Source organism: Amblyomma mixtum, chromosome 3 (assembly GCF_055824585.1).
Source record: "Amblyomma mixtum isolate Tamu chromosome 3, ASM5582458v1, whole genome shotgun sequence".
NCBI lineage: Eukaryota > Metazoa > Arthropoda > Arachnida > Ixodida > Ixodidae > Amblyomma > Amblyomma mixtum.
In genome coordinates, this window is record NC_143014.1 from 218,143,938 (window position 1) to 218,286,084 (window position 142,147).

At 45.1% G+C, this 142,147-nt stretch overlaps 7 protein-coding genes and 1 pseudogene across 15 annotated transcripts in view; 2 read left to right on the top strand and 6 right to left on the bottom strand.

Moving 5' to 3' along the window:
- Positions 1–6,705: 6,705 nt before the first annotated feature.
- LOC149353694 (4 kDa defensin pseudogene) lies at positions 6,706–8,463 on the bottom strand (annotated as a pseudogene). Its single transcript, XR_016289333.1, has 3 exons — positions 8,458–8,463; positions 7,225–7,321; positions 6,706–6,903 (listed from the first exon to the last, which is right to left on the bottom strand). The product of XR_016289333.1 is annotated as a 4 kDa defensin pseudogene (transcript).
- A 4,769-nt stretch (positions 8,464–13,232) lies between these two features.
- LOC149353695 (defensin-2-like) lies at positions 13,233–90,860 on the top strand. Of its 3 annotated transcripts, XM_089582733.1 has the most exons (5): positions 68,820–73,013; positions 80,398–80,466; positions 85,251–85,316; positions 88,462–88,518; positions 90,509–90,860. In XM_089582733.1, coding segments are annotated over exons 1-5 (312 nt in total). In that variant the 5' UTR covers positions 68,820–73,012; the 3' UTR covers positions 90,628–90,860. The 3 variants fall into 3 exon arrangements, with proteins under 3 accessions (XP_089438860.1, XP_089438858.1, XP_089438859.1); XM_089582732.1 differs by lacking the exons at positions 68,820–73,013; positions 80,398–80,466 and adding an exon at positions 13,317–13,643; XM_089582734.1 differs by lacking the exons at positions 68,820–73,013; positions 80,398–80,466; positions 85,251–85,316 and adding an exon at positions 13,233–13,643.
- On the bottom strand, positions 15,835–19,356 carry LOC149353696 (4 kDa defensin-like). Its single transcript, XM_089582741.1, has 4 exons — positions 19,182–19,356; positions 18,095–18,160; positions 16,668–16,727; positions 15,835–16,308 (listed from the first exon to the last, which is right to left on the bottom strand). Exons 2-4 carry the CDS (start codon positions 18,135–18,137, stop codon positions 16,187–16,189), a joined length of 225 nt encoding a protein of 74 aa, XP_089438867.1. The 5' UTR covers positions 18,138–18,160; positions 19,182–19,356; the 3' UTR covers positions 15,835–16,186.
- On the bottom strand, positions 41,859–43,565 carry LOC149353697 (transcription factor Adf-1-like). The gene is made up of 2 exons (XM_089582731.1): positions 43,397–43,565; positions 41,859–42,046 (listed from the first exon to the last, which is right to left on the bottom strand). Exons 1-2 carry the CDS (start codon positions 43,563–43,565, stop codon positions 41,859–41,861), a joined length of 357 nt encoding a protein of 118 aa, XP_089438857.1.
- On the bottom strand, positions 47,506–87,453 carry LOC149353698 (4 kDa defensin-like). The gene is made up of 5 exons (XM_089582740.1): positions 87,407–87,453; positions 50,631–50,810; positions 49,545–49,610; positions 48,118–48,177; positions 47,506–47,758 (listed from the first exon to the last, which is right to left on the bottom strand). Exons 3-5 carry the CDS (start codon positions 49,585–49,587, stop codon positions 47,637–47,639), a joined length of 225 nt encoding a protein of 74 aa, XP_089438866.1. The 5' UTR covers positions 49,588–49,610; positions 50,631–50,810; positions 87,407–87,453; the 3' UTR covers positions 47,506–47,636.
- LOC149353699 (4 kDa defensin-like) lies at positions 72,348–99,499 on the bottom strand. Of its 5 annotated transcripts, XM_089582735.1 has the most exons (6): positions 99,414–99,452; positions 87,407–87,452; positions 75,172–75,349; positions 74,087–74,152; positions 72,909–72,968; positions 72,348–72,593 (listed from the first exon to the last, which is right to left on the bottom strand). In XM_089582735.1, the coding sequence occupies exons 4-6, from the start codon at positions 74,127–74,129 to the stop codon at positions 72,472–72,474; spliced, it is 225 nt and encodes a 74-aa protein (XP_089438861.1). In that variant the 5' UTR covers positions 74,130–74,152; positions 75,172–75,349; positions 87,407–87,452; positions 99,414–99,452; the 3' UTR covers positions 72,348–72,471. The 5 variants fall into 5 exon arrangements, with proteins under 5 accessions (XP_089438861.1, XP_089438862.1, XP_089438865.1 ...); XM_089582736.1 differs by lacking the exon at positions 87,407–87,452 and having other exon boundaries at positions 99,414–99,499; XM_089582739.1 differs by lacking the exon at positions 75,172–75,349 and having other exon boundaries at positions 99,414–99,442.
- LOC149353700 (defensin-1-like) lies at positions 95,701–114,038 on the bottom strand. 2 transcript variants are annotated; one of them, XM_089582743.1, is made up of 4 exons: positions 113,889–114,038; positions 111,979–112,055; positions 111,000–111,056; positions 95,701–96,061 (listed from the first exon to the last, which is right to left on the bottom strand). In XM_089582743.1, exons 2-4 carry the CDS (start codon positions 112,019–112,021, stop codon positions 95,943–95,945), a joined length of 219 nt encoding a protein of 72 aa, XP_089438869.1. In that variant the 5' UTR covers positions 112,022–112,055; positions 113,889–114,038; the 3' UTR covers positions 95,701–95,942. The 2 variants fall into 2 exon arrangements, with proteins under 2 accessions (XP_089438869.1, XP_089438868.1); XM_089582742.1 differs by lacking the exon at positions 95,701–96,061 and adding an exon at positions 108,736–109,091 and having other exon boundaries at positions 113,889–114,006.
- Positions 114,039–135,262: 21,224 nt separating this feature from the next.
- The window catches only part of Def (Defensin), a 7,081-nt gene continuing 196 nt past the window's right edge, over positions 135,263–142,147 (top strand). The window contains exons 1-4 of the mRNA XM_089582744.1: positions 135,263–135,370; positions 138,718–138,794; positions 139,719–139,775; positions 141,986–142,147. The exon at positions 141,986–142,147 is cut by the window's right edge and continues 196 nt beyond it. Of these exons, the coding sequence (XP_089438870.1) occupies positions 138,752–138,794; positions 139,719–139,775; positions 141,986–142,104 (219 nt within the window). The 5' untranslated portion in view covers positions 135,263–135,370; positions 138,718–138,751 and the 3' untranslated portion in view covers positions 142,105–142,147. The remainder of the gene's footprint in view (positions 135,371–138,717; positions 138,795–139,718; positions 139,776–141,985) is intronic.

The following is a 142,147-nucleotide window of genomic DNA, read 5'->3' on the forward strand; positions in this document are numbered from 1 at the left end:
TAGCAGTTTTCCTCGCTTCAGCCAATGAGACGTGCTTGATGGGACTAGGCGAGCTACCCAACGTCAAGTGACGTTCTTGGCGATTCACAGCGCCTTCCTAGAATAGGGCATCAGCTTTCCATCCCCGCAGACGCACCGAGAGGCATATCAAGTCCTGGCAGACGGTCTGGCTCTGGTCCAACGTCTGGCCGCATGCATATTTTTGCAATCGCAGTGCACGCGCAGATCGCGGAGTTGGGGTTTCACGACACAGGAAGGCGGTTGGAGGAGATCGTGTGCTATGCGATGTCTTAAAAACGTTAGCGGCACTCTGCTGTCGCTGGTTTAGACACTAGGCACAAGGGCTGGGAAATGCGATGTTTTTGCATGGCCGAAATCAGTGCAAGGTACGTTGACGTGATACATCTCAAACCAGAATTTGCTAACTTTCCATCTATGTAACAGACAGCAAGAAAGCTTCATCATCATCAGCATCATGTATTGTACCCTTAAAGGTCCCGTCTGGGGCATTACATAAAGGGGGGAGGGGGAAGAAAGTGGCGTGAAGCGGTCATACAAAAGCATGTGAACATACACAGAAAAAACGGCAAGAATAACGGGTTTGACGTCAAATCAACGTCGGGTAATCGAAATAATAAAAAATAAGTGACAAACAAAGCAGTATAATATAAAATTAAACATTAAAATGCGCGGGAAATAAATAAGTGGGAAAATACTTGTAGGGGATGACGCAGTGACACAAGCAATTCAAATTGCAGGCAGAGGAGCGCGAGGGAAGTAGCTATAGGTGGTTCAAGTGGTCAGTTAGTAGCTGCCTAAATGTGGTGGGATTAGATTCGATGACGATGGTTTCAGGAAGATTGTTCCATTCTTCTATGGCGATGGAAAGAAAAGACTTGTTGAAAGCATTGGATGAGCCGTGCAACCGCTGAATTCTGAGGGAATGGAATAATCGGCGAGGTGACCGTAAGGAAGCGTGTAAAAAGTTTGGCGTTGTGCAGGGAAGTTAAAATATAGTTTGTGTAAAAGACAAAGAATTGATATTTTTCTGCGGAGTGCTATTGGTTCAAGGCCGAGAGACGATTTTAGGTTAGTAACGCTGTGTCGAGACGAATACTGCGACGTTAAGAAGCAACCTGCCCGGTTCTGGATAGCTTCGAGTAATTCTATTAAGTAGGCCTGGTGAGGGTTCCATATCGCAGAGGCACATTCCATTTTAGCGCGAATTAATGTTTCGTATGCGTGTTGTTTAATCGATGGAGGGGAGATTATGCAGCGTTTTGTCCTTCTTTTGTTCTGTCTGAAATCAATCGAAGAGATTACGTGAATATAATTTGGTGCTACGCTCACCATGCTGTTACTACCAGGGCGAAATAGAGCGCGGACGCCGCTTCTGAACAAAACACAATCTCTCTCCTTGTTATTTTAGTTTACAGGGAGTAACCAGCAGTATTTCTGTTCCCACTGAAAACGACGCGCAAGCAGGGAATAGCGTTCTTTCCTGTTCGGATGTGTCCGGTGTCACGTATGAAAGCAGCCCGGTTGTGCCCGGAGGTTGGGAACGATGGATTAAGTGCCTTGAATGAAGTCTGGGAAAGGTTTATCTACCGGTGTACCACTTCACAAGGCTGCGCGTGCATCCACGTCCGCGTAGTGTGAATATGAACGCGAAGGCAATATGAACTAATCTGCGGTAGATGCCACTAAGAATGATTGGAAGATGGGAGGCTTCAAAACAGGGTGGCGTGTAAAGATACAAGGTCGGGTTTCAACACTGGGACAGTGTGAAGTCAATATAATTTGCTTCCCTTTTCTAAGAGCAAGACATTTTTAGATAGTAGCTCGAAACTTTACAGATTGGTTGGAGAACTTGCTTACTACGTAGTGGCTGGCTTGTTGGTTCAACATACCAAGGACGCCAGCGCAGTAACAAACGCGGACAAAAGGAGAGAGGACGCAAACACAGGCGGTGACTAACAACATCCTTTATTGCCTTCAACTGGCTTACACAAGCATCAGTTCCATGACAAAATAAGGAGGATAAAACAGCTCACGCACCCGCGGCACAATTATCTCGTTGGTACAGCCCCTTCCCTCCAGTCACTAACATGTTCAAGGGTGCTTAGGAACAGCAGCTCTTTCTTGCTCAGTTGTATGGATGGTTTTCTGGCACATTAATCAGAGGATCTTGCGATTGGCCCGAGCTTCTGCTACCACCCGTGTGGTGGTGTCGCGGCACTTGTGCAGAACGGCTGTTCCTTCAAAAGCGGGAGTGCAGTCTCCACACTGGCCGTAGTGCTTGCTCAGCTCACCCGAGTTTGCATCCTCCAGATTCCTTCTGTGCTCTTGCAGATGGTTACTAAGGCATCTCTCCGTTTGACCGATATAGATATTGCCACATGACACGGGTATCGAATAAACTTTTTTTTTTCACAATTCACAACACGCGGACGACGTCTCGCCGCGCATTCGGGCTTTCTGATAGTCTCGGAATGAACCTTCCTATACAGCTGGCTCAGTTGCTTTGGGGCCGAAAAGACAACCTCAATTCCTTCTCTGTTGACAATCTTTCTGAAAGTACGGTACTACTGCCAACTTCCTTCGGCAGTCAGCTGCACGGGGTCGCTTGCTTGATTTTTTATGCATACTTTCTGCTACAGTGATCAACAGGTGGGCTGGCTTCTCGCAGGCGATGCGTTTGCCTCTGACAAGCATCTTCTTGAAGGTGCGTATATGATTTTTCAAGCGAGCTCATAAAACAAAACTTATTACGACTCTCTTCACTATTTTTGAGTGTGCCGAGGCATATGGAAGGGCTGCTTTGTTCCCTTGGCTCATAGGCCCAACACATTGTTCAGAGCCGAAATCAAGGCCCACATCCAGGAACCCAATGCGCCCATTGACTGGGCACTCATGAATTACTGCCAGCGGTTGAAGGCAGTCAGTGAACATAGTTATGACAAGAGGCACTCGCGTTTCAAAGCATCACCCTTTGCCATCCTCCAGAATTACAAGAAGGTCATCCAAAAAATCTAAAGTTCAGTTCAGTTCAGTCTCCCTATCTACCAAGTAATATGAATGTCTGAAATCTAAAATAAGCTTGACAGGCGATGGAAGTGATGATCTCATGATCTCCACATAATGTGTGAGAACATCGTTTGTCACGCTTTCGCATTTGCCCTTTATTTTTTCTTCGTCACTGGTTTGTGTCGTGAACGCAGAAGAGTTCAGCGCCTTCCTATCTACCTCCGTCTAGCTCACTTCGCTTTTTGTTCCCGCTGCCAGTTAAACATATTTGGAATCGCTTCAGCTCTGTTGCTGCGGTAAAGTACGACATCGTACAACAACTCCGTGATCTAGTGTTTCTTCTTCGAGGCAGGTATTTTTTCACGCTCCTCCTCTAATGTACGATATCGCGCTAGCGTAATCTATTTCGCTGAGGCTGCATTACATTGTGTGCTTTCTCTTACTAAAGAAGCAAAGCTTTGTGATAATGCGCAATGGCCTAAATATACCTGCGCAGAGGGCACAGTTTTGCAAAATATAGTCCTCACGGAGGCATTCCCTCTGATTCAATTATTTTGTCAAATTTTTTTCAGCCCACCAGATTGTGGAACAATTTTTAGAACGCAATATAAGCGAGGACGCGAATCACCAGACTGAAGACCCAGAAGACGCAAATTCTCGCAGAATGTGAAAACCATTTGAGATGCTACTTCTCTTCGACCAGCTACGTCTGAGCTATACGATATGACAGGCGTTCACACAGGTAGCGAAGACGAAGCGTCCAGCAACCCTGAACGGTGGTGTAGGTGATCGAGAACATGACGCCAGCATTATTCTGACGACAGTGCGTTGAACCTGTGATGTCGTGGCCTACCGAATGACGCCACCGCTGCCACAGAAAGCAGGAACAAATTTGAATCAAATAGTCAGGTCTCAGTCCTCGAATAAACTTTGTGGGACGATTGCTGTAGTTCCAGGGAGGCATCGGTGTTACCCGAAAAAATGTTCCCTCAAAAGTGACGAAAGCAGCCCAGCCTTCTCAGAAGTAGGAGACATGGGGTGGGAGAATGTGGTGCGGTGATGCCGTCATAGAGACGGTAACAAATGTGTAATTCTCAGCCTTCTCACGAGACCAGTGTGAACGTAAAAAAAGCATGAATTTCGCTGCAATTATACACAGCTCTCTTAACGGACAATTACTTGATATTGCTTAATTTCAGGTAAGTGCGCTTTAGCGGAGTTAACTTTCGGAAGTGTAATAGAGGTCAGCAGTATGCATACTAGCCCACTATATTAACGGTGAGACTTAAATCAAAAGGCACCGTAAAATCAAATATTTTCTTTTAATTAGAAAACTTCTGCAGAGTACCTACCTCTCATAGCCTTTTACGTTTCCTCCAAGCCACGCATCCGCTCTCTTTCAGTGCTGTGTGCTCGCGGGAAGAGGTAAACATAGGACTAGCGGACCGAAAGTCAATTTGAGGACGCACAGTACTCAACCTGAAGCTCACAATAGTTTCAAGAGTACCTATACGCCAGATCACATCGGCACCAACACCAATTTCACTAGTTTTGTGTACCACCTTAACCACTCAATTTCAGAACTCACAGCACACAGCCTGAAGCTCGCAATAGTTTTGAGAGTATCTATACGCCAGTTCACATCGGCACAAACAACAAATCCACCGGTGTTGTGTACCTCACCAGGACGACGATTTTGTGTCGATCCTCCTTTCGAGATCAGACGCAGCGGGCAGGCTTCGCGCACTTGCGCGGGACATCACGATTGCCGCGCGGAATTCCGGCCAATTTGACAATTCACGTTTAAAATGAAGATTCTCGGCTACTGGCCGCGGCGGTCGTCGGCGGTGAAGGCTTCCAAGGCACTGCTCTGATTCTTGCGTACTTCTGGCCTGCATGATAGGCTGTGACTTTAACGAACGCTGACTTTCTATGTGACCTCAATTTTCTGTAACTCTCCTTTCTCTTTCATTTTCTTTTGTCCTCTCACCCCCTCCCCCTCGTGTAGGGTAGCAAACCGATTATTCTACGGTTAACCTACCCGCCTTTCCTCTTATTCCTTCTCCTCCTCCTCGATGAATCGCTGAGCACGTGGCAGATCTCCGCGTGTAAACAGGGAAAGTACTTGAAACGAGCTTCTAATGATGTGTTCTGTTCATATGGCATCATATAGCAAATAAATACAACAATTTTAAAAAACCGCTCACGCCTTTAAGCGAAATTGAATGTTACTTTACTAATATATTGTACGCTCTCTTGTAATCTCAGTACACGATTTTGCATAAATTGCTGCCTACTGCTGCTTGACGTTGGCCATAGTAGCTATTCAGCTGGATATAATCGTGACTTAAAGTTACCAAGTGACCATTTAGGATGCTATGAATTGAAGTGCTAAGTAATCGCCTAACCCCACGTTTTTATTGTTTTTATTACGTCACTAATAGACGAGACAGTTAAGCCAAAAACTCTTTTGCAATATTGGCGGTATCATTGAGAGCATTTGGCTCAGTACCCGCAAAGACGAATCGATTGGCGGTTATTTCACGCTCAGGGACCCGAGTGCCGCCATTATGATGCGTCTCTCTAGAATTCGGAGGTTTCAGTTTCGTGGACGGCGCGAAATTACCCTTACTGTCACCGTTGTCTCAACTCTGTGTTCCGATTTAACAGGCCATGATCTCGTGGTTGGCGCCCTAGCCCCGCTTCGCGGACGAGGAACTGTGGATATTCAAGTATTCGTGGCTCCACTCGGGCACGGGCCAACGTTGGCTCAGTTATTCTTCCGATACCGCTTCGGATGGTGGTGGCGAAAACACTTATTAGTCCAAAAGGACGTCCCCTGTTGCGCGAAGGGGCCATAAATTTAGAGCTCCTTTGGTTTTTGCTGCTGTTCTACCAGCCGCCCCTGGTCTTGCAGGATGTGGTCAGCGCTGCATCCTATACTGCTCAGGGTTCGGGACTAAGGAGGCTGCTTGTACTAATTCAGCAACCCATGTGGTCGTATATGGCGGCCCATTTTCTCAGCCAGAGTGAAAACCAATTGAGAGGTCCGCTGATCAGGGGAGCGCGGCGTGACGCCCTCGTCATAAAAGCGCACAGTTTCGGGGAACGTGAAACATCTACACATCTCACTCACACTGGGAGCTTTAAAATACGAGCTACTAACGCGTCACGTTCGCGTTCTACCGTTGTGCGAATTTCTAGAACCTACCATGAAAGTCATTGACTCATTTGGTCATATTATCGGCACGAATTCGACGAATGTGAATAAAGGCGATGACGGCGTCGAACTATGAATTGTAACATGGCGCAAGCACCTAGCCGTTCAGGATGAGCCGCGCTATAAATGCAAGCGAACTGTATTTATGCGCGATTATTCTCTGTGCATGTCCCTAAAGACGAAATGCTAAGGCTGCACGCGATGAAGTTCCGAAATAAATAGGCTCAGTGCTTATATGGAGCGGTAATGACATCTACCGTTTGCAGCTTGCATCATTTTGGTTGCAGAAGAGTAACTGCAGTGCTGCATCGGATGGTGATCAATGCTCTGAATTTAATTTTTTTTCTAGGTCTTCGGAGTAGTGCGATGAGTTGTTCGGGCAAGAAAGCACATCACAGATTTTGAGTTTATTGTGACTATTTATTAACAAAAGATTTGGTCACCTAATTCATGGTGACGAGGGTTCGCATTGTCGCCAGCTGAGTCCCAAAAGTATAAAAAATTGACAGTGCGTCATGTGTGCGCTTATGCCTGTCAACGCACGCACGTGGAGGTCTGCTTCAAAGCCCCGGCGCAGTACCCCGCACGGCGGCGAATGCTGCCGCAGTGGCGATGACATGCGCGCTGGTTGAAAGGGCAGCCGAATCCCCAGCGACCTGCAAAAAAAGGCCGCAGTATTTATAAAAGTGTATTTAGGCAATGAGGGAGTGCCATTGAACTGTTCAGAGGCCAAAAAAAAAACATTGCACAAAGAAACACCAATAGCACTTCATTTACAACATCAAGAGGGAAAGACCGGGATATGTTGTGTCTGATAGCTCGGCTTCACACTTCTGGGCACTTAGTTTTTGTTTGTTTGTTTTCAAATTTGGGACAAATTCACATTAGCGATGGAGGAGCCTAATACTAATGCCTTTTGCTGCATTGATATCGCTAATATTTCGTGTTGGCGCTTCATAGTCTGAAAAAGCACTCACGGACTCTCACGTGGGCGACTTCAGCTTTGTCTTCTAGCGAAGCTGTGACAAGAACTCCTGCGAGAATGAGATGAAACAGCGCAGCTAAGTCTCCTTCCTAAAGTACGTTCGTGTTTCAAAAATATTAAGTATGCCTACAAGGTTCACATTTTCTCTAGCAGTTATTCTCACTTGGAATTTTTTCAGAAGACTTTTTGGAGGGCATGATCAGAGTGTTTCGAAAAGGCATGAGTAAGTTATTCCAAAATTACGCAGGAGCATGAGCACCTAAGAAGATTGATGAAAAAATGTTCAACCCCCGAATTCCACGTAACGCATTTTCACACATGTGCTTTACAGAGGCATATCTCGGTTCAAGACTTTATGTGCCTCTCATAATTTCTCCAAATTACCAAAAAAAGTTATTTTCCGAGATTCCGAAATTCGCGCACCATGCAGATCTCGGCAAAAGTGTGGACAATGAGAACTAGGCCGTTCTGATAGTCAGGAACAAGACATAAAAGAAAACCTCGAATACTTCCGCTGTCACCCCTATCAAAGGAGTCCGTGTCTCAAGTCGACACTATTGGTTCACAGCCAGACAACTCTCTGCAGAGGCGATTAAGAGCTCACAATTTTCAGGTAGCACACATGCACATCAGTTCTATGTTTGAAGGAAAAGGCAGAGTGCCGCTGATGTTCTGCAGGACTGCATCAGCCAAACAACATTTCGTTTACTTTCGGTCGGAGACGATTCACAGATTCTATTTTTACATGTTGCATAGGCATGGTTGTTAAATTCGAAGTGTGAGAATCGGCAGAGGCCCTAAGGCTGGTTATATATAAGAAGGCATAAGCCCGTCCGCTCACTTTGTGAACGCAATCGCCGCGCGCTGCCGCGTGAAGTAACCTGATGAAATGCAGCCGTCAATTCTACCGGTACATGGCTATACGTAGCCGTGTTCGGGACCCCGCCGCACCCTTTCTGATATACGCACTGATCCGCCTTAAGGGTATGACTGGATAGCTAGTTGGTTAATCCCCATATATGCAGAATTGGTGTTTCTTTACTTAACATTGATAGATCCCTGGTAGTGCCTTGGATGGCGATGCTACTGAGGATAATATGCGATATTTGAGCTGGATGAAAGGTATGCAAATAAATGATCTCAATTTGTGCGGCAAAAAACTTAGGGGGACACTTAGCCTCCACCTTTAAGGCATGACTCGACAGCGTTAATAGTTGTTTCCTACCTTCATTCTCAACTAGTGCCGCTTTCTAATTAAACACATTCATTGCATACATTAGCGGGTATACTAGACTATCTGCTACGCAACAAGACGCACAAGGTCTACCTAGCAGAACGAACGTAGCCGGGGCAGCCTGTCTGAATCGCAGTGGAGGGAATCTCCGTTTCGATTCCCAACAAATTATCCCAATATTCTCTTCAGCACGTGCAATTTACTTTACGCTCTTACATGGCGTAATAATATTTGAGTCTTGCTAAGACGTCGTAATCACAATTTAACTCAAGCTTTAACTTTTTTCATTCCACAGCTGAACGTGTGATGTCAACACCTCTCAACCAATCCAGATTTTCTTGACACGCCAAAGGCAACAACTACGGCGGTTCCTCCGCTGAACGGCAGTGCAATGCTTTCGCGTAAAACCGTTTGCATGTTTATTGCCTTGCAGCCATAGACATCTAGTATTCGCTTGAAAGCACTGCTTCTTCTAACACTACGCGCTCTCCGCTGCTACTTTCGCGACGCCAACACTTTATTTGCTGTAACGAACAAATATCCTCCAGTAGGCAAGCCCTTTCTACGTGGGCTTCCACAGTAATGCGCAAAGCCCTTATTTTTGTCCTTGCCTCTTCTAGCACACCCAGACAATGTCAAAACTTTCCAGACAATGTCAAAACTTTCTGCTAAACGCACAGAGGGAACCATGAAGCACTTTTCCTCTCTTCAGTAAATGAGCCATGCTTGGTGGGACTAGGCGAGCTACCCAACATCAAGTGACGTTCCTCGCGATTCACAGCGCCTACGTAGAGCAGTTAATCAGTTTCCCATCCCCACGGACGCACCGAGAGACATATCAAGTTCTGGCAGACAGCCTGGCTCCGGTCCAACGTCTGGCTGCATGCGTATTTTTGCAATCGCTGTGCACGGGCAGAACGCGGCGTTGGGGTTTCCCGACCCAGGAAGGCGGTTGGAGGAGGTCGTGTGCTAGGCGATCTCTTAAAAACGTCAGTGGCACTCAGCTGTCACTGGTTCAGACACCAGACACTAGGGCAGAAAAATTATGTTTCTGCGGGGCCCAAGACAGTGCAAGTATGCGTGGTACATCTAAAACATAATTTGGTAACTTTCCATCTATGAAACAGACAGCAATAAGGCTTGCCCGGACTGTAGTTGTAAACAAAAAATACAGCGTTTTTCCTTGTTTTGTTTTATATAGAATCAATAGAAGAGAATACATGAATATAATTTGGTGTTACACTTGCCATATTAAAACTATAAGGGTGAAAAGGAGCGCGGTCGATGCTTCTGAACAAAACACAATCTCTCTCCTTTTTATCTTAGTTTATATGGAGTAAATAGCAGAATTTCTATTCCGACAGAAAACGGCGCGCCAGGGCATAGCCCTCTTCCCTGTTCGGATGTGTCCAGGGGCGCTATGCTGGAAGGCCCGAGTTTGCTGAAACTCGGAATCTTCCCGAGCTCTGGCGACGCCCTCAGATGAGTGAACTAATGGTAGCAAGACAAAATCCCACCCTCGTCACGCCTCCAACTTCATTGGGTTATCTGGATATATTCCGTGCTTTATCATCACATCGGCGCCACCTCATCGGCTTCTTGGGCGGTCTACAAAGAACGGGTCACGTGAGCCAACCGCCGGTGCACTTTTCATTTGTGTGTCGCTCCACCAAGTGCACTGCTTGTGCAATTAGACACACGAGGTTTGTTGAATTTTATAATGCACTTAATACACCTTTATAAGCATTTTATAGTGTGCAAGATTTGGATTTAAAGCGCTTTGGAGTGATTTATGCATTATTAAATTTTGCTTTGTACCCCGAGGGAACGCTACCAACGCCCGTCATCAGCTGACCGCCAATGGCGACGAGGTACATGTGCAACGCTACGGAAGTAGTCCGCAAAAAAAAAAAAAATAAGGAGAGGTGTGTCACTCCGCGCTGTTCTGTGGCCGTGTGGTCTAACGCGTCGCTCCGAAGAGTCGACAGGCAATGGGAGCGCGTGGGTTCAAATCCCGCATGGTAAAACTTTTTTATCTCACATTTTTTTTCATCGCAAGTTGAATTTCGCGTGACTTGAATGAGAAAACTCGTTTTGTTCAGAATCGCTTGAATATTATGCCGTGTTCTGAAATGAACTGCATGCATCTGTTCATTTCATGCATACCGCGTTAAGGTGAGCTGTCCGAAATTCGTTGTCAATGAGCTCGCACCGGCTTTTGGTCAGCAGTGGCGGTTATCTTCCCGATTCTGCAGCATTGTGAATATACTTTTTAGATGCAAGTGAGAGGTGTGTGCGAAAGATGACATTCATTCGTCGGATTTAATTAATTAGCACAGTGGTGAGTGCTCTGCAGTGGCCCGATTAACAAGTGGCCATCTGCAACTTTCGACCTCGCCGTTGCCGAGGAGCCGACTTTTTTCTTGTGGGCCTCTCTTAAGGTACCTGGCATGTTATGAATTGTTCTGTGGAACCGGTTAGCGGCTGATCCAGTCTTCGCCAAAAGAGTCTGGGACCGACTTTGGCACTGTGCTGTAGAGTAGCCCAAAGGACTTGGCGAGAACAATTATTTTTTACTGATTGCAATGTTCAATGAATAATGTGCCTTCCTCGTGAAATAGTTGGCCTTCACCATGTCAGGGCTGGACTTCGAAGGGGCCTTTACGCCAATGTAGGTCTCGTGGACGCATCCCACGACGTCTGTGATGCCGCCGCGCAGAAGGAAACGCTCCTCAACATACGCACGCTCGGCCGCAGTCGTGGGCAAAGCGAGCCACCGCTTCTGCACAGCCGCGTCGATAAACGCGTCGGAGACATCCCTCACACAGCGGCTCACAGTGCTTTATTGGCGTCCAATAAAGCGGTCGGCGCCGACGCTTCGAAGCTGCCGGTCGCGAAGAACCGGAGGGCGCAGAGGACCTGCTCTTCGACCGAAAGCGAATGAGGCCCGGTACGCACTCTCCGCAGGCGTGGGTCGTCACCTAACTATTTACACAACCATCGTACCGATTTTTTGGACAGGCGAAAATGTCGCTAGAATTCGTCGTCGGCCAAGGCAGTAAACGGGTCCAGCCAGCCGTACTGACATTTGCCGTCAGAGGAAGCGATTACCCAGGCTGCTGCTGCTGCCGCCATGACAGTCCCGAGATGAATTCGGGGCACTTCACCGTTCACGAGTTTAGCTCCGAGTTCACCTGTCAATCAAAACCATTGGTCACGCCCCCGGTGTGCCGTACATAAATTATAGGCGTACGCGCTATGGGTGGGCCACTCCCAACATCCCTGCCGGCTACAGGTATGCTGCGCGGCGGTGCTCATTGCTGACAGACATCGACGATGTTGACCATCGAAATATAACACGAAAAACGGACGTCATCGATAATAAATCTAAGCACCTCTGCGAAGGACACGCAACGTGGCGAAAGCCGCCGATTTCTTCGCTCGCATACCAAGATTGCACAACACTATAGCCTGTTGCAACCACGTAAGACACAGCACAACGCTGAAGGCGCGTCACACCTGCTTGCAAGGCGTCAAACATGGAGCACGACGACGAACCGGTGCTTGGAGCACGTCCTACTCCAACAACATCGCATCACAGGTGTTTGGCTTGGCCGTCCTTTCATCGGTGATAAAGCTCAGCATCAATGTGTCAAACACATCTGGGATCGACAAACGATCGCTGCTCCAGACCCAGTGCAATAAAGAGTTTGTAATTTCTAGCACGCAAGCACTGCGTACTTCACAACCGTAACACCTTTCTCTGTTATAAGTCCGATTCCATTATTACAAACAGGATCCCTCACCTGCCCGAATGATATTAATGCGATGTCCCTGCGGTATACAACGGCGATCGACGTTAGTGACCAAACCAGTCCGCAAAACCTAGCAGTGCGCAACGTTAACAAATACTACGCAGATACGCGCGCCACCCCCTTCACAGCTTTTAGTCAGCGTCTGATGACATAGGATGAGTTGTGTCGCTGGGTAGCACGCTCTTCGCATCCGCGGTGCACTAAAGAGGCGTCACACACAACAGGCATACGTAATGAATCATTGAATACAGCCAAACATCAATTTTTTTTTCTCACACCGCATCACAGCCGCTCGCACGGCCAATTTCTACCGCTGAGATTCGCCAAGAGCGTACTAAAAGCAATGGTTGGCCATAGCGGGGTGCGGCAGCGGCCGTAGCAGCGGAGAGCTCCACCTGGGGTCACTGCAGAAAGCAGCAGTGACGCGGGGGTGCAGTGAAGTTCAGTTTTTTGCTTTTGTTTATTATGCAAGTCAGAAGACGCATGACTGTTATATTATGATATACGACACAATAAAATATATTATCGCAATGGCCGAAAAATAAGACAGATTCAGCGTGTAGTAGTTGCCCAGTATTTCCAGTCGAAGGCAGCGCTACCGGCGGCGTGTCAGCGCAGGAGCTCTCTCGTTTTCGACAAGGTGGGCTGCCGCTCTAGTTCGTATGCAAGCCACGCTGCAAGCAATTGCCACACTATCGCCTCTAGCGGCAGAAAGTGTCAAATCTTTGTTAATTCCCTAAAGCTATGCTTTTCAACAACGCTTCATTGGATCCAGATTTTAAAATACATTTGGAGATGAAAAAAATGTTCATAATATCTGTTGCCTTTTAACGTATTCGAGAGAAGAGAAAGGGTTGATACAAGAGTGCACCTAGTGCGCACCGTTCGTCTTCGGAAATGGAGAGACAGATAGAGCTGAAAGAGAAGACACGCCTTTGACGCGCCCGAAAAGGCGTGTCAAACAGCTAGCGGCGAGTGTGCAGATAGATAGCAGAGAAGTCACGATTTCGCGATTGCTGATATGGCGCTGATAACTTCAGGCAGCGCTGCGGCCTGGTATTGCGCAGTGTATTGTGTTTGAAGTGTGAAACAGGCGCGCAGGGTGCGCTTGTATCGCCTTTACGTGGCTTTATCTCTACATTTTATTGTCCGCTGCCTGCGCACGTTCCGCGCTATCTTCGTTCACTGACTGCCGTCATCGCAAACTCGGATGAAACTCGGGCGAGCGCCAAACTCGGGCCTTCCGGCATAGCGCCCCAGTGTCGCGGATGAAACCGGCCAGGTTGTGCATGGAGGTGAGGAACGATGGATGGACCATCATGGAGGAACGATGGACCATCATGAGCCTGCAGAAGGAGACAGGTCAATACGATACGGTGTTCACAGCCAATATTCGGTCTTGCCCCTTCTCATCTCTCCGCTTCTGGGTTATGGCAAGTGTGAAAAAATTCTCGTAAGAAGTAATTATGGTGCGTTCTCTACATATTCCCGTCTGTGGGCTCTTAATCCTCGGAAGTTTTTACAGCATGAAAACGCACGAAGCTGCGCTTACGCATTTAAACGCAAGTGATGCAAAATAAATGGCAGAAGGCCTCCAGAAATACTGCAGAAATGGCGGGTGTCGACATTTTGCGCGCGATTGCTGGAACCGAAAGCCGCAAGCAGCGCATAGGCGCGAAAACGAGCCTGTGAGACGCCCAGATATGCAGTCGAAGGTGGAACTTGAAAACGGGCTTGCCTCTCCAGACCACTCGGCCGCTAAATCAAATTAGCTTTCTATGGTTAATCCGCTAAGCCGGTAAGCTTGTATCTAAGGGAAGTTATGGGGTATAGGAATGTTACACAGAGTTGGAAAGACGGTAGGGAGTGAAAGAAGAAAAAGAGCGGTGGCTTTCAAACTCCGCATTTATTTCCAGGAGTGACACCAACAGCAAGGCTTATCATAAGCACGGATCATCATGACGTCATAAGCACAGCTCATCATATCAGTAGGCGAGAAATACACCACCAATTCGAAGAAAGCGCGAATTGCTTCCCTAGGTGGTTATTCATGTTATATAAAAAAATACCGAAATCTAAGACCGTGAGCAGAAGCCCCGCTGTCACAGACCACACTCCGAGTTTCGGTTCTGGAATGCAGATCCGAACCTGGTGTTATTTTTCACATTACGCCCGTTTTTCAACCAGGTCGAACACTCATAAACAGCTTAACTCTTTATGTGCCACCACTGCAGCCACAACGTACCTCAGCCACCAACCTCCTATATGCATGCACAGAGCGGCTGGCAGCCACGGTAAGCGGTGACGGTAGGAAAATCGGAATTAAGCGTAGGAGACTGTAGGCGCAAGCGTAGAAGCCACATTTAACTCCCCACAAAGTTCCTTAACATACGCGCTGTTATGAAAAATAAGCTCAACAAATTAATGAGACTGCAAATAACGCCGTGTGGCTGAGAGCACAATTCCACGCTCATGCCACGCAGAGCTCCAAACTCGTGATTACCTGCCTGAGTTTACGCTACTTAGGGATAACATTGCATAAATGGGATGTCATAATAATTACTGCACCAACGCTCGCTTTTCGAACCTCACAGACTCATCGAAACGCTAGATCATCTGGCTAACCAGTCTCGAGCATGCGGATGCAATCATGTTTTCGCAAGCACCGTTCACAACGACAATGTTGTAACCACCTTATATTTACCGATGAACGATGAGCTCTGTACTCTAGCAGTGGCAGCCGCCGTGGTGGCTCAGTGGTTGTGGCGCCCAACTGCTGACCCGAATGATGTGGGTTCTATTCCGATCGCGGCGGTCGAATTTCGATGGAGGCGAAGTTCTATAGGCCCGAGTACTGTGCGTTGTCAGTGCACGGTAATGTACCCCAGGTGGTCAAAATTTTCGCAGCCCATCACTACGGCGTCCCTCATAGCGCCAGTTGCTTTGGGAAATTAAACACAAATAAACCTTGATCCAATCTAATAGTGAGAATTCAGTTTCCTTAACTACGAAGCAATATGAATGTCTCAAATTCAAAATAAGCACGACTGGCGATGACAGTCGTCCAGGATGTGGTCAGCGCGCTGCATCCCCCTGCTCAGGGTTGGGGACTACAGAGGCTGCTTGTACTAATTGAGCAACCTATGTTTCATTATATCAAGCGTCATTTCCTCTGCCACAGTGAAAAAAAATTGAGAGGCCCGCTCATCAATGGCGCGCGGCGTGACGCCCTCGTCATAAAAGCGCAGTTCCGGGGAAGGCGAAACATCTACACATCTCACTCACACCGTGAGCTTTAAAATAGGATACGAGCCACAAACGCGTTACATTCGCGTTCTACCTTTGAGCGAATTTATAGAACCTACCATGGAAGTCATTGACCCGTATGGTCATATTAACGGCCAGAATTCGACAAATGTGAAGAAAGGCGATGTCGACGTCCAACTCTGACATGTAACATGGCGTAGGTACCTTGCCCGTTCAGGATGAGCCGTGAAACAAAGGTAGGCGATCTGTATGGGCAATTCTACTCTATGTATGTCTGCAAGGAGTAAATGCTCAGGCTGCATGTGATGAATTAAGTTCCGAAATTATTAAGCTCAATGCCAAGAGAGCGCCAATGACATCTATCGTTAACAGCCTGCATCATTTCGGTTGCAGAAGGGGAGCTGCGGTTTTGGATGGGAAGGTGATCATTGCCCGGATTTTATTTTTTTTTCTACGTCTTCGGCGTAGTGCGCTGAGTTCTTCGAGCAAGAAAACACATAGCAGATCTACAGTTTATTGTGGATATTTATTAACAGCATCTTTGGTCACCTAATTCATAGCGACGAGGGTTCGCGTTGTCGCCAGCTGAGTCCCAAGTGTTAAACATTGACCTTGCGTCATGTGTACGCCGATGCTTATCAACGCACGCACGTGCAGGTCTGCTTCAACAGCCCGGCGCAGTACCCCGCCCGGCGGCGAATGCTGCGGCAGTGGCGATGACATGCGCGCTGGTTGAAAGGGCAGCCGAATCCCCAGCGACCTGAAAAAAGCGGTGAAGTTTGTAGCAAAACATGTAGACAAGGTGTTAGGGCTATTAAACAGTTCAGATGCAAAAAGGCCATTATACAAGGAAACGTCAATGTGCATTCATTTAAAACATCAAGAGTGAATGACCGCGCTGTGTTTTATCTCATTACTCATCTTCACTCTTTTGTGCACTTAGTTGTTGTCTGTTTGTCAGACAAGACAAACTATTTGTCTGTTTGTCGTCTGTTTGTCTTGTCAGAAATTTACAAAAAATTAACATTAGCAATGAAGGCGACTACTGCTAATGCCGTTTTCTGTATTGATATTTTTAATATTTCGTATTTTCGATGCGTGGTCTGAAAAAGCACTCACGGACTCTCACGTGGGCGACTTCAGCTTTGTCTTCTTCGAGCGAAGCTGTGACAAGAACTCCTGCAAGAATGCGATGAAACAGCACAGATTAGTATGCCTCCTAAAGTACGTAAGTGTTTCGAAAAATATTGAGTCTTCCTACAAGGTTGATTTAATTTCATTTAATTTCATTTATTTATTTTCCATAAAGGCCCGGTGAGGGACATTACATAAGGGGTGGGTACAATTTTCGTTGGCTGCAAGTGTTAACACGATGACAAATGAGCAAGAAGATTGTCAGCAAAGGTGGTCGCGAATCTTGGAAAGGATGACAAGTGCGATGAGATATGCGGGTTGGCGGGACGATGTAAGGCGCGCAGGAAAGTGAACTGTGGTAAAATTTGTAGAATAAGCAATATTTTCTCTAGCAGTTATTCTCCCTTAGAATTCCTTCAGAATACTTTTTTTCCGAGGACATGGTCAGAGTGTTTTTAAGAGGCATCAGTAAATGTTTCAAGAATTACGCAAGAGCGTTAGCACCTAAGAAAATTGATGGATAAATGTTCGACTCCCAGAGTTCGACGTCACGCATTTTAACACATGTGCTTTACAGAGGCATATCTCGGTGCAAGACTTATCTGCCAATCATATTTTTTCCAATCCACCAAAAATGTTTTGTTATTCGGGGCTCCGAAATTCGAGCACTGTGCAGAGCTCGGCAAAAATGTGGGCTTACTGACGAGAGCTAGATCATTCTGGTAGTCAGGAATAAGACATCAAAGAAAACCTCTAACACTTGTGCTGTCATCCTTATCGCAGGAGTCCCCACTCTCAAATCGAGAGCTTTTTTTCACAGCCAGACAATTCTATACAGAAGCGATTAAGAGCTCACAATTTTCGGGTGGCGCACATGCACATCGGTTCTGTGTTTGAAGATAAAGGCACAGTGCCGCTGAAGTTCTGTACACCTCTATCAGCCAAAATACGTTTCATTTACTTTCGTTCGGAAACGCTTGACAGATTCTATTTCGAACTATTCAATCTAGAATGCATAAAATCGGCTGACATGCTTCACTGTGCCAAGTTAGGAAATTCACTGACTTATTTGACTAAGTTAATGTTATGAAGAGGAGCAGGTATATCGAAAATAATCAGCAATACTCAAGAACGACGCTGCTCAGTGCTTGTCTGAATTGGCTGTCGCGTCCTAGAAAAAGCGATAACTATAAAAAATTGTATTATTTTCGGAGGCGTGATTATGGCCTTACGGTGTAAATGAAACTGCAATAGCTACTCTTTAGTCCACAAGCCCCAATATAGTGATTCAGTTTGGGTGATAGTTGATGAAGGGGGCTGAACTGACTTGTATGAATTTCCCCGGATGAGCAGAGAGATCACTCTGTCTGCTGGTTGTTTTATTGGCGCCCTTTCTAATCACGTGCACTCACCTGCAGCCAGGACAAAGATAAAGGCAAGGGCGAGCAGCTTCATCTTTCTTTTCTGGGTGAAGTTATCTGCAACAGATCGATAGCATTGCGAAATCTGCAAATGGAATCAAACGTATCACAATCGGTTCACAACAGAGCATCTGCGCTATCGATTGCTGCACTGTGATAGCTATAGTGAAGCTGCGCCTTCGTTCTCCGTTTCAGCCTCGCGTGAGGTGACTCGCCGGAGCTTTTGGATCAGATGGATTACTCCTACATTAAGTAGCAGGTGGAAGTAGCATTATCGATGCCACTTAGTGCACCAGTCCAGGTGAGCCGGCAATGGGCTATGTATACACCAGAGAAAGTATATCGTGAGGAATGAATTTAAAATTATGAGACAGATGTACTCTTTCGCCGTGTAGAAGCACTATCGCGCATAATTTGATATAAAAAGAAATTTGAGCGCAGCGATGGCCTAATGGTTTCTTCATCCGCCTCGCACTTTGGAAATGCGACTTTCCATCCCCAGTGTTGCCGGGTACCCAACGCTGATACAGTGGGCACAAGCTTTCCTTTTGGTCTGGTGCTCGGCTCTTCAAGGGTGAAAAGCGTGAGAAATGGCTCTTCGACTGCTCCTGAATTACACTGTGAAAACCAAAGCTGCAAGTGCTACACAAAAATTCCTGATCACCACCATCACCAGCACCATCAGTTTTGTCAAATTTCTCCTTAAAGCATAGGCGAAAGAAGGAGAGAGAGCCCCGCTGATACGGAGTTAAACATTCGTTACTTTCCTGGCGCTGTCATAAGACTCCCTAAACTTTATCGCAGCCTTTCATACCGAGTTACACATTCGTCACTTTCCTGACGTTCCAGTAAAACTCCCTCAACTTCTTAGGCGGTTTTCAACGTCGGTATGATCCAAAACACTTGCAGTCAAGAGATCGCATTTCTTGACAAAAATGTTCCACCTTTATTCTGCCGAATACTCGCTAATTCTAAAAATTCCATTTGTCTTTGGTGGTGTTTTATATATTTATTTTCACCTGCCTCGATAGAACAGCCGTCAATTAGCAATGGCACGCAGAAACAAGGCGGCACTTACTTTGTCAGGTAGACTGCTTGAAGCCAGTAGGTGCTCTGGCAGTTATTGTTCCCAAGTCCTTATATATCCCCGCGCCTATCTCGGAGCCACAGGGAAGCGAAATTTGAAGCGTCTTTTAACGCGGACTTTCCCATGCGCAACCTCCGCAGTGCACCCGGAGGAGGAGGTTTCGCCCTGGGACTGCAAAAAGGCAGAGTGCAATTCAAGCCCGAGCCCACTTCTCTGTAAGTGACGGCAGGACGCAATCAGTGACGCGCACGCTGGTCAGCTGGAGGAGGCAGCAGTGATTACACGAAAGAAAAATGCACGAGGAAAAAACCGCTTTGAAATTCCCATTCGCTGCATCTCAGAGCTCGTGGATTCTTGTGCAATGACGGTACTGAAGTATGAGGAGCATCATTAATACACGCATTCCATTAAACGGACATCAAATTTTTGCTCGCCCGTTTTCTCCTTTATAATCATGAGCAACACATTAGAATAAATGCAGCACAATGGGGTATTCGCCTAGGAACGCTAGAAATGTATAATTTAATTTTTCCTCCTATGCTGTTTCGGTTTCACTTTCAGCAACCGAACGATCTTCTGGAGTGTAAGGAGTATTTAGGTCACGTGAGGCGTAATGAAAACTGCACTGACCGCTGATACATCATTTGTTGTTGGGGGTTGCGAATGGATGCATGGAGGGTTGGATGGAATTATTTCTATATTTCTCTCAATAATCTGTGAAATTTCGAGCAACTATCTAGAACTGTTTCTTGTTCTTAAAAAAAGAGAAACAAATTTCATTGACTTCATGCTGCCCCAGTTTTGAATCCTCAACTTGCAACTTTACGTCCCTGTCCGGTTTTGAAGCCACCAATCTTCGCATCATTTCTTAGTAGCGTCTACAACTGGTTCCTTCACATTACCTTCGTATAGTGCGCGGACGTGCGCCGCATGCCCTAGCTTGCTGGCAACACATCAACGCCACAGCCGTTCCGGCACCGCGGTCGATTATGCTTTTCCAGACTGCATTCAAGGTACTTAATCCATCCTTCCCCACCACCACGCACAACCGGGCTTTTTTCATAAGCAACAAAGTAGAAAATCTTGTCAATAACAGGCAATCATTGCAAATCATTGCCTCTAAAGCAGAGTGATGGATTCACGAGCTACCTATTTTTTTAAGCATGAAATGCTTTTAGCCCCCGTTGTCGGCAGTGTGGTGACGTCACGCCGAGACCGAGAGCCATCATCCGGGCACTGAAATCCACTCATCCGGGCATTGAAATCCACTCATCCGGGCATTGAAATCCACTCATCCGGGCACTGAATTCCAGTCATCCGGGCACTGAATTCCAGTCATCCGGGCACTGAAATCCAGTCATCCGGGCACTGAAATCCACTCATCCGGGCACTGAAATCTACTCATCCGGGCACTGAATTCCAGTCATCCGGGCTCTGAAACGAGAACATCCGGGCACCGTACGAGACTTAACGAGATTTAACGAGACTCTGTAAGCCCTCCTACGCGACCGGCATGCAAGCGCCGGTTGGTCTCCAAAGGAGTCACAAAAAATAACTGCTGCCAGTGCCTTCTCAATGTTTATCAAGATATCAGTCGCTGTGCGTTTGATAATGCACGCAATTATAAGTTCCGATTTGTAATAACGCGTGCAAAAAGCACATAAATGCCACGATACACTTCGTTGTCATACGTGATCTCTTAGGGGCTTCGCGCATCGAAGCAAAACCGCGCAGGCGCACAGGGGCCCGGGGAGAAGCGCTGCGTTCAAAGGGCAAGGCATCGCGCCGAACGGGTGGTGGCGTTCCTCCCTTCCATTACGGTGCGGTTCGGGTGTCCACCGAGATGACAGAGAATTACTGCGCCATTTCCTTTCCTCAAAAAACCTTGCGTTCAAATGGCAAGGCATCGCGCTGAACGGCTGGTGGCGTTCCTCCCTTCCTGTACGATGCGGTTCGGGTGTCCACCGAGATGACATTAGGCCCGTAAACATTTCATGCTTACTCTACTCTCGGTTACGGGAGAGGCAGAGATTTTTTTTCTTTACCGCAGAAGCACCTGTTTGCCTGCTGTCATTTTTAAAACTGTGCCCTTATACCTCACGGGTAGGCAAGGCGCACATATCACAACGCTTTACTTCTTCAGTAAGAGAAAGCACTTGCTGTAACCCAGCGTCACATAAATATATGAAATTAGTACAATATTTTAGATTTCAGGCTAAGGTTGAAAAAAACATCTCCTTGGGAGAAACCACTCAAGCACATACTGTCGTTTAATAATGGCCTGCATTTATGTGACAGAAACGAAAGCTGAAGTGGCTGCACATACGGCTGATTGGATGTAGCCAAAATGAAAAAAAAATAAACCCAAGAAAACTCGAAGGGCGCGACACTTAGGTATACAGGACGGTGCTGAGTAGACATTTTTGTGTTTGCGACACAAAAAACACAAAGAAAATAGAGAGGACATACATACGAAAATGTGACATAACATGGTCTCTCATACGCGGTGCAGATATAGACCAGTTACTATTTTTGTCATGTTCGTCGCTGGGGTCTTAGCGCTGTTGCTTGCTGCTGCGTGGAGGAGGCAAGTGCTGCTGGAGGAGCGCACGAACATGATAATTTTCATGACCAAACATTTGTCATTGTCAATTTCAGACATTCATATTTGCTGGTTGTTAGTGAAATGAAACGATCACTGTATAGTGCACTGCTTATTGTTTATCAATAAATATAAGGCAGTTAAAACAATCCCTGTTGTTAATGGGGCTTTAAAAAGTGCGACTGCATCCGCATGTGCAAGGGTGTTTGCCGGATGAGCTAGCGTTTCGGTGAGTGCGGTGAAATTCGATGTGAAAGCGTTTGTGCAGTATTTTTTTTTGGCATTATGCTTATGGACTGTTAGATCTGGCCGGGAAATTCAGTGATGGAGCCCTTGCGCAGAATGTATTTTGACAGCCGTTGTATGGAATCTTACATCTGGCTAAAGCAAACTGTGATTGGTAATAATGCAGTTTGATAGACTTCGTTCCAGATAAGGCAAACGTGGAAACTGGCTCTCAGGCATACGCCATCTTTGTGGTCTCATTCTTATGTTCCCGTCATTTTTCACAGCAGGCCATATCTGATTGAGCTCTTGTGTGAGACAAAACGCGGTTTCTACTGCTGTTCCTGCCGGCTGCAATGACTCGGCCCCAGTTTTCTATCATCACCGCTTACCGCGCCGCCAGCCACCGGTGCTTATGTGTACAGATGGTTGGCTGCCGCGGTAAGCGGTGACTATGGACGATGTTCGCTCTGCTAAATCTGTCTACCGAAAGTGCATATATTTTCAGGGGGGGGGGGGGGGGGGGGAGGTTGCATGCAAAAATGAAAAAAGAAACGCTTGGAAGATGTTTTGGTTGATTGTTTGAGTGTGCTAGCCAACAAACGTTCCTTATATCGGTGATTAACACATTAAATTGCGTTATATCCGTGGTGGTGCACTTAGGTTCATTATATACATTGAGTTCCTTACAGCCGAGGTCCAGACACGAAAGTCATCAGGTGCCACAGTGTACAGATTTGTTATACCTGAGGTAATGCTCGAAAGTTCGTCATATCCGAAGTCGCATGCTTATTTTCGGTATATCAGAGGTTAACACGATAAATATCGTTACATCTGAGGGAGCATACTTAGGTTAATTATATTCGAGGTATTACACGCAGATCGCATTGGTGCTATACTAAGTTCGTTCGTGCATAGCAAGGTGGGCAGATTGCCACCTGCCCACCGTGGTTTGTGGGCGACTACAACTGGCTACTGACAAACGGCCATCGCTGTTTCCCTTTATACTGATCACTTAAATTCTAACTCTTTAATAACAGGACCCAACCCATACCGCTTCCCCACAACAAGCAGAGCGTTAAAAGAACTCTTCGGGCTTGCAAAGTATTCGCTACACAATTACCCGATCACCTTGCCATAGTCGTGGCGCTGCGCTGCGGAGTCACTCGACGTTACCAGCACTAGGCTTGCGGTGAATGTAAAAAACGCCTTAAAAGAGATGCTTTCTGCGCGTGTCACAATGAGATATCCGTCTGGCATGCGCATACATAAGAGATTCGGCCGCCAGTCTCCTTGTAAACGAATCTCACTCAGGGTGGTCACCTACGATGTTTATAGGTGCTCGGGTTGTTCGAGAAACAAGGGTAAACGATAGAAATATCTGTCGTTTACAGAATTATATTGCTTAGGTTCGTTATATCGGAGGCTATAGTGAACGTAACACCTCCGCCGTAATAGACGAGGGTGGCGCTGGGGAACAGTCTCATGTTTATGTTACACAACACTCTCAAAAACAGAATATTCGACACGCGTAGCCGTGGCTCGGCTGGTAGCGCAGCGGACGCGAAATTCGAAGGCCGTGGGCTCGGGTCCCACTGGCGTCATGTTGTTTTTCTCCTGCGTTGTAATCACTCATCTTAGAGTGATAAAACAATTATGTTATTAATCTCGTCTTGATCTACGCCACAAATTAAAAAAACATCCCCTATGCTCCTTGGTTTCGCTCGGCCCCTGGTTTCGCTCGGTCCTTCATGTAATATGCGAAAGTTCGTTATATCTGCAGCTAATACACCTCACTAAAGTTCCTTTTATCCGAGGTGCCATACTAAGCTTCGTTATATCCGAGCTTAACAAGGAAACATTGTTATATCCTAGACCACATAGCAAAGTTCGTTATATCCGAGGCAGCACACTAAGATCGTATATATAGTATCCTTAGTTTACTGTGCGCCTTCTTCGAAATGAGAGAACTGAACAGTGTCTTCGAAATGAAAAAAAAACAAACAAACAAGAACATGATTTCGGAGCCGCGTGATTTCTGGATGGCAAAATAAACCCTCGAACGCCTCGAGCTTAAGCGTAGCACCCTAGACAAGGTGGAGGAAAGCGGACACGACGAGCGCACACTACCGATGCTTTTATTGATAAGCCAGCGCTGACTGCCTTCTTCCTTCGTTTTCGCGTTGCGTATCGCGGTGAATTGGTAGGTAATAACGCACGAAGAGGACCAACTATTTGTCTTAACGCCCGAGAAGTAGAGATATAGTTCTACCCCCATGTTTGAGAGCGGTTCTTGAGCACCGGAGCTTGTGAGGGATGTCTTTTGACCGTTTTTACGATGCAGCTTAGCTTACATAAAAAGCGACAGCAGTGTAATTTTTTAATAAAATACTTACTGTTAGTTGAAAGCCGCAACACGCAAGTCTCGGAATAGTGACAGAAGAAGAGGCTGTTCAACTAATCCACGATACCAGTTGAAAATTTACACGCCCACAGAGGAAGCTAGTTGTCATGCGATCATAAATGGCATATGCGTGCTGAAAATAGCCCTCTACATTCCTTGTGAAAATAGAGCTGCCTTTAGGACACATGGAGAACTGAAACTTTCGTCAAATGACTGAAAAACTATGTAGATGAAAAGAAAGATAATATCAAAGGCTCAGACAATGTGAAAGCGAGGAAAAGTAGGGGAGAATGTACAAAAATTAATGGTGAGCTTGCAGTCAAAGAAAACGTTCAACCTTTGTACTTCTTCCAGGAGATTACACAGGGTGACATCAATAAAAGAACTGACATCATTAATCACAGCTCTGTGCCCAACTAACAGAAATAGCACCTGAGCATGCGAGATTTTGGAAAGGGAGCAGAACACAACACGTGACGTACACCACTCTCTTCTCTGATCGATGATAATAAGTGGGCGGTATCACGTCATAATAACACCTAATAGACTTCATGTGGGCAAAATTCTTTTCAGTCTCAGTTTTTAGTGCTCAGCAGCGCGTAAGTAGCGAAAACATTGCAGCAAGCATTAACTCAGTATCTGCAAGAGATGGAGCTCTCTAGAACTGAGTGCCCGTAAAAAAAGATCTCGTTTTGCTTTTCACGTTTCATTTGTCTTGTTCTGTGTCTGTCTTGACGCTCAGAGTCCTTAGTTATCACACGATAGTTTTTTTCTTCTTTCATGCAACAGCTGTCCACATGGCTTAGTCATGTGTCAGCCAGTAAGAACGAAAAAGACAGCAGGAAGCGGTTCAGTTTTGTCGAGTGGAATAATTTATTAGACGCTTATATTTTATTCATGTTTTTTTCGCATGAATTTCGTACTAAATAGTTGATACGAGGAATTTTCTACTACGAAGTCGACGGGTAGGAGCCGAAACAAGAGATGAGTGGACGGAAACCGGAAGCCAAATTTCTTGCCTTCATCCTTAGTGCACTTTTATTTGTGTTTATTGTTTTTCTGCTGATCCATCCATTCTCTACCGCCAACGCCATTCTTGGGCACGGTCCTGCGTAGAACACTGTTCTACACACAAAGAGAATACATTGCGCACGAATCAAACTGTGCGATACACAGGTACACTTGCGAAGTGGCTCCGTAAAATAAGTATAAAAAAAGACGTCGTCAGGGCTCTGCAAGAGGCACAGTACGTTCAAAATGCCAGAATAGGGGGAACAAGGGAAACAGCAAGATGGATTTTTAAAAATGCACACAGAGTGCACTTTTGGGGCTTTAACTGAACCCACCAAAAAGAGGCATTAGAAGTGCACAGCACGATGCCTAGCGATGGGCACCGTGCACATAGATACGAACAAAACAACACCCAATTCAAGTAAAGAATCTGAAAAAAAAAGCGATGGTGGAAGAAAAAGGGGGGTCGGGGGTGGGCAAGGGGGTTAGTACCGCAAAACTGACATTCAAGTCTACATTCATGTACTGCTGTAATTTGGGATTCGCTGGCGAATCGTTTGTTCTCTGGAACACAATGAACTTTCTTCTTATAAGCTAAAAACGATATATGCGACCCGGTGCATTCGCGAACACTCTAGTGCAGAACATCGTGTATTATAGGAAAAATATGAGATACCCCAGCTGAAATCAAGAAGTGCAAATGGAGACTGGCAGGACTAGTGAAGCACTGGACTAGATACGACCGATGGTCTGTTAGGATAACAGTGACCAATACCGCTCATATCTGACATGCTACTAATGCGCCATAAAACTTCAGAATAGCAGAAAAATGCAGGAGACTAACTATTTCTTTGAGGAATGCTTTGTCTACGCCCTGCACATGCAGCCCTTTTAAGAACCGCATCATCCTAGGGTGAAAAAAGGGACGCTCCGCCTTTAAGGCATGACTTGTTTCCTACTTTCATTCTGAACTAGTGCCTCCTTCGGATTAAACACACTCATTAGAAGGCATTAGTGGGTATACCAGACTATGTGGTACACAAAAATACACACAAGGTCTCTCTTTAACCTAGAACGAACGTGCCTCGGGGCAGCGTGTCTGAATCGCAATGGGGAGAATCTCTGTTTCGATTCCCAGCAAATTATCCCAATATTCTCTTCAGCACGCGGAATTTACTTTACAATCTTACATGTCGTAATAATATTTGAGTCTTGCTAAGACCTCGTAATCACAATTTAACTCAAGCTTTAACCTTTTTCATTCCACAACTCAACGTGTGATGTCACCACCTCTCAACCCATCTGGATTTTCTTGACACGCCAAAGACAACAACTACGGCAGCTCCTCCGCTGAACGGCAGTGCAACGCTTTCGTGTAAAATCGTTTGCCTGTTTATTGCTTTACAGTCATAAACGCCCGGTGGTTGCTGGATAGCACTGCTATATTTAACAGTCCGCGCACTCCGCTGCTACTTTTGCGACGCCAGTATCGTAACGCCTACAGACGCTTCGCTCTCCGCATTCTGTTACTACCATTGCGTTGGGGGGCCTGCTCACAAGCTTGTCTGCGCTTACGTCCATGTTGCTCTGGTTGACGTTATACAGCCCGTACTTGATAGATTTCAACTGCAGTACCTCTACCAGCTTTCGCTGCGCTACTAGTGCCGATAAAAGCGCGAGGGGGCGACGACGTAGTTGGGGAGGGCGAAATGCGTGACAGCATGCATCGGTATTCCTGCGCCGAAGTGTACAAAATGAGTCATGGCTGCAAAAGTGCCAACATGGCTTGGTAAGACAGCGGGACCAAATCGAATTAGCGCATATGAGAACATTTAATACATGGATTCTATCCAAAAGTGCTGCTGAAAGGAAAAAATAAGATGACATTTTTTTCTGGAACATTTGCGGTTAAAAGGCTGTGAAAAAAGTGATGCTTTTTCTGCCTCTTAATGATGGCAATCATCGGCACAGATATACAAAGGCAAAACTCGAAAAAATTTATCTGATGACTTCTACCGCCTTCGAACGGAGCTGCAATCAGAAGGCGGGCCTAGGGTCCGCTGCAAAAGTTCATATACCGGAATTAAACCAAGATGTCTAGAGGTATTGTTGTGTTCTACGGGCGCTCCTTTAACGCTCATATATCCTCCAGTAGCCAAGCTCTTTCTATGTGAGCTTGCACAGTAATGTGCAAACTCTTATTTTTGTCGTTGCCTTTCGGAGCACGTCCAAACAAGGTCAAAATTTCTGCAAAGGGCACAGAGCAAACCACCTTTCAGTTTTCTGTTCCTGGCAATTACTGACGTTCCTGGCGATTCACAGCGCCTACGTCGAGTAGTACATCAGTTTCCCATCCCCGCGGACGCTCAGAGAGACATATCAAGTTCTGGCAGTCGGTCTGGCTCCGGTCCAACGTCTGGCCGCATGCATATTCTTGCAATCGCTGGGCACGGGAAGATCGCGGCGTTGGGTTTTCCGACCCAGGAAGGCGGTTGGAGGAGGTCGTGTGCTAGGCGATCTCTTAAAAACGTCAGCGGCACTCAGCTGTCCCTGGTTCAGACACCAGACACTAGGGCAGAAAAATTCTGTTTCTGCGGGGCCAAAATCAGTGCAAGTATGCGTGGTACAACTCAAAACATAATTTGGTATTTTTCCATCTATGTAACAGACAGCAATAGGGCTTGCCTGGACTATTGTTTTAAACTAATAGTACAGCGTTTTTCCTTGTTTTGTTTTATATAGAATCAATAGAGAACAATACGTGAATATAATTTGGTGTTGCACTTGCCATACTATTACTATAAGGGTGAAATGGAGCGCAGATGCCGCTTATGAGCAAAACACTATCTCTATGCTTTTTATTTTAGTTTATATGAACTAAATAGCAGTATTTCTGTTCCGACTAAAACCGGCGCGCAAGCAGGGCATAGCGTTCTTCCCTGTTCGGGTGTGTCCAGTATCACGTATGAAACCAGCCCGGTTGTGCATGGAGGTGGGTAACGATAGAATGATTGCCTTGAATCCGGTGCGGGAAAATGTAATTGACCGCGGTACCACAGTGCCCGTTCACAAGGTGGCGCTAGCGGCCACGTCCGCGTAGTGTGCATTGAACGCGAAGACAATGTGAACGAATCTGCACTAGACACTCCTAAGAAACGATTGGAAGGAAGATTGAATTGGGTGGTGTAAAGCTACAAGTGCGAGTTTCAACACTGGGGCAGAGTGAATTCAATATAATTTGTTCTCTTTTTTAAGAAGAAGACATATTTTATGATAGTAGCGTGGAGAAATATCAAAATAATTCCGATTTTGATGTCCATTGCTATCACTCCGTCCGTCCGTCCGTCCGTCCGTCCGTCCGTGCATCCATCCATCCATCCATCCATCCATCCATCCATCCATCCATCCATCCATCCATCCATCCATCCATCCATCCATCCATCCATCCATCCATCCATCCATCCATCCATCCATCCATCCGTCCATCCATCCGTCCATCCATCCATCCGTCCATCCGTCCATCCGTCCATCCGTCCGTCCATCCGTCCATCCGTCCGTCCATCCGTCCGTCCATCCATCCATCCATCCATCCATCCATCCATCCATCCATCCATCCATCCATCCATCCATCCATCCATCCATCCATCCATCCATCCATCCATCCATCCATCCATCCATCCATCCATCCATCCATCCATCCATCCATCCATCCATCCATCCATCCATCCATCCATCCATAATAGAGTGGCGAGCGTGAGCCGGTTAGGCAATGACTAGTGGCTCGACCGATTGGTTGATTGCGCAGAGCATACCTTGTCACCCTCAAACCCGACGTGTACGCTGTCCTAGTACAATTAGCACACCTGTGTCCTCAGCAATATCCAGTCAGGGAAACTTTCCACTGGGGATGGCCTAGTAGACCTCAGCGCATGAACCCGAGAAATATGTATGTTGAAATTATTCGGCTACCTTTGTGAGGAAAGAGGGCCCGTCTGTCATGGAAGCTGAGAGACGATGGCCACCGCATGGTCTACTGCATCAGCTTAGCCTCCATAGGGTCAGGCAGCTGGTTAGCGCACTGAGTGCAACATTTTTGTCTCGAGTTTCAAGTACGTACACGCGCGGAAGCTCATCAAGTTATGTGTTAAGTTGGGACGCAAGTTAATTTTACGAAGAGATCAGAAACATACCGGTCATTTGGAAGAAAATCATATGAAAGTAAGGAGCAACAAAAGAAAGACAAAAAAGCAATGCATAAGAAAAGTAAAAGTCTTTTCGAGGGGCGAAGCGGTAGCCCTCTTGCGATCTTGGTTAGCAGTCGCTGTGCATTCTGTTATTTTATATTAACACTCATTGTTGGCTGCTGGGTCTATGAGGTCACTGCCGAAGAGTTACTCCCTCGTTTTGTTTTCTTTTTGCATGCACAGATACTGTTTCCTTTGTTAGTTTTCACATGAGAAAGCTAAAATGTTCGGCTACTAGCTATTTATAATCTATTTATTTGCCCACTGTTCAAGTTTCGCCACGGACAACGTAATCTCCGCATGGTCATGGAGAGCGTGACATACTTTTCCAGTTCGGAATGAAAAAAATCTGCTTTGCTCTTCATTTCGACGTCGTGCAGTCTATCATCCAAGACCATAATCCTGCCAGAAAAAGTGACAATTCTTTATGAGAGCGTCCATATGAGGTGCTTATGAGAAAAAATAATCAAATGCAGGTGAAAAAATTAATTAATGTGTTTTTCGAGTTGCATGATCTTCCTTTTAAGTTTTCTTATTTGTGCGAACAGATTATTATATGCGGCGAACGATAGCGACTGCAGACCTTCATGAGCTTGTAGATGGAGAGAGGTCTATACGGAGTTCGCAGCAAATATTCGGTCTTGCTCCTTCTCATCTCTCCACTTCTGGATTATGACAAGTGTGTTAAAATTGTCGCAAGAAGTAATTATGGTGCGGTCTCTACATATTCCCTTTTGTGGTCACACAATCCCAGCAAGTTTCTAAAACATGAACACGCACGAAGCTGTCCTTACGCATTTAAAAGCAAGTGAGGAAAAATAAATGTCAGAATGCCTTCAGAAATGCTCCAAAAATGCCGGGCGTCGACATTTTGTGCGAGATTGTTTGAACCGAAAGCCAGAAGCGGCGAATAGCCGCCAAAACGAGCCTGTGAGACGCCCAGATCAGCAGTCCTATGTGAAACGTCAAAATGGGCCTGCAGCTGTAGTCCTTTGGGCCGCTAAATCAAATTATCTTTCTATGATTAATGCGCTAAGCCGGTAAGCGTAAATATACCCTTTTCGTACCTGCGCCACGGCAAAAATATTCCCTATTGTGGCTTTATTTGCCTCTCGAGGTCCTCTTTTCAGGGCGCTCTCTCTCAATAGCCGATAAATCTTATGGGCAAGCGGCTGACTAGGCGTCTTTGTACAGCTCGATTCCATGATGAAAAGCGAAGTTATGGGGTATAGGAATGTGATGCAGTGTTGGAAAGACGGGAGGAAGTGAAAGAAAAAGAAGAGCTGTGACTTTCATACTCCCACATTTATTTCCAGGATTGACGCACAGAAAAACGGTGGGTGACAGAGGACGTCTCCCACGGATGATCATAAGCGCGGCTCATCATATCACTAGGGGAGAATTACATGGCCAATTCGACGAAAGCGCGAATTGCTGGGCGAGGTGGGTATTAACGCTATATATATATATATATATATATATATATATATATATATATATATATATATATATATATATATATATATATATATATAGATAGATAGATAGAGAGAGAGAGAGAAAGAGTTTCTTACTATTACCTAGAGGGACAGCTGGCGGCGCTGCACTTCAGCCACCATGGACGCTCAAAGCATCATGGGGCGGTGAGCTACTTGTTGCGGGACAGTCGCAGTTTTTCGGGAACACAGAGTGGCACTACTAAGACATTTCATTCCGAAAACGTTGTTCGTGTGTGCGCAGACGATTTTCGCGCGAACGCAGTGTGCAAAAACTATAGTAGTAAAAGCGCATAGACACATGACGCCAATAAAAGGTTTCACTTTTCCGAAATACCATTAAAAAACCTCTTAAAGTATGTAAGCAACAACATCTTTTTAAAACATATTTACTTTTAAAAATGCGTCTGTTAATTACGAAATATTAGCATTTGTAGTGTTCATTACTTGGCCAATAGGAAACCTAGCCATCTCATATTTTGTGCAGCCTTTGCATTTACATGCTTTTCTGCTCGTTTGTTGCAACCTACAGGCAGGATATTGAATGTTAGGACATTCTTAGTTATCTAACAGCTTTATTTTTCTATTATTTTTGGGCCCAAAGTTGTAGTACTGCAGTCGGTAGCTCACCGCCCCATGATGATTTGAGCGCCCATGGTGGCTGAAGTGGTCTCGAGGGGCCTCCATGTAAACTCCCATAGACGGGTTGTCAGCTTTCCCTCTTGGTAATAGTAAGAAACTCTATGTATATATATAAAAATACACCGATATCGACGACCCTTAGCAGAAGCCCCAGTGTCACAGACCACACTCCTAGTTTCGGTTCTGGAATGCAGAACCCAACCTTCGGTTATTTTTCACATTACGCCCGTTTTTCAACCAGGTCGAACACTCAGAAACAGCTTAGCCGTTTATGCGTCACTGCTGCAGTCACAACGTGTCTCAGCTGCCAACCTCCTATATGCATGCACATAGCGGCCGGCAGCCCCGGTAAGCGGTGACGGCAGGAAAAAAGGGATAAGGCGTAGGATACTGTAGGCGCAAGCGCAAAAGCGACACTTAATTCCCCACAAAGTTCGTTAACATGCTCGCTGTTATGAGAAATAAGCTCCACATAGCAATGAGACCGCAAAAAAAACGCTCTCTGGCTGAGAACACATTTCCACGCTTTTGCCACGCAGAGCTCCAAACTCGTTAATACCTGCCTGAGTTTACCCTACCCAGAGACGACATTGCATAAATCGGCTGTCAGAATGATTACTGCACCAACGCTCGCTTATCGAAACTCACCGACTCATCGAAATGATAGCTGAACGTTCTAACAAGTTTCGAGCATGCGGATGCTGTCTCGTTTTCGCAAGCACCGTTTACAACGCTGATGTTGCAACCACCTTATATTAAGCGATGAACGATGAGTTCTGCATTCTAGCAGTGGCAGCCGCCGTGTTGGCTCAGTGGTTCTGGTACCCAGCTGCTGACCCGAAGGATGTGGGTTCGATTCCGGTCGGGGCGGTCGAATTGGATGGAGGCGAAATTCTAGATACCGGAGTAGTGTGCGTTGTCAGTGCACGTCAAAGAACCCCAGGTGGTCGAAGTTTCCGGTGTCCTTCACTATAGCGTCCCTCATAGCGCGAGTTGCTTTGGGGCATTAAGAACACATAATCCTTGCACCAATCTAATAGTGAGAGTTCAGTTTCCTTAACTGCAAAGCAATATGAATGTCTAAAATTCAAAATAAGCACGACTGGCGATGAAAGTGATGATCCTGTGATGGCCACCCCCTGTGTCGGAGCACCTTTTGCCCCACTATTGCATCGGTCGTTTATTTCCTCCTTGTGGTTTACTTGTCTCGTAAACGCAGAAGAGTTCAGCGGCGCCTTCCTGATTACCTTTGTCTAGCTCCCATCGTTGTTTTCACGCTGCCATTTGAACATATTTGCAAACGTTTCAGCTCTGTCGCCGCGGCATTAAGGTACGACATCGTACAACACAGTGAACATGAGTTTTTTTGCTTTCAGGCAAATATTTTTTCACTCATGTCTTCTAATGTTCAAGATGGCGCTAACGTAATCTATTTGGTTTCAGACTGGGTTACATCGAGTGCTTTGTCTTACTAAATAAGTAAAGCTTTAGGATACGTGCGCCTTGGCCTGAAAACGCGTGGGTTGGGCAAAGTTTTGCAAAATATAGTGCTCATGGATGCATTCACTCTGATTCAATTCCGTTGTCAAATTTTTTTCAGGTCACCAGATTTCGGAGCGATATTTAGAATGCAATGTAAGCGAGGACGCGAATCACCAGAGTGAAGACACCGAAGACGTAAATTCTCACAAAAAGTGAAAAATACTTGAGAGGCTACATCTCTTCGATCAGGTACGCCTGAACTATAGGATATGTATGGCGTTTAGAGAGATAGCGAAGATGAAGCGTCGAGCAATTCTGAACTGTGGCGTGGGTGATCGCGTACATGACCCCAGCGTTATTCTGAAGTCAGTGCATTGCACCTACGATGTCGCCACCTACCGGATGCCGCCACCGCTGTCGCAGAAAGCAGGAAGAAATTTGAATCAAATACTCAGCTCCCAGTTCTCGAATAAACTTGGCAGAACGATTAGGCTGTAGTTCCTGGGTGGCATGGTTGCTGCACGAATTAATGTGCCATCAAAAGTGACGAAATTAGCCCCACGTACTCAGAAGAAGGAGGCATGGGATGGGAGAATGAGGTGCGGTGATTCAGTTCTAGAGACGGTAGAAAATATGTAATTCTCGGCCCTCTGACGAGACCACTGTGAACGTAAAAAAAGCATGAAATTCGCTGCAAATATACATAGCTCTCTTTTTGGACAAACACATGATATTTCTTATTTTCAAGTATGTGCACTTAAGCGGAGTTAAGTTTCGGAAGGGTAATAGAGGTCAGCAGTACGCATGCTTGCCCACTATACTAATGGTGAGACTCAAATCAAAATGGTACCGTACAATCAATGATTTTCTTTTAATTAGAAAACTGCTGTATACTCCCTATCTCTCAAAGCCTTCTAGCTTTACTCCAATCCACGCATCCGCTCTCTTTCCTTGCCTGTGCTGTGAGAGCATGGGAAAACGATGATAGAACTGGTGGACCGAAAGTGAATTTGAGGACTCAACACTCAGCCTGAAGCTCACAATAACTTTAAGAGTACTTGTACGCCAGTTCACATCGGCAGCAACAACACTTTCACCAGTGTTTTCTACCTCCTTTGCCCATGCAGTATGTGGATGAATCGCCGAGCATTTGGCAGATCTCCGCGTGTAAGCAGGGAAAGTACTTGAAACGGGCTTCTAATGATGTGGCCGTTCATATGGGACCGTAGAGAAGGTAAATACAAGAATTTTTAAAAACCTGCGAGCTTCTAAGTGAAACTGAATGGTGCTTTACTAATATATTGTACGATCTCCTTTAATGTCAGTAAAAGATTTTGCACAAAATTCTGTCTACTGCTGCTTGGCGTTGGCCACAGCAGCTATTCAGCTGGATATGATCATCACTGAAAGTTACCAGGTGATCATTAAGCATGCTGTAAATTAAAGGGCTACGTAATCGCTTAGCACCACTTTTTAATTACGTCACTTATGAATGTGACAGTTATGCGAACACCTACAGTGCAATATTTGCGGTATCATTGAGAGCATTAGGCTCACTACCCCCTAGTACGAAGCGGGTGACGCTAAATTGACGCCAGATACCTCAGTGCCACAATTATGATGAGCCTGCCTTGCATTGGGTAGTTTCGGCTTCGAGGACGACGCGAAATTCCCTTTACTCTCACCGTTTCTCACCTCTCTATTGCGATTTAACATGTCGTGATCTTCTGGTGAGGGCACTTTCGCGCACGTGGAACTGCAGATCTTTAAGTTGTCGTCGCTCCACTCGCGCTCGGAGCAACGGTAGCTTAGTTATTCTTCCGATACTGCTTCGGATGGTGGTGGTGAAAAACACTCATGTGTTCAAAACGAGGTCCCCTGTTGCGCGAAGGGGCCCATCAATTAAAGCTCCTTTGGCTTTTGCTGCTGTTCTACCAGCCGCCCCTGGCCGTCCAGGTTGTGGTGAGCGCTGCCTCCCACTGCTCAGGGTTGGGGACTACGGAGGCTGCTTGTACTAATTGAGCAACCTATGCGGTGTGATATCACGTGTCATTTTCTCTGCCACAGTTAAAAACAATTGAGAGGCCCGCTCTTCAGTGGCGCGCGGCTTGATGCCCTCGTCATAAAAGCGCACAGTTTCGGGGAACGCGACACACCTACACATCTCACTCACACCTGGAGCTTTATAATATGACACGAGCCACTAAAGGCCGGAATACATGCGACGATTTTTTTTACGAAAAACGCGCCTCAGAAAGCGCCCTGGCGGTGCTGCAAAGAGAGTTCGCTGGGCACGGATACATGGAGCGGAGAACCGGCGGACGCCGCCTCAGCGTGGGCAGACGAACTGAAAATATTTTCGCCAAAAAGAAATAAACAAATGAGCTTTAGAAACCATTCTTCTTTGCTTATAACAACTAAGTACAACAGAAACATTCTAAACATTTGTTTACGATTGACGTTAGCCGCTATTAAGAATGTTTCGGTATTTTTGCGCCTTTTTAAGCGGAGCGCGCGCGCTGGATGGCTACACTGTGTGCAGACAACGAGCTACAGCTAGTACAGCGGCGAGCTTTTTGGCCCGATCTTTCGTCCTCTTGACTTCGTTGACTTCGTTCGCTTCTGTACACAATCACTTTGGGTTCGGAGGCACTGCTAGAGGAGCAGAATATAAAAAAGTGCGCGTAGCTTGGCCAGACTACTCGACTCTCCATGGGGGTACTCCGTCGGCTACTTCTTCTAAAGAAGAGGTTGCTCCTCGCGAAGGCGAAAGAACTCGAAGAGAATAAAAGAAGAAAAAGGAGATTGTGGGTGCATCCCGTATGGGAGGCACGAAAAGAGGAGGGCGAGTACCACACCTCGGTAAGTATGTTTTGGCTGATTGCTAGCGACTGACCGATTGTCCTCTCTTCTGCTTCTCGTCTAATGCTCTGGTGCAGGCGGAATCGTAGCTCATCTCTCCGCTTAAAATTTTTAACTTTATCTGCTTGCGCGTGGCATGCGCATGAGATTTTCCTCCGTTTGGAGAACATCACAGATCAGACAGCTCTTGCAGCATGTTTTCAATAATTTGCGCGTTCGGGGTGTCAGCTGGGCATAATAAATATACGTGGATTACATTCAAGTATGCGCAAAAAAAAAAGTGAGAATAGCTTTGTATAGGCCGCGATTGTGCTCAAAAAATGTGAGAATAGCCTCGTATAGGCCGCGATTTCAGGGATTCCATCCTGGTGTCTTCCAACGTATATTTTTGAACCGTCGGTCACGTCAGCCTCCGCGAACGTTCCGCATGGGCCATGAAACGCAGTCGGGAGGTCAGGACTCTCCGCGAAGGCGTTTATTATTTCACAAGCAGCACGTGCTCGCTGCGCACCGCCCCCGATCCCATGCTACTGACAAGAATGGTAAAGGAAAAGTTTTCCTTCGAGTGGCGACAAAGGCTGTACAACCCTTAGAAAAACAGGCATTAAAAAAAAAAAAGCTGCAGGTCTTCGTGTGATTTTGCTTGCCAAGTTTACTGAAAGTTTACTTTTGTTTTCTGTCATGATTTCAGTACAAACTCATGAGGAAGGACCCGGAGATGTTTTTCCAATACTATAGGATGACTCCGCAGCAGTTTGACGAGCTGCATAGGATCATCCATAGGGATTTGGAGCACCAGTTCCTTTGCAGAGAGCCTCTCTGTTCTGAAGAGAGGCTGGCCATCACCCTCAGGTATACTGCAGCGCTTGTGACACCTATGTCGTCATGCATGTTATTAATTTCTCATTGTATGCAGGTACCTTTCGTCGGGAATGGCCATGAAACAGGTGGCCATGGTGTTCGAGTTGCACCGTCAACCTGTCCAAAGGTGATTCACAATACATGCAGAATTATCTGGAAGTATTTGGAGCCACTGTATGTTCCGGTGAGTACTGCTTGTCTTATTTTACTGCTCCCTGTTGTGGAGTGTAGTAGAAAATGTTGAACATATATATATATTGTTACAGGTTCTATTTACAAATACTATATATATATGCATGCGCGATGCATTCTGAAAAGCCATCAGTTCATTCTGCCATTCTAAAGAGCCACGTGAAAAGTATTGTAGTGGCTGGAATGAAGTATTATGAAAAGGGAAACGAGTTTTGGCTCATAATTAGCATGCAAAACTAGATTCTCCACAAATCTCTTCTTTTTTCTTTCTGCTATCTAGGAGCCAGGGCCTGAGCAATGGCAAGCTGCTGCAGATAATTTTGGCAGGCGGTGGAATTTCCACAACTGTGTTGGTACAGTTGACGTGAAACATGCACAAATAACGGCGCCACCGCTTTCTGGTAGCAATTTTTATAACTATAAGGTAAGGTTCATTTAGTGCATTTGTTATATTATAACTTGTCCAGACTTTGTATTCATACAGGGGTGTTGATGCATATGTTGTGTTATGCGTTTTCAGGGCACATTCTCCATAGTCCTCATGGCTATCGTTGACGCCAACTACAGATTTTTAATGATTGACGTTGACGCTCCTGGGCGGCACAGCGATGGAGGCGTCTTCAAGGAGTGCAACTTTGGGAAGAAGCTCGCCCGTAATGCTGCCAACTTGACGTTACCAGCACGCCTTCCCAAAACACAGACAGTAGCTCGACATGTCTTCGTCGGGGATGAAGCTTTTCAACTGCGGAAATATTTCTTGCGTCCCTACCCTGGCAAGAATGTGGAGCCTACAAAGAGGGTGTTTAACTGCAGGCGCAGCAGAGCAAGGTATTGAATGACATTCTGTTAGCTGGGCATGCCTTTCTTTGTCCGTTATGAGAAAAGAAAACAAAATGCTCACCTGAACTATAGAGTACATAATTTCTAGCATTGTTAGATGAGTGATATTCAGATATGCTCCACCTGGCCTGTACATTTGGTTTCTGCAATTAGTTACTTGATACAGTGAAATTTCGTTATGTTTGGTACTTCTACCTGGAGCGCAAATAACGACTATGCAAACCTTTATTGCAAGGTGACAGATTATCATGGATTTACTGTCTTTATTGCAGACGCATTGTGGAAAATGCATTCGGGATCTTGGCAGCATGCTGGAGAGTTTTGCTGTGCCCGCTGAACCTCCTGCCTCAGAATGCAGCTTTTGCTGTCCTCGCGTGCTGTGCGCTGCACAACTTTTTGTGTGCAACAAAGGACACCTCATATTGTCCACCAGGCTATACCGACCAAGAAGATGATTACGGAAATGTCACCCCAGGCCAGTGGAGGTCAGAAGGCGAATCCGGTGCCCTCCTCGACCTGGAACCCACACAGTCGAGGAATCATAAAGCAGGCGCTGCCCAAGCCAGATACATTTTGCCCGCTATTTCATGAAAGAAGGTGCTGTACCATGGCAGTGGGCGGACACCGGGCTTCCAGCACCTCAGAATGTGTAGAAGGTCTTCGCACATTATGCAACCTCTTTTTGTCGGTTCGGTTTATTGGAGTTTAACGTCGCAAATCTACTCAGTTTATGATGGGCACCGTAGTGAAGGGCTGCAGAAATTTCAAACACCTGGGGTTCTTTAACGTGCACTGACGTCGCACAGCACACGGGCCTCTGTATGTCCCGAATACATTTCCCTTTGGTTGCGCCTTTTGATTAGACGTGTGTTGCTCTTTGTATAAAATTTATGTTCTACATAGCAACAGCTCTTGTAACTAAGTGCTCAACCATTGCTGCCTAGATAATCATGCTTCGAAGCGTATCTTTTTGCTGTATGTGCTTTAATTAGCTGTGTGCTGTACTTTGTATAATAATATCCTAAGTGTTCAACTGCACTGGGAGGCGAGGCCTTGACAGGTGTGTTTGAAATGCGTTTTGCCTAGTCAACCTTCATACAATGTCCCCCTTGTAATATTTCTTGTCCGTGATATGTACCCACTTTCCGCTAAATATGAATACAAATTAGACCTGCTGCCACATTGACCATCAAGCTTTGTAAGGTTTAGGTGGTGTTCCATATCAAACTGAAACGCAAGACAATGAATTGCAGTTGCTCTTTGCTGCCTGCTATTCTGTCCGCTCTGGCACATTGTATTCAGTTCGACAAAAACTTATTTATTGAATAAGACAAGCTGTCTGAGTAGTTGGTGTTGCATCATTTCCAGCAGCACGTAGTAGCATGAGCGCAATGCACTTCAAAACACGAAGGCAGAACAAGCCCTGAACTTCAACTTCAATTCGGAGAATTGACAAAACAGTGCATATATACTCCCAGAAAAAGAGAAAACACCCACCATGATTACAAAATTTTTCTTGCAATCCTGCTGGGTGTTTTGTTTTTTTCAGCGGGTGTCTATGCAGTGTTTTGGCAATTCTCCGAATTGAAGTTGAAGTTCAGGGCTCGTTCTGCCTTCGTGTTTTGAAAGTTCTCTGCGCTCATGCTGCTACGTGCTACTGAAAATGCGTTATTTATTGAACTTATTGTGCGTCTTCAAAGGTATACTTTGCAATAAACTGTAGAAGTTCCTTTTCCATGTGACGTTTGTGCTCTCTTGGGCATTCGCGCAGCTTGTGCGCCACAATTTGTTCAAACAGAGAGGCCTGGTCCCTATTATCTTTGATCAGCTGGTCCACCCTCTGTATGTCTTCGCCCAGCCTCGTTCTGTCATCCCGGCGCCTCTTTCTTGCGGTCCGCTGTCCTTGTCGAGGGGTTGCTGAGGCAGTCTGTGAGCAGCCATTGGATGTGCTCGGCTCCTGGCTGTCTCTGCCGAGGACGCTGCTCTCCTGTGTCGGTTTTATGAGAAAAAAATAGAATTGTGGAACTGAATCTCTGCAAAGCATTTTATATTATGCCGCAAAACAGAGTTCAGGAGAGCAAAATGACTCTCCAAGAACTTGTGCTGCTTCCAGACATGAGCCCACAGGGGCGAAGATGAAGTTCGGCCATGCTGACTGCAGTAACATGCAGTGGTAGTTTTCACTTCTTAAGACCAGGTTGTGGTGTTTCTGGATGGTCCTTGCGAAAAGCTCAAGTGCATTTTATGTCTCTGTATGGCTTCAATATTGCCTGGTTCTTTTGCATATGTGGACCCTCTGATGTCGCACCTTTGCTTAGACCAGCTTGTGGTGTTTCTGGATGGTCCGTGCGAAAAGCTCAAGTGCATTTTATGTCTCTGTATGACTTCAATATTGCCTGGTTCTTTTGCATATGTGGACCCTCTGATGTCGCACCTTTGCTTAGACCAGCTTGTGGTGTTTCTGGATGGTCCTTGAGAAAAGCTCAAGTGCATTTTATGTCTCTGTATGGCTTCAATAATGCCTGGTTCTTTTGCATATGTGGACCCTCTGATGTCGCACCTTTGCTTAGACCAGCTTGTGGTATTTCTGGATGGTCCCTGCGAAAAGCTCAAGTGCATTTTATGTCTCTGTATGGCTTCAATATTGCCTGGTTCTATTGCATATGTGGACCCTCTCATGTCGCACCATTGCTTAGACCAGCTTGTGGTGTTTCTGGATGGTCCTTGCGAAAAGCTCAAGTGCATTTTATGTCTCTGTATGGCTTCAGTATTGCCTGGTTCTATTGCATATGTGGACCCTCTTTTGTAGCACCTTTTCTTAGACCAGCTTGTGGTGTTTCTGGATGGCCCTTGCGAAAAGCTCAAGTGCATTTTATGTCTCTGTATGGCTTCAATATTGCCTGGTTCTATTCCATATGTGTACCCTCTAATGTCGCACCTTTGCTTAGACCAGCTTGTGGTGTTTCTGGATGGTCCTTGCGAAAAGCTCAAGTGCATTTTATGTAATCGTATAACTTTACTATTGGCTGGTTCTATTGCATATGTGGACCCTCTGATGTCGCACCTTTGCTTAGACCAGGTTGTGGTGTTTCTGGATGGTCCTTGCGAAAAGCTCAATTGCATTTTATGTCTCTGTATGGCTTCAATATTGCCTGGTTTATTTTCATATGTGGACCCTCTGATGTCGCACCTTTGCTTATACCAGCTTGTGGTGTTTCTGGATGGTCTTTGCGAAAAGCTCATGTGCATTTTATGTCTCTGTATGGCTTTAATATTGCCTGGTTATATTGCATATGTGGACCCCCCTTTGTATCACCTTTGCTTAGACCAGCTTGTGGTGTTTCTGGATGGTCCTTGCGAAAAGCTCAAGTGCATTTTATGTCTCTGTATGGCTTCAATATTGCCTGGTTCTATTGTATGTGTGGGCCCTTGGGTGTCGTACCTTTACAAAGAGGCAGTAAGGAACTTGAGTGCACATTCTTACCGTCACAATCACTGTAGATGGCATTTAGGACTGCCTCAGCAGTTTCTCCGCAGGCTTCTTCGTCCAACTGTCGTCTGTTGGAGAAGGTGCTGGAAAAAAAATGTTACGTGCAGCTAATCAGCGCACGCTACTTTTCACACCTCAGCTTTGCAAACATTCCTTCATGAACATTTGGAAGCACAGCAGCTGCAGTACTGTCCAGTACTTATTATTGCAACTACTGTAACTTTGTATTTGTTGAACTCCTTTTACATCATCTGGTTGTTATGTAACACGCTTCTGTGAACCCCAATGGAAAAATAAATGGTTTTGAAAAGTGAGCATCATGCTATGGAGACATACCTGCTGATATCCACCTGGTCCTTCAGAAACTTGAGCAGGTGAAAATATGGCCACCGCACCTGCTTCACTGCACCTGCTCCAGAGCCACTCGGGGCGCCATCCTTCCAGGCGCGGTGTTTTTTCGTGAACGTGTCCCTAAGACTCTTCCATCGCGCCTGGGCATTGGAGTCTGCAAGTATAGTTTAATAATGCCGCATTTATTCACCTCAAATGATGAAGAGGGCTGAGGGGAAAAGCCTCACGGGCTTGACCAGCCGTTGACCCGTTTACACAGACAACAGGCGAGAATTTGTTATTAATAAGGCGAGATCAGACTGACAGAAAACGAGTAAAAAGCCAGTGATACACACATTTCAAGAAAATAAAACCAGCCAAGCTCCTCTTGAAAATGCTGATAATAATCCAAAAGCTCGTGGATCGGCGCAGTCAATACATCAATATTATTTTCCTGTAACATGATTGAGTGTTTGGGCAGTGGATAAGCAACCATTTGTTGCCCGTAATTGGTCCTATCAGTTTTAATATGCCTCGGTGGGTGCTGTGCGATATCAGTGTTCCGTTCCGTGTCCGATAAGTTAACATTTCAAAGTATTGAATGCTTTGAAAGAGGTGTTCCTGTTGAGAACTACAGACAGAAAAAATCATCATCCTGGTCGCGGCGAAGCAAAAGAATACTCTGTATATAGCTATCTTTACAGCATATGAATTCTTTCTAGGTTGCTTACATCATGGAGTCCCATACAAGGGGACAGTAAGTTGCATGAGAGAAGAGCAATTTATACGCAAGTTTCATAGATTAAACACAGGTCATCACCACAATGCCATCGAAAGTGCAAAAGCTATCCTGAATATGTCTCGCACCACTTTCAACAACAGCTGTCTCATTAACATGCTGCTAGCTGACCTTCACCTCGTCGTGGTATGGTTACAGTCTGAAATATAATGCATATTGTTGCAAAGCTTGTGTACCAAATAGAATGGCTAAACGTTTGCGTGTAAACAACTACGTGCGGCCAACTTCGCTGTGCACCTATGATCTGGCTTCTTCAGACAGTGCGCGATGCGCCATGGAACAAATGAAATCTTTTTGCACCTCCTTTCCTTGGTGCACGATTCACGGGCACAATTCTCGTGTGTATTTGGGCCACGATTCTCGTATGCATTTTTGGCTTCGGTCGAATGCAAGCATTGTGTCTGAAACGCAGTCCCTTAGATTTCATTCGTTAGCTTAGCGACGCCCGCTTCAGCACTCTGAACAAGCGGGCTCACCTCTGTACATGCAAAAAAATTCTCAGGCAAATAAGTGTCGCAGCACTATCATGTCGCAGATGAGATTCATTGAATCGTCGTAGCATCCTCGAGACCTCTACAACGTGCTTCCGCAGGCATCGCCGTGCACCACCTTGCATGCTCTGTGCTCGGCGGTGAGCTAGATTTCTGACGACGGCAAACATGAAATTCGTTTCTAGCGAGCATAACGATCGACGAAAAACGAACATTCATAGCAAAGTAAACATACCTTCTGGATCGCATCCTACTTCGGCGACGACTTCGGCCCACGCCAGCCCTTTTTTTCTTATGTCCTTGTAGTCTGATCTTGCTGAGTCCCACAATATGGGATACCTCTGCACAGCGCTTATCAAGCGGTCGTTGAACTCGAGGCGAGCTGCCTTGGAAGACATGGCCATTTCGATAGGCGAGCACTCGCGCACGAAGCACAACAACACGAGACCACGCGGGCGAGGCGAGCGAGGAGCGGAAGTGTCAGCCAGCCTGAGCGCCGATTGGCTGCTCCTGCTGGCCGCTTCCGGCGGCCGTCAGACGCCGCGCGTCAAAAATCTGGCTGGGCCAGATCGACGGCGGCGGGCGTATTTTTTGACGCGGGGCGTCATGTGCGCGCCGTCGGGCGAAAATCGACGACTTGACGCGGTAAAAACGCTCCATGTATCCCGGCCTTAACGCGTTACATTCGCGTTCTACTTTTGAGCGAATTTCTAGAACCTAACTATGAAAGTGATTGGCTCGTTTGGTCACATTATCGGCCCCAATTCGTCGAATGTGAAGAAAGGCGATGTCGACGTTCAACTTTGACATGTAGCATTGCCGAGGCACCTAGCTCGTTGAGGATGAGCCACGCTAGAAATGTAGGCAACCTGTATGGGAGATTCTACTCTTCATGCTGTCATGGTTCATGCTTCATGCTGTCGCAAATTTCATGAGCAAGATCAACATTAGTTCATCAACATTTATCTGCATGGGAGACTTCAACACTCCTGGCATCCACTGGCCATTTTTGTCTGCATTTGGTCGCGACATTGCAATTTGTAGAGAACTAATAATTATCTACTTATTGTTTGGACTAACTCAGGTTGTATCTAATGCTACTAGGCTGAATTCCATTCTCGACTTAGTTTTTCTAAGCGCTACTTTGGCCCAAAATTCCTTATCTTGCGAAGTAATTGATGGACTCTCAGACCACAAAGGCGCGTTAGTTTCACGTTAGTTTCACTCCTGCTCACGACAATTCCATTATTGATGTTTTAGCTGATCATTTCCATACGTTCTTCGCTTTCTCAGCAAGCCATTTCTTCTCTAGCAATCAGTGATGTTGTGGTAAAGAATGATGGCATCCTAAACCTTGTATTAAACCTCGACGTTAAGAAATGTACCGGTCCAAATAGGATATAGAATGCGTTCCTGGTTCGTTACTCCATGTGGTCATCGAAATACCTGTCCATCATATTAAGGCAGAAGCCTTTAATGCCTCATCGTTGTAAGCAGCAGTTGTCGACAGAAAATGTCACGCTTTTCAATTCGTCGAAACGATCGTGACGTCACAGTGCGCGAATTTCAAACGGGGCCAATTGTACTTTGGCTACTAACCATTCAACCAATTAAAGGGACCATATAGTGATGCTCCAAGTAAGTGGGACTGAGTTTAGTTAATTGCTTACTTAACCAATTAGCCTAATTAACCTTTCTAGTCAGACCAGATAAATAAATAAAACAGAGAAGGAAATTGGCCGAGCTCGGGAACAGAACCCCGGTCGCCGGAGCGCGAGACGAGAACTCTACCACTCCTCCATGCCAGCCCGATGGTTTGGAATGAACAAAGGCGCGTGTAGTGAATAGGGTGTCTTCGTTCACTCCCATCTTCTTCCCTTCCCGTTACGGCGAGGTTTAGGTGTCCACCGAGATATGAGAGACAGATACATTTCCTTTCCTAAAAAAACAATTTACCGACGAGCAAGGAGTAGAACCGAAAGGGCGATGGCGTTCTATGGACTCCCTGGCAGCGTTGCAAGACGCTGTCGCTTTCCCCTCTTAGAGGCGGGTTGATTGGTTGGTTGGTTGCGACTGAGAGAAGGACGAAAAAGAAAGTGCACGGGGCCTGCCTGCCGACTGGTTCAAGCCGAGCCACCACCGCTGCCACGTGCAGAAAGAAGAAAGTTGAAAGATAAGAAGAAATTAGAGAAAAACAGAGAGAGTAAAGACGCGCGTCGCAACAACCACGTCCGCCGAAGCGCACGCTGGCTGAAAAAACAGATAAGTGGCCGTAACCCGAAGGCTGCAACGAAGCTTAACATCTTAACCACACATCAGTGACACAAGCAGCAATACCACGCTTAAGGCTTTCGCCTCACCGCACTTTAGGTCAACAAAGTGCCCCCCTGAACTTTTCAATAAGTCCTTATCATCTGCTGCTGTCCCTTCTTCATGGAAATTAGCCAAAGTGCTCCCTCTTTATAAATCCGATGATAGGCAGTGCTTGTCTAACTATAGACCTATTTCTCTGACATCACAGTCATGCAAAATGTTGGAACATGTCATTCATAAACACATCATGCTTTTTCTTGAATCCAATAATTTGCTATCTAACTATCAGCATGGGTTTAGGCACGGTTTTAGCACGGTAACACAATTAACAGATTTTACTCATTTTATATCACTTAACCTCGATGTCGGCAACCAAGTTCTTGCAATTTTTATAGATTTTATAGATTTCTCGAAAGCATTCGATACTCTTCTACATTCAAAACTTCTTTCTAAACTGAATGCTGTACTAAATAATCCTCACTTGGTTGATTGGATTTGTAGCTTTCTCTCACCTCGTTCCCAGTTCATATCTTATAATTCTTCTCATTCCGCTGCTGTTTATGTGACGTCAGGAGTGCCTCAAGGCTCCGTCCTTGGACCGCTACTCTTTTTAATATATATATAAATGACTTGTCACATAACATCACAAAATGAACAAGGGAGGGGAAAACCTCAGGTTGCTGGCTCTAGCAACCTGAGGTTTTCCCCTCCCTTGTTCATTTTGTGATCGCCAAGGACCATCTACCGCACCCTCTCTCTACCATTGTCACATAACATGTATTCTAACATTCGCCTTTACGCTGACGACTGAGTTTTATACGAAGTAATTAATGGCCCTAATGATCATCGTCATCTCCAAGAATCATTTGATAGGTTTTGTAGTTAGTGTAGCACCTGGCAAATGAGAATTAATTTCCATAAAACCGTCCTCATCTCTTTTTGTAACAAGTCTTCCGTTTCCCTTTTTAGTTACTCTTTCAATGGCCGTGTGGTAGATAGGGTTTCTCAGTATAAATATCTTGGTGTCATATTCACGCATAACATGTCATGGTCTAATCACATTGATTACGTATGTAATAAAGCACTAAAAAACTAGGTTATCTACGACGCACGCTGCCCAATTCACTAAAAGACACAAAGTTACTCCTGTATAAAACTTTAATCCGCCCTGTTCGTGATTACGCAGCTGTAGTGTGGAACCTGTACAAGCAGTTTGAAATTAACATGTTAGAACCAGTCCAGAAAAAAGCTGTGCGTTTTATATGTCATCGTTATGATCGCGATTTTTCACCCTCTTCCACACTTCTGTCATTGAATTTAACCACGCTCTCCGCCCGTCGCCACACTGAATCACTAAAATTTTTACATTGTATTTCAATTCAGCGGTACTGCTCTCAGATAACCACTACATTAACTTTGAACCATTATCATCTGCAAGAAGTCGTCACGAGCTAAATTTGTTACCGTATTTTGTACGCACTAATTTGTTCGAATTCAGTATTTTTTCCCCGTTCAATACAAGCCTGGAATTCTCTACCTGGATCCATTCGTTCATGTCCAGTTCAAAGTTTTATAACTGCCATCGAAGACGCATAATAGCTGAATATTCCTACCGTGTCGTTAACAGTTCCTTTCTTGTTTTGAGACTTTTTTTGTGTGTGTAATTTGAACTTTATTGTAGTCGCTCACTTTGTACATTTTGTTGTATTTTGTTACCTTTGTTGCGTACTTTGTATTTTGTGTCTGTCCACACTCCTGCCATAGCGCAATAATTGCGCCGCAGTATGTGTAAATAAATAAATAAGTAAATGCATGTCTGCTAAGACTGCAAGTGATAGAGTTTCGAAATAATTAAGCTCAATGCCAAGAGAGCGCCAATGGCACCTACCGTTTGCTGCCTGCATCGTTTTGGTTGCAGAAGGGGAGCTGCGGTGTTGGAGGGAAAGGTGATCAATGCTCCGAATTTATTTTTTTTCTACGTCTTCGGCGGAGTGCGCTGAGTTCTTCGAGCAAGAAAACACATAGCAGATCTCCAGTTTATTGTGGATATTTATTAACAGCATCTTTGGTCACCTAATTCATAGCGACGAGGGTTCGCGTTGTCGCCAGCTGAGTCCCAAGTGTTAAACATTGACCTTGCGTCATGTGTACGACGATGCCTATCAACGCACGCACGTGCAGGTCTGCTTCAACAGCCCGGCGCAGTACCCCGCCCGGCGGCGAATGCTGCGGCAGTGGCGATAGCATGCCCGCTGGTTGAAAGGGCAGCCGAATCCCCAGCGACCTGAAAAAAGCGGTGAAGTTTGTAACAAAACATGTAGACAAGGTGTTAGGGCTATTAAACTGTTCAGATGCAAAAAGGCCATTATACAAGGAAACGTCAATGTGCATTCATTTAAAACATCAAGAGTGTATGACCGCGCTGTGTTTTATCTCATTACTCATCTCCACTCTTCTGTGCACTTAGTTGTTGTCTGTTTGTCAGACAAGACAAACTATTTGTGTGTTTGTTGCCTGTTTGTCTTCTCAGAAATTTACAAAAAAGTTACATTAGCAATGAAGGCGACTACTGCTAATGCCGTTTTCTGTATTGATATTTTTAATATTTCGTATTTTCGATGCGTGGTCTGAAAAAGCACTCACGGACTCTCACGTGGGCGACTTCAGCTTTGTCTTCTTCGAGCGAAGCTGTGACAAGAACTCCTGCAAGAATGCGATGAAACAGCACAGATTAGTATGCCTCCTAAAGTACGTAAGTGTTTCGAAAAATATTGAGTCTTCCTACAAGGTTGATTTCATTTCATTTAATTTCATTTATTTATTTTCCTTAAAGGCCCGGTGAGGGACATTACATAAGGGGTGGGTACAATTTTCGTTGGCTGCAAGTGTTAACACGATGACAAATGAGCAAGAAGATTGTCAGCAAAGGTGGTCGCGAATCTTGGAAAGGATGACAAGTGCGATGAGATATGCGGGTTGGCGGGACGATGTAAGTCGCGCAGGAAAGTGAACTGTGGTAAAATTTGTAGAATAAGCAATATTTTCTCTAGCAGTTATTCTCCCTTGGAATTCCTTCAGAATACTTTTTTTCCGAGGGCATGGTAAGAGTGTTTTTAAGAGGCATCAGTAAATGTTTCAAGAATTACGCAAGAGCGTTAGCACCTAAGAAAATTGATGGATAAATGTTCGACTCCCAGAGTTCGACGTCACGCATTTTAACACATGTGCTTTACAAAGGCATATCTCGGTGCAAGACTTTCTCTGCCAATCATATTTTTTCCAATCCAGCAAAAATGTTTTGTTTTTCGGGGCTCCGAAATTCGAGCACTGTGCAGTGCTCGGCAAAAATGTGGGCTTACTGACGAGAGCTAGATCATTCTGGTAGTCAGGAATAAGACATCAAAGAAAACCTCTAACACTTGTGCTGTCATCCTTATCGCAGGAGTCCCCACTCTGAAATCGAGAGCTTTTTTTCACAGCCAGACAATTCTATACAGAAGCGATTAAGAGCTCACAATTTTCGGGTGGCGCACATGCACATCGGTTCTGTGTTTGAACATAAAGGCACAGTGCCGCTGAAGTTCTCTACACCTCTATCAGCCAAACCACGTTTCATTTACTTTCGTTCGGAAACGTTTGACAGATTCTATTTCGAACTATTCAATCTAGAATGCATAAAATCGGCTGACATGCTTCACTGTGCAGAGTTAGTAAATTCACTGACTTATTTGACTAAGTTATTGTTATGAAGAGGAGCAGGTACATCGAAAATAATCAGCAATACTGAAGAACGACGCTGCTCAGTGCTTGTCTGAATTGGCTGTCGCGTCCTAGAAAAAGCGATAACTATAAAAAATTGTATTATTTTCGGAGGCGTGATTATGGCCTTACGGTGTAAATGAAACTGCAATAGCTACTCTTTAGTCCAGAAGCCCAATATAGTGATTCAGTTTGGGTGATAGTTGATGAAGGGGGCTGAACTGACTTGTATGAATTTCCCCGGATGAGCAGAGAGATCACTCTGTCTGCTGGTTGTTTTATTGGCGCCCTTTCTAATCACGTGTACTCACCTGCAGCCAGGACAAAGATAAAGGCAAGGGCGAGCAGCTTCATCTTTCTTTTCTGGGTGAAGTTATCTGCAACAGATCGATAGCATTGCGAAATCTGCAAATGGAATCAAACGTATCACAATCGGTTCACAACAGAGCATCTGCGCTACCGATTGCTGCACTGTGATAGCTATAGTGAAGCTGCGCCTTCGTTCTCCGTTTCAGCCTCGCGTGAGGTGACTCGCCGGAGCTTTTGGATCAGATGGATTACTGCTACATTAAGTAGCAGGTGGAAGTAGCATTATCGATGCCACTTAGTGCACCAGTCCAGGTGAGCCGGCAATGGGCTATGTATACACCAGAGAAAGTATATCGTGAGGAATGAATTTAAAATTATGAGACAGATGTACTCTTTCGCCGTGTAGAAGCACTATCGCGCATAATTTGATATAAAAAGAAATTTGAGCGCAGCGATGGCCTAATGGTTTCTTCATCCGCCTCGCACTTTGGAGATGCGACTTTCCATCCCCAGTGTTGCCGGGTACCCAACGCTGATACAGTGGGCACAAGCTTTCCTTTAGTCTGGTGCTCGGTTCTTAAAGGGTGAAAAGCGTGGGAAATGGTTCTTCGACTGCTCCTGAATTACACTGTGAAAACCAAAGCTGCAAGTGCTACACAAAAATTCGTGATCACCACCATCACCAGCACCATCAGTTTTATCAAATTTCTCCTTAAAGCATAGGCGAAAGAAGGAGAGAGAGCCCCGCTGATACGGAGTTAAACATTCGTTACTTTCCTGACGCTGTCATAAAACTCCCTAAACTTTATCGCAGCCTTTCATACCGAGTTACACATTCGTCACTTTCCTGACGTTCCAGTAAAACTCCCTCAACTTCTTAGTCGGTTTTCAACGTCGGTATGATCCAAAACACTTGCAGTCAAGAGATCGCATTTCTTGACAAAAATGTTCCACCTTTATTCTGCCGAATACTCGCTAACTCTAAAAATTCCATTTGTCTTTGGTGGTGTTTTATATATTTATTTTCACCTGCCTCGATAGAACAGCCGTAAATTAACAATGGCACGCAGAAACAAGGCGGCACTTACTTTGTCAGGTAGACTGCTTGAAGCCAGTAGGTGCTCTGGCAGTTATTGTTCCCAAGTCCTTATATATCCCCGCGCCTATCTCGGAGCCACAGGGAAGCGAAATTTGAAGCGTCTTTTAACGCGGACTTTCCCATGCGCAACCTCCGCAGTGCTCCCGGAGGAGAAGGTTTCGCCCCGGGACTGCAAAAAGGCAGAGTGCAATTCAAGCCCGAGCCCACTTCTCTGTAAGTGACGGCAGGACGCAATCAGTGACGCGCACGCTGGTCAGCTGGAGGAGGCAGCTGTGATTACACGAAAGAAAAATGCACGAGGAAAAAACCGCTTTGAAATTCCCATTCGCTGCATCTTAGAGCTCGTGGATTCATGTGCAATGATGGTACTGAAGTATGAGAAGCATCATTAATACACGCATTCCATTAAACGGACATCAAATTTGTGCTCGCCCGTTTTCTCCTTTATAATCATGAGCAACACATTAGAATAAATGCAGCACAATGGGGTATTCGCCTAGGAACGCTAAAAATGTATAATTTAGTTTTTCCTCCTATGCTGTTTCGGTTTCACTTTCAGCAACCGAACGATCTTCTGGAGTGTAAGGAGTATTTAGGTCAGGTGAGGCGTAATGAAAACTGCACTGACCGCTGATACATCATTTGTTGTTGGGGGTTGCGAATGGATGCATGGACGGTTGGATGGAATTATTTCTATATTTCTCTCAATAATCTGTGAAATTTCGAGCAACTATCTAGAACTGTTTCTTGTTCTTAAAAAAGAGAAACAAATTTCATTGACTTCATGCTGCCCCAGTTTTGAATCCTCAACTTGCAACTTTACGTCCCTGTCCGGTTTTGAAGCCACCAATCTTCGCATCATTTCTTAGTAGCGTCTACAACTGGTTCCTTCACATTACCTTCGTATAGTGCGCGGACGTGCGCCGCATGCCCTAGCTTGCTGGCAACACATCAACGCCACAGCCGTTCCGGCACCGTGGTCGATTATGCTTTTCCAGACTGCATTCAAGGTACTTAATCCATCCTTCCCCACCACCATGAACAACCGGGCTTTTTTCATAAGCAAGAAAGTAGAAAATCTTGTCAATAACAGGCAATCATTGCAAATCATTGCCTCTAAAGCAGAGTGATGGATTCACGAGCTACCTATTTTTTAAAACTGTGCCCTTATACCTCACGGGTAGGCAAGGCGCACATATCACAACGCTTTACTTCTTCAGTAAGAGAAAGCACTTGCTGTAACCCAGCGTCACATAAATATATGAAATTAGTACAATATTTTTGATTTCAGGCTAAGGTTGAAAAAAACATCTCCTTGGGAGAAACCACTCAAGCACATACTGTCGTTTAATAATGGCCTGCATTTATGTGACAGAAACGATAGCTGAAGTGGCTGCACATACGGCTGATTGGATGTAGCCAAAATGAAAAAAATAAACCCAAGAAAACTCGAAGGGCGCGACACTTAGGTATACAGGACGGTGCTGAGTAGACATTTTTGGGTTTGCGACACAAAAAACACAAAGAAAATAGAGAGGACATACATACGAAAATGTGACATAACATGGTCTCTCATACGCGGTGCAGATATAGACCAGTTACTATTTTTGTCATGTTCGTCGCTGGGGTCTTAGCGCTGTTGCTTGCTGCTGCGCGGAGGAGGCAAGTGCTGCTGGAGGAGCGCACGAACATGACAATTTTCATGACCAAACATTTGTCATTGTCAATTTCAGACATTCATATTTGCTGGTTGTTAGTGAAATGAAACGATCACTGTATAGTGCACTGCTTATTGTTTATCAATAAATATAAGGCAGTTAAAACAATCCCTGTTGTTAATGGGGCTTTAAAAAGTGCGACTGCATCCGCATGTGCAAGGGTGTTTGCCGGATGAGCTAGCGTTTCGGTGAGTGCGGTGAAATTCGATGTGAAAGCGTTTGTGCAGTATTTTTTTGGCATTAAGCTTATGGACTGTTAGATCTGGCCGGGAAATTCAGTGATGGAGCCCTTGCGCAGAATGTATTTTGACAGCCGTTGTATGGAATGTTACATCTGGCTAAAGCAAACTGTGATTGGTAATAATGCAGTTTGATAGACTTCGTTCCAGATAAGGCAAACGTGGAAGCTGGCTCTCAGGCATACGCCATCTATGTGGTCTCATTCTTATGTTCCCGTCATTTTTCACAGCAGGCCATATCTGATTGAGCTCTTGTGTGAGACAAAACGCGGTTTCTACTGCTGTTCCTGCCGGCTGCAATGACTCGGCCCCCGTTTTCTATCATCACCGCTTACCGCGCCGCCAACCACCGGTGCTTATTTGTACAGATGGTTGGCTGCCGCGGTAAGCGGTGACTATGGACGATGTTCGCTCTGCTAAATCTGTCTACCGAAAGTGCATATATTTTTAGGGGGGGGGGGGGGGGGAGGGGGGGTTACATGCAAAAATGAAAAAAGAAACGCTTTGAAGATGTTTTGGTTGATTGTTTGAGTGTGCTAGCCAACAAACGTTCCTTATATCGGTGATTAACACATTAAATTTCGTTATATCCGTGGTGGTGCACTTAGGTTCATTATATACATTGAGTTCCTTACAGCCGAGGTCCAGACACGAAAGTCATCAGGTGTCACAGTGTACAGATTTGTTATACCTGAGGTAATGCTCGAAAGTTCGTCATATCCGAAGTCGCATACTTATTTTCGGTATATCGGAGGTTAACACGATAAATATCGTTACATCTGAGGGAGCATACTTAGGTTAATTATATTCGAGGTATCACACACAGATCGCATTGGTGCTATACTAAGTTCGTTCGTGCATAGCAAGGTGGGCAGATTGCCACCTGCCCACCGTGGTTTGTGGGCGACTACAACTGGCTACTGACAAACGGCCATCGCTGTTTCCCTTTATACTGACCACTTAAATTCTAACTCTTTAATAACAGGACCCAACCCATACCGCTTCCCCACAACAAGCAGAGCGTTAAAAGAACTCTTCGTGCTTGCAAAGTATTCGCTACACAATTACCCGATCACCTTGCCATAGTCGTGGCGCTGCGCTGCGGAGTCACTCGACGTTACCAGTACTAGGCTTGCGGTGAATGTAAAAGACGCCTTAAAAGAGATGCTTTCTGCGCGTGTCACACTGAGATATCCGTCTGGCATGCGCATACATAAGAGATTCGGCCGCCAGTCTCCTTGTAAACAAATCTCACTCAGGGTGGTCACCTACGATGTTTATAGGTGCTCGGGTTGTTCGAGAAACAAGGGTAAACGATAGAAATATCCGTCGTTTACAGAATTATATTGCTTAGGTTCGTTATATCGGAGGCTATAGTGGACGTAACACCTCCGCCGTAATAGACGAGGGTGGCGCTGGGGAACAGTCTCATGTTTATGTTACACAACACTCTCAAAAACAGAATATTCGACACGCGTAGCCGTGGCTCGGCTGGTAGCGCAGCGGACGCGAAATTCGAAGGCCGTGGGCTCGGGTCCCACTGGCGTCATGTTGTTTTTCTCCTGCGTTGTAATCACTCATCTTAGAGTGATAAAACAATTATGTTATTAATCTCTTCTTGATCTACTCCACAAATTAAAAAAACATCCCCTATGCTCCTTGGTTTCGCTGACTATTGGCTTCCTTCATGTAATATGCGAAAGTTCGTTATATCTGCAGCTAATACACAATAGTCGGCTAGATCCGCCGTTAACGCACGCAAGGTCGTTATATGCGAGGTGGCATACTCAGGCTGTGTATATCCGAGATTACCTCACTAAAGTTCCTTTTATCCGAGGTGCCATACTAAGCTTCGTTATATCCGAGCTTAACAAGGAAACATCGTTATATCCTAGACCACATAGCAAAGTTCGTTATATCCGAGGCAGCACACTAAGAACGTATTGTTGCGGGAAAGAATATATTTACAGATATTTACAAATAGACAAGAACAGCTGCGAGCGGCACCGAGAACACAGTCCGAACTTTGTTGTCGTCTTCTACTCGTCCCACTCGTGCCATCGCTGTTTGTCGTCGTCGTCTACTCGCTTCAGGACCCCCGGCTGCTGAAACGCCGTCTCGGCGTTAGGGCGGCGGCGTATGAGCGTCGCGATAAGGTTTCAGGCGACAGACGTGGACGATGTCGGTGGTGGCGCCAGAGGACGATGGCGAGGTTTCAAGGGGAGCAATTTCATAGTTCACGTCGGTAACACGGCGCACGACACGGTAAGGGCCACGGTAGTGCGAAAGGAGCTTCTCGGAGAGACCGACGCTGCGAGAGGGCGTCCAGAGAAGGACGAGTGATCCTGGGGTAAATTCGACGGCCTGGTGACGGCGGTCGTAGGCTGACTTCTGGGAAACTTGAGAGGCTTGAAGCCTACTACGTGCTATTTGGCGCGCCAGCGTGGCCTGGGAGATGGCGTCCCGAGCGTAAGCAGTGGTGGGGGCTGAAGAAGGCGGCAAGAGTGTGTCCAAAGGCAAGGTGGGATGCCTACCAAACAAAAGGTAGAAAGGAGAATAGCCTGTTCTGTCATGAAGGGAAGAGTTATATGCAAATGTCACATAAGGCAAGGCTGCGTCCCAATCTCGGTGGTCTGGCGATACGTACATGGCTAACATGTCGGTGAGCGTGCGGTTGAACCTTTCCGTAAGCCCATTGGTTTGTGGGTGGTAAGCTGTCGCGAGCTGGTGCTGCGTGTCACACGAACGAAGAATGTCGTGAACTACTCTGGATAGAAAATAACGACCGCGGTCGGTGAGCAGTTGACGAGGGGCGCCGTGGTGAAGGATGACGTCTTGCAGAAGAAAATCGGCAACATCGGTAGCGCAGCTGGACGGCAAAGCACGCGTGATGGCGTACCGAGTCGTATAATCAGTTGCGACAGCGATCCACTTGTTGCCGGAGAGGGACGTCGGAAAAGGGCCAAGAAGGTCGAGGCCAACACGGTGAAAAGGTTCCGGAGGGATGTCGATGGGTTGCAGAAGACCGGCAGGCAAAGTGGAGGGCCTTTTTCGACGTTGACACAGGTCGCAAGCGGCCACGTAACGTTTGACCGAACGATAGAGACCAGGCCAAAAGAAGCGATGCCGCACCCGAGCGTACGTGCGGGACACGCCAAGGTGACCGGCTGTCGGCAGATCGTGCAGTTCTTCAAGGACAGAAGAGCGTAGACGTTGGGGTATCACGAGCAGGAGCGGAGGACCATCGGAGCGTAGGTTTCGGCGATACAATATGCCGTTCTGGAGCACATAAAGGTTCAGAGACGGAGATCGGTTTGCAGAACGGATGCCATCAAAGATAGGACGTAAAGATGAGTCGTGGCGCTGTTCGTTGGCAATATCGGCAAGATCGGAGATAGCGAAGAGGCAGGGCAGGGTCTCAGCGTCCTCTAGGTCAGGTGGTTCTACAGGGTATCGGGATAAACAGTCAGCGTCCTGGTGATGGCGCCCTGACTTGTACACGACGGAGTATGAGTATTCTTGGAGGCGCAATGCCCAGCGACCAAGGCGACCGGTGGGATCTTTTAGTGAAGACAGCCAACAGAGAGCGTGGTGATCAGTGACAACAGCGAATGAACGGCCGAACAGGTAGGGTCTGAATTTAGCCACTGCCCAGACAAGGGCAAGACACTCACGCTCAGTAATGGTGTAATTTTGCTCTGCGGCTGAAAGTAGGCGGCTGGCATAAGCGATGACTCGATCCTGACCCTGTTGACGTTGGGCTAGGACGGCGCCGATGCCATATCCGGAGGCGTCCGTGCGAACCTCTGTGGGAGACGACGGGTCAAAATGTGCTAAGATGGGCGGAGTGGTCAGCAAATGAACGAGGGTTGAAAATGAGTTCTCTTGAGCAGGGCCCCAAGTAAAGGGGGTGTCGTTCTTCAGAACATCGGTGAGGGGACGAGCGATGCCGGCGAAATCTTTGATAAAACGGCGAAAATACGAGCACAAGCCGACAAAGCTGCGCACATCTTTCGACGACCTTGGAAGTGGAAAGTCCTTCACAGCTTGAATTTTGATGGGATCTGGGCGTACACCAGAAGCGTCAACGAGGTGTCCGAGAATAGTGAGTTGGCGACGACCGAACTTGCATTTCGATGAGTTCAGCTGAAGTCCGGCGTTACGAAATACTGTCAGAATATTGGAGAGGCGCTCGAGGTGCGTGGCAAAAGTAGGCGAGAAAACCACAACATCGTCTAGGTAACAGAGGCAAGTGGACCATTTAAAGCCACGAAGAAGGGAGTCCATCATTCGTTCGAAGGTAGCCGGGGCGTTACAGAGGCCGAACGGCATGACTTTAAACTGGTATAAGCCATCAGGCGTCACGAAGGCGGTCTTCTCGCGGTCCTTTTCATCAACGGCAATTTGCCAGTACCCCGATCGAAGATCAATTGAAGAGAAATATTTGGCGCCGTGGAGGCAGTCTAATGCATCATCGATCCTTGGGAGTGGATATACGTCTTTTTTTGTGATGCGGTTGAGGTGCCGATAATCAACGCAGAAGCGCCAGCTGCCGTCCTTCTTTTTCACCAGGACGACTGGTGAAGCCCAAGGACTTGACGAGGGCTCGATGATGTCTTTTGCGAGCATCTTGTCCACCTCTTGATTTATGACGGTGCGTTCGGCGCTGGACACTCGGTACGGACGTCTGCGGAGAGGAGCGGATTCACCGGTGTTTATGTGATGCGTCACCACAGAGGTCCGAGCCAAAACACGGCTATCAAAGTCGAAGATGTCGCGGAAAGATGATAAGAGGCACCTAAGATCGCGAGCTTGCAGCGGCGGTAGGTAAGAAGCAATCATGTCGGCGTAGTCGTCCGTTCGGTTCACTGTTGATGGGGCCGCAGGCAGCCGGCATTGCTGAGTGGAAGGTAAGCAGCTGTCCACCACTGATATCACACATTCGGCAGCAGGGCACAGCGTGGCGAGTGAGATGCCTTGCGGGAGCGGTTGGATGGATGAACCAAAGTTCAGGACCGGAAGGTACGCTCGGTTGGCCGACATTGTAAATACAGTGTGTGGAAGCGCAATGCTGCGCGTCAGGGCGACGTCAAGTTCCGGAGTGACTACGTAGTGACCATCAGGTAGAGGGGGAACAGATGAGAAAGAAATGTAAGTTGCGGCTTGAGGCGGTAGACGGACAAAGTCGACAGCACAAAGACGGTGTATAACTGGGGACGGCGACTCAGCAGAAAGAGGAAGGTCAAGCTGAACAACATTAGTGGCGCAGTCAATGAGGGCTGAATGCTCAGACAGGAAGTCGAGGCCAAGAATGACTTCATGAGGGCACTGGTCCAGAACAGAACAGTAGTGCAGTTCTTGTATACAAGCAAGTTGAAGGCATCGTCGGCGATTCCCTTCAACACGTGGCTGACTTTGTCAGACTCGGGCATGGTGGCGTCAACTTTGTGACAGAGGGCCAGCACATCTTGAATGTACGACACATAGGACTCCGTAGATGTTTGAGCTCGGGAGGCGAGGTCCTTCTTAGCGGCAAGCGTTCGGCCGAGCGCCAGTATATATAGTATGCTTAGTTTACTGTGCGCCTTCTTCGAAATGAGAGAACTGAACAGTGTCTTCGAAATGAAAAAAAAAAACAAACAAACAAGAACATGATTTCGGAGCCGCGTGATTTCTGGATGGCAAAATAAACCCTCGAACGCCTCGAGCTTCAGCGTAGCACCCTAGACAAGGTGGAGGAAAGCGGACACGACGAGCGCACACTACCGATGCTTTTATTGATAAGCCAGCGCTGACTGCCTTCTTCCTTCGTTTTCGCGTTGCGTATCGCGGTGAATTGGTAGGTAATAACGCACGAAGAGGACCAACTATTTGTCTTAACGCCCGAGAAGTAGAGATATAGTTCTACCCCCATGTTTGAGAGCGGTTCTTGAGCACCGGAGCTTGTGAGGGATGTGTTTTGACCTAATTTTCGATGCAGCTTAGCTTACATAAAAAGCGACAGCAGTGTAATTTTTTAATAAAACACTTACTGTTAGTTGAAAGCCGCAACACGCAAGTCTCGGAATAGTGACAGAAGAAGAGGCTGTTCAACTAATCCACGATACCAGTTGAAAATTTACACGCCCACAGAGGAAGCTAGTTGCCATGCGATCATAAATGGCATATGCGTGCTGAAGATAGCCCTCTACATTCCTTGTGAAAATAGAGCTGCAATTAGGACACATGGAGAACTGAAACTTTCGTCAAATGACTGAAAAACTATGTAGATGAAAAGAAAGATAATATCAAAGGCTCAGACAATGTGAAAGCGAGGAAAAGTAGGGGAGAATGTACAAAAATTAATGGCGAGCTTGCAGTCAAAGAAAACGTTCAACCTTTGTACTTCTTCCAGGAGATTACACAGGGTGACATCAATAAAAGAACTGACATCATTAATCACAGCTCTGTGCCCAACTAACCGAAATAGCACCTGAGCATGCGAGATTTTGGAAAGGGAGCAGAACACAACACGTGACGTACACCACTCTCTTCTCTGATCGATGAGAATAAGTGGGCGGTATCATGTCATAATAACACCTAATAGACTTCATGTGGGCAAAATTCTTTTCAGTCTCAGTTTTTAGTGCTCAGCAGCGCGTAAGTAGCGAAAACATTGCAGCAAGCATTAACTCAGTATCTGCAAGAGATGGAGCTCTCTAGAACTGAGTGCCCGTAAAAAAAGATCTCGTTTTGCTTTTCACGTTTCATTTGTCTTGTTCTGTGTCTGTCTTGACGCTCAGAGTCCTTAGTTATCACACGATAGTTTTTTCTTCTTTCATGCAACAGCTGTCCACATGGCTTAGTCATGTGTCAGCCAGTAAGAACGAAGACAGCAGGAAGCGGTTCAGTTTTGTCGAGTGGAATAATTTATTAGACGCTTATATTTTATTCATGTTTTTTTCGCATGAATTTCGTACTAAATAGTTGATACGAGGAATTTTCTACTACGAAGTCGACGGGTAGGAGCCGAAACAAGGGATGAGTGGACGGAAACCGGAAGCCAAATTTCTTGCCTTCATCCTTCGTGCACTTTTATTTGTGTTTATTGTTTTTCTGCTGATCCATCCATTCTCTACCGCCAACGCCATTCTTGGGCACGGTCCTGCGTAGAACACTGTTCTACACACAAAGAGAATACATTGCGCACGAATCAAACTGTGCGATACACAGGTACACTTGCGAAGTGGCTCCGTAAAATAAGTATAAAAAAAGACGTCGTCAGGGCTCTGCAAGAGGCACAGTACGTTCAAAATGCCAGAATAGGGGGAACAAGGGAAACAGCAAGACGGATTTTTACAAATGCACACAGAGTGCACTTTTGGGGCTTTAACTGAACCCACCAAAAAGAGGCATTAGAAGTGCACAGCACGATGCCTAGCGATGGGCACCGTGCACATAGATACGAACAAAACAACACCCAATTCAAGTAAAGAATCTGAAAAAAAAGCGATGGTGGAAGAAAAAGGGGGGTCGGGGGTGGGCAGGGGGGTTAGTACCGCAAAACTGACATTCAAGTCTACATTCATGTACTGCTGTAATTTGGGATTCGCTGGCGAATCGTTTGTTCTCTGGAACACAATGAACTTTCTTCTTATAAGCTAAAAACGATATATGCGACCCGGTGCATTCGCGAACACTCTAGTGCAGAACATCGTGTATTATAGGAAAATTATGAGATACCCCAGCTGAAATCAAGAAGTACAAATGGAGACTGGCAGGACTAGTGAAGCACTGGACTAGATACGAACGATGGTCTGTTAGGATAACAGTGACCAATACCGCTCATATCTGACATGCTACTAATGCGCCATAAAACTTCAGAATAGCAGAAAAATACAGGAGACTAACTATTTCTTTGAGGAATGCTTTGTCTACGCCCTGCAAATGCAGCCCTTTTAAGAACCACATCATCCTAGGGTGAAAAAAGGGACGCTCCGCCTTTAAGGCATGACTTGTTTCCTACTTTCATTCTGAACTAGTGCCTCCTTCGAATTAACCACACTCATTAGAAGGCATTAGTGGGTATACCAGACTAAGTGGTACACAAAAATACACACAAGGTCTCTCTTTAACCTAGTAGAACGAACGTGCCTCGGGGTAGCGTGTCTGAATCGCAATGGGGAGAATCTTTGTTTCGATTCCCAGCAAATTATCCCAATATTCTCTTCAGCACGTGGAATTTACTTTACAATCTTACATGTCGTAATAATATTTGAGTCTTGCTAAGACCTCGTAATCACAATTTAACTCAAGCTTTAACCTTTTTCATTCCACAACTCAACGTGTGATGTCACCACCTCTCAACCAATCTGGATTTTCTTGACACGCCAAAGACAACAACTACGGCAGTTCCTCCGCTGAACGGCAGTGCAACGCTTTCGTGTAAAATCGTTTGCATGTTTATTGCTTTACAGTCATAAACGCCTGGTGGTTGCTGGATAGCACTGCTATATTTAACAGTCCGCGCACTCCGCTGCTACTTTTGCGACGCCAGTATCGTAACGCCTACAGACGCTTCGCTCTCCGCATTCTGTTACTACCATTCCGTTGGGGGGCCTGCTCACAAGCTTGTCTGCGCTTACGTCCATGTTGCTCTGGTTGACGTTATACAGCCCGTACTTGATAGATTTCAACTGCAGTACCTCTACCAGCTTTCGCTGCGCTACTAGTGCCGATAAAAGCGCGAGGGGGCGACGACGTAGTTGGGGAGGGCGAAATGCGTGACAGCATGCATCGGTATTCCTGCGCCGAAGTGTACAAAATGAGTCATGGCTGCAAAAGTGCCAACATGGCTTGGTAAGACAGCGGGACCAAATCGAATTAGCGCATATGAGAACATTTAATACATGGATTCTATCCAAAAGTGCTGCTGAAAGGAAAAATAAGATGACATTTTTTTCTGGAACATTTGCGGTTAAAAGGCTGTGAAGAAAGTGATGCTTTTTCTGCCTCTTAATGATGGCAATCATCGGCACAGATATACAAAGGCAAAACTCGAAAAAATTTATCTGATGACTTCTACCGCCTTCGAACGGAGCTGCAATCAGAAGGCGGGCCTAGGGTCCACTGCAAAAGTTCATATACCGGAATTAAACCAAGATGTCTAGAGGTATTGTTGTGTTCTACGGGCGCTCCTTTAACGCTCATATATCCTCCAGTAGCCAAGCTCTTTCTATGTGAGCTTGCACAGTAATGCGCAAACTCTTATTTTTGTCGTTGCCTTTCGGAGCACGTCCAAACAACGTCAAAACTTTCTGCAAAGGGCACAGAGCAAACCACCTTGCAGTTTTCTGTTCCTGGCAATTACTGACGTTCCTGGCGATTCACAGCGCCTACGTCGAGTAGTGCATCAGTTTCCCATCCCCGCGGACGCTCTGAGAGACATATCAAGTTCTGGCAGTCCGTCTGGCTCCGGTCCAACGTCTGGCCGCATGCATATTTTTGCGATCGCTGGGCACGGGAAGATCGCGGCGTTGGGTTTTCCGACCCAGGAAGGCGGTTGGAGGAGGTCGTGTGCTAGGCGATCTCTTAAAAACGTCAGCGGCACTCAGCTGTCCCTGGTTCAGACACCTGACACTAGGGCAGAAAAATTCTGTTTCTGCGGGGCCAAAATCAGTGCAAGTATGCGTGGTACAACTCAAAACATAATTTGGTATTTTTCCATCTGTGTAACAGACAGCAATAGGGCTTGCCTGGACTATTGTTCTAAACTAATAGTACAGCGTTTTTCCTTGTTTTGTTTTATATAGAATCAATAGAGAAGAATACGTGAATATAATTTGGTGTTGCACTTGCCATACTATTACTATAATGGTGAAATGGAGCGCAGATGCCGCTTCTGAGCAAAACACTATCTCTCTCCTTTTTATTTTAGTTTATATGAACTAAATAGCAGTATTTCTGTTCCGACTAAAACCGGCGCGCAAGCAGGGCATAGCGTTCTTCCCTGTTCGGGTGTGTCCAGTGTCACGTATGAAACCAGCCCGGTTGTGCATGGAGGTGGGGAACGATAGAATGATTGCCTTGAATCCAGTGCGGGAAAATGTAATTGACCGCGGCACCACAGTGCCCGTTCACAAGGCGGCGCTAGCGGCCACGTCCGCGTAGAGTTCCTGTATATGCTCCCGCAGGGAGCAGAGTTGCGCGAAGGTCCGCCATCATGTTCTAAGCTGTGCGGGAAAGCCACTTCTCGTACGTACAGGGGCTGCGTAGCTCGCTGTGTAGGGCGCTTGGGCTTTTTTTTTTCTCCTTTAAATAGATTGACTTGATGGCAAGTTTCTAAACGTAACGCTGAAAACTAATCTGTGATTTGCCCAGGGTGTGCATACAGCACGAAAAAAAAAATCGCCAAAGGTTAACAGCAAATCGTAATCATGACAAACTGACGAAAAAAGACTGGAAACGGCCTGCGAGTTTTTTTTTCTTTCTGGAACTAGTAATTTCAGAAGAACAAGCAGTTCCGTTCCAGATGAGACAGCGTCTGTCCCATCCTGTCTTCCTGCGTGCACGTCTTAAGAACAAAAAGAGTATAGCGATGAATTACTTTTTTTCACAACTAGCACAGCCGTGTGTTCTGTATACTAGTTAAGCGCGGAAAATACGAAAACGCATCTCTCTAGAACCACATTAAAATAATTGTGCAACTTGTTGTAGGCAAGCAGACTAAAGCAACGCCAATGCATTGAACGAGGTGAGTCTGACATAACGAAAAAAATTAACACTCAATTGCTTGCCCAACACATTTCACAAAATGTACCCCGTTGCTAAATGCAGTGCTAGGGCAGATCTTTAAAGGACCTTGAAAGTACTCTTACACGTAGATATTATTTAACTTTCCTCATTTTTTATCGAAAAGCACTATCGTTTCACCTTAGTTATTAAATTGCAATAGTTGTTGATTATTGTGGTAGGTTTTCGTGCCTGCTTCATCCTTATTGCTCGGAAAAACTAATGTTCCGCTTTGCATTTTTGTACTCCTTCTTCGTAGATTCGGCTTAGCTCGCAGTATCAAAACATTTCGCGACTCCTGGATTTTTTTAAAGCCGGGGTTATAGGCTGATTTGCTGTCTTCTTGCTGAAATTATTCGCGGCATCAATATTTGCGACGCTTGTTTACATGCCATTTTTGCCTATCCTATCGTCACATCTCTCACTTAATCCTTTTTTAGATGGTTTTTAAGGGCATTTTTACTAAGAACAGTACTTTATAGCGTAGGCAGACAAATGGTTTAGGGGGGTTTAACTGCCCAAAGCGACTCAGGCTATGACAGGGAACAGTACATGGCCTCTAGAATTTCGGCTCCATCGAAATTCGACAGCCGCGGCCGGGATCGAACCCGCGTCATTCGGGTCAGCAGCCGAGAGCTGTAACCACTAAGCCACCGCAGCGGCTGCATAGGCAAATTAAATGTTTATGCAGGTGAGACTGGCATCGAAATGTAGCAAAACTTTGCATGTAATTTGCTTCTTGAACATTCATTGTCCCTTATATTTCACCTCGAACCATCGCTACAGAAGGCTCGAAGCAGCAGTAGAGTAAGCAGAGCCTGCCCTAGTGAAGGGCCAAAGAGTTGCAGATGCAGACTGTAAATTCTGTACAATTTTAATGCAGTGATATGCTACAAATACTGCTTCGAGGGACAGGTATAGGCTCAAACTAGTATCCATAAAAGGACACTAAGTGAAAGATATAGACAAACAAGATTTTCGTTGCCTGTTCCTTATTTGATAATGTGTGTAACTAAAAAAAGAACTAGTGATTTGTTCAAGGTAAACAAATGTCGACAGATGAAAAATGTTTTTACCAATACAATTCTGATCTTGCTGTCGAAACAGGCAAATGTTGGTTGTGATGGCACTGGTAGATCGTGAAACATGTTAGAAATTTTTATTTATTCATCAGTACTGTAAGCCTTTCAAAGCCGCAAACAGGAGAGGTTCATTCTCAAGAGCCACTTGAGGCGCCGACGCACTTCGGCCGCCGACCTTCCACATGGCACTTCGTAAAACGCTTTGCCGTTTCCCTGTGCGATTGCTGCAGTTTGGCGCACTGCACCCAGTCATAGCTGACGAGTGCATCCGTCACTGCCACTTCAGAACACCAAACCTGACGCCACAGGTGTGCACGGAAAACAAATGAATGTAGCCGACGGCGCGGGCACACATGAGGCGTCGAGCTGACAGCTCGCTCGGCGCTGCACCTGTGAAGTCAGCTTCTCCGCGGAGGGTAGAACACACGACGTCACGAAAATCATGTGACCGCCTCTCGGCGAATGGCGTTCGGAGCGGCGAGGGAAAACAGACGCGCAACTCTGCTACCTTTGGTAGCATATACAGGAACTCTACGTCCGCGTAGTGTGCATTGAACGCGAAGACAATGTGAACGAATCTGCACTAGACACAACTAAGAAACGATTGGAAGGAAGATTGAATTGGGTGGTGCAAAGCTACAAGTTCGAGTTTCAACACTGGGGCAGAGTGAATTCAATATAATTTGTTCTCTTTTTTAAGAACAAGACATATTTTATGATAGTAGCGTGGAGAAATATCAAAATAATTCCGATTTTGATGTCCATTGCTATCACTCTGTCCGTCCGTCCGTCCGTCCGTCCGTCCGTCCGTCCGTCCGTCCGTCCGTCCGTCCGTCCGTCCGTCCGTCCGTCCGTCCATCCATCCATCCATCCATCCATCCATCCATCCATCCATCCATCCATCTATCCGTCCGTCCGTCCGTCCGTCCGTCCGTCCGTCCGTCCGTCCGTCCGTCCGTCCGTCCGTCCATCCATCCATCCATCCATCCATCCATCCATCCATCCATCCATCCATCCATCCATCCATCCATCCATCCATCCATCCATCCATCCATCCATCCATCCATCCATAATAGAGTGGCGAGCGTGAGCCGGTTAGGCAATGGCTAGTGGCTCGACCGATTGGTTGATTGCGCAGAGCATACCTTGTCACCCTCAAACCCGACGTGTACGCTGTCCTAGTACAATTAGCACACCTGTGTCCTCAGCAATATCCAGTCAGGGAAACTTTCCACTGAGGATGGCCTAGTAGACCTCAGCGCATGAACCCGAGCAATATGTATGTTGAAATTATTCGGCTATCTTTGTGAGGAAACAGGGCCCGTCTGTCATGGAAGCTGAGAGACGATGGCCACCGCATGGTCTACTGCATCAGCTTAGCCTCCATAGGGTCAGGCAGCTGGTTAGCGCACTGAGTGCAACATTTTTGTCTCGAGTTTCAAGTACGTACACGCGGGCAAGCCCATCAAGTTATGTGTTCAGTTGGGACGCAAGTTAATTTTACGAAGAGATCAGAAACATACCGGTCATTTGGAAGAAAATCATATGAAAGTAAGGAGCAACAAAAGAAAGACAAAAAAGCAATGCATAAGAAAAGTAAAAGTTTTTTCGAGGGGCGAAGCGGTAGCCCTCTTGCGATCTTGGTTAGCAGTCGCTGTGCATTCTTTTATTTTATATTAACACTCATTGTTCATTGTTGGCTGCTGGGTCTATGAGGTCACTACCGAAGAGTTACTCCCCCGTTTTGTTTTCTTTTTGCATGCACAGATACTATTTCCTTTGTTAGTTTTCACATGAGAAAGCTAAAATGTTCGGCTACTAGCTATATATAATCTATTTATGTGCCCACTTTTCAAGTTTCGCCACGGACAACGTAATCTCCGCATGGTCATGGAGAGCGTGATATACTTTTCCAGTTCCGAATGAAAAAAATCTGATATGCTCTTCATTTCGACGTCGTGCAGTCTATCAGCCAAGACCATAATCCTGCCAGAAAAAGTGACAATTCTTTATGACAGCGTCCATATGAGGTGCTTATGAGAAAAAATAATCAAATGCAGGTGAAAAAATTAATTAATGTGTTTTTCGGGTTGCAGGATCTTCCTTTTAAGTTTTCTTATTTGTGCGAACAGATTATTATATGCGGCGAACGATAGCGACTGCAGACCTTCATGAGCTTGTAGATGGAGAGAGGTCAATACGGAGTTCGCAGCAAATATTCGGTCTTGCTCCTTCTCATCTCTCCACTTCTGGATTATGACAAGTGTGTTAAAATTGTCGCAAGAAGTAATTATGGTGCGGTCTCTACATATTCCCTTTTGTGGTCACACAATCCCAGCAAGTTTCTAAAACATGAACACGCACGAAGCTGCCCTTACGCATTTAAAAGCAAGTGAGGAAAAATAAATGTCAGAATGCCTTCAGAAATGCTCCAAAAATGCCGGGCGTCGACATTTTGTGCGAGATTGTTTGAACCGAAAGCCACAAGCGGCGAATAGCCGCCAAAACGAGCCTGTGAGACGCCCAGATCAGCAGTCCTATGTGAAACGTCAAAATGGGCCTCCAGCTCTAGTCCTTTGGGCCGCTAAATCAAATTATCTTTCTATGAATAATGCGCTAAGCCGGTAAGCGTAAATATACCCTTTTCGTACCTGCGCCACGGCAAAAATATTCCCTATTGTGGCTTTATTTGCCTCTCGAGGTCCTCTTTTCAGGGCGCTCTCTCTCCATAGCCGATAAATCTTATGGACAAGCGGCTGACTAGGCGTCTTTGTACAGCTCGATTCCATGATGAAAAGCGAAGTTATGGGGTATAGGAATGTGATGCAGTGTTGGAAAGACGGGAGGGAGTGAAAGAAAAAGAAGAGCGGTGACTTTCATACTCCCACATTTATTTCCAGGATTGACGCACAGAAAAACGGTGGGTGACAGAGGACGTCTCCCAGGGATGATCATAAGCGCGGCTCATCATATCACTAGGGGAGAATTACATGGCCAATTCGACGAAAGCGGCGCGAATTGCTGGGCGAGGTGGGTATTAACGCTATATATATATATATATATATATATATATATATATATATATATATATATATATATATATATATATATATATATATATATATATATATATATATATATAGATAGATAGATAGATAGAGAGAGAGAGAGAGAGAGAGAGAGAAAGAGTTTCTTACTATTACCTAGAGGGACAGCTGGCGGCGCTGCACTTCAGCCACCATGGACGCTCAAAGCATCATGGGGCGGTGAGCTACTTGTTGCGGGACAGTCGCAGTTTTTCGGGAACACAGAGTGGCACTACTAAGACATTTCATTCCGAAAACGTTGTTCGTGTGTGCGCAGACGATTTTCGCGCGAACGCAGTGTGCAAAAACTATAGTAGCAAAAGCGCATAGACACATGACGCCAATAAAAGGTTTCACTTTTCCGAAATACCATTAAAAAACCTCTTAAAGTATGTAAGCAACAACATTTTTTTAAAACATATTTACTTTTAAAAATGCGTCTGTTAATTACGAAATATTAGCATTTGTAGTGTTCATTACTTGGCCAATAGGAAACCTAGCCATCTCATATTTTGGGCAGCCTTTGCATTTACATGCTTTTCTGCTCGTTTGTTGCAACCTACAGGCAGGATATTGAATGTTAGGACATTCGTAGTTATCTAACAGATTTATTTTTCTATTATTTTTGGGCCAAAAGTTGTAGTACTGCAGTCGGTAGCTCACCGCCCCATGATGATTTGAGCGCCCATGGTGGCTGAAGTGGTCTCGAGGGGCCTCCATGCAAACTCCCATAGACGGGTTGTCAGCTTTCCCTCTTGGTAATAGTAAGAAACTCTATGTATATATATAAAAATACACCGATATCGACGACCCTTAGCAGAAGCCCCAGTGTCACAGACCACACTCCTAGTTTCGGTTCTGGAATGCAGAACCCAACCTTCGGTTATTTTTCACATTACGCCCGTTTTTCAACCAGGTCGAACACTCAGAAACAGCTTAGCCGTTTATGCGTCACTGCTGCAGTCACAACGTGCCTCAGCTGCCAACCTCCTATATGCATGCACATAGCGGCCGGCAGCCCCGGTAAGCGGTGACGGCAGGAAAAAAGGGATAAGGCGTAGGATACTGTAGGCGCAAGCGCAAAAGCGACACTTAATTCCCCACAAAGTTCGTTAACATGCTCGCTGTTATGAGAAATAAGCTCCACATAGCAATGAGACCGCAAAAAAAAACGCTCTCTGGCTGAGAACACATTTCCACGCTTTTGCCACGCAGAGCTCCAAACTCGTTAATACCTGCCTGAGTTTACCCTACCCAGAGACGACATTGCATAAATCGGCTGTCAGAATGATTACTGCACCAACGCTCGCTTATCGAAACTCACCGACTCATCGAAATGATAGCTGAACGGGCTAACCAGTTTCGAGCATGCGGATGCAATCGCGTTTTCGCAAGCACCGTTTACAGCGATAATGTTGTAACCACCTTATATTTACCGATGAACGATGAGCTCTGTACTCTAGCAGTGGCAGCCGCCGTGGTGGCTCAGTGGTTGTGGCGCCCAGGTGCTGACCCGAAAGGTGCGTGTTCGATTCCGGTCGGGGTGGTCGAATTTCGATGGAGGCGAAATTCTAGATGTCGGAGTACTGTGCGTTGTCAGTGCACGTCAAAGAACCGCAGGTGGTCGAAATTTCCGGTGTCCTTCACTATGGCGTCCCTCATAGCGCGGGTTGCTTTGGGACATTAAGAACACATCAACGTTGCACCAATCTAACAGTGAGAGTTCAGTTTCCTTAACTACGAAGCAATGTGAATGTCTAAAATTCAAAATAAGCACGACTGGCGATGAAAGTGATGATCCCGTGATCGCCACCCCCTGTGTCGGAGCACCTTTTGTCACAATATTGCATTTGTCCTTTATTTATTCCTTGTGATTTACTTGTATCGTAAACGCAGAAGAGCTCAGCGCCTTCCTGTCTACCTTTGTCCAGCTATCATCGTTTTTTTCATGCTGCCATTTGAACATATTTGCAATAGCTTCAGCTGTGACGCTGCAGTATTAAGGTACGACATCGTACAACAACACAGTGAACGTGAGTTTTTCTTTTCAGGCAGATATTTTTTCACTCGTGTCCTGTAATGTTCAAGATGGCGCTAACTTTACCTATTTGATTTCAGGCTGGGTTACATAGAGTGCTTTCTCTTACTAAATAAGTAAAGCTTTGGGATATGTGCGCCTTGGCCTTAAAACACGTGGGTTGGGCGCACAGTTTTGCAAAATATAGTGCTCATGGATCCATTAGCTCTGCTTCAATTCCTTGGTCAAATTTTTTTCAGGTCACCAGATTTCGGAGCGATATTTAGAATGCAATGTAAGCGAGGACACGAATCACCAGAGTGAAGACACAGACGACGTAAATTCTCACAGAATGTGAAAAATATTTGAGAGGCTACATCTCTTCGATCAGGTACGCCTGAACTATAGGATATGAATGGCGTTCAGAGAGATAGCGAATATGAAGCGTCGAGCAATTCTGAACAGTGGCGTGGGTGATCGCGTACATGACCGCAGCCTTATTCTGAAGTCAGCGCATTGCACCTAAGATGTCGCCAACTACCGGATGCCGCCACCGCTGTCGCAGAAAGCAGGAAGAAATTTGAATCAAATACTCAGCTCGCAGTCCTCGAATAAACTTGGCTGAACGATTAGGCTGTAGTTCCCGGGTGGCATGGTTGCTGCAGGAATTAATGTGCCATCAAAAGTGAAGAAAGTAGCCCCGCGTACTCAGAAGAAGGAGACATGGGATGGGAGAATGCGGTGCGGTGATGCAGTTCTAGAGACGGTAGAAAATGTGTAATTCTCGGCCCTCTGACGATACCACTGTGAACGTAAAAAAGCATGAAATTCGCTGCAATTATACATAGTTCTCTTTGTGGACAAACACATGATATTGCTTAACTTCAGGTAAGTGCACTTAAGCGGAGTTAAGTTTCGGAAGCGTGATAGAGGTCAGCAGTACGCATGCTTGCCCACTATACTAATTGTGAGACTCAAATCAAAACGGTACCGTACAATCAATGATTTTCTTTTAATTAGAAAACTCCTGTATACTCCCTATCTCTGAAAGCCTTCTAGGTTTACTCTAATCCGCGCATCCGCTCTCTTTCCTTGCCTGTGCTGTGAGAGCATGGGAAAACGATGATAGAACTGGTGGACCGAAAGTGAATTTGAGGACTCAACACTCAGCCTGAAGCTCACAATAACTTTAAGAGTACTTATCTGCCAGTTCACATCGGCACCAGCAACACTTTCACCAGTGTTGCCTACCTCCTTTGCCCATGCAGTATGTGGATGAATCGCCGAGCATTTGGCAGATCTCCGCGTGTAAGCAGGGAAAGTACTTGAAACGGGTTCTAATGATGTGGCCGTTCATATGGGACCGTAGAGAAGGTAAATACAAGAATTTTTAAAAACCTTCGAGCTTCTAAGTGAAACTGAACGGTACTTTACTAATATATTGTACAATCTTATTTAATGTCAGTAAAATATTTTGCACGGAATGCTGTCTACTGCTGCTTGGCGTTGCCACAGCAGCTATTCAGCTGGATATGATCACCACTGAAAGTTGCCAGGTGATCATTAAGGATGCTGCAAATTGAGTGGCTACGTAATCGCTTAACACAACTTTTTAATTACGTCACTTATGAACGTGACAGTTATGCCAACACCTACAGTGCAATATTCGCAGTATCTTTGAGAGCATCCGGCTCACTACCCGCTAGGACGAAGCGGGTGACGCTAAATTGACGCCAGGTACCTGAGTGCCACAATTACGATGCGTCTGCCTTGCATTCGGTAGTTTCGGCTTCGTGGACGACGCGAAATTCCCCTTACTCTCACCGTTATCTCACCTCTGTATTGCGATTTAACATGTCGTGATCTTCTGGTGGGGGGCGCTTCCGCGCACGAGGAACTGTGGATCTTTGAGTTGACGTCGCTCCACTCGGGCTCGGGGCAACGGTCGCTTAGTTATTCTTCCGAAACTGCTTCGGATGGTGGTGAAAAACAATCATTTGTTCAAAAGGAGGTTCCCTGTTGCGCGAAGGGGCCATCAATTAAACCTCCTATGGTTTTTGCTGCTCTTCTACCAGCCCCCCTTGGTCGTCTAGGAGGTGGTGAGCGCTGCCTCCCACTGCTCAGGGTTGGGGACTACAGAGGCTGCTTGTGCTAATTGAGCAACCTATGTGGTGTTATATCACGCGTCATTTTCTCTGCCCCAGTAAAAAAACAATTGAGAGGTCCGCTCATCAGTGGCCCGCGTGTTGACGCCCTTGTCATAAAAGCGTAGTTTCGGATAACGCGAAACATCTTCACATCTCACTCACACCGGGAGATTTAAAATAGGATACGAGCCACTAACGCGTTACATTCGCGTTCTACCCTTGAGCGAATGTATATAACCTACCATGGAAGTAACTGACTCGTTTGGTCATGTTATCGGCCCGAATTCGACGAATGTGAAGAAAGGCGATGTCGACGTCCAACTCTGACATGTAACATGGCGAAGGCACCTAGCCCGTTCAGGATGAGCCGCGCAACAAAGGTAGGCGATCTGTATGGGCAATTCTACTCTATGTATGTCAGCAAAGAGTAAACGCTCACCTGGACGTGATGAATTAAGTTCCGAAATTATTGCGCTCAATGCCAAGAGAGCGCCAATGACATCTATCGTTTGCAGCCTGCATCATTTTGGTTGCAGAAGGGGAGCTGTGGTGATGGATGGGAAGGTGATCATGCTCCGAATTTATTTTTTTCTACGTCTTCGGCGTAGTGCGCTGAGTTCTTCGAGCAAGAAAACACATAGCAGATCTACAGTTTATTGTGGATATTTATTAAGAGCATCTTTGGTCACCTAATTCATAGCGACGAGGGTTCGCGTTGTCGCCAGCTGAGTCCCAAGTGTTAACCTTGCGTCATGTGTACGCCGATGCCTATCAACGCACGCACGTGCAGGTCTGCTTCAACAGCCCGGCGCAGTACCCCGCCCGGCGGCGAATGCTGCGGCAGTGGCGATGACATGCCCGCTGGTTGAAAGGGCAGCCGAATCCCCAGCGACCTGAAAAAAATGCGGTACAGTTTATAACAAAGCATTTAGGCATGGAGGTAGTGCTATTAAACTGTTCAGACGCAAAAAAAGGCCATTATACAAGGAAACCTCAAGGTGCATTCATTTCAATCATCAAGAGTGAATGACCGCGCTATGTTTTCTTTCATTACTCATCTTCACTCTTCTGAGCATTTAGTTCTTGTCCGTTTTCAAATTTGCTAGAAAGTCACATTAGCAATGAAGTCGACTAATGCTAATGCCATTTTCTGCATTGGTATTATTAATATTTCGTGTTTTCGATGCATGGTCTGAAAAAGCACTCACGGACTCTCACGTGGGCGACTTCAGCTTTGTCTTCTTCGAGCGAAGCTGTGACAAGAACTCCTGCAAGAATGCGATGAATCAGCACAGCTCAGTCTCCCTCCTAAAGTACGTAAGTGTTTCAAAAAATATTGAGCCTTCCTACAAGGTTCATATCTAGCAGCTATTCTCACTCGGAATTCCTTCAGAACAGTTTTTTTCCGAGGGCATGGTCAGGGAGTTTTGAAGAGGCGTGAGTAAATGGTTTAAAGAATTGTGCTAGATCGTCAGCAGCTAAGAAAATTGATGGATAAATGTTCAACTTCCCGAATTTTATATCACTCATTTTCACACATGTGCTTTACAGAGGCATATCTCAGTGCAAGAGTTTCTGTGCCCATCATATTTTTTTCAAACACCAAAACTGTTTTTTTTCCGAGGCTCCGAAATTCGAGCACCGTGAAGAGTTGGGCAAAAGTGGGGACTTACTGAGAACAAGAACTAGATCATTCTGGTAGTGAGGAATAAGACATCAAAGAAACCCTCTAATACTTCTGCCTTCACCCCTATAAAAGGAGTCCCCACTTTCAAATCGAGAGCTCTTTCTCACGGCCAGACAATTCTATACAGAAGCGATTAAGAGCTAGAAATTTTTGGTTTTGACACATGCACATCGGTTCTGTGTTTGAAGAAAAAGGCACAGTCCCATTGAAGGTCTGTACAACTCTATCAGCCAAACTACGTTTCATTTACTTTCGTTCAGAAACGTTTCATAGATTCTATTTCGAACAATTAAATCTCGAATGCGTAAAATCGGTTGACATGCTTCACTGTACCAAATTAGGAAATTCACTGGCTTATTTAACTAAGTTAATGTTATGAAGATGAGCAGGTAAATTGAAAATAATCAGCAATACTCAAGAACGACGCTGGTTAGTGCTTGTCTGAATTGGCTGTCGCGTCGTAGAAGAAGAGACAACTATAAAAAATTGTATTATTTTCGGAGGCGTGAATATGACCTTGGATGTAAATGAAACTACAATAGCTCCTCTTTAGTCCAAAAGCCTAATATAGTGATTCGCTTTGGGTGACAGTTGATGGAAGGGGCTGAACTGACTTGTACGAATTTCTCCAGACGAGCTGAGAAATAAATCTGTCTGCCGGTTGTTTTATTCGCGTTCTTTCTCATCACGTGCACTCACCTGCAACCAGGACAAAGATAAAGGCAAGGGCGAGCAGCTTCATCTTTCTTTTCCGGATGAAGTTATCTGCAATAGATCAATAGCATTGCGAATGCTGCGCACGGAATCAAGCCTATCACAATCGGTTCACAACAGAGCATCTGCGCCATCGATTGCTGCACTGCGATAGCGACAGCCAAGCTGCATCTTCCTTTCCCTTTCAACCACGAGTGAGACGACTCTCCGGAACCTTTGGATCGAAGGGATTAATCGTACATTACGTAGCAGGTGGAGGCAGCATTACAGATGCTACTTCCTGCGCCAGTCCCGCTGAGTCGACAATAGGGGGTGTGTATGCGCCAGGGAAAGTATGTCTTGAGGAATGAATTTGAAAGTACAAGTCAAGATGCTCCCTTTCGCTGTGTAGAAGCGCGATCGCGCATAACTTTATATAAAAAGAAGTTTGACCGCAGCGATGGCCTAGTGGTTTCTGCATCGGCCTCGCCCGCTAGAGGTGCGAGGTTCGATCTCCACTGTTACCGAGTTCCCAACGCTGATACAGTGGGCACAAGCTTTCCCTTGGCCTGGCGCTCGGCTCCTCAGGGATGAGAATCGTGGGAAGTTGGTCTTCGACCCCATCTGAAGTACGCTGTGAAAACCAAAGCTGCCCTTGCAACACAAAAATTCGTCATCACACCCATCACCTGCACGATCAATTTTATCCAATTTCTTATTTAAGCATAGGCGAAAGCAGGAGGGAGAGGGCCCCTGATACGGAGTTAAATATTCGCTACTTTTCGCGACGCTCTAATAAGACTTCCTCAAATTAATCGCAGCCTTTCATATGGAGTTGCACATTCGTCACTTTCTGAGGTTCTAGTAAAACTCTCTCAACTTCTGAGTCGGTTTTTCAACGGCGCTATAATCGAAAGGACTTCCATTCAAGAGACCGCAGTTCTTGGCAAAAATGTTCCACCTTTAATCTGCGGAATCGCCGCTAACTATAAAAATTCCATTTATCTGCGCTGGTGTTCTCTCTCTTTTCAACTGCCTCGACGGAACAGCAGTAAATTCACAACGGTACGCAGAGACAATGGGGCACTTACTTTCTCAGGTAGACTCCTTGAAGCTTGTAGATGCACTGGCAGTTATCGTTCCTAAGTCCTTATATACCCCGCGCCTATCTCGCAGCCACAGGGAAGCGAAATGTGAAGCGCTTTTAACCTGGACTTTCCCAAGCGCAACCTCCGCAGTGCTCCCGGAGGAGAAGGTTTCGCCCCGGGACTGCAAAAAGGCAGAGTGCAATTCAAGCCCGAGCTCACTTCTATGTAAGTGACAGCAGGATGCAATCAGTGACGCGCAGGCAGGTCGGCTTTAGGAGATAGCAGTGCTTACACGAAAAAAAATGCACGAGGAAAAAACCGGTTTAAAATTCCCATTCGCTGCATCTCAGCGCTCGTGGATTCTTGTGCAATGACGGTACTGAAGTATGAGGAGCATCATTAATAAACGAACTGCATTTAACGGGCATATAAAAAAATTTTTCTTGCCCGTTTTCTACTTTATAATAATGCGCAACACATTATTACCACGTGATATTTGCCTAAGAGCGCTAAAAATATGTAATTAAATTTCTACTCCTATGCTGTTTCGGTTTCAGTTTCAGCAACTGAACGATCTTTTGGCGTATAAGGAGTCTTTATGTCACGTGAGGCGTAATAAAATCTGCGCTCACCGTTCATACATCGCTTGTTGTTGCCGGCTGCGGATGGATGCATGGACGGATCTACGGAATTGTTTTTATATGTTTCTAACCAATCTGTAAAATTTCGAGCAACTATCTAGAACCGTTTCTTGTTCTTAAAAAAAAGAGAAACAAATTCTATTGACTTCATGCTGCCCCAGTTTTGAATCCTGAACTTGCAACTTTACGTCCCTGCCCTATTTTGAAGCGACCAATCTTCAAATCATTTCTTAGTAGCGTCTACCCCTGGTTCCTTCAGATTACCTTCGTATAACACGCGGACGTGCAGCGCATGCCCTAGCTTGCTGGCAACACAACAACGCCATAGCCGCTCCGGCACCGCGGTGGACTATGCTTTCCCAGACTGCATTCAAGGTGCTTAACCCATCCTTCCCCACCTCCAGTAGCAGCCGGGCTGGTTTCATATGGGACAAAAGAGGATTCTTGTCAATTACAGGTAATCATTCCAAATCATTGCCTCTGAAGCAGAGAAGCAACTGAAGGAGAGCGATGGACTCACGAGCAACCTGTTTTTAATAACTATAACCCCATACCCCACGGGTATGCGAGGCGCACATGTCACAAAGCTTTGCTTCTTTATTAAGAGAAATCACTCGCTGCAACCCAGCGTCACATAAATATAAAAAAATTAGTACTAGATTTTATATTTCAGGATGAGGTTGAAAAAAAATCTCCTTGGGAGGATCCACACAAGCACATACTGTCGTTTTATAATGGCCTGCATTTATGTGACATAAACGAAAGCTTACGTGGTTGCACATACGGCTCACTGGATGCAGCCAAAAACGAAAAAAATAAAGGAAAGAAAACTCGAACGGAGGGACATTTCTTAGGTATGCGGGACGGCGCTGAGCACACATTTCCGCGTTTGCGACACAACCAAAGACAAAGAAAAAAGAAAGGACATCAATACCAAATGCTACATAACATGGTCTCTCATACGCGGTGCACATATAGAGCACTTATTGTACATGACCAATCATTTGTCAATGTGAATTTCAGACATTCATATTGCCTGGTTGTTAGAGAAACGAAGCTGTCGCTTTTATAGTGCCCAGCTATTGTTCATCAATAAATATAAGGTAGTTAAAACAATCCCTGTTGTTAATGGGAGTTTAAAAAGTGCGACTGCATCCGCATATGCAAGAGTGTTTGCCGGATGAGCTAGCGTTTCGATGAGTGCTGTGAAATTCGATGAGAGAGTGTTTGTGCAGTATTTAATTTGACAGCAGGTGTATGAAATGTTAGATCTGGCCAGGATATTCAGTGATGGAGCCTTTGCGAACAATGTATTTTGACAGCCGTTGTGTGGAATGTTACATCTGGCTAAAGCAAACTGTGATTGGTAATAACGTATTTGATACACTTAGTTCCGCATAAGGCAAACGTGGAAACTTGCTCTCAGGCACACGGTATTTTTGTGTTCTCATTCTTATGTTTCCATCATTTTTCACAGCAGGGCATATCTGAGCGAGCTCTTGTGGGAGACAAAACGCGGTTTTTACTCCTTTTCCTACCGGCTGCAATGGCTCGTCCCTATTTTTTATCGTCACCGCTTACCGTGGTCGCCAGCCACCGATGTGCATGTGTACAGGTGGCTGGCGGCCGCGGTAAGCGGTGACTATGGTCGGTATTGGCTGTGCTAAGTCTCTCTACCGAAAGTGCACATATTTTTAGTGTGTGTGTGTGTGGGGGGGGGGGGGGGTGCAGCATGAAAAAATTCATAGAAGAAACGGTTTGACCATGCTTGGTTGATCGTTAGAATGTGCCAGCAAACAAACGTTGCCAATATCGATGATTAACACATTAAATTTCGTTATACCCGTTGTGGTGCACTTAGGCTCGTTATATACACTGAGTTCCTCACAGCCGAGGTCCAGACACGAAAGTAAGTCATATCTGAGGTTCCACGCTGTATAGATTCGTTATGTCCGAGGTAATACGGGAAAGTTCGTCATATCCGAAGTCGCGTACTTAGATTCGGTATATCGGAGGTTAACACAATAAAAGTCTTTACATCCGAGGCAGCATACCAAGGTTCATTATATTCGACGTAGTATACTCATATCGTATAGGTGCTATACTAAGTTCGCTCGTTTATAGCGTGGTGGGCAGGTGTCAACCGTGGTTGGTGGGCGACTATAGCTGGCTACTGACCAACGGCGGTCGCCGTTCCTCGTTAGACTGATCCTGTAAATTCTAACTCTCTAATAACAAGACCCCACCCGCACCGTTTGCCCACAACAAGACGAGCCTTTAAAGAACTCTTTGTGCTTGCAAAGTATTCGCTATACAATTACCCGATCCCCCGGCCACGTCACATCGCTGCGCTGCGGAGTGATTCGACATTACCAGCACTAGGCTTGCGGTGAATGTAACAGACGAACCCCTCCTTCAAAGACATGCTTCCCGTGCGTGTCACACTCAGATATCCGGCTGGAATACGCATATACAGGAGATTTGGCCGCCAGTCGCCTCGTAAACGAATCTCACTCAGGGTGGTCAGCTACGCTGTTCATGGGTGCTCGAATTGGTCGAGAAACGAGGCTAAACGACAAAATATCCGTAGGTTGCGTTTTCCATTCCAGAACCGAAGCTCCGAGAGTGGCCTGCTGGAGCGATACTTCCGTGAAAAGTCGCTTTGCTTAAGCGACGTTTCCCGCGGCTCGCCCAGCGCTGGTTAATTAGCTGGTTCTGCTCAAAACTTATTGTCGTCGTCCGCCGTCCTGCGTTAGTCGGGAAAAAATACCAGAAGTTCGAACTGAAGCCAACGAATTGGAGGAGGGTCCGAATGAAGCCAATATTGGCGATGAGTTGCCTGTAAAGGGGGTATTCCAGAATGTATAAGTAATTCATTAAAAGAAATTAGCCGCCATTTGGGTTTGAATCCAGGTCCTCTTCGTTCCAGGCGGGGACGCAACGCACAGGCCACGTGGGGTCATTGGAAAGTCATCTTAGAGGGGAACCTAGTGCACGCGTTGTGGTGTGTATGACTTAGTAACATGTTTTCGGGGTGTGTGCAGCTGTTACATTAATTGAAAAATAAATCCTATTATAAATGTGCTGGAAAAAGTAAAAGAGAGGAAAAAATAAAGGCAAAAAGGAAGAAAAGGTGCTTTCGCGTCTACTCTTAGGGCGAAGCTTAAGCGTCCTCTTAATTTTTTGTTGTTTTTGTTTGGCTTCTCTATTCCCTGTGAAATCGCGTCGTCTGGCATCATCCACATTTCTGCCTCTTATTCTAGGATGTCAATGTCCTGTAGAAAGTCAGCTTCTGTTCAAGTTTCTAACTGTTTTTGAGGTCTCTTACCGTACCATGAAAAAAATTAACAAAGGAAATATATGCATTTTTTATGCAAGAAACGAAGAAAAATCGAACTATCCATCAGTGAACCCTTAGATTCTGTTGACAACAATGGGCATGAATATGAGAACATGAATGCAAAGCATCTCCCCGCCAAAAGGGCAAGCGGGCTATAGCATCACGAGACATGCATATGTGATTTACATGTCAGCTGCTTTGCCTTGCATTGTTCTTCATTCCTACCTCGTTAATTTCAATAGATGTTATTTTAAAACTACAGGTATATTTCTGATCTCTTCGTAACACTTACTAGCGCTTCGAACTGACTATACCACTGTTTGAATTTGCCCGTGCGTCAGTTTTCGCGACAGGAGATACAAATGTTGACTCAGTGTGCTGCCATGCGTCGCCTGACCTTCTGGAGGTTAAGCTGGCACAGTTGACCATGCGATAGCCGCCGTCTCTGAGCTTCCATAACAGATGTACGCAAAGTGCTCACAAAAGCTGCAGATCAAATTTCAGCAGATGTACGGGCTCCTGTCGAGAGATCCACTGGACCTTTCTCACAGGGATGTTTCCCTCACTCAGGAAATTACTCCTACACAGAGTCGTAATCATACAAAGAAAGTGAACGTGTAATAATACGGGGTAAGGAAACAAATGGACGGCACCGCAAAAAAATAAGTATTGTGCCATTCGAGACAGAACCCCAAAAACACGTCGGTTTTGAAAAACAGCACAGAAGGATGAGCTCAATCAACCGATCGGTAGAGCCACTAGTCCTCACCTAAGCAACCACCGCTCACCGCACTATTAGGGGCAGACTCTATGTCACACATTACGTGCGCTAACAGACGGACGGATGAATGAAACAGCGTCTCTATTTTTAAAGAACTCAGCGCAAAAAAAGGGACGAGGGACAGAAGAGAGGACCCTTAAGACATTCGCGAGAGCTCCTTTGAAACAGAGCGGTAGCAGGGGCAACCAAGCTCGCAATTTCTGACAATTTTTTCGAACATTATTCTCGACATGTTACGCTTTCGAATTGACTCCGCTTTCAGCCAATAGTTGAAATCCCCATTAGGCTACACAGAGTTTGACTTGATAACCTATAATTCCACCAATTCTCAGGTTCTAGATCAATAGTAGTTCAGCCGGCTTATTTCGGCCTCCACGGCGCACTCATTCATGTTAGTTTCTTTATCCCTGAACCCAGGAACGCCTGGTCGGGCACTCTTGCCATTCAAGAAATTATTTTTTTTTTAGTGACCACGGCGGCTGAGTCGAACAGGAACGACTCGCACACCTGCGGAAATTATGATGGCTGCTTCGAAGGTGAGGACAGAGCCAGGGTGCCATGAGCTCCTGGTCCATACAAAAACGCTTTCATTGCAGAAAAACAGCGCTGGGTAACGAGAGACGCAACCAAGTCGCAAACACAGCGAACTTATCGCCAGATCGCCCTCACGAGCAGCGGCCGAGAAACAAGAAGCGAGGAATATATTTCTTAGTGGCGTAGGTAGCATGAAATCAACATCACTGAAAAGAAGGGACGGATCTGCTATTATTTTTATCCTCAAAAGTTATTTCGAAGCAGGAACAATTATTTTCCCCGAAGAGGACAACTCCCGCGCTTACGCGCTGTTACATTTTTGTCAGCTTTAGTTACTTACTATAAGAACAATAAATAAGTGCGCAAAAAGGACGGCACAGGAGAGAAGAAGCACACGGGAATGTGCGTGCACCAACGCCTCTTTCCTTCAACAACAAAGCGCATGGCCGTGCACGATAACAAAAAGGCAAGAAACCGTAATCATTTCGTCAACCCAAGAAATTTCAGCTCCTTGCGGTACAAGTGGATAGACGCCTCACTAACACATTTGTCAGCATCTAATCTTGAGATTTCCAAAGCTCAATAATTTCGCGCTTTTTCTTTTCTTTCGCGCGTCCGAAAGCCTTAGTCCTGTCAAAAAGCGGTGTGCATTATTGGTCATCATCCTAGCAGGTCTTACAATGCTTAGGCAGATGCTGCCCCCGTGAATCAGCTAAGGAATTCGAATGCTCTAATAATCTAATGATGAGGCAGCGGCCGGTTTGCCCGACGTAAACCTTATACCACAGCTCAGCGGAATCTCATAGATTACATTCGACCTACACTGCACAGACTTGTACCTGTGGTTAGTGGTACGTGCTCAACCTTCTTTTATTTATCTTTCCTCGCTAAATTACACAAACACGACAGCTTGCAAGGAGCAGAAAAAAAGGACTCCTGCACCGAATATACCGGCGACCCTCTTCAGGCCGCGCGAAACCCTGTGAACGTAGGGTACAACCTCACGCTTTCTCCTTTAATCTGTATACGCCCTCAGAGGCTTTGAGTTCGGGCGTAATGACTTTAGGAGGGACTGAGCGACTGTGTGAAGAAGGGCAAGCGGAAAACCAGCCGACCAAAGGCGAACAACTTGAGCAGAAAGCTGACCTGAACCTTATGTGGACAGGACTTGGCTAACGAGGCCCTGAGGCAACTTGATGCAATACCCCTCTTAACCAGCTTCGAATGGCACGAGTCAAAGAGCAGGAGTGGCTTTTTCGGCCTAGGCATGTGCGCCCAGCAGAAGTGGTCAGCATCATTAAAAAACACTTTTAAATCTAATAATTGGAAACAAGAATTTTCAGGAAGTTGAAAGGTAAAATTAAAACAGACAAATGTAGACTTCAAAGATGCTTAGACCTTCCTTGCCACCACTGTCAAGCTATCGTTGTGGTGAATATTTAAAAGGATTAAAAAGTCGTCGACGTATCTGAACACACGAACGATATGGTCGTCAGATAGTATCCGCGATAGCGAGTGGTCAATTTCAACTAAAATGATCTCAAATAAAACAGGAGCGCCGCATGACCCGATACAGATACCGCGTTTCTGCGCGTAAAATTTATCCTCATAACTAAAATCGTCGAGATAAGATATACCTTAAGCAATTGTAATAAAAAATTCTACAGAAATATCACACGCATTCTGAAAAGACACAGCACCAGATAGATCAATACAGTTCCGGACAGCAGAGAACAGGTCATTGTGGGGAAGGGAGTAGAACAACTCTTCGATGTCAACCGAGAAGCCCTGGTTTACAGCCAATACGCTATCCCTTAACACTTCCACCACTCGGTCCGAGCTGCTGACCTTGTACGGATCGTCTGGCGCCAGACTTCCCAGACGGTGCCGGAGGTACTGACTGAACACAGCTTGCCAGGATCTGATAACTGATAACTAGAAATATATTCTGCTTTTTTTGCTTTTATTTTTTTCTTAGAACCTGGCGTTTGTTCACACAGGGTCTTATCCCGATGAATCTGTGAAGCCCAAGAGCGCATTGCGTCATTTCATCGTTCTTTCACAGTGTGCAGTGCGCTTTTCGTCGTCAGCGGCTCGGGTGTTACAGGGCAGCGCGCCTGCTTCATCTGATTACGGTGAATGATGGGAAGAGACTACTTCAGGGCGTAAATGGAACTCCAACGTGATGAAAAGCTTGCTCGTCTTTCCCACTCTGGGTAGGAACCGATGTCGCTTTATGGCTTCTATTTGTAATGTCACCAGAGAAACAAAGAAAACATTAAGAATGATATCAACGATAAGACGTTTCAAAGTCCATTTTCAGTGACCAATCTTACAGTGTATGATTTTTTTTAAATCATTAAATCTGCACTCCTTTTTTTATTTATTATTATTATTTAAAAAATTTTGTTCTATTTTATTTAACTTTTAACGTTTTGAGCACTTGGCAGTATTGGCGAATCCCCCGCATCGGGTATGCGCCATTATGATCTTAAGGACAACAACAAAATGTCCCACAATGTCCTTTTCACGCTTTTGTTTTTCACGTGACTGCAGGACACCAGCCTCTGCAGCTCCTCACTCCTCTACTATAGTGTATACTGAACTGCACGCTATACTGAATATACTATACTGTATAGTAGACTTCTGTACTTTTCTAACTTCTTGCCTAGACGAAGCCACTCGGGTGTGCTGTCGGGTGCTTCCATTCATCGCCTGGGATACTACATTTGGGAGAGGCCGTCAAAGGTTCAACTGAAAAGTGCCCTTGATTAGGGGATCACACAATCCGTGTGGCCACTGTCACTGTACTGTGCGGTCCCCGTCCGTCTCATCAGCACTGTTTATGGTTTAAAGGGCCAAATTTTTGATTGCACGCACGTTTTTTTATTGTTTGAAATGATGCAATAGAAGTTAGTGTAGATGGCACACTCGGTGGTATTCCGCTACGACCGCTAAATAATTTAAAGATGAATTTCTTCATGCTACTTCGGTTTCAGTTCGAACGGCAGTGGTCGTGACGTGAGTTTAGGTTGCCTGAGGCTTGAAAAAAGACCGCAATATAATCGCCGATATATAGATTTAATTCGCTACAGGGCTTGAACCAACCGGTATCAAAACTCGGTATTACGACAAACGATGTATCAGAGGTCAGTGCAGATTTAATTTTGCCTGACGTGACCTAAAGACTCGTTAAACGCCACAAGAACGTTCGATTGCTGAAACTGAAACCGAAACAACACCGGAGGAGAAATTCAATTACATATTTTTAGTGTTCCTAGGCAAATACTAAGTGGTAGTCCATTTATTCTAATGTGTTGAGCATGATTATAAAGGAGAAGACGGGCGTGCAAAAATTTGGTGTCAATAGTCCGTTAAATGCAATGTGTTTATTGATGATGCCCCTCGTACTTCAGTACTGTCATAGCACAAGAATCCACGAGCGCCGAGTTGCAGCGTATGAGAATTTCAAAGCGGTTTTTTCCTCGTGCATTTTTCTTTCGTATAATCACTGCTGTCGCCTCCAGCTGACCAGCGTGCACGTCACTGATTGCGTGCTGCTGTCACTTACAGAGAAGTGGGTTCGGGCTTGAATTGCTCTCTGCCTTTTTGCAGCCCCGCGCCTAAACCTTCTCCCCCGGGAGTATTGCGGAGGTTGCGCATGGGAAAGTCCGGGTTAAAAGACGCTTCAAATTTGGCTTCGCTGTGGCTCCGAGATAGGCGTTGGGGTATATAAGGACTTGTGAACGATAACTGCCAGTGCACCTACTGGCTTCAAGGGGTCTACCTGAGAAAGTAAGTGCCCTATTGTTTCTGTGTACTATTGTCAATTTACCGCTGCTCCGCCGAGGCAGTTGAAAAGAAATATAGAAAACAACAGAACAGATAAATGGAATGTTTATAGTTAGCGAAGATTCGGCAGAATAAAGGTGGAGCAGTTTTGTGAAGAATTGCGCTCTCCTGATTATAAGTCTTCCGGATTATAGCCACGTTGAAAACTGATTCCGAAGTTAGGGGAGTTTTACTAGAACGTCAGGGATGTGACGAATGTTTAACTCCGTTTCAGTAGATGAGGTAAAGAATACCCCACGCCCCCCTTTCCCCGTGCTTCCTCCCATAGATCTCTTTTTTCTCCTATCTTTAAGGACAGTTTTGATAAAATTGATAGTTATGGCTACGGTAGCGAGGCGAAACTTTTATGTTGCTAGGGCAGCCTTGACCAAAAGGTGCCATTGCACAAGGTTTTCCTCCTCTACTTAAGGTGAGGTGTGAAGGCATATTTCCCAAGCTTTTCATCCCCGATAAGCTCAGCACCATCCCATAAAAAAGCGTGTACCTAATGCATCACCGGTGGGCACCTGGCCGCACAGGTGATCGAATCTAGCGTCTCCCGCAAGCAAGACGGCTCTTGAAACCTTCTATGCCATCGCTGCGGTCGAAGAAATTTTTCTTAAACGTGTGCGACCGTGTTCGTACATAGCAAAAATGCACGTCCTTGTAGTTTCAAAGCCATTCTTCACGACATACTTTATCTGGCGTATACATGACGCCCTTTGTCGGCTCACCGGGGATGGCGTACTATTAATATCTATACTGATGCGCTCAACCGCTACGTAATCTAGAAAATCCTTCTGATCCATAAGTTTCCGAAAGTCGGCTCACTCGTGGTTGAAAGGGAGAAGGAAGAGGCAGTGTGCCTATATTTATCGCAGATGTTCCTTTGTGAACCTGTTGTGATACGTTTGATCCCGTATGCAGCATTCACAACGCTTTCGATCAATTGCAGATAACATCATCCGGAAAGGAAAGATGAAGCTGCTCGCCGTTGCCTTTATCTTTGTCCTGGTTGCCGGTGAGTGCACTTCATTAGAAAAGAACGCGAATAAAAAACCATCCGAGAAAGTGAAATGTCTGCTCGTCCGGGGAAATTCGTACAATCCGTTCAGCCACGTACGTTAACTGTCACCGCACGCGTATCGCTACAATTGGCCTCTGGACGGAGGAGGCAGCTGTCGTAGTTCCTTTTAAAGCCTACATCAATGATCCCTTCTTCAAAACTAATGGAATTGGTTACAAAGTATATCTAGTTTTTAGGATGGCACAGCCATTGAGACGCGCTGGCAAGCATCGCTGCTCAATATTGTTGATTATTTTCAAGTCCTACCAATGTTCGTAGCTTGAAAACGATTAAATAAGTCACTCAATTTCATATTTTAGGGCTCTGAAGGTAGACAGCCCGTTTTATACATCCATGATGGAACTGTTTGAAATAGAACGTGCAAAACGTTTCTCGCAAAATTATGAGAAAATTTGTTTGGCTCATCCATTGGCCCAAAACTTCAGCCCCCCCCCCCCCCCCCCTTTCCTCAAGTATAGAATCTATGTTCATGTGTGCCAAGGAAAATTCTGAACTCGTAATTGCCTCTGTGTAGAGTTGGCTGGCTGGCTGGAAACAAAAGTCTTCGACTAGAGGCAGGTACTCCTGGAATAGAGGCCGCCCCGGTGGTTGAGGGGTTACGATGGTCGGCTGCTGACCCCTAAGACGCGGGTTCGATCCCGGCCGCTGTGGTTGAATTCCTATGGAGGCAAAATTCTAGAGGCCCGTGTACTGTGAGATGTCAATGCACGTTAAAAAGCCCCAGGAGGTCGAAATTTCCCGACCCCTTTGCTACTGAGTCCCTCATACCCTGAGTCGCTTTAGTACGTTAAGCCCCGCAAAACCAAACAAAACCAATCCTTTGATTGGCGAGTTGTCGGCAGTATTTGAAATTTTCTTTTGTCTTGTTCCTTACTTTCGTAGTGGCCTAGTTCTAATTTATCATTAAGTCCACAATTTTGGCGACCTCTGCAGTATACGCGAATTTCGGAGTCTCAAAAAGAAAAACAGTTCTCGGACCATTTGAAAAATTATGAGACCCAAAATATTCACTGAGCTACGCATCTGTGAAGCAGTTGTGTAAAAATTTGCGGCGTCGAATTATGCGCATTTAACATTTATTGATCAATTTTCATGGGGAGCTGAGGCTCTGGAATACTTTTTGAAGCAACTTACTCTTGCCGTCAGGCAAGCGGGCCGCTGCCTGAAGAATAGATTATTAGAGCATTCGAATTTCTTAGCTTATTCACGGGGGAAGCATCTGCCTAAGGACTGTAAGGCCTGGAAGCATGATGACCAAGTATACTCCGCTTTTTGGCAGGACTAAGGTGATCGGACGTGCGAGGGATAAGAAAGAACGCGAAATTATCGAAGGTTTGGAAATCCCGACATTAGGGCCTGGCAAATGTGTTAGGGACGCGTCTATCCGCTTGTACCGCAAGGAGTTTGATTTTCTTGTATTGACGAGATGATTGAGCGTTCTTGCCTTTGTGTCGTTGTGCATGCCCATGCAATTGGTTGTTAAAGGAAGGAGGCGTTGATGCAATAAACCAGTTTTAGCCTGCGCCTGTCCCGTGCGCTTTATCTCTTTTGTGCGGGCTTTTTTTCGGAGTTATTTATTGTTCTTATTGTCAGTAACCAAAGCTGGAAAAAATGTCAGAGTGCGTAAGCGCGGGAGTTGTCCTCTTCGGGGGAAAAAATTGTTTCTGCTTCGAAATATTTTTTGAGGAGAAAAATAATAGCAGATCCGCCCCTTCTTTCCAGTCATGTTGATTTCATGCTACCGACGCCACTAAGAGATATGTTCCTCGCTTCTTCCTTCTCGGCCGCTGCTCGTGAGGGCGATCTGGGGATAACTTCGCTGTGTATGTCTTGATTGCATCTCTCGTCACCCAGCGCTGTTTTTCACCCTCGAAGCAGCCATCATAATTTCCGCAGGTGTGAGAGGCGTCCCGGTTCGACTCAGCCGCTGTGGTCAATAAAAAAAATAATTTCTTACAATGGCAAGAGTACCCGTCTAGGCGTTCCTCGGTTCATGAAAACAAAAGTAATGTGAATGAGCTTACCGTGGAACTGCGAAATAAGCCGGCTGAACAAGTATTGGTCCAGACCCTGAGAAGTGAAATAAAGGTTATGAGGAGTCAGACTCTGCGTAACCTAATGGTTATTGCGACTATTAGCTGAAAGTAGGGTTAATTCCAAAGTGTTACATTTAAGCGTTACAACTAAGGGCAAACTCACGATCATGAGCAGTATGCCCTCTATCCTGAGATGGATTGGTCAAGGAAAAATAGCAGTAATGATGCTCAACCATTGTGCACTACAGACTCTCTGAAATCCTGTCCGTTTAAGTAGTAGCATACAGTTGTGCAATGCTAGAACCAAATTAAACTTCAACAGCACAACAGACATGACCGTATGCAAAAGTAACAGACCTACAACAATTCTTTCTGGCCTTAGGAAAGAAACGTTTAAATTGAATGATAGTAGTATCTTTGGCATGCAACTGGGAATAATCATTCCACTTAGTGGCATTCCAGTAAAGAAATGTGGCATCTTAGCGCTAGATCTGTAAAATTTATTTTCTCGAACCAGTTACCAATTGTAAGGAGGGATCCTCGTTACCTAAGCTGTGTAGTCAGCGCTCCAGACGCTGTCAACACTGAGCACTATTGTTAGGTTCTTTGCAATTTTCGCTTGTAATTTATTTCCATGCTCGTATTCGATTCTAGATTCTGAGTAGCCACCTACAGCGCGCTGGCCAAGATTCACATTATGCTCCGTCATTAGTAGAGAAGCAACCCAGTCGCTATGCTATCTTCCTGAGCGAGAAGATAAGAGAGTTGCTAATCGCAATGCGAATTTCCCGCCAGAATGCGGTCTTTGAAAATTTTGCGAACCAATGAACATTCAGTATTATCCTCATGCTACGGTGTACTGTTGCGATGAAAAGAAACACGAACAGCGCAGCGTGATGGCGCCGCGCTGTTGGCCTCATTGAGACAGTATACCTAACAAGATGCAAACGAAGAAGATCGTTCCAAATGCGCGAATTAAGCAGTCTTCTCTCGATCAATTCTTAATGAGCGGCAAAAAATTATCATCTTGATATTCTTCACAGGACTTGTCAGCACTGCCGATGAAGAGGACAAGCTTCAAGTGCCTCTCGTCAGAGTCCGTAAGCAGCTCTTCTTTCCACAAACTGTCGTGCGAAACCTCGATGTGCTTGCCTGAAAATGGTTCCTGGGCTATATAAAAAGCCGCTCCGTTGCATTTATAACCTTTCGCCACAAGACTGGCTATTGCTGCTAATTAATATATAAAAGTTGATATACGTTCGTAAGCAGTGAACCACAACTTCTACGCAGTCCCGCCAACTATAGTGCGGCCCTTGCGCAATACTGAGACAGCTCCAGCACAACTTTACGAGAACCACACTGTGGCTATGAATTACGCAACAGGTCCATTAAATTTGATCTACCCCCTAATGGATCAGCTTATTGAATTTGCCCGGAATTTAGTCGCAGATCGCAATAAAAAACCGACCGGAAACTGCATAAACGAGGAGTACAAAGCGTCAGAACTGAGCTACTCGTGTCCTTCAGAATTTCTACGTTCTACCATGCCATCATTCAGTGACATCAGAATAGTAAGCGGGCCACGAATTAGGGAGGGCCAGAAAGCCAAACCAGGAAACCTCAGTTCTTTACTCAACAGATTTGATCGCAAACGGCGCTTAAGTGAGAGATTTTCTCCAAAAAGTAGACACCTGAAATGTTTCAACAATCGACACCTCCAGGAAGATAAGCTAATTTTTGCATTCCGCTGAAAACGGACAAAGTAGCAGTCATAGACAGAAGATGTACATGAACGAAAGGAAGGATCTCAGCGGGAAACACAAAGGGGACACATTATGGACACACTTGAAGCAGGAGAAATAAAAACAAGATGGGTAAAGTATGTCGTATACCTATTGGTTCAAAAATGAAAAGAAAGAGCCCTACTCTCCGGAAGAGTTAAGGACTGGCGATACTATTCCTGCTGGGAAGCTGTTGTGATGTAAGCATTTGAAGCTAACTAACTAAGTAGTTACAAATTTTTAGCTTTTAACCACTGATGGTAAGGTAGAATTTACAAGTGGAAGGTTGCACAACAGCACATGACACCAACTGTGGCAGGATATTCGAGCCTGCAGGTTTGTTCGGTGCGCACCCCGAATGTGTTGCAGAGTTCATAGGCCGGACTAAGCACGGATTCACGGAGTCTAATGCTAGCTGCGGCAGCAGCGAATCAACGCTGAAGAAAAGGCGAGATTAAAACAAAACTTGTATCAGTTCACATTATGACATAACATGTAACTGATTTTCGGTGCGCGTTATTCAAGAAATCCGAGGGGAGTGGGGTTATAAGAACTTACCCGGATACCTCCACTACGGCGTCTCACGCGCCTCAGGATCATTGTTCAGAGCGCGAATGTATTGAGAACGCTGCGGGAAAAGGTCAAAATACGTGCGCCACGAGCCTCTCTGTTTTCAACATTATATGCCGGGAAGCACCCACTCAATGCTCCTCCAAAAGACAGCGCTGAATTCACGCAGCCACCGGCGCTATCACTTCGTAAGAGCGGGTACAATCCGGGCAACTTCGGGGTTTACCGTGTGCGGTTCAGTAAGTTATAAAAAAAAAAGTTGCTGAAAATAAATCGGCCTGCTTCCCATCTTCCTTGCTTTGTGACTATCCCAGCTGGCTGCATTTTTCGCGCTTTTTTCGGTTGTGAAGCGGTCTAACATTTCTTGCTGATATTAGGTAAATTAGGACCTTGTTACTAATAGAATACCTCTGCGAGGGCCGAGAAATCCGGAGAAAACTTCATCGGTTACTCTTGGGCGAAACAAATTCGCATATGTCTAAAATTTGATTAAAACAGGCTAAGTGTAATCGCTGTGAATACCTCTATTTGAACATAAATGCTGTTCATTGTATAGACGTGCTCAAAGCAATATTTCAATGAACTTTTCAGAAGCACCAAACATACTGTTATACCCAGGAATGCATGACTACAGCTTTTTTTTATGCATGACCTTCAGTGAATCTCTTGCTTGGTATGCGCTCTGCAGAAACCTAAAAAAGTGTGAAGTGAATGCATGAATTTTCCTTTCGTCCTGTAGGCCGTAGCCATGGCTGCCCGTTCAGAGCATATCAGTGCGACGGCCACTGCTTGGGAAGGCGCCACCGCAGAGGCTATTGTGGCGGCTTCCTCTCTAGGACCTGCATCTGCAAGAGCTAGTAGTCCACAAAGAACGACGCCTTTCTTCGTTGCCCAATGATGGCCTCCACTTGTAGGAGAATTAGGAAGTCCTTAAAAGGAAGACGACTGTCACGCCACACCGAAGCCCTTTTAACCAATGGCGGTCACCATGAGGCGTTTTTCTGTGCTGGTAGATGCTAAGAGAAACAAGGAAATTGTAGCAGTTTCATTACGATACCATGGCTTTCCAAGATCGGAATAAAAGTTTAAACATGCTTGAGCCTTTTTTTGTCAGTATTCGTTCATATTTCTCCAAGTGTCGTCCCGTCGTGCGCCTGCATCCACGAGGTAATTCTGCTGGAATGATCTTACTGGTTAAGCCAGTAAAGCCTTAGTAATCTAAACTGATCCCAATATAAAGCTACTTTTATTTCGAGTAGTAATAGAAAATCTGTGCTATTATTAGAAGCAGACGCTGCAAGATAGCTTTGGTACGTACTATAGCATTGTCGGGTACTCTCAAAGCTTGGCTTAATTTGTTATTGGCCGAGAACGCGCAAAGAAGTTCGTGACAGGTGTCATTAAGTCCAGCGCTTCCGCCACTTGCTGCGCAATAAAGTACGTTCCCCAAGCGCCTCTCAGTTTTTCAGAGATGCACTAGGAGCCCAAAGCAATCGGCTCATGAGAAATGAATTAGTTGCTGGGTCTGAAACATTCCCTCTAAAGTTGAAAATTTAAAAGTTCGGTATTTTATTTTTGTTAATTACAAAATCAGGTACATTTAAAAGCATGCTGGACTCGGTCCCAACGACAGATTACATTGCCCAAGTCGAATTTCTTTTATGCACATTCTCGTTTTTTAGCACGCTAGCTGAAGCAGCCTTGACAAAACCCTCAGGACTATTCGCGAAGGTAATTACTGTGAGTAGAGCGGCTAGGAAACCTTATCACGCTGCTCACTTTTAATCAGCATAAAAACAAGTCTAGCGTCAGTGAGGGCGCTTCGGTGGCTCAATGGAAGATAATAAAGCTATGATATTCGCGGTCGATTAATGCCCATTTGTGGCCACAAGCAAACTTGTTTACAATCATTTCTCTCCTCGTTAACGCGAATAGCAAGCACGCCGTCGGAACAGAACTGAGGAAAATATGGAATTGAAATGTTCTAGTTGGGCGCGAAATTTCGAAATGTGCTCGTTCAACTTAAAGTGAAGAGTAACTTTGAACAAGCCGCCTTGGTGGCTCAGTGGTTATTGCGCTCGGCTGCTGACCCGTAAGATGCGGGTTCGTTCACGGCCGCGGCGGTTGAATTTCGACAGAGGCGAAATTCTAGAGGCCGGTGTAATGTGCGATGTCAGTGCATGTTAAAGAACCCCAGGTGGTCGAAATTTCCGGAGCCTTTTCCTACGGTGTCTCTCATAGTTTGAGTTCCTTTGGGACGTTAAACCCCATAAACGAACCAAACAAAAACTTTGAACAGTCCCGTACTGCAATTTCTTACTGACATTTCTTGAGAAACCATGTGGTTTACCAGCTTCTTGGTGCTAATCGTAGGCTAAATGTCTGAAGCTAGATTCATGCATTCCTTTACACGTTAAATCAATTAGGGGCTGTGGCTATTCTCTGCAAAGCGCGATGCCTTATGCAACGATTTCCAGCGTGCCAGCCTTCTATTAACTGAACTTACATACAAAAATATGTGTTAATCGCTGGCCTGCTTTCTCTGCTGTGCAGCATCATGGACCTCGAACACAAGTGCAGCTGCATCCGTCTTCATGAACTGTCAAAATGGAAATGATAAAATTTATCATAAAGGGGCATCAAGGTGATTCAAATGCCTGTGGGTCAAATACATATGTGTCTCGGAGGTCGGACTGGCTGTCTTTACTTTCAAGAATCAGTTGCGAAAGGCGATATATTTTTTTAATATACGCCTCCCACCCCCTTCGCTTTCCCATGTATTTGTAGTTTCAATAAATTTACGTTAGAGACGGTCTTGCCGAAACTCTTCTCAGCAACTCATTGGTCAGGGAAATAGTAGTCTTAGCTGCTCTTCGGATCAAGTACGGCCGTCGCTCAATCACGTTAGGCAATGTAAAGGTGGTGTGGTGCCTCACTGTTTAATACTAATTTCAATGCCGATGCAGACGCCCTCCGGCACGAACGGTCGAGAGCAGTGGACTGAACAGTGCAAACTTTCCATGTTGACGTATTGATTTCGAGTTAGTTTTTAAGAAAGCCGTTTGCTACCTGCTTTGAGAACCTGCCTGCACGAACGCACTGCCTTCCAGCGAGCACAAAAGAGTTCTATTTCGGTTATATATGTCCACTGCTGGAAATATGAGTTTCTGCATCTGACAACAACAAGTAAGCCGCTTCGCTGCCCTTGTAGTCAAAGCCGAAACAGCCTTGTACTTATTCGCACTCCCACATGCAACCTGCTCTACGTGCCAATGGGTTGCGTTTCGTGCCTCGTGGCCTACCCTCAGGGGCAGATTGATGGGTGAGTCTTGAAGGAGGCGATCTAAATTGCGCCATTCGTTTCTGGTATTTTCTGCTTCCAAAAATGGGGTTCTTCATAGTTTTATCCCCAAAAGTTTGCCCTGCCTGCCTTCTTATATCCGCAACTGCCACCGTTTTCATCGCGTGGTCTAGTAAAATGGCTTGGTGGCCATGATCGACAGCTAGATCGGAAAGCAAGAAAACCATGTAGCTGCAGCCTAACAGAAGATTCGTGACCAAAAACGTATTAAGAACAACTTAAACGTACTGTTCTTATTTTCGCTCTCACAAACCGAGCTTTGAGAATAGAGCCTAAGGGAGACGCTTGAATATGCGCTTATCACAGTCGCAGGTGTGTTAAATGAAAAAAACTAATCCCACACTGTTTTTTGCGGCACTACTTTTTTCTGCGCAGTTAATCATTTCTGCTTTCCACTTCACATCGCATAAATAACGGGCCAAAGCTAATCTTTTTATTCGGCTTAGTTTGGTTTAAGGGGTTTAACGTCCCGAAGCGACTCCGGCTACGAAGGAAGCCGGAATGAACGGTTCCGGTGAATTTACACCATCTGCGGTCGACTCCCTCTTTTTTGGCAGCAACGGATTTCACTGAAATTTCAGGGTAAGTACATTGCATATTCCTGGTCAACTGTGCCAAATTTCGCAACCGGGCGATGTTTTATGTAGCGCAAATTAATTTTAAACTTTAAATCTCGTGGTATTATTCGTGGTGCTTTGTACAGGGAACCTTGCATGCGTGACGTCACAGGTTGGGGCTCTGGTACATATATTCGCTCTGCATTTGCTGAAGTTTAAAACTTCTCGCTTTATTTTGGTAGCTCAAAAAAGAATGGTCAAAACAGACGCTAACTGTCGCTAGTTAGCCAAATAGTTGTGGGGACAGCATCCGTGACGTCATAGGTAGGTATGTCCGGAAGTCATAGTTCGGACGAAACAGTTTCGGTTCCGGTTTCCTTGCTTTTGGCATTTTGAAATAGTTCTACTCGGTATTTTAAACAACATTTTTTGCACCGTTGAGTGCGGACTCTTAAGAATCCAGTGCGATAAAGAACTCAAAGTGTTGAAAAACCCCCGTGTTTGCCGGAGTACACGAACCTCTAACATTTCGTAGGACAAGAAAAAAGGAGGGACACACACCACACCGCTGGACTGGCAGTTGTAAGTCCAGCGGTGTGGTGTGTGTTCCTCCTTTTTTCTTGTCCAGCGTCTGTGTTCCGCTGGTTCCACCCTGACTCTAACATTTCGCCTCCATCAAAGTGAGACTGCCGCGATGGGATCGAAACCGCGCCTTTCGGATCAGTAGCCGAGCACCACAACCAATCAGCCACCGCGCAGTGTCAGGCGCAGTGTCGCGTGCACGACCAAGCATGAGCACCGATATGTTAACTGTGCCACTGATGTGGTATACCAGTTCCCGCTGCGATGCGGCAGTGCATACGTTGGCCAGACGGCTCAATGTGTCAACGATAGGCTGCGACAGCACTATCGGTCCTTGAAACCAGATAATGGCGCCAATCTGCCGAGTCACTGCAGGGAATGCGATGGCTGCTACCCACAGTTGAACAAAGCCACTATCATCGGAAGGGGCAGGTCGAGGCTTGAAAGGGAGATTTTAGAAGCGGCACACATGAGCAAACTTGGGCTCGATATGTGTGTTAGTGAGCCTTCTGTGGCGCTTTTAGATAAAGAGACCCGGTTTCTGTTAAACCTGTGGCAGCCATCTCCTTCGTTTTTTGTGTTTGTTTCGATTTGTTTCTTTAGCCATCTCGCGTGTTTCGAGTGTTCTTATCTTAGTTCTGGCAATGTAACGGTGTTGTGTACGCTATGCGCAGATGCAACCTTTGCTGCAATATGTTTTTCTCAATAAACTTCAGTTGCTAGTTACCGCTCGTCCTGTCTTCTTCTCGTTATTAAGTCTCGTCCAAGTTCGCGGTTATTCCTCCTCTCCAACATCACATTTATTAGCTTCCCAAATAGCCCAGAGTATCTTATAAAGGCAGCTTCTATTACACTGCTAAAAAACGGGAATGCGCATAAATTCGACTAGCGCAGTGTCGTAATCTGTTGTTGGGGCCGACTCCAGCATGCTTTTAAATGCACCTTATTTTATAATTAACAACAACAAACTAGAGAACTTTTTAATTTTCATCTTTAGACGAAATGTTTAAGACGCAGCAACCGATCAATGTCTCCTGAGCCAGTTGCTGGGATCTCCTAGTGCATCTGAGCACAAGTCAGAGGCACTTAGGGAACGTATTTTATTGCTCAGCTAGTACCGTAAGTGCTGGACTGAATGACAGCTGTCACAAACTTCTTTGCGCGTTCGCGACCATCAAAAGCTAACCCGAGCTTTGAGGGCGAATGATAATGCTATAGTTCCAAAGCTCCCATGAAGCCTCTGCGTCTAATAATGGCACAGATTTTATATTATTGCTCGGAATACAGATGGCTTTATATTGGAATGGGTTTAGATTAATGAGGCTTTAAGCTCTTAGCCAACAAGAACTTTTCAGCAAAAAATTTTTGTGGATTCTGGTGTACGACGGGACTACGCTGGAAGAACCATGAACGAATACTGAAGAACAAGGCTTGAACACGTTCAAAAGTTTTATTCCAGTCTTGGAACACTAGAGGTTCTTAAAGGAACTGTTACAGTTTCCTTGTTTCTCTTAGCATCTACCAGCACAGAAAAACGCCTCATGGTGACCGCCATTGGTTAAAAGGGCTTCGGTCTGGCGTGACAGTCGTCTTCCTTTTAATGACTTCCTAATTCTCCTACAAGTCGAGACCATCATTGGGCAACGAGGAAAGGCATCGTTCTTTGTGGACCACTAGCTGTGGCAAATGCAGGTCATCTTGAAGGTACCGCCACAATATCCCCCGCGGCGGCCGATGCTCTGGCAGAGTCTGTGGCACTTGAATGGGACGGCCGGGCAGTGAAAGCCACGGCCTGCAGGACAAAACGAAAATGCATGCATTCACTTCGCACCTTCTTAGCTTCCTACAGAGTGCACACAAAGCAACAGATGTACTGAAGGTCACGCATGAATGAAAGCAATAGTCATGCATTCCTAGGCATAACAGTAGGTTTGGTGCTTCTGAAGAGTTCATGAAAATAAAGACGTTCCGGTATAATTTCGCGACTTGGTTTGTCGATGAGACACCTTGTTACCTCCGTCTCTTTCCGATATGCTCTAGAGCATGATAGGAATAAAGCGCAGGCGACATCCAGCATTGTGGACACAATACCGCCAGAAATTCTACTTAGCCGCGCCCTTTATTTTATAAAGAAGGAGCGGCTGATCTGGCGAGCTGGTATTCCTTGATAATTTTCCAACAGCTCTTCAGAAACAGAATCAGGGAACTAGAGGGCTCACAGGCACGGCGCGACCTGGGTTTGGCAGCTCTTTGTTCTGACCCACGGTTGCTCTGGCACATAGATTTGCGTGATATTTTTTAGATATTTGTCGACCATAACCTGCATAGTGCTCTCTGCTACCTTGTAAGAATGCCAGTAATTAAAAACATGCTTCTCTGGACGCATTACGCATCACCTGATTCTCCCTATACAATTTTAAAAGCTACCTAGGGTCGTCCTCACAAAACAACTGGCGCTCTTTCCACTGCGTTTGGGTTCGTAAAAATAGCTTAGTTGCTCTATATTAAAGCAGGACAAATGCTTTCTTGCGGCAAAAGCTTTCCCTTTGCCTGGTCCCTGCCTACTCTGGAATGATATGCTTGGAGAAATGGTTATGGCCAGGCTACCTTTGCGGCAATAAAAATTCTAGGAGACACTTAAGGTCCGCCTTAAGGGTATGACTTGATAGCGTCATGGTTTAATTCCGATGTATGCAGAAGGTCGTTCTCTTCTATACATTCATAGATGAGAGCCGCTGCGGTGGCTCAGTGGTTATGGCGCTCAGCTGCTGACCCGAAAGACGCGGGTTCGATCCCGGCCGCGGTGGTCGAATTTCTATGAAGGCATAATTCTTGAGATCCTTGTATTGTTCTATCCCGGCCACGACGGCCGAATTTCGATGGAGGCGAATTTCTAGAGGCCCGTATACAGTGCGATATCAGTGCACGTTAAAGAACCCCAGGCGGTAGAAATTTCCGGAGCCCTTCACTACGGCGTCCCTCATAGCCTGAGTCGCTTTGGTACGTAAAACCCCAATAAACCAATAAAACAACCTTGTACTGTGGGATATCAGTGTACGTTAAACAACCGCAGGTAATCGAAGCAGAAAATAATACCTCCTAATTGTTCTGTTTAAGCCAACCACTTTCGCTAGTTTAAAACTATGCTCCTGTTGATGATGTCAGGTAAAATAAAATGAGCCCCTCGCTGCACCTTCTTGAATTGAAATTTGGTCTGTAAAGACAGCCTCAGTGCTTCAAATATGTACGCATGCAAGGAAAATAAGCAAGCTAGGGTTCTGAATTGACCTAGTGGATACTCGGTCAATACATGGAAGCTAGCGCAAAAACACACTAACAGTAGCGTTGCGACAGGCCACACGCTAGTACTGTCGCAGTCCTAGCCTGTGTCCTGACGCATCTCTTGTGCCCGTGTGTTTTGCGCCAGCTACTATGCCTGGAAAGCAGGAATCTTGTTCTAGACGTGATGAGATAAAATCTGTATGCTGTATACAGAACATTAATCAGTGAAGCAAGACTTTCAACTGGCAGCACCGAAAAAGTGAGAACCGCGTCACAACATTACGTACCCGAGCTATAGCAGAGTGTTTTGCAAAAAATCTTTAAATTTGGGCAGCTTGCGAATACAGTGTACTAAATAATTCCGATATCGGTTTTCTGTTCGCTTTCGAAAGCAAGGTTTTCAGAGTGTTTTTGAACTATTACTTCATCAAGAGTGAGACAGCTCACTCTTCATTAGACCACAAACGGTACAGATAAGAAAATACAAGCTGGTAATTGTTTCATTTTAAGCTTAAAAGCTTGAAAATCTGATGGTGAGCCTCTCGAGTGCGCTTCAGTCGACGCAAGCTATCATCTGCACGTCCTACGAACCACCATGTCATTGCAATAGGAGCATTGAAATGAGAAATTATGCATGAAAAACATAAGCTGTAACAGGTATGCTGCTTGCGATGTGCTGCTCCCACTCCACTTTTCCACCGTACAGTGTTAGTGATTCAATCGACAAGATTCGCATTTACTTTAATATCGGCCGCCATTCTACAGCTATTTACTTTTGAGTCTATCAAGCATTTTGATGACATTGAACTGGTATGAAAGTTGGTGGCCATATTTACTTGAGGAGTCGTGTCCTCTGGTCAACATACAGATCTTGCTTGATTTGAAGCTTGAATTTATTTCTATTATGATTTGCTGGGAGCGGTTTTATTTAAAGTCAAGTTACTTGCGTCCAAAAGCGTTGACAGAGATTCTTCAGCGGCCATTAGAGCTACTGAAAAACATTCCTCTTAGACACCGTTCCAACGCATTAATAATCAAGGCCAAGATATCACGGCATTGAGTGTTCGGTAAAGCCTGAGTAACATTAATTACAGAAAATCCGACTGTAATGAGACCATCAAGCCACTGTGGCTTGGTGGCCTCATTTCTTGCAACACATTTGATGCTTTCTGGACACTCAAATTAGCGTGCGCAGAAAACTCGCGCAATTTCAGCGTGTCGAAGGAATTAAACAATGACAAACAATTATAGGGAAAGAGAAAAAAAGCAATTCCAAAAAGCAAGCGTACTTGAAAACAATCCTGCCCTATTTGCGCGTTTAGTGAAAGTGCGATTCGCCCCACCACGCCTCCAACTTTCAGCAAGAAATAACCTTTAGCTTATCAAATACAAGCACGTCTGCACGCTCACCAGGATGTTTGGTGGTACGAATTTGATAGCGTGACACCCCTCTCTCCCCCCGCCCTTTTATTTTCTCGCGTCTGCTTACAGCACACGAAAGTTATTCTTGAGCTCTATTCAGACACTCGAATTGCAGGTTCACTTTACAGTTCTCTCAAATATAATGATTTCGCCTCCAAAAATGTAGTTTCAAGTTTGACTAATTGCGGATGCTTTCGTTGTTTCAAATTCGCATTCTTTAGAACAGAGAACAAGCGAGCCACACGACAGACGTGCAATACTGCCACTAGGAACTATTCCATGGAAATTCTAAGATTACAGAGATCTAGATACGGAAAAGAAAACAAAAAGTAATGTTCACGTCTATGCTTAAACGTCTTTCCATGAGCGACACTTGATAGATGTTCGAAAAAAGGTAACACAAACCCCAGCAAGGTTAGTAACGATGTGAATAGTCTTACCGTCTGATGTAGTAGAAAGGCGAGGAGGTTGCTTTTGACCACGACAGGCGAGGGCTTTTATACTCGGCATGTGGGCGAAAACCGCTTGGCAGAGGAGATATCCCGGGTTTTCCCAGCATGATACCGAGAGCTGCGTGGACACTTCAAGCTCTCACGTTCAACTTTATCATGATATCAGGGCTGAATGCGGATGCGGGCCAGACGTTCGCGTCAGCTAACAATGAATGCCCTGGGTGCGCCGAAGAAGAGGCAGGTCATGTGATATTCACGCCTTTGGCGTGACAATCCTGTCACGCAAGCGAATTACTGTGAGGATTTATGTGGGAATGCACGTTAATGGCTTTAGCGCTGTGGATGATGGCAAAATCAGTACGTGTTATGTGACGCTCAGAGATGTCTTGAAGAGAACTTAGAGGGTGTTTCGGCTGAGGCATTACAAAATTTCTAAAAATAGGCTTTTTGAATTAGAAGAGAGCTTTTTTCGCCACAACATTGTCAGCGTTGTAGTACGTCAGAATACAGGTAAGATATGGTAACTAGCAGGCCCGTTAACTGACATTGAATGGTTAACTTTTAAATGATTGTTAGCCTCCTTAATTTTTTACTCAAACCATGGTTTCGGCCGGGAGGGCCAGTTGGTTGCTGTCCACGGTGTATAAAATCTTTACTAAGCGTTCTGGAATAATCTGCAATAGTGCGACTGCGCTGCCAACGTTATGCTAGAAAGTGGCTACAAATCTACCCGAGCCTAACGTTCCTAGGGCACGTTATAAATCTTTTATCTTGGCATAGTATGCGGAAACACACTGTAGAAATCGAGGGCGTCCCATTGGTCAGGCTGGCCTCGGATAATTGCCCGTGGATAGAGGCTTCTCCAATTAACCAGCCACTGCCTTTTATCTGGTGGGCAGGAGACAAGAGCCAGGGCGGTCACGTTCAAAGCAAAAGTACATGTCGGCAGCTGAAAAAGAAAAAAAAATGGAACAGGGTCTTCTCCTGCGAAAGCGCGATTCACTAGTAAGAGCACGAGAAAGTAGTTAGACACGACATTCATCAGACGCAAGAAAACAGCAACTAAATTATATATCTGCCTTCTCTTTGGAGTACCAGGCCATTAAACCTGCATTTACTGTTGTTTTTATACCATGCATAGCCAGGTTGTGTCTCCAATTTTCAAGTCGTCAGCTAACATCTGAAGAGCTTCCCAGCATTCAGTGCGTAACAGCATTCACTGCGTAACCAAACACCAAAAACGAGAGAGGAAGTTACTCGTGTTAACCCCTGTCTTTGTCGTCGTGGCTGATGAGTGCACAGAGAAAATAGATGATACAAAATCGAGTGATAAAATACCACAGCGTGCACTGCGAACCAACATGAGGAACTTGAGCATCATTCATGCGCTGGTGACGGGCGCGTACCATTGCAATGTGTGTTTTTCAAAGCAGGGAGTCAGTCGTAACTGGTTGTACGTAGTAGTACTAACACAAAATTCCAATTTCTTCGCAGAAAATGGTAGGCTTGCTGGAAAAAATGTTTCGCTGAAGGACTTTCAGCAAGCCACTGAGGCGTATACTTGTATCGACCAGTGTAGGCTCGTTATATTGATAACACGTCTCATCGCCTGATTTTGTTCACAAATTAAAAATTTGATATCAGGCCACCCTATACTAATATTTTCTGCTTTTAAAGAAGAAAGCAGTCACGATGGATGCGAATATTATTGGCAGGAAAGAAATTAAAAGGACTCAATGCTGTGGTTGCTTAAGAATTACTGTGCTTTCTCGCTCTGCGCACGGCACAGAAATTAACAGTGTGCGCCAGCGGTTCTCTATCTTCAGAACACCAAGTCCGAAGCTATGCGAGAGTTCGTGGTTTAGCTTTCTGGCAGCGCCGAGTACAGTCTAACGCGATTTGAAGGGATTCAGGCTTAACCAACTCGATTAAACTGCTCATACGCTGTTTATTTTCGCAAGAACGCTGAAACGAATACTTCGGCTTAGTTAGCCGAAGCATTCCTTTGTTTTGCATCGCCATATTTGTACAGACTTAGTGACTGTTGCGCCAAGAAAATTTTCTTGGTCCGTTTCAGCCCGTACGAACGTGATAACCCTCAACTCGTGCCAATAGTACATCGCTCTCAGCGTTTCCGTATCTTCCAATTGTTCTTTCACGTGCAGGGAACGAATTTTTCTAAGCGTCTTATCTCTGCTGGACAGAACTTTCCTGGAACAAAACACCTAAGCAGCCTTCGGCTTTATACAGGAAATCCAGCGATAAGCGAAAAGGCACGAGCATCGGAGTTTTAAGCTCTGCCTCCCGGCCAACACGAGCAAAAAATTCCTCTACTTGCCCAGACTATTTGGAAACTGCCTCGGTCTATATTTACTAAATACTTCAGCAATTGACGACTGCGTGATTAGCGTTGCTATCTCATGAGCAGGGTAGCAGGCACTAACCTCGTAACAAAAGCCTTGTTGAAAGCACCGCCTTAAGAATGTTGTATGGCACGCACCTGAAGTGATGTCATTGAGGCAAAACTTTAAAATGATGCAGCCATAAAAGCAACAATACGAAAGCTGATTGCCAGATTACTTAAAATAAATTGGCGATATAAGCAGGGAAAACATGAAAGAAGTATTTTTCTGCATCGGCCGCAGTTATGCGGTAATCTTTATTTGTTTTAATACGTACATATCGCCCAAATGGGCATAGTTTTCCGGGGACAAACAGAGAGTTTCAGAGGCACTGAAAAGAAATATAAACAGAAACGTACCTCGCAGCCATTTACCTACAAACACTTTCATGCACTCCTTAAGTGGTGAACAATGCCTGTAAAATATGCAGTAGTGTTGAACATACAAAACTGAGAAAAGGTTTGTGAAGTCTTTCGACAGACAGCCTGAGCATCTCTAGCGAGGTGTCCTCAGAAGTTTTATGGCATACCGAAAACGAGTTAATTACCGAGGGCTCAATATTTCGCGAATTAAGGAAAAGTCGAAGTTTAGCAGTTTTTCGGGAGCAATAACTTTCATGAGAAACACTGCTGGCCCTCTTTCCTGAGGCCTGCAAGATTTCTTAGTCTGCAAAACCTGTTACGGGGCTCATGATACATGACGCTGACTCTCGGGGAACCCACAATTATATAGGATCCCCGAAAGTAGCCAAAAAGGAAACATACTGGTCGTTGTCGTACACTTATGAGGATGTTTTTGAAAGTACATCGAATTCTCGCCCATTCAGCAGCCACCAACCTTGTGCTAAACTTACCTTTTCATCGTTAACTCAGCTCGTTTACGCGGTGACTACAGAACCTTACTTGCAAAAGCCTTGAAAAGTTATGTTGGTTTCGGCGCTTCTTGCTCAGTTCCAGATTGTTCACGAAGACTTTGGGCATAAGTAAGCAAGAAAACAGAAAATGAGCAAACCTGAGCACATGATTTAGAATGATAACGTTTTAAACAGTTCTTTTACTGCACGGAAATAGCGTTGACTCCTTTCTTTGCACTTCTTATCGCAGAGGCGAACAATCGCTGGCGTAAGATATTTACGAGATTATGAGGCGATGTTATGGAGAAATTATTTGCGGGGCCTATTTTTCCCAAGCTGTATGCGTTTGAAGAAAACACGAATATTAGGTACCTTGTTAGAGTTGAGTTTTTTACAGTATTTCTTCTCTGATAATCGAAAAAAAGCGAAAAAAAATTAGGAGTCACTTTGGCGACTAAAGTGGTGCAAGGCGAAAGCCTGAGTACAGCATTCTGCCACGAATGTGGTTGTGAATGATGATTCAAGTGCTGCCAGCGAATGACGCGTCCATTGGCTGTCTGCGTGTGTTACTGATGTGTGGTTGACATGTTAAGCTTTGCCTGTAAGAGTGGAACACGACAGCGCCTTGCAACGCTGCCAGGGAGTCCACAGAACGCCATCGCCAATTCGGCTGTACGCCTTGCTGGACGGTAAATTTATTTTTTGAGGAAAGGAAATGTATCTCTCTCGCATATCTAGGTGGACAACTGCACCTCGCCGTAAGGGAAAGGGGGAAGATGGGAGTGAACGAAGACGCCGTATTAGCTAGACGCGCCTTTGTTCATTCCAAACCATTCAGCTGGCATTACGGAGTGGCTAGCGTGCTCGTATCGCACTCCGGAGACCCTGGTTCGATTCCCCAACTCGACCAATTTCGTTCTCGGTTTTATTGATTTATGCGGTCTAACTAGAAAGGTTAATTAGGCTATTTCATATTTATATTATTGTATTTCTATCCATCGTGTTCTGTCATTCACCTGTCAAATGTTGGAACTGTCTAGGATGTTCGACACAACGTATATGAAACGAGCAACGTCGAACTGAGTGGGGAAGTGCGTGGTGGTGGAGCGAACGCGGCTTCGTACTTATCTGTTTTTTCAGCAGCGTCTCCTTCCGCGGACGCTGTTGTCGCTGCGACGCGCGTCTTTCTTCTCTTTTCCTCTTCCTTCTGACCTCTTCATTCTCCTCTATCTGAATTAGGCTAATTGATTAATTAATCAATTAACTAAACTCAGTCCCACTTAGTTAGAGCATCACTATACGATCCCTTTGATTGGTTGCATGGTTACTAGCCAAAGTACAATTGGCCCCATTTGAAATTCGCGCACTGTGACGTCACGAGCATTTCGACCAATTGAAAAGCGTGACATTTTCTGTCGACAACTCCTGCTTACAACGATGAGGCATTAAAGGCTTCCGCCTTAAAAAAGCTGTACCTCCTTAATGACGAGCATCGAGCAGGGTCAGCCGAACAGTAGTCACCATCGCAGAAATGGACATTTACCAAAGTATCCCAATCAATCAGGCGAAATCGTGATGACAATTAGGCCTGCGTAGTTTTAAAGACGATTGAATTCCCTGCGCCTATAACCTTACTTCTAGTCTGTTTAACCGCCACCGGCGATTTTCACGACCTGTAAATAGGATCTAATAAGGTGGCGTTACGGAGGGCTGCTCTTGGAGTCAGCCTAGATGGAATCTGCTTTTTTCACAAGATGTGACGCCCTCTGATGAGAAGCGAAAATTCGTCTCCTACTCTTTGAAAAGGAACGCGCGTGCGAGACGCAGCCGCGATCCGGTTCAAAAAGGCCCCAACTGCGCCTGAAGTGCCGAGTGGGTGCTTGACAGCTGCTCGCCGTTTGTCGCATGCTCCGGTCGCTTACATGAACTGCCCATCCGGAGCTGAAGCTAGTGATTTGTTTTCCATCATTGGAGCTAGAGCAGAAGAGGCGTGCATGCGCAGAGCGGCCATGTGGAAAAGGCGGATTTTGACGTGTTTTAAAATTTTCACGAACTCGAGCTTGTTGGTCGATCGTGGCGGCCCCGTGGGCGCCAGTCTCTTTTTTTGCTTGAGGATAAAAGAAATAAACACAGACAAAAAATGTTCTGCGGCATTTAAAAAAAATATGGTGTGAAAGCGGCACTCTCTACGCCATTTGCGAGTATATTGGAGGGATTTTGAAATCCATGAAAGAGCGAATGGTAAAGCTTAAAGGCGAAGTAAGCAGAACCCAGCTTTTGTCAGTCTGACAAGTTCCTGCGCAGTAAACGCGCTATAAATTTTGCCAGCCACTGTGGCCAGAGGTTTAGCTTATAAATCTGCGCCCTATTGCGCTCTCCTGCGCTCCTAAATTTGATTGTTCATGTGCTTCGTTTGGCCTCAATAACAATTTATAGTCTTGTGCACAGGTGCAAAACGAGAACATTGAAGTCAACTTTTTCCTCGAACAGTCTTCTTGGAGCAGTTGACTATGCCCATATGTCGGACTGATTCCAGCGAGAGTAATTTCATGAGCAGTTAAAGTGGAAACAGAACGATAATACCCAACATGAATGAAAATATTATGTGGCATTGTATTACCTTCCCCCACACCGCGGGTAACAGAACCTCATATAACAATCCACACCTGCTGTGATAATGGCCACAATTACAGAAAGAGTCATATAACAATCCACACCTGCTGTGATAATGGCCACAATTACAGAAAGAGTCATGGCAAAACTCTTCGCGCTTGAAAACTCTTCGCGCCTGTTAGTCATACGTACTCCGCAGCGCTTCATAGCAAACGGCGCCGCGTATTTACATAGAAAATAATTCTTTTGAGAAATATGGGCTGAGTGTCGGGTAAGATATCGACTGAGCATTGATAAGAACAGCATTGTGACCGTCCTGAAAGCGTTCCATATCAGTGATAAAACGTCGTCTTCCCATGGTCTCTCTCTATTGCTGGAGCAGCAAAACTGACGTTAAATACGCCGGCGAACCACTGAGGCAATGGGGAGAAGGATGCTGCATGGCGCGCGCCATTATTTCTTGTACTAGTTTGCTGCGCCGCCGCAGCCTGGCGCAGACTTCGTGAAAATAACTAACAGCGGTCGTCCATTAGAACAAGTGGCACCTACCCAGTTACCGAAAATATTCGAGTTATTTTTCAACCTCTGGCGGATAGAATGGTAAATACTGTTGTGCTGCGTACACCTGTTCCGGAGAACTTCTAGGAGGCTTGTATCGAGAGGATAGTAAAGTTTATTAACAAGCTGATCTCAGTGCAGGCGGAATTTGTAGATTGGAATGGCTTAGAGCTGCTCTTTGAAAACGGTAAGAAGAGCAACTTGCCAGCAGTTTTTTTGAAAGCCCAGAAATAATTACTGGCTATACAGTAAGGTGTAATCAGGGTTAGCCACTACCATTGCTCATTTATTATTAGTTTCCTTTTATTAATGTGCTTGACATACCCCATTGATAACGTTACTTGTGAACCCACTCTTTCCCCGAATTACGAACTTCAGTGGGTGAGAAACAACCCGTTCCGTTAAACTGAATGTTATAAGCTGCGCTTGTACAGATCACTGTACGCATAAAAAGTGCTCCGGCAGACGGTCGCACTTTCAGCTGTTTCGCGTTGAAGCAAATAAATGGCAATTTGTACAGATCAAAATCTTTACAAAAATCTTTACAAAAGCCTTACAAAAATCTTTTGCGTGCAGTTAATATTCGCTTCTTCTTCTTTAGCTAATGCGTACAGTCCCGTGTATTGGCCTCTCTGATGACCGTTATAGCGAGAACTGTGCGAATTGAATCATTAACGGTGATTATGCTGTAAGCTCCAATGTAGACCGCAGCACTTTGTTCCTTTCTAAGCCTTTTGCTGCTCGATACATAACAGCCTGACTGAAGACGTAAAACGGTTCTGTTTTCTTTAATTCCAATAGAAATTTTCGCCACAGCTGCGATCGAAGGAGAAAAAAGGGAAGTGGTCCCCTTAAGAATTCGTGAGTACCTTTTTCTAAATGTACACTGGCCTACTAAAACGACATCAACCCATTGTAATGTTGATGACAGCAATAATCATTGGAGCTTTACGTGTTGAAACCGCATTGTGGATTGTGAGCCGTGCCGAAGTAGGGGGCTTCGGATTGATTTCGGAGCCCTGGAACGGTTTTGTTTGACTGTAATTTTTTGTGTTATGTATTTTGGGGAAAAGAAGCCAACGTGCTGACATCGCGTGAACTACTTAACCTCCATGCAATGCCCTGCTTGCATTAGTTTTGGATTTGTAAAAAGAAATCTTGGGAATCGCTCATTTTGAAAACTGCGCGAAAAAAAGAGGACAAAGGGAAGAGGGCAGACGCATATAGTTGTTCCCTTTTTACAGCGCAGGTTTAAAAATCAACGATTGGCACCAACTAGTCCGCTAGGAAACACTCTTGGGAATCAGAAATACAAGCAAATATTCCGAATATGCAACGCGGCCACGCAATTCATCATTATGACATTCTTGCTTAAGGCATCACTAGCTGTAAAGTCAACAAAAAAAGAACAAAGACCAACAATTGAACGTAAAGTTTACCTGCATCGTACAAGAATAAAATAGATGTAGTGTTGTTCTCAGGAGAACACACTAACTACATCGGTAACTGCTTATCAACGACATCTTTAAATGCATTGTATCATGTACGCATTGACATACTACTAATCTGATGCAATTGGGCGTGGATCGAAGGTTTCACATCTTTCGACTATCACTTTGCAGGTCTCCCAAACCATCTAAATTTTTTTTTTGCTTTCAATAAGTTATACGGAACTGTGCCCTACCTGCAGGACGTTGGGGATTTGGCTGCCCTTTCAACCAGCGCGAATGTCATCGACACTGCCTCCAAACCCGCCGCCGGGCTGGGTACTGCGCAGCGGCGTTCAAGCAGATGTGTACGTGTTTGGTTGGCTAACCAGCGGCGTGTGCCATTCAAGGAATAAGGGCGCACCTTTACGAGTTGGAGTTTTTTCTTTGCAGTAAATTGTGATTAAAGCGCTCAGTGGAATAAAAGTGCTGTGAATTGTGGCACATGTACGACAACGGCAGAGCACACATCTGGGCTGAACAGCTATCAACGACGGTACTCCTTTATAGAGAGCAATCAAGAGAACAACTTGCGATCATACTCTCCATGGTATATTCTGTGACCTAATCAATTTGGTCTTTACTCCCTATCGAACTATAGGCCTCAGTGCTGCCGCCGCCGGTGTAGGAATATTCAGTGCTTTCGTCTTTTCCCCAAAATCAGTGCCTGATGGCAGCTGAAGAGGCCACTGTGTTCGTGATTGTGTATTATACGAGTACTGCGCACATAGTATGATGCCGATAAGTTAGGGCACGGTACCTAGACTAAATTTCTGCCAAATGTACCACGCAAGAGTACAGAAACTATGTCCACGCAATACCCTTGAGAGAACAGTGGAGTACATAGTTTGTTTGCTTTTAGCATGAAGAGCTCACCTTGAAATAAAGTTTAGATGCGAAAGCGTTTCTGCGTCCTGTTATGTAAGAAACTCCTGTGATGTTCTCTGAATACAAAACTGGCGAAAAAGAGGGGTAAGTCTTTGTAACTAATTACTATCTCCTGAGCCAGTTCCTTGGGCAATCCAAATGCATTTCTCCAGAATTAAGAGGTGCATGGGGAACGTATTTTATTGCACAGCTAGGGTAGTAAGCGCTGGACGGATCGACACCTGTCACGAAATTCTCTGCGCGTACTCGGCCACCAAAAGCTCAGCCGAGATTTCAGGGGGCCCGCTAATGCTACTCTACCAACGCTCCCTTGCAGCGTCTTCTAGTCATTGCACAGATTTCTATTATCACTAGAAATAAAGATAACTTTATATTGTTGTCGGTTTAGATTACTGACGCTCTACTGCATTAACCACTAAGTGGGTTTGAATGGAAATACTCGGCGGATACTGGCGTACGACGGGTCAACGCTGGAAGAAATATGAATGAATACTGCAGAACACAGCATAAACACGTATCAACTTTTATTCCAGGAGTAGAACACTCTAGTTACTTGATGAAACTGTCACAATTTCCTCGTTTCTCAGCAACTACCAGTACAGAAAAATGCCCCCTGGTGACCGCCATAAGATTATAAGGGTTTCCATGTGGCAAGGCAGTCGTCTTCTTTTTAAGGACTTTCTAATTCTCCTACAAGTCGAGACCATCGTAGGGCACCGAAGAAAGACATCGTTCTTTGTGGACTTCTAGGTGTAGCAAGTGCAGGTCAGCTTGAAGCTACCGCCACAGTAGCCTCCGCGGCGGCCGATGCCCACGCAGTGGCCGTGGCACTGATATTGGTTGAACGGGCAGCCAAAGCCACGGCCTGCAGTGCAAAATGAAAATTCATGCATTCACTCCACACCTTGTTGGGTTTTCACAGAGCATACACAAAGCAACAGATATACTGAAGGTAATGCAGAAATGAAAGCAATAGGCATGCATTCTTAGGCATAATAGCATGTTCGGCGCTTCAGAAGAGTTCATGGAAATATTACGTTGAACGCCCCTACATAATGAGGAGTTTGTATGTTCAACTACAGGTATTCACGGCGATTGCACTTCGCCGGTTTTACCCAAAGTTTAGAGGTATGGTAATTCATTTCGCCCGAGAACAACTGAGTTAGTGACCTGCGGATCACTCAGCCTTCCCAGAAGCATTCTTCTATTAGTAACAAGGTCGTCATTTAGCTGATATCAGCAAGGAATACTACATCGCTTGGAAAACAAAAAAAGTGCAAAAAATGCAGCCACCTGAGAGTGTAACAAACTAAAATGAATGTCAATCAGGCAGCTCAATTTTCGGCCACCTTCTTCGCTGCTGCTGCGGCTAGCATTCGATTCCGTGAACACGTGCTTAGTACGCCCTATACACTCTGCAACACAGGCGGGGCGCGCACCGAATAAAGCTGCAGGCTCGAATATCCTGTCATCGTTGGCGTCTTGTGCTGTTGTGCAACCTTCCACTTGTAACTTCTAACTTATCATCAGTGGTGAAAAACTAAAAAGATATTAGTTATTTACCATGAAGTTCACTCTTCATAGCAGCAGGCCAGCGGGAATAATATCGTAAGTCCTGAACTCTTGCGCAGTGAAGGGCACTTTTCATTTTTGAACGAGTAATAGGTGTACGATCATGATGATGATCATGATCATGTCCTCAAGCTCACTATCATGTACGCATGGCGGGGGATTCTCCAGGGGGCATAGCGGATACAAACGCGCTCATGTACAAGAAGTGGAGTGTTTGGAGAATTTTGTGATTTAGACCAGAATTTGTGCAAGAAAATACGAAAAGAACGCAGTGAATTCTCATTCTAGCAGAGGAAGCTAACTGTTGTAATTATATAGTCGTGAATATAATTGCACACTGGTTTCAGGGCATATCCCTTGAAGTCCGAGTCGAGCGAGGGAATCTCCAAGTAAATTCTACGAAGAGCAGCGAACCGCCGGCAGAAAAGGAAAAAGTGATCACCGTTTGTTACCAATCTTCTTTTTTATCTCTTCTACGTCGAGTGTGCCCAAAATGTGTCCACTTTTTCTTTCCATTGTAGTCCTTAATTTCGCTCATGTAGATCTCCTGTCTGACTGTTTTTTTGGAATTTTTCAATGGAGGACAAAAGCTAGCTTATCTTCCTGGATGTGTGGATGGTTTAAACTTTGCATGTGTCTACTTTTTGAAACAGAACTCTCACTCCTGCGCTGTTTGCGTCCAGCTCTCCTCAGTAAAGAAAGAAGGTTTTCGGTCTACCTTTCTGCCCTTCCATAATTTGTGGTCCGCTCACTCTTCTGATGTCACTAAAAGTTGGCACGGTAGAACGTAGAAATTCTTAACAACACGAGTAACTCAGTGTTGATGCGTTGTACCCCTATTTTTTTATTGCGATCTGTGGGGAACTTTTGTATAAATTTAATAAGCTGAACGATTAGGTGGTAGATAAAATCTATTTAACTAATTGCGTGATTCATAGCCAGAGTAGTGTTCACATAAACTTGTGGTGGAGCCGCCTCAGTATTGGGCATAGGCCGCACTGGTTGGCGGAACTGCGAAGTTCTGAGTCACTGAGTATGAACATATATCAACTTTTATATGAAAAATTAACAGCAGTAGCCGCTCTTGCGGCGAAAAGAGGATATATGCCACGGAGCAGTTTTTCATAGAACACAGGAACTAATTTTTAGGCAAGGGCATCGAGGTTTTCCAGGACAGTTGGTAGAGAGAAGGGCTGCTTACGGACTCTGACGAGAGGCACTTGAGACTTGTCCTCTTCATCGGCAGTGCTGACAAGTCCTGTGAAGAGTATCGAGATGATAATTTTTGCCGCTCATCAAGAATCGATCCAGAGAATACTGCTTATGTAGCACTTTTGGAACATCCTGTTCGGGTACTGTCGCAGTTAAAATAAATGCCAACAGCGCGTAGCCATCACGCTCCGCTGTTCGCGTTTCTTTTCATTGCGACAGTGTACCGTAGCATGAGGATAATACTGAGTGTTCATTACTTTGCAAATTTTCACAGACTGCATTTTGGCGGGAAATTTGCATTGTGTTTAGCAACTCTCTTAGCTTCTGGCGCGGAAGATAGCTTAGCTACGGGGTTCTTATCAACTTATGACGGAGCATCGTGTGAAGCTTGAGCAGCGCGCTGCAGGTGGCTATTCAGAATGTAAAATCGAATAAGAGCATTGCAAATAAATTCGGAGCGAAAATTACAAAGAACCGCCCAACTGTGCTCAGTGTTGACTGCCTCGCCAGTGCTGAGCGCCCACTCGAGAGGCGAGGTAACTGGTCCGGGAAGAAATTTTGCACATCTAGCGCTAAGATACATTTCTTTACTGGAATGCCGCTTAGTGGAATGATTATTATTCCCAGTTGCTTGCCAAAGATGCTACTAGCATTCATTTTAAAGGGCTTTTTCTTAAGGCCAGAGAGAATTGTTCAAAGACTGTTACTTTCGAATACGGTTATGTCAGTTGTGCTGTTGAATTTTCAGTTGGTTCTAGCATTGCATAACTATATGCAACAACTTAAACGGGCCGGATTTCAGAACGTCTTTAGTGCACAATGGTTCAGCTACATTACTGCTATCTTTTCTTGAAAAATACATCTTAGGATAGAAGGCATACTGCTCATTAACCACTGCTTGGCCTTTGTTGGCCAGGAAAATAATAGTGAAAACTGTAATTATGAGAAACAATATCGAAGCAACTCACCAGCGACGAGAACAAAAATAAGTGCAACAGCCACGACCTTCATACTGGCTGGTAGGTAGCTCGAGTCAGTCCACCAACTGCACGCGAGAGGTTGGCAACAAAAAATGGATAATGCTGTTTAGCGGCCATTTACATTTTGCAGCATTTACTTCGGGTACCGATTATTTGCTTTCAAACGAACAGAGCCAAAGTTAAGCGTTATCCTAGGAACTACACGTAAAAGCTTGAATCTTATGCACTGAACTGTATGCGAGGTTGCCAGTCTAGTCGTCAGAAAGGTCCCTGAACTTTCCTGTATTGTTGAAAACGAAGGTCAACAAACGAATTTGCATGGTTGTGGTGGTACGCTAATGCAAAGAGTGGTTGAGCTAACCATAAAATATACATTTAAGCCCTAAAGGAAAATTCCTTTTCTCAAAACCAGCCGAAACAAGGCAATGCGGAGGAGTTTCGTGACTTGTTTTGTTCTGGGGCACCTGGGTGCCTACGACTATTCTCCATATCATCTAGAGCATAGTACGGTTAAAGCGGAGGCGACATCTACCATTGTGGATACAATAGCGCGATCGGTAGCACGTACCGGCCCCTTTATTTTCTTAAGAAGGAGCAGCTGACTTAGCGAGCTGGTATTCCTGTAAAATCTTCCAATACCGCTTCATAAACAATCCAAAGGACGAGAGGGTTCCCACGCACGGCGCTGAGCTGGGCTTGACAGCTCTTGATTTTGACACGTATATGTTCTGACACGTATATGTGAGGCACATTTTCTAGACCTTTGTCGACCATAACCTGCATAGTGCTCTCTGATAGCCTATAACGAGACCAGTGATCAAGGTTAAAATATCACGCCATTAAGGGTTCGGTTAAAGCCTGAATAATATTCATTACAGAAGCTCCGACTTTAATGAGACCATCAAGCCACTTTGGCTTGGTGGCCTCATTTTCTGAAACACATTTGACACTTTTCTGTGTGCGCAGCTAGTAGCGGAGTAGCGTGCGCAGCTACTGCGGCAGAATACTTGCATAATTTCAGCGGGTCGAAAGGGTTAAACAATGCCAAACAATTATAGAGAAAGAAAAAAATGAAAAAAAGCAAGCGTTCTTTATTCAAGATTCTAAGTGCGATTCACCCCACCGGGCCTACAATTTTCAGCACGAAATATCCTTCGGCTTATCAATTAAAGCACGTCTTTAAGCTCGTCTGCGCTAGTTCAGTGGCACCAATTTGAAACCAGGGTCACCCCCCACCCCACTCCTTTTTATTAGCCCCGCCGTGGTGGCTCAGTAGTTACGGCTCTCGGCGGCTGACCCGAAAGACGCGAGTGCGATCCCCGCCGATGCGGCTGATTTTCGATGAAGGCAAAATTCTAGAGGCCCGTGTGCTGTTCAATGTCAGTGCACGTTAAAGAAGCCCAGGTGGTCGAAATTTCCGGAGCCCTTCACTAGGGCGTCCCTCATAGCCTGAGTTGCTTTGTGACGTGAAGCCCCAATGAACCAAACCAAACCCTTTTTATTTTTTCGAGTTTGCTTACAACACCCGAAAGTTATTTTTGAGCTCTATTTAATACACACGCGAATTGTAGGTTCACTTTTCTCTTCCCCCAAAACGAATATTTTCACCCATAAAAATGTATTTTCAAGTTTGACTAATTTCAGATGCCGTCATTGCTTGAAATTCGCATTCTTCAGAACGGAAAAAGCCAGCCGCATGGTATACGGGTAATACGGCCTCTAGAAACTATTCCACAGAAATTCTAAGATTACTGAGAACTATTTACTGACAAAAACAAAACAAAAAGTCATATTCAGATTCATGCTTAAGCGTCCTGCCGTGAGAGACACTTGGTAGATGTTCGAAATAAGTAACTCACAAGCGCGAGTAAGATTGGTCACGATGTGAATAGTCTTACCGTCTGATGCAGTCGGGAGACGAGGAGGTTGCTATCCATCACATCAGGAGAGCGCTTTTATACTGAAAAATGAAGGTGGGCGGAAACCGCTTGGCAGAGGAGATATCCCGGGTTTTCCCAGCATGATACGGAGAGTACGGACAGCTGCGTGGACACTTTAAGCTCTCACATTGAACGTTATCATGATATCAGGGCTGGATACGGATGCGGGCCAGACGTTTGCGTCAGGTAACAATGAATGCCCTAGGTCGGCCGAGGAAGAGCCAAGTCGTGTGATATTTACGCCTGTGGCGCGGCAGTACTGCAATGCAAGCGAATTCCTGCGAGTATTTAGGCGGGAGTGCATATTAATGGCTACAGCACTGTGGATACTTGCAAAAACAGTATGCGTTTTATGATGCTCAGAGATGTATTGAAGAAAACATACAGGGTGCGTCCCCTAAGGCGTTACACAATTAAAAAAAATAGACTTTTTGAGTTATCAGAGCGCTTTTCTCGGCATAACATTTTCAGTGGTGTTGTACATCAGAATACAGCTCAGAGATGCTAACTAGCTGATTGGTTAAAGGTGCACTGAAGAGGAATCTGAACTTGTCTTTTTTCCGCGGGAACTCGATCTACACGTTCCTAGCATTCTTAGAAACTGCGACTTATTGCCCTGTGTGGCCAATTTCCCTAATTAAATCGAATTAACGTCCGGCTCCCACTCTTTTTTTTTAATTCGGCCTCCTACGGTGGGCGGAGTCGACCAACGCGTGGAGTGCCTTTCACCCAGTCCCGTGGCGGCTTGCCGCTCTGCCATCGGCGGAGTAATACGAAGTAGTCCGTAGTAGCAAATAGTCCGCGCGTATTTTTATTTCTGCGGGCTTATTTTGCGGCTATATTATCTGCGAATGAAACTATTTATTCATGAAAAGCTAAAAAACAAAATAAATCGAAAGCAAAGCCTCCACGGAGCTGGCTGAAAGGAACTTCACGCGTTGGTCGACTCCGCCCATCGTACGAGGCAGAATTCAAAAAAAAAGGGCGGGAGCCGGACGTTAATTCGATTTAATTAGGGAAATGGGCCATACAGGGCAATAAGTTGCAGTTTCTAAGAATGCTAGGAACGTGTAGATCGAGTTCCCGCGGCAAAAAGACAAGTTCAGAATCCTCTTCAGTGCACCTTTAAGTAGTACTGAGTAGTCACCTTTTTAACTAATACTGTTAGGCTCCTTAACATTTGAGAGGCGTGTAATGTGCCGTAGGTAACACCCATACTAATTCTTAGAATTTCGAAAACGCGGTTATCCTTTGCGCTGTCGTCGTCAAATTTTGGCTCCATCAAGCCAAAATTCATACGCTTTAGAGAGGCTTGCAGGTAAAGCAACCTCTCCAGTCCACGTAACTTGTCTAAATAGCCGGAACTATTTCGGCCACGGCGCTGCAAGTAACTACGTGTTCGAAATTCTATAAACTGTTACGGATAATATTTACGATGGGCTACACGCCTCTTAATAATTAAGGAGCCTAAAACTAATGGTTAAAAAGTGAAGTATTAAATATTCGTTAAACAGCCAAGCTAGTAAGCACGTCTAAGCTGTATTTCGATGTACTACACCGCCGACAATGCTAAGCCGAAAAAAAGAACTCTTCTATCTGAAATTGCCTATTTTTGAACATTGGGTCGTGTTAGTGGAAACACCCTGTATATTGACACCTTCCGGCACGCAATCTGTTCAAAGCTGTCTAATATGCTCAATGGAAAACCGGCAGGATTGCCTTTTTTCTTTACTCAGTGGCTTTTTTACGTTGAATGCGTGAACAGCCACCAAAGAAAATATCTGGTTGTATTCCCAACTACCGTTATATTTATGATCAACTGATGATGTTAGAAATAAAACCACGAAGTTTCCTTCACTCTATACACCCGTGACTGTGATAAGCGCATCCTGTTGTGTCTCCCACAGTCTCCATACCCAAAGCTCGGTGACGTCAACCCGATGTTTGGGACGGAAAAACTAACAGCTTTGAACAGAAACTCTTAGACAGCTTTCAGGAGCAACTTTTGCAAGAGAAAATAAGATAAGTAGTTCGTACAAGTCATGCATGTCACATGCTTGCACATGCAGTGTGAGTTCAGTTGTAGCTTGTTCGTTTTGACATCAGAATCCATGAGCGGATGCCAAGCTCACTTTAGATCATGGTCATCATGGTGATTTGCTCATCGACCGCGCGCACTCTAAGCGTCGAAAACTGGTCGCAGTGGCGAATTTAAGAAGGAAGGCGGGGCAAATTTTCTGTGAAAAAAAAAAGACTTGAAGAAACCCGACTTCTCCTCCGCAGAAAACGCCAGGAATGCATTGTGAAATTATGATCGCCCCCTCCAAGACTCACACTTACGAGGGGGTACCCAAAAGAAACCGGACTAAATTTTTTGCTCGCCAAAGCTTCTGTGGTACCGCGTTTTGCCGCTAGGAGCGCATACAACGAACATTCCAGAGTCAGTAAGCCGAGTGCCGTCGTTGAAGAAGGTCAGACTAGTTTAGGCAGAGTTTTAGAGTGACGACTGTTTTGTGTGAATGTCGTTTCTGCAATGGCTGATTTTCGTGAACAGCGTGCGCCGGTGAAATTCTGATTTTTGCTCGGAAAAAGTTGAATGGAAACTCTTGAAATATTAAGAAAGACGTACAAGAATGATGCTATGGGGAAAACTTAAGTGTTGCTGAATCGAATCCTGAATCAAAGCAACAAGCATGCCAATGGAAAACATCAAATTCACCTCGCCTCAAGAAAGCTCGTCAGGTGAAACCAAACCTCAAAACAATGCTGATTGGTTTTTTTCGACGTGAGAGGAGTCGTCCATTGAGAATTTGTTCCGCAGGGTCAGAAAGTTAGCCAGGCTTTCTACTTGGATGTTTTGAAAAGATTGGGCAACAGTGTGCGGTGGAAGCGGCCAGATTTGTGGCGGTCGGGTGACTGGTTTTTCCATCAAGGCAATGCCCCTGCTCACACAGCCCTGTCTCTACGACAATTTTGGACCAAAAATGGCATGACCCCTATTCCTCAACCCTCATACTCTCCAGACCTTGCCCCGTGCTACTTTCTTTGTTTCCTAGAATGAAAAGGCAGGTGAATGGAAAGCGTTTCGCTGATGTTGCTGAGGTGAAGAAAAAAACGACGGAGGCAGTGTCAAGCATCACAAAAGATGAATTTAAACAATGTTTTGAAAAATGGAATGAAAGATTCGACAAGCGTATCATTGCAAGTGGGGAATACATTGAAGGAGATTGAAGGTCTGTGCTTAAAATGTGGACAAATAAGTTAAAAAAAAAATAAGTCCGGTTTCTTTTGGGTACCCCCTCGTAAATCTTCTCCTGACCGTAGGGCACGAGACGCAGCCCAACGGCACACGGAGTGGCTGGCACGTGAGCTCACGAATAAGTTCAAGGCTCATTCAGCTTTGATTACAGGGCAGCCAAACGGCTGACTTATGGTTTTCAGATGCAGGTATTCATAAGCCCTGGATCGCAGGAAGGCAGTGCATTTGTACACGCTAGGCATTGGAGCAGTTTCCTTAAATCTTTCATCAAAAGTATCTCGAAATTAGCACGCAAACTTAGTGTCCTTGCCGTATTGAATCCGCTGCTGTCCAACATTCGTCTCTGAGAACATGTGCATCGGGATAGCAATCAGTGTTTAAACTGTGGCACCACTGCTCTTTTACATTCTTTCAATGTGGTTGTACGACGGCCGCATCTGGTCCGAAGAGTCGCTCCGATTAATATTTCCCTGACCGCCGTATTGCTCAAAAGAGTTTCGCCAAAACGGACTCAAACGCAAATTTTTCTTCAACTACGAAAAGTTGACAAAGCGAAAGGGGAAGGAGGTGTATATAGTGTGAATATCCCTTTTCCCAATATATTTTTGAAAGTAATGACCGTTCGTCGGTGTATATAGTGTGAATATCCCTTTTCCCAATATATTTTTGAAAGTAATGACCGTTCGTCCGACCTACGAAGCTGAGGTGTTACTTCGATAGAGAGGCAGCAGAATGAATTCCGTGCCCTTCTCTGACAAATTTGACTATTTCTCTGTATCTGCCGAGAGTCTAGGCCGAAGGAATGCAGCCGCAGTTGAATTTGAGGCCCTTGACACTACAGAACACAGAAAGCAGGCCTGAGATTTAAAAATCTTTTTGAAAGTCTTCATGATAAGCTGACAGTCTGGCAACTGCTATGTTGGGAATCACGTTCTGTCAAGGCATGGACTCTGGCGGAATCTATCTCATGCGTAAAGCAATGCATGATTCTGGCTACAGACGTTGAGTCTGCGATTGAGCACCAAGGAGCTGATAAACGTCACGGTTTCTCTCTCTAGTCTGTTTCTGAAGTGACTGAAGTGACCGTTCAAGTTTGCACATCATTTCAATTTCAACAAACACATTTGGAAACATTGCGCTCATCTGACACATTTATGCTCGCTACTTTTCCTTTTTTTGTCGCTTGAACCTGCAGAATAATGTCTGTAAACAATTTTGCTGGTAGCTACAAATGTGCAATAATCGACCGCGATTCCGATAGCGCTATTATCTTGCACTGAACGACATGAGTTTCTTGATTGTTTGAAACTAGATTTGTTTTTATGCAGCTTAAAATTGAGCAGTGTGGTAAGGGTCCGCTTGCCCCACTGCTCCCAGTTTTTACCTTCGCGGACAGCCCTGAGGGGTGTTAGGGATTATTATAGCTGAATTGCTGAAATCAGCGCTTCTGCCTATGTCGTCTTCCTTCATTCTTATCCTTTGTCGTTTTGCACTTGTTCTTCTCAGATCATGGCTTACCAACTGGCCCAGCAACAACTGTTGCCAAAAAAAACGACTGTGCGCTCAAAGAAAATTAGACTTGGGCCAGGCTATAAACAGTTGTTTATTCCTAGCCCAGCACATATTTGAAACGTACCTTAATTGATAATGAACATAACTGATCAAACTTTTTAATTTTCATATTTACCACAAATTTTCCGAGCAAAAGTTTTAGAACATGTTGAGGAATCGTCATTTTAGTTGCTTACCTCGAAGTAACTTAAGCATGGTTGATTTTCTTTGCTTAAAATAAAGCCTGTGAAATATTAGAATTCATACTTGAGTAGGACAGTGGTTTGGGCCAGTTGGCTGGTACCCATGGTGTAGAAAAAAATTTCGAAACACAAATGAAAAGCACTCAGAAGAGCCGAAAACAGAAAACAGGACGGTGCTGCACCGAACAAATACATTGCAGCAGCACCATGGTTTGGGCCAGTTTGTTGCTACCCATGGTGTAGAACAAATTTAGTAAGCGGTTTGGAGTCATCTGGTGGAGCGCGACTACGCTACCAACGTTTTACGGTGCAGCGAACAATTTCTTGCAATAAAACGTGTCCGCGCCTGTGTTGCAGCATCATGATTGTACCGCAGTGCCTGTGCTCAGGGCAAGAACCAGCGCTGTGACTGTTGGCCTGTTCTTTCATTGCGGCTTTGTGCAACCGAGTTCCCATGCATCGTGCTGCGTTTTAAGAATATTAGGCCCCCCTAGCCACGTGAGGACTTTTCAAATCTCAGGCTCTTTTTTATGTTGTAAAGGAAGTATGCTAAAATGACTTGAAGTTAACTGCGTAACTACTTCTTTCCCGAGACCCTGTAAAACAAATGCGTTCACAATGTCGCCATCAAAATTTACGAATTGGAAAAACAGCGCAATGAAAGACGACACACGAGAAAAAGACAAAACACCTGCGCTTTTCTCGTGTGTCGTCTTTCATTGCGCTGTTTTTCCAATTCGTAAAACATGTACCAACCAGCCCGCATTTGGCCTCTTCTGGTCGCCATAAAGTTACCGGGAAAAAATGATATTTATTTTATCGTTCTTGATTACAAAATGCATACATCTGGTCAACACAACTGCCTACAATTCTACACTAGCCTAACGTTCGCAGGACACGTTGTAAATGTACACGTTGTAAACGTACTGTGTCTTTGCACAGTATACACGCTGTAGAAATCGAGGGCGTCCCATTCGTCAGGCTGGCCTCCGATAATTTTCCACGTGGGTAAAGGTTGCTCTGGTTAACGAGCGACTACCTCTTATCTGGCGTGCTGCAGACAAATGGCAGGGTGGTCACAGCAAATGTAACTGGCTGCAGTTGAAAAAAAGAAAACGAACAGCGTCTGGTTTGGTTTATGGGGTTTAACGTCTCAAAGCGACTAAGGCTATGAGAGACGCCGTAGTGAAGGGCTCCGGAAATTTCGACCACCTGGGGTTCTTTAACGTGCACTGACATCGCACAGTACACGGGCCTCTGGAATTTCTCCTCCAAAGAAATTCCAGCCGCCGCGGCCGGGATCGAACCCGCGTCTTCTGGGTCAGCAGCCGAGCACCATAGCCACTGAGCCACCGCGGCGGCGTCTTCTCCTGCGAAAACACAATTCAAGAAAGTAATTACACACGATATCCATCACACGCAAGAAAACACAAAAGGTTGCGTCTACAATTTTCAAGTCTCCGGCTTCTAAAAAGCTTCGCAGCATTCAGTGAATTACAAAATGCATCACTCTGTACAACAATGAGGGCATGACAGTCAGGGCATGACAGGAGATGTGGTCGCTATTAGCCTTGGCGCTGTTGCAGATGATACTAAAATAAATTATACGTCTTTTGGAATTTTGGCCTAGCTACTTCACTGAGACCCATTATCTAGTTGAATCAAATTGTTGCTGGTGTCTTATGTTCATTTGTCGGGGAGGCTGATGGGCCTATGGATATATGCTGCTCAGCACAACCTTGCGGGATAGATAATGCCTGTGCCAGCTGCATTCTCGAGAAAGGCAAATACAAAACGCCTTGTGATAAGATTATATATCGTGTTGCTCACCTCTGCGTGCTTACGCTGCTATGTAGTACATATTTGTCTTGTCTCGGCCGTGAGGAATTCTGCAATTGTTATTTCACGTGTTTACGACACTATGTGCTATAACGCGCAGTATTACTTGCAACACGCATCAGGTACTACAAGCTGATGCCACGAAGGAATGCGTGTCGAGCGGTGCAGCAAATTTCTCTATATAGCTGCCGAGCACCGTGTCCGCGTGCCTGCTACTGCGCAGCACAGCGTATTCATTTTCTGTCAAACTCAAACGAGAAGAAGGTAGCCGCCAGAGCGTTGCAGGTCATTTTGATCGCGACTGTACATATATTTTTGATGAGCCTTTGCAGGAAACCTCGACTGAACTCCGCGGCTTCTCCTGTCTCCTTTTCACAAGTCTGTGTTTGCTTAGCGGTAACAGCATGCATTCGAATTCACCTGCAGGCTGCCAAATAATTCGCAACCGTTTGTTGATGTGCTTACTTAGTGTGTAAAAAGCCAGTATTTAATTGCACGATATTTGCAACGTTAGAATTTTCACTTCCAATTAAAATTTTATGGCTCACTGCAGAAAATTTACCGGACGTGAGATTTTGAGAATTCTTCCAAAGCAATAAACGCAAAAGAAAATATGAACATCGACCTGTAATCATTTTTTTCGCGCAGGATTTCTTTGTCATTTCAGCATTATGAAAGTTGTATGCTCGTTCAAAAGTTAAAGGCTACACTTTCTGCAATATGCTCTGCTCTATTCGAAGGAAGAACGGTTTAGCTTGTTGAAACTGCCTCATTTTGACTTATCGTTTTTTTCAAATGGCCAGGTTAAACGCAAGTTTTGCAACGCTTAGCGAAAGTGCACATGCTAATCGTCATTAAATCCCAGGCACGTCAAAGCCCTGGATACAGCGAGCACATGAGCGATGCACCAAAAATAAATGTAACGCCTTCTTGGTGTCAACTAAATACGACAAGATTGGGAAGTATGCGTGGCGTGAATTGACCAGGCTCAGTATTTTAATGCAAAGCCTGCTACACTTAAAATGTAAATGATGTTGGCGATTTTGTTTTTTGACAATGAAGGAAAAATATAATATTTAAATTGTAGCAGGATTTCCGGGGAACGTAACTTAACGACAGCTAGCCAAAATGCCGGTCCGGGCTTCGGCCATCCAGCCAGCGATCTCGCGCCGCGCGCTAGCGGAGCGGCGGCCGCCGCTGCTCATCTTCCTCTTTACAAAATGTTTTTTATTTGACTGTAAAAACTTTACAATGTTTTCTTATTATCATTATTTACAGATGCTGTAAACCATAATTTGAGAGTTATCACAGAGAGGGAAGATAAAACAAAATATGCAGAATAAAGAGCCAAAAACAAGGAAACATGTACATACATTTGAATATGCTGCACTTAGTTATACAGAACATAAGACAAAGAACACAATATAAGAGAACATACACCAATGCCGAGCCACTTGCCCTCAAAACCAGTATGTAGTTTTTAATAAACAACACCTGTTCCAACATTCTTATAAGCATTGTTTATAAACATTGTTTTTCAGCGGAATTTTATCTTAGGACCTGCGCTATTGGTCACAACAGCGGTGTTTATGAAATAATCTGCCTCTTATACCGACTTAATTTGGTGATGGATTGGAATCATAATTTGTGTACCAAGGAATACCAGCCGGTGACTCCTGCTGTCTTGTTTTCCTGAGCAGGCAAACAAGATAGGTCTTGTGCCTTGAAGGATCTGGCAGCTTTGGCAGATTTGCAGGTACCTCGTAATAGAAAACTCAATGCGATATTTAGTATACACATACACGTATGCATTCCGCCGTAGTGCGAAAACATTGCGGTAAAATTAGCAGCCGGCAGTACACTAAGTAAAGTTGCCCTACGCTGGCTAAAATAGCCGGCGTACCAGAATGCGTTTTGTAACACAGTTACCGCATCTGCAAAAATATCAATAAATCGAAGCTTACTGGAGCAGTTGGCAGGCTGATCTGATCGCGCAATTCAACGGTCAAAAGCAAAATTTTTCATATAACTGCACTCGCATGCTGGCTCTACTTCAGAGGGTTTTGCATGTTCTACGGACATTTAAGCCAGAGTGCTCATGATTTGTTTCGCGGTAGATTTTCACTTTTGTTGTTGCTCAAACTCGCTTGGGCAATAGGCATAGAAGTCTTTTCGAAAACGCAAAATATTTCGGGATATATGAATCCGCGCACTGTGTAAATGTGCGTTCGTGATGAATGGAAAAAAAAAAGCCCGTTTTCCGCCTTAAAGGTGCCCTTATAAGCGCAGCGCACGAGTCTGAAGTTTGAGCTGCATGGCCTGTAGAGAGCAGCGCTAACGTCCCGGCGGGAAAGAGCCTAAGTACGTACCCATTTTTGAATCCCGCGAGATTAATTTTGATCAGAAAAAGGAACCACTTTAAAGTCCCTTTGAATAAAACCAACTAAAATGGGGTCTTTCTCTACGCTGTATAACTTCTACACTGTTCGCGCTGCTGATACATATAGATCGCAACCAACTAGCCCGACAGATGGTGTTATTCTACACTGAGAACTTTGTGCTAAAGGTAACGAAAGAGAATTTCGGTAATTTGGTCATTTTAATTATCAACTCAGGCGCATCCAAAATTCTTGAACTGATCATGGCGAGTACCTACAGCCAAGCAGTACTTCGATTTTTGCAACGCGCGTTGATTTCAAAAGCTTTGCTATACTAAGCTCCAAAATCCTATATATCAGTATTACTCCCTGCACTGAAGTTAGGCAGTAAGCCGACTGTGCGATTATGGTCATGATGCTATCATCCGAAATCGCAGTGACAGCGAAAACCGGGTGACATACTTTAAGACGTACTTGCTCCTGGCGTGACATAATTGGCGGGTAAAAAAGATTGTCGGCGGTGTTCATCACCGTGTAACTGTGTTTTCAGCTAAAGTTAACACCGCATTTCCCAGCGTCAAGTCGCGATGTTTTTCCGGCTTGTTGACTCAAACATGCTACAGCAAAAGCCCATCCGTGAACTGTGCGTTGTGATAAAAATGACTCATCATTTACGTCGTTTCGACAAGAGTTCACAACCACTTCTCTACCCTCCGTGCTAACACAAATGCATATCAGAGCAGGGAACGCGCCGCGAATTATCTTGTGTTTGCTTCCTGCGTCAATAGGACGAACTCGCCATTGTAATAAGAGTGAAAAAAACACCCGTCGCTGACATCTGCATTCGCAGTGCGAAAGAATGTTGGAGGCAGAATACGTAGAACTGCACACCTGCCTGGCTGGGCAATTAAATGTCTTGCTGAGACGATTTGACGGTTTCACAAAAAGATGCCTTCAGTTCATGGGCAACCATAAGCAAACGTAGATACCCCTCCCCCTCACACATAGAATATTACTGCAAAGAACGGAAAAGCTGTAATTATTCCTTATGCCATGATTAACGTGCTGTGTGTCCCTGCCTTGGAATGGGTTTGCTTGGGAACTGAGGATGACGGAGCGCGCACCTTGCACGTGGAAATTTTCACTGCGATTTAGCTCCAGAACACTTCCTCTTTGAAGAGGGCGGGTTTTTCGAACAAGCAATTACCCGGAGATAACACGAGAAGCATCTAAAGCTGGTGCGTCACCTGCACCAGCGCTTTAACAAGTACTGCGCGGAATACTTCACATGCCTTGCTGCATCATCAAAGCCAGCGCGACAACAGTCGTCTGCACCGACGAAAATCATTTCAAACGCCCCGTCATTGACACTGAAAGCAGTTTGGGGCTGGACTCACAATCACAACCCATACGCAGTTATAAACGAAAAAACCATTTATGCAGTTTTCATATTTATAAACAAACGTGGGTGCTGATGCTGAAAAGGTTTTCGCCGGTGCAGACGACGCGTATCGCGCAGCGGTTGAAAAATCGCTGACACAAAATATGGGTGTCGCGCCGGATTTGATAAGGCAGCACCGCAAGCAAAGCATTCCGTGCAGCGTTTGATAAGGCGCCGGTGCCGGTGGAACGCCATCTTTAGATGCTTCTCCTTTTCCGTGCGGTTATTTCTAGGTCGAAAAACGCGCCCGTCCAAATTCTTCATGCAGGAAGTGTTCTGCGGAAGTGTTCTCCTGCGCGTCTAGAAACTACTAGCGTCAGAAGCAGCTGACGGCAGTAGTTCCTAGTCGCGCTGGGGAACAATTGCAGCGCAGCCTTGGCAGTGCAGATTGCCTCTAGCAAGTGACACCCGCGTTGAGGGCAGCGGCAGTCAATACCAAATATTAGAACAGTGGCTGCCTCGCGCCAAAGCATTGCTCGCGCTTGCCGCACCTGCTGCAACCAGCGTCCTAACAAACGCGGCCAATTCGAAGCAGTGAATTGGCACCTGGGTCGACATTGCAATACTTGCTCGTTGCACGGCCTCAGGCGTCCAGCAATCCTAATGTTGAGCAGATAGGTTTGGTTTAATTACGGCGGGGTGCAACGTTGTGGTTACTGCTACTACAGCCAGACGCTTTCCTTTAGCGTTGCAAACTTTTATATCCAGTGAAGAAGTATGAAGGACCCTGTTCTAGTCTACTGCCATAACATTATTTCTTTGTTAAGCCCTTCATGCACAGCGCTTCACCTCGTTAGAAGGCCAGTCATAGTCTACTTAAGAAAAAAACTTTGCACAGGTTTTACTTCATTCAATGTGCTTGACACCATGCACAGTTTGTGGACATTTTTTATTGCGGCAACATTGCGATTTAGCCCCAGAACACTTTATGCTTAGACAATTTGGACGGGCGCGTTTTTCGAGCTAGCAATAACCGCACGGAAAAAGAGAAGCATATAAGGATGGCGTTCCGCCAGCACCGGCGCCTTATCAAACGATACGCGGGGTACTTCCCTTGCAGTGCTGCCTTATCAAAACCAGCGCGACACCCATATTTTGCGTCAGCGGTTTTTCAACCTCTGCGCGACACGCGTCATCTGCACTGGCGCAAACCTTTTCATCATCAGAACCCACGTTTGTTTACAAGCACAAAAACTGTGCATACACGGTTTTGTCTTTTACAACCGCATATGGGTCGTGATTGTGAGACTATCCCCAAACCGCTCCCGGTGTCCAGCGTTTGAAAAGATTTTTGCCGGTGCGGACAACGGGTGTCGCGCTGGTTTTGGTAACGTAGGAAGACATGCGAAGTGTTCCGCGCAGTACCTGTTAAGGCGCCGGTGCAAGTGACAAGCCAGCTTTAGATGCTTCTGTTTTTTTCTTTGGGTAATTGCTTGCTCGATAAACCCGCACTCTTCAAACAGAAAGTGTTCTGGTGCTAAATCGCAGTATTGCGAGAACAAGAAATGTTCGAAAAAGGCGTGTATAGTGTCTGTCAGAGAGATATTAATTTCCACGTAAAAGGTACCCGTTCTGCCATCCTTAGTTCCCAAGCAAGCCCATTCAAGAACAGTGACACACAGCAGCTGAATCATGACACAAGGAATAATTACTGCTATCAGGTTCTTAAAAGTAAAATTCTATGTGTGTGTGGGGGGGGGGGGGGGAGGGGAGGGTATCTACTTGTGTCTATTGTTGCCAACCGTCAAATCGTCTCAGCAAGAGATTGAATCGTCCAGCCAGGCATATGTGCAGTTCTACGTATCCAGCCTCCAACATTCTTTCGCACTGCGAATGCAGATGTCAGCAACGGTTCTTTTCTTTATCTATCAGGTATTACAATGGCGAGTTCGTCCCATTGACGCAAGAAGCAAGCACGAAATTGTCGGAGCGCACCCTGATCTGATACGCGGTTGTATTAGCAATGCAGGCTGAAAGACTGGTGGTCGGCTCTTGTCTAAATGACGTAAATAATGCGTCATTTTATATCACAACGCCCAGTTAACCGATGGGTTTTTCTTGCAGTCAGTCACGAGCATCTGTTGGAAGGCGGAATAAGACTGGTGCCGAAGGCAAGGTCCATATGCTCTCGAGCGATTTCAGCAAACCTCGATAATGAGGGACCATATATTACTATAATAAATTTAATAAAATAGTAATTTTAAAGCTGTGCAGGAATGAAATACAGGGTCTGTTCTGAAAGTAGTAGGACTGGTTTTTTCCTGGGCGAACGGGCGGACGAGAGGTGGTCTGCGCGTGCAGGATCGTTGAAGGGGGATATTGGGAATGCTGGGGAAAATCGGCAGTCGGCTCTCGGCCGTTGAAGAGAGGAGGTCTCTTCTAGTGTGAACCCCTGTCGAAACGTCTCGTCACGCAGAATCGTCGAGCGTTTACTGGATCAGCGATACGCGATCAAATTTTGAGTAAATCTTGGTAAAACGGGCAAAGAGACTCACGACATTATTAAGGAGGCCTACGGTGACGCTTACATGGGTGGATCAGGTGTTTTTTGAGTGGCAAAAGCTTTTCCGAGAAGGTAAGGAAAGAGTGGAGGAAGGCGACCGCTCCAGACTCTCTTCGGCCAGCAAGACCAACGAAAATGTGTAGCGAGTGAAACATTTACTTAACAGTGATTGTAGAATGAGTATCGGAATGATTGCTGATGACTTTACTATTCCTCAAACCCAAGTTTTTGAGATCGTGACAGAAAACTTATCCATGAGAAAAGCGTGCGCGAAGTTGGTGCCGGGAGTGTTGCCAGAGGAGGAAAAGGCCAACCGGTAGGATCCTCTTCATCATGTGAATGAGGACCCCGATTTTTTGCCCAGCACAAGGCGGCAAGGCTGCCTCAGCCCCCCTACAGCCTCGACTTAGCCCCGCCAGATATTTTTCTATCCCCGAAAACAAAATCGACGCTCGAGGGGAAACATCACGGATCGGTAGAGGTGGTTCAACAGGCCGTGACGAGGGAGCTAAACAGCATTCCGGTCCAGGCATTCCTGGAGGCGTACGAAAACTGTAAAACTCATTGGCAGCAGCGTGTACGTGCGGAAGGGTGCTACCTTGAAAAATTGTAATCGTTTGTACTATTCTCTTGAATACATTTTGTTTAAAAAAATGAGTCCTACTACTTTCAGAACAGACCATGTAAGTTTAAATATTGCAATACAGATCTTTTGACGCCCATGGAGTACCTATAGCAAAGGATATGCTAAATTCTGCAATTTTATTGTAACATTGATATCGCGCCCCCTGTTAATGACGGTGTCTGCTCTGATAGCGCGATTTTGCAGGATTTGTTGCTGTCGCAGTCACAGTGCCTACGGAGCTCTTGGCAGTTGCTAAACGCTGTCATCAGGCCTATCAGCTATGGTGTTCGCGAGAAAAGTTTCTTTCGCGTGTCTTAAAATGTAGCTGATAAGTTATTGTCTTGCAGTCTGGTTGCTATTCCGTCATTCTCGTTTGGTAGGTTGAATACCTCGCTGTTTCTTCATGAGTTTTCTTAGTGCGTCTTTTCTTTGTTCTGCGTTCGACAAGCGAGAAGTTTTACTTTCGCCGTCGTAGCACGTGCTGCGCAATGTCAGTGCACGTTAAGCCTCCCCAGGTGACCGAAATTATACCGGAGCCCTCCACTGCCGCAACTCTTTCTCTCTTTCCTCTTTCACTCCCACCTTCTTCCCTTCCCTTGCGGCGTGTTTGGGTGTCCACCGAGAAATGAGAGAATTATTGCGCCATTGACTTTCCTCAAAAAAACAATTTAAATTTTCAATTTCATGTCTCGGGCTTCATATACAGCGCTCCGCAATATAGCAAACAATGAGCTCGCGGCGTGTGAACAAGAGCTGCTCGATGACACGTTTAGACTGCGTGTAGTCTACTGTGGGGGCCAGATATCTTTTCCCACTGGGCTTTCAGAGGTTAACGCTTGTCAGCGTGGTCTGTTTTACGGGTCCGCAGCGGGCGCTGTTATGTTTTTGTGTGCTGCCTGCGTTGTGAATTTTGTTGCTGTGCTTTATAAATCTCTATATAGGATGTTGATAGATCACAAATGTAGCAACTATCCTTGTTTCATATTCTTAATTGTGAATTGTGCGATTAAACCATTGCCTAATAGGTCATAACTTCCATTTCTCAAAGACAAAGTTGTTGCTCGAGAATTTTTTCTAGAGAATATGCTATATGGACGAAAAAATAGAAATATGGACGAAATGAACGAAAACTATGTACGAAAAAACGGGAAAAATAATCGCTGATACATAGTTTTAACCCACTACAGCACTTACACCAACCTGATTCAATAGCTAAAATTGCAACAAACGACGCATCAGAAGTGATATTGCCGTGTTTTTGTGCCTCACGTCCCCTAAACATCGACTACACGTCACAAAAATCGTTCGGTTCATGAATCCGAAACCGAAGCAGGGCCAAGAAGATTTTCAACTATAATTTATATTTATAACCAACTAGCCCGTGAGCTCACCCTATTTAGAGGTGGCTGGCGAAAACCGCGGGTACTTTGAGTATACCAATGTCTAGCGCGTCGTTTGAAAGCAGAAAACACGCAAGCAAAAATTTGCTGTCTATAGTCCTTTAAATAGCGTGTTGAGGCTTCTACTATGAGGTACCTGCAAATCCGCCAAAGCTGCCAGATCCTTGAAGGCACGAGACCAATCTTGTTTCCCTGATCAGCAGAGTCTTGGAGTCACAGGCCGGTATTCCTTAGTACGTAGAAGATGGTGTCCGTTTTTTTATAAAGTTCCTATCTGTCATGAAATTAAGCCGAGATGAGAGGCAGATTCCTTCATAAACAAGCACTTTTGTAATCAATATTTTATGTCCTCTGATAAAAGCACGCATTAAAACTGACAAAAATGCGTTGTGAAGTTTTTACAGTCAAATAAAGAACATTTAAACGATATATTTTGCTTCCATTGGCGAAAAAAAAATAACCACAATCATTTAGATTCTGATTGTTGCGGGCTTTTCCTCAAAACCCCAGCCTGGCCAATTCACACAACGAACCCTTCCTAACCTTTTCATGTTTCTTTGAGACAATACTGCGTTACATTTGTTTTTCGTGCATCCCTCATCTGCTCGGTGTATCCAGGCCTTTGCCGTGCCTTGTGTTTAATGACGATTAGCGTGTACGCTTTCCTTAAGCGCTGAAAGACTTGCATTTAGCACAGATACTAAAAAAAAATTCGTGAGAATGAGCAAGTCTCACCAGGCTGCTACACTGTTCTTCCTTCGAATAGAGCCGAGAATACTGCAGAAAGTGCAGCGCAGTAAGCTTTTAACGGGTGTAGAACTTTCATAACGCTCTAGTGAGAAAAAAATGCTGCGTGAAAAAAAAAATGATTAGTTTGATGGTCATACATTCCTTTGGGTTTCATGGCTTCGAAGATTTCTGCTAATCATAAGTCCAGTAAATTTTCTGTAGTCAGCTATAACGTGTTAATTGGGGGTGAATATTCTAATGTTGCAAAGTTTGTGTAATAAAATACAGGCTTTTTACACACCAACCAAGCACGCTAACAAACCACTGCAAATTACTTGAAAGCTTGGAGGTGAATACGAATGCAAATTTTTACCGCCAAGGAAGCACGGACTTGCGAAAGAAGAGACAAGAGAAGCCGCCGACTTCAGCTGAGGTTGAGTGCAAAGCTGCACCTAATATACATTTACGTAGCGGCGTAAAAACGTGCAAATATTAACTCCACATTTTGTCAATGACGAGACACGACAAATATGTACATAACAGTATAAGCACGTGGAGGTGAGCAACATGATATGTAGTCTTATCACAAGGCGTTTTGGATTTGTCCTTCTCCAGAATGCAGCTGGCATGGGCGTTATCTAACACATCAGGTTTTGCTGAGCAGCATATCGGCATTGTCCGACGAGCCACCCCGACAAATGAACATAAGAAAGCCGCGATTGTTTTATTCAGCAAGGTAACGGGGCTCAGTCAATTTGCGGGGCCAAAATTTCGGTAGACGAATACTTTATTTTGGTTTTGTCAGCAATGGCGCCAAGGCGAGCGGGCACTTCTCTGAACGCTTACTGCCATGCCCTCATTGTTGCACAGAGGGATGCATTTTGTTGTGCACTCAATGGTGGGAAGCTTTTTAGATGTTAGCTTAAGACTTGAAAATTGAAGACGCAACCTTCCATGCATGGTAGAAAAACAGCAGTAAATGCAGATTTTAATGCCCTAATACTTCAAAGAGAGGACATATTTATAATTTGGTTGCTTTCTTTCTTCCGTCGCAATGAATATCGTGTTTAACTACCTACTTGCACTGTTACTCGTGATTTGAGCTTTCGCAGTTGAAGACTGCGTTAGATTTTAGCTGCCGCCAGTTACATTTGTTGGGAGCGTGACCGCCCTGGTTCTTGCACGCTAGATAAGTGGCACTGGACCGTTAATCAGACAAACGTCTAGCCACGTGGGGAATTACCCGAGGCTAGCCTTACCAATAGTATGCGCACGATTTCTACAGCGTGCTTCAGCATACTGTGCCAAGCTAAAACATTTACAACGTGCCCTACGAACGTTACGCTAGTGTAGAATCGTAGACAGTTGTGTTGACCAGGTTTGTGCATTTTTAAATCTTACGAATTTTCTAATAAATAACAATAAAATAACTAACGGATTTTGCGGTAACTTAAGGGCGACATTACCATGCATTTATTTTGCACGGTCCCGTGAAACACGTAGTTCAGTTGTTAGCTTCAAATAATTTTATAATATTCCCTTTTCAGCTTAAAAAAGAGCCTGAGATCTGAAAAGTCCTTACGTGACTATGGGCTCCTATATTATTAAAACGCAGTACGATGGATGGAACTTGGTTGCACAAAGCCGCAGTGTAAGGTCAGGCCAACAGTCACAGCCTTGGTTCTGCGTTGAGCACAGGCACTGCGGTGCAATCATGATGCGGCAGCACAGGCGCGGCCGCCTTTTATTGCAAGAAATTGTTCCTGCTGCACTGTAAAACGTTGGTAGCGTAGTCGCGCTCCACCAGATGACTCCAAAGCGCTTACTAAATGTTTTCTACACCATGGATAGCAACCAAGTGGCCCGAACCATGGTGTTACTGCATTGTATTTCGTCGATGTAGCACCGTCCTGTTTTCTTCTTCCGGCTCTTCTGAGTGCGTAAATTTGTGCTGCAAATTTTTTTTTGGCACCATGGGTACCACCACACTGGCTCAAACCACCGTGCTACTCAACTAGAATTTTAATATTTCGCAGGCTTTAATCAAAGCGAATGAATCAGGCCAATGTTATTTCGAAGTAACTAACTGAATGACAATTTCTCAACATGTTCTTAAAGTTGTGCCCGTAAAAATTCCTGGTAAATTTGAAAATGAAAAAGTTCGATCATTTATTTATGTTCATTACCAATTCAATTAAATTTAAAATACATGCTGGGCTTGGTCGAAACAACTGTTTTTAACCTTGCCCAAGTGTAACTTCATTTGAGCCCATGGTCGTTCTTTAGCAAATTAATCGAAACATCCTTCAATGCCCCTCAGGGAAATCCGCGAAGGTAAAAACTGTGAGTAGTGTGGTAAGCGAGCCCTTACCACACTGCTGACTTTTAAGCTGCATAAAAACAACTTCAGCTTCAAACAATCAAGAAGCTCATGAGGTTAAATACAAGCTAATAACTTTGCATTCATGTTGGATAACATTTAATAACATGTTGCATTCTCGGTCGATTATAGCAGATTTCTAGCAGCCAGCAAAACTGTTTGCAATCATTGTTCTCCACGTTCACGTCAACAGCAAGCAGACAGTCGTTTCAGAACTGAGGGGAAGTACCGAGTTGAAATGTGTCAGCTGTGCGCCACGTTTCGAGATGTGCTTGTTCAATCTGAAATGATGTGCAATTTTGAAAGGTAACTCATGGCCGTTTCTTTAGTTCAGCAGCACAATAGACACAGAAACCGTGTGGTTTATCAGCACCTTGGGGCTGAATAAGAGACTCAACATCTGCAGCTGGATTCATGTATTTCTTTACGAGTTCGATCGATTCAAGCCACAGGTATGCCTTGACAAAACTCGATGCCTAGCGCAGCGATTGCCGGTATGTCAGCTCATCAAGCAGGGAACCTATTTTAAAAAATGAGTTATAAGCCTCACGCCTGCTTTCTGTGCTATACAGTCTCAAGAACCTCCAATTAAACTGCAGCTGCATTCCTTCGTCCTAGACTTTCGACAGAGAAAAATGTTTCAATTGATCAGAGAAGTTCACCAAGTTCATTCAGCTGCCCGTGCGTCAAAATAACACCTCAGTTGGGAGGTCGGACGAGCTGTCATTACTTTCAAAAATCAATTGGGAAAGGGGATATTCACACAATATACACCTCCCACCCCTTTCGCTTTGTCGACTTTCATAGTTAAAGGAAAAATTACGTTAAAGTTCGTATGGCGAAACTTTCCTGAGCAACACGGCTGTCAGCGAAATATTAGCCTGAGCGACTCTTCGAGTTAATTGCGGACGTCGTTCAATCTCATTGCCGTGGTGCCACAGTGTTAAAAACAAAGTGGAGTCCCGACAGGCGTTCTCCAGGACGAACGTTCGACAACAATGGATTCATTACGGCAAGGGTTCTATATTGGCGTGATGATTTCCAATACTTTTGACGAAAGCCGCACAGAAACTGCTTCGACGCCTAGCGTGCACAAATGCACTTCCTTCCTGCGAGCCCGCTATTATGAGTCCCTTCGTCTGACAGCAGCATTCAGCCGTTTGGCTGCCCTGTAATCAAAGCCGAATGAGCCTTCAACTTATTCGCAGGCTCATGTGCCAGCCTCTCCGTGTTCCGCTCTAAGGGCGTCCGGATTTTAATCGGTGATTACTTCACTATTTCAAGCGTTGCCCAAAAAGACTTCGCACGCATTACCTGCAAATTTCACACATTCGAAACCCTTAATCTTGTTGATTTCTAAAACCTATGCAGTTTCTCTTTAGGTGTGAGGGGGCGATCATAATTGCGCAATACATTCCTGGCCTTTTCTGCGGCGACAGTTTGGGTTTTTTCATTTTTTTTTTCACAAAAACTTTGCCCCGCCTCTTTATTTAAATTCTCCACTGCCAAAAGCTTTTGTCGCGAGGAGTGCGTGCGGCCGACAAGCAAATTGCTATAAAGACGATAATCGTAAATGAGCTGGTTATGCACATATGGATTCCGATGTGAAAACCAGCAAGCTACCGCTCAACTCACGCTACATGTGTAAGTCCGTGATTTGCATGACTTGTACGAGCTGCTTATCCTATTTTCTCTTGCAAAAGTTGCTCCTGAAAGCTGTCTAAGAATTGCTGTTCAAAGCTGTTAGTTTCTCTGTCACAAACGTCAGGCCGTTTCCACCGAGCTTTGTGTACGGAGCATGTGGGAGACGCCACAGGATGCGCTTATCACAGTCAGAGGTATGTAAAGTAAAGGAAACATCCATGTCATATTTCTAACATATTCACTTGATCCTAAATGTAACGGTAGTTGGGAATACAACCCGAAGTGTTATTTTTGTGAAGGTGGCTGTTTGCCCCTTCAATATAAAGAGCTACTGAGTCAAAAAAAAGGAAAGCCTGCAGCTTTTCCATTGAGCACATTAGACAGCTTTGAACAGATGGCCGGCCTGAATTCGTCAATATACAGCGTGTTTCAAGTTAGGCGTGACACAATTTTTAAAGATATGTTTTTCTCGCATAGAAGAGTGCACTGTTCGGTTTAACATCTTCCGCCGTGTAGTACATCAAAATGCAGCTAAGACGTGATAACTCTCACAGGCTATTTAACTAATATTGAATACTTCACTTTTTAACGATTACTGTTAGGCTCCATAATTATTGAGAGGCGTGTAGCCCATCGTAAATAATACCCGTAACAGTTTTAAGAATTTCGAAAACGCAGTTAGTGTTTTGGCCCAGCTAGTTTTGGTTATTTCGACGAGTTACGTGGACTGGAGAGATTGCTTTACCTGCAAGCTTCTCGAAAGCGCATGTATATTGTCTCCATGTAGACAAAATGCCGGGCCACAGCACCGAGCGTAAGCGCCTTTTCGAAACTCTAAGAATTGATATGGATGCTCCTTGCGGTGAGCTACACTCGTCTCAAAAATTAAGGAGCCTAAGAGTAATGGTTAAAAAGTTAATTATTTAATATTACTTAACCAGGCTTCAAGTTAGCACCTGTAAGCAGTATTCTCATATACTACACCGCTTACAATGTTCTGCCGAAAAAAAGCGCTCTTCCAATATAAAAAGCCTATTTCTAAAAATTGTATAATGTCTCAGGCGAAATACCCTGTATGTTCTCTTCAATACCTCTGTGAGCATCATAAAACACATACTGCTTTTGATAGTACCCACAGTGCTGCAGCAATTAATATGCACTCCCACCTAAATCCTCATAAGAATTCGCTTGCATAACAGGATTGTCACGCCACAGGTGCAAAACTGACCCTATTCACCTTCTTCGGCGCACTTAGAGCATTCTTTGCTATCTGACCCGAACAACCTGGCCCGCATCCGCATCCAGCCCTGATATCATGATAAAGTTCAATGTCACAGGTGCAACTGCCACGCAGCTCTCCGTATCGTGTTGGAAAAACCAGCCATATCTCCTCTGCAAAGCGGTTTCCGCCCACCTTCCTTTTCAGTATAAAAGCACTCGCCTGATGTGATGGATAGCAACCATCTCGTCTCCCTACTGCATCAGACGGTAAGACTTTTCCCATCGTGACCAACCTTACTGTGGCTTCTAGTTACCTTTCTTTGAACATCTACTATGTGTCGCTCACGCAGAACGCTTAAGCATGGATCTAAAAAGGACTTTTTGTTTTGTTTTTGTCAGTAAATACAGTTGTTCTATGTAATCTTATAATTGGTGTCGAATAGTTCCTAGAGGTCGTACTGCACGTTTGTCGTGTGGCTGGCTTTTTCCGTTCTGCAGAATACAAATTTCAAACAATGAAGGCATCTGGAGTTAGTCTAACTTAAGGTTGCATTTTTTTTTTTTGGGGGGGGGGGGGGGGGGCGAAAAGATTCTATTTGAGCGAAATTGAAAGTGACCCTACAATTCACCTGTGTGATTAGAGCTCCAGAATAACTTTCTGGTGCTAAAAACAGACACGAAAGTGATAAAAAAAGTGGGGGAGAGTGACTGCGGTTTCAAATTGGTACCGCTGAATTTGTAGATGAGCTTGCAGACGTGCTTGTATTGATAAGCCGAAGGTTATTTGTTGCTGAAAGTTGCAGGCGCGGTGAGGCGAATCGCACTTTCACTAAACTCTTAAATAGGGCACGATTGTTTTCAAGTGCGCTATATTTTCGAATCTTTTCTTCTGTTGGTCTATAATCCTTTGTCTTTGTTTAGCCCTTTCGAACGGCTGATATTACGCGACATTTCTGCGGAGTAGATGCACACGATAATTTGAGCGTGTCCAGAAAAGCATCAAATGTGTTCCAGAAAATGAGGCCATCAAGCCACAGTGGCTCGATGGTCTCATTACAGTCGGAGCTTCTGTACTGAATATTATTAATGTTTTATCACAACCCTCATTTCCTTGGCATCTTGGCTTTGATTATTAATGTAGTGAGTCGACGCTTAAGCGAAATGTTTTTCAGTAGCTCTAATGGCCATTAAAGAATCTCTGTCAGCGCTTTTGGACGTAAAAAACTTCAGATAAAACCGCGCCCAGATGATGATGACAGAAATGCATTCAAGCTTCAAATCGAGATCATTCTGGTGACCAGTGGACATGGCTCCTCAAGTTTAGACGGCCAACAATTTTCAAAGAAGTTCACTGTCTCTAAAATGATTGATAGACTGAAGAGTAAATAGCTGTTAATGACTGCAGTACTTATGTAAATGTGAATAATCTCGTTTGAAGCACAAAAATACATTGGTGGAAAAGAGGAGAGGGGGGGGGGGGGGGGGGGCATCACAAGCAACATGTATAGTTACAGGTTGTTTTTCATGCTTAATTTCTCATTTCAATCCTAGTATTACCGTGACACCGTTTCTGGTAGGACGTGCAGATGAGAGCTGTTGTCGACCGAAGCGCTTTCGGGAGGCTTAGCGTCAGATCGTCAGGCTTTTTAGGCGAAAAAAAAAAGAAACGTTTACCAGCGTGTATTTTCTCATATGCTCCGTTTGTGCTGTAGTGAAGACTGAGCTGTTGTTTATTCTCGAGACGCCATGTAAGAAAGCACTCTGAAAACAGCGCTTTTGAAAGCTAACAAAAAGCCAGTATTAAATTTCTTTAGGACACTGTATTCTCCACTTGGCCAGTTTCAAAGTTGTGACGCGGTTTTGACTTATGCGGCGTTGCTAGCTGACAGTCTTGTGTCACTGATTAGTGTGTGGGATACAGCGTACTGATTTTCCCAGCACGTCTAGAACGAGATTCCTGCTTTCCAGTCACAGTAAATGGCGCAAAACGACACGGACAAAAGAGATGCGTCAGGACGCCGCTAGGACTGCGACTGGACTAGCGTGTGTCCTGTCGCAAAGCTACCGTTCGAGTGTTTTTTGCTTGATCCAGCAACTAACTAGCTCACATAAGAACCGTAGCTTCTTTATTTCCCTTGCATGCGTACATATTTGAAGCACTGAGGCTGTCTGTACAGACCACAGATTCCAGTTCAGGAAGGCGCAGCGAGGAGCTCATTTTATTTCACCCGATGTCATCAACAGGAGTATAGTTTTGAACTAGCGAACGTGGTTAGCTGAAGCAGAACCATTTGGGAGATTATTTTTTGCATCGACCACGTGGTGATCGTTAACGTACTCTGCCATCGCACAGTACACGGGCCTCTAGAATTTCGCCTCCATCGAAATTCGACCGCCGTGGACGGGATCGAACACGCGTCTTTCGGGAAAGCAGCCGAGCGCCATATCCACTGAGCCACCGCGGCAGCCGGATCTGTGAATGTAAGGTAGAGAATGACGTTCTGCATATATGAGAATTAACCCATTGCGCCAAAGATTCATACACTTAAGGCGGAGCTTAATGGTCTCCGACAATTTTTAATGGCGCAAAGGTAGCCTAGCTAAAAGGCGCCGAGACTTCCGTGTTTATGATCGGCCCGAGGTAAGATAAGTACCATTTCTCCAAGCATATCATTCCACAGTGGGCGAGAAAAATCCCAAGGGAAAGGTTTTACTGCTAGTAATCATTGGTCGCGCTTTAATATAGAACTACTAAGCTATTTTGCCGAACCCAGACGCGGTAGTAAATGCAGTAGTCGTCTTAAAAGGATTAAAATCATATAGGGAGAACCAGGGGATGCGTGGTGCGCCCTGTGAAGCGTGTTTTTAATCAATGGCCTTGTTATACGCTAGCAGAGACTACTATACAGAATATGGTCCAGAAATATATAGAAAATGTGCGCATATATATATGTCACAACATTTATGTGTCAAAACTAAGAGCTGTAAAACCCAGCTCAGCGCCGTGCCTGTGAACAGCCTCGTTCTTTTGCATTTTTCTGAAGCGCTGTTGGAAAATTATCAATAAATACCAGCTCGTCAAATCAGCCGCTACTACTTAAAAAAATTAAAGGGGCAGGCACGCGCTGTCGATGCCGCTTTTGTATCCACAATGTTAGATGTCGCCTGTTTTTTAATCCTATCATGCTCTAGAGCTTATTGGTAAGAGACGTAGGTAACAAGGGGTCTCATCGACAAACCACATCACGAAATTCTACCGCATTGTATTGTTTTGGTTGTTTTTTTAAAGAAAGTTTTCCTTTGGGCTTAAAGGTGAATCTCATCATTAACTCTACCGCAACTTCCATCAGATTATCACCCAACACCACGCCCAGCCATTTGTTTACCTTTGTTTTTAAAAATAAAGAAAATTCAGGCACCTTTCTGATAACTAGCCTGGTAACCTTGCATACAGTTCAATGAAGACAAATCGTGCTTTTTCTCTAGAATAAACGCTTCACATTTCCTATGTACGGTTGCAAGACAATAATCGGTGCCTGAATTAAATGCTGCAAAATGTAAATGACCGCTAATACAGAATAATGCATTTTTTGTTGTCAACCTCTCGCGTACAGTTGGTCGACTGACTCGAGGTACCTACCAACCAGTATGAAGGTCCTGGCCGTTGCACTTATTTTTGTTCTCGTCGCTGGTGAGTTTCTTCGATTTTGTTTCCTATAATTACAATTTTCATTATTATTTTCCTCGCCAAAAAAGGCCAAGCAATTGTTGATGAGTAGTATGCCCTCTATCCTAATTAGGAGATGTATTGTTCGTGGAGGAATAGCAGTAATGTCGCTCAGCCATTGTGCACTAAAGACGCTCTGAAATCCATTCCGTTTAGTTGTGTAAAGTTAGAACCAAGTGAAAGTTCAACTACACTATTGACATGACTGTAATCAAAGATAACGCTCCTTGAACAATTTTTAATGCCCTTAAGACAAGGCTCTGAAAACTGAATGCTAGCAGTATATTTGGCACGCAACGGGGAATAATCATCCCACTAAGCGGCATTCCAGTAAAGAAATGTGGTGTTTTGGCGCTAGACCCGAAAAATTTCTTCTTCTCGGGGCAGTTACCGATTTCTGGAGGAGTTCTCGTTATCAAGGTTGAGCGGTCAGCACTCGAGAGGCTGTCAACACTCAGTCCAATTGCTAGGTTTTTTTGTAATTTCCGCTTGGAATTTATTCGCATGCTCGTATTCGATTTTACATTATGAGTAGCCACCTGCAGCGCGCTGGCCAAGCTTCCCTGGAAGCTCCGTCATAAGTTGACAGGCGACACAGTCGCTAAGCAATCTTTCGAGACAAAAGCCGAGAGATTTGCTAATCTCTATGCAAATTTCCCGCCAGAATGCAGTCTTTAAAAATTTGCTAAGCAATGAACACTCAGTATTATCCCCATGCTACGGTGCATTGTTTTAACGAAAAGAAACGCGAATAGGGGAGTGTAATGGCGCCGTGCTGTTGGCATTCATTATTCTTGCGACAGTACTACATAAGCGCTACATCAGCTCTTTTCTCTCGATTGATTCTTGATGAGCGGCAAATATTTATCATCTCGATGTTGTTCACAGGACTTGTCAGCACTGCCGATGAAGAGGACAAGTCTCAAGTGCCTCTCGTCAGAGTCCGTAAGCAGCTCTTTCGAGAAATTCTCGTGAAAAACCTCGATGCGCTTGCCGGACAAATAGTTCCTATCCTGTGCAAAAAAACACTTCTCCGTTTTATATATACTCTTTTCTCTACAAGAGCGGCCATTGCTGCTAATTAATTATAAAGAAGTTGATATACGTTCATACTCAGCGATTCAGAACTTCTTCGCAGTACTGCCAACTAGTGCAGCTCATGCACAGTACTGAGGCGGCTCCAGCGCAAGTTTGTGAGAACCATACTCTGGCTATGAATTACGCAATTGGTTAAATAGATTTGATCTACTACCTAATCGCCGTGCTTTGTGAATTTATAAGAAGTTTCACACAGATCGATATTAAAAACAACGGGAAACTGCATAAACGAGGGGTAAAAAGCGTCTAAACTTAGCTACTCGTGTCCTCAAGAATTTATACGTTCTATCATGCCAACGTTTAGTGACATCAGAACAGTGAGCGCACCACAAGTTATGCATGAGCACAAAGGCGCACCAGGAAACCTTCGTTCTTTACTGGAGAGATCTCGGTGCAAACGACTCTTGAGTCAGAGATCTGTTTCAAAAAGTAGACACCTGAAAAGTTTCAATGATCGACACCTCCAAGAAGGTAAGCTAGCTTTTGTCCTCTACTGAAAAAGGACAATGAGCTAGACAACAGATGTTCTTAGGCGAAAGGAAGGACCACAGTGGAAAACAAAAAGTGAACACATTTTGTACACACTCGACAGAAAGATAAAAAAGTAGACGGTTAAAGAATAGCGTACACATTTTATTGGTTCAAAAATGAAAAGAAATAGTCATACACTCCGGAAGAGTTCAGGAATTGCGATGTTATTTCTGCTGGCCTGCTGCGACAAAGAGTGCATCTGAAGGTAACCAATAACTAAGTAATTATGATTGTCAGGTTGTAGCCACTGAAGATAGGTAGAATTTGCAAGTGGTAGGTTGCACAACCGCACATGATGCCAACGATGGCAAGATATTCGAGCCTTCAGCTTTATTCTGAGCGCGCACCGCCTGTGTTGCATAGTGCATTGGCTGTACTAAGCACGGGTTCACGGAATCGAATGCTAGCCGCGGCAGCAATGAGTCAACGCAGAAGAACTGAATTAAGAACCCCTTTTTATCACTTCACACTATGACAGTACATGCAATTGATTTTCCGTGCGCGTTATTGAAGAACGCCGAGTGGTAAGAACTGACCCGGATACCTCACCTACGGCGTCTCGCGCCTCTGGATTATTGTTCAGAGCGCGAAGGCATTGAGAACACTGCTTCAAAAGATCGAAATACGTGCCGCATGCGCCTCTGTTTTCAACATTATATGCCGGAACCCGCCGCGGTGGCTCAGTGGTTATGGCGCTAGGCTGCTGACCCGAAAGACGCGGGTTCAATCCCGGCCACGGCGGTTGAATTTCGATGGAGGTAAAATTATAGTGGCCGTGTACTGTGCGTTGTCAGTGCAAGTTAAAGAACCCCAGGTGGGCGAAATTTCCGGAGCCCTTCACTACGGCGTCCCTCATGGCCTGGGTCGCTTTGGGACGTTAAATCCCATAACCAAACCAAACATTATATACTGGGATGCACCCGCTCACTGGTCCTTCATACGATAGCGTCGAATTGTCGCAGTCACACTCGCTATCACTGCGTGCGAGCGGGAACGATCTCGGCCACCTTCGGGGTTTACTGTGCGCGTTTCAGTAAGTAATAAGAGGGAAAAAAGTGGCTGAATAAAAGTGCCTGCTTCACATCTTCTTTTCTATGTGACTATCTCAGCTGACTGCGTTTTTTGCACTTTTTTGTGTTTTTAAAGCGGTGTAACATTTCTTGCTGATATGAACTAAATGACGACCTCGTTACTAATAAGGGAATATTTCTGGGAGGGCCGATTTATCCGGAGATCACTTCTTCAACTGTTGTTGGGCGAAATACATTCGCATATCTCTAAAGTTTGGGTAGAACAGGCCAAGCGTAATCGCTCTAAACACCTCTAGTTGAACATACAAGCTGCTCATTATATAGGCACATTCAAAGCAATATTTCCGTGAACTTTTCAGAAGCACCGAACATGCTGTTATGACTAGGAATGCATGATTATTTATTTCATTTCAGTGCATCTGTTGCTTGGTGTGCGCTCTGTAGAAACCTAGCAAGGTGTGAAGTGAATGCATGAATTTTTGTTTTGCACTGCAGGCCGTGGCTTTGGCTGCCCGTTCAACCAATATCAGTGCCATGGCCACTGCGTGGGCATCGGCCGCCGCGGAGGCTACTGTGGCGGTAGCTTCAAGCTGACCTGCACTTGCTACAATTAGAAGTCCACAAAGAACGATGTCCTTCTTCGTTGCGCTGCGATGG

What these genes read in the sequence shown, in the direction of transcription:
- LOC149353696 (XM_089582741.1), bottom strand. Translation starts at nt 18,137, where the DNA reads ATGAAGCTGCTCGCCCTTGCCTTTATCTTTGTCCTGGCTGCAG. An exon ending in TATCTTTGTCCTGGCTGCAG is followed by an intron (nt 16,728 to 18,094) that starts GTGAGTGCACGT and finishes GCATTCTTGCAG; the next exon opens with GAGTTCTTGTCACAGCTTCG. An exon ending in AGTCGCCCACGTGAGAGTCC is followed by an intron (nt 16,309 to 16,667) that starts GTGAGTGCTTTT and finishes CGCTTTTTTCAG; the next exon opens with GTCGCTGGGGATTCGGCTGC.
- LOC149353695 (XM_089582732.1), top strand. Translation starts at nt 13,550, where the DNA reads ATGAAACCGGCCAGGTTGTGCATGGAGGTGAGGAACGATGGATGGACC. An exon ending in GAGCCTGCAGAAGGAGACAG is followed by an intron (nt 13,644 to 85,250) that starts GTCAATACGATA and finishes GATCAATTGCAG; the next exon opens with ATAACATCATCCGGAAAGGA. An exon ending in TATCTTTGTCCTGGTTGCCG is followed by an intron (nt 85,317 to 88,461) that starts GTGAGTGCACTT and finishes TATTCTTCACAG; the next exon opens with GACTTGTCAGCACTGCCGAT.
- LOC149353698 (XM_089582740.1), bottom strand. Translation starts at nt 49,587, where the DNA reads ATGAAGCTGCTCGCCCTTGCCTTTATCTTTGTCCTGGCTGCAG. An exon ending in TATCTTTGTCCTGGCTGCAG is followed by an intron (nt 48,178 to 49,544) that starts GTGAGTACACGT and finishes GCATTCTTGCAG; the next exon opens with GAGTTCTTGTCACAGCTTCG. An exon ending in AGTCGCCCACGTGAGAGTCC is followed by an intron (nt 47,759 to 48,117) that starts GTGAGTGCTTTT and finishes CGCTTTTTTCAG; the next exon opens with GTCGCTGGGGATTCGGCTGC.
- LOC149353699 (XM_089582736.1), bottom strand. Translation starts at nt 74,129, where the DNA reads ATGAAGCTGCTCGCCCTTGCCTTTATCTTTGTCCTGGTTGCAG. An exon ending in TATCTTTGTCCTGGTTGCAG is followed by an intron (nt 72,969 to 74,086) that starts GTGAGTGCACGT and finishes GCATTCTTGCAG; the next exon opens with GAGTTCTTGTCACAGCTTCG. An exon ending in AGTCGCCCACGTGAGAGTCC is followed by an intron (nt 72,594 to 72,908) that starts GTGAGTGCTTTT and finishes CATTTTTTTCAG; the next exon opens with GTCGCTGGGGATTCGGCTGC.
- LOC149353700 (XM_089582743.1), bottom strand. Translation starts at nt 112,021, where the DNA reads ATGAAGGTCGTGGCTGTTGCACTTATTTTTGTTCTCGTCGCTG. An exon ending in TATTTTTGTTCTCGTCGCTG is followed by an intron (nt 111,057 to 111,978) that starts GTGAGTTGCTTC and finishes TACTCTTCACAG; the next exon opens with GACTTGTCAGCACTGCCGAT. An exon ending in AGTGCCTCTCGTCAGAGTCC is followed by an intron (nt 96,062 to 110,999) that starts GTAAGCAGCCCT and finishes TTTGTCCTGCAG; the next exon opens with GCCGTGGCTTTCACTGCCCG.
- LOC149353697 (XM_089582731.1), bottom strand. Translation starts at nt 43,565, where the DNA reads ATGGCCATGTCTTCCAAGGCAGCTCGCCTCGAGTTCAACGACCGCTTG. An exon ending in AGTAGGATGCGATCCAGAAG is followed by an intron (nt 42,047 to 43,396) that starts GTATGTTTACTT and finishes CTATACTTGCAG; the next exon opens with ACTCCAATGCCCAGGCGCGA.